Source organism: Ahaetulla prasina, chromosome 1 (genome assembly GCF_028640845.1).
Source record: "Ahaetulla prasina isolate Xishuangbanna chromosome 1, ASM2864084v1, whole genome shotgun sequence".
NCBI classification, from domain to species: Eukaryota; Metazoa; Chordata; class Lepidosauria; order Squamata; family Colubridae; genus Ahaetulla; species Ahaetulla prasina.
The window spans coordinates 79,982,409-80,118,335 of NC_080539.1; the positions used below are offsets into that span (position 1 = coordinate 79,982,409).

General features: G+C 39.0%; 2 protein-coding genes across 2 annotated transcripts; one reads left to right on the top strand and one right to left on the bottom strand.

The window, feature by feature from the left end:
* Positions 1–10,967: 10,967 nt before the first annotated feature.
* On the bottom strand, positions 10,968–82,614 carry WDR64 (WD repeat domain 64). The gene is made up of 26 exons (XM_058171226.1): positions 82,467–82,614; positions 78,621–78,751; positions 75,720–75,822; positions 67,982–68,085; positions 66,885–66,914; positions 65,714–65,824; positions 63,521–63,738; positions 60,493–60,627; positions 59,724–59,803; positions 54,291–54,430; positions 44,217–44,343; positions 41,457–41,605; positions 40,475–40,598; positions 39,963–40,135; positions 33,818–33,997; positions 33,412–33,539; positions 31,367–31,459; positions 28,597–28,687; positions 23,668–23,707; positions 22,754–22,890; positions 21,618–21,723; positions 20,290–20,351; positions 16,615–16,724; positions 15,651–15,839; positions 13,560–13,659; positions 10,968–12,523 (listed from the first exon to the last, which is right to left on the bottom strand). Exons 1-26 carry the CDS (start codon positions 82,612–82,614, stop codon positions 12,428–12,430), a joined length of 3,105 nt encoding a protein of 1,034 aa, XP_058027209.1. The 3' UTR covers positions 10,968–12,427.
* A 16,603-nt stretch (positions 82,615–99,217) lies between these two features.
* Positions 99,218–117,261, top strand: OPN3 (opsin 3). The gene is made up of 4 exons (XM_058165744.1): positions 99,218–99,599; positions 113,904–114,223; positions 115,495–115,746; positions 116,998–117,261. Exons 1-4 carry the CDS (start codon positions 99,218–99,220, stop codon positions 117,259–117,261), a joined length of 1,218 nt encoding a protein of 405 aa, XP_058021727.1.
* The last annotated feature ends 18,666 nt before the right edge of the window (positions 117,262–135,927 follow it).

Here is a 135,927-nt window from a genome sequence, read left to right on the forward strand (position 1 = left end):
TCCTCAGCCAGTTTGGCAGGCAGGGGATTCTGGGAGTTGAAGTCCACAAGTCTTAAAGTTGCCAAGGTTGGAGACCCCTGATTTAGCAAGTGGTGGAAAAGATGTCGTGGACCTATGGATGGCTATATAAACCTCACTGTTATTTTATCAGTACTGTCATTTTGTGAGCTTTCAGTCTTTAGTACCAGTATGCTACCTAGAGTCGGCTTTGATCGAGGCAGTACAATAGATGAATCTCATAAATAAGCACCCTTCTACCTATTAAATCTACAAACCTCTTGGCAAGTGCCAGGATTCAGAAAATCTGGGTGTCTAAATTGGTTAATTGGATAAAGCCCATTGACTCCTGATTGATTCCCAATAAATGCACAGATGTCATGCTGATGTAGTTGCAGCAACAACCCAATAATTCTTTAAAGGAGAGCCCAATAATACCTTTAATTCTGCCCATTCAATTTAGTTTTTTTTACCCCAGTCCTGAAATCCACATTTTTACTACCGGTTCTGTGGGCGTGGCTTGGTGGACATGGCAGTGGAAGGACACTGCAAAATTTCCATTCCCTTCCCAGTCCTGAGGGAAGGATATTGCAAAATCTCCATTCCCACCCCACTCTGGAGCCAGCCAGAGATGGTATTTGCCATCTGCTCAAAATTTCCACTACCGGTTCCCCAGAACCTGCAGGATTTCACCCCTGCTCTACCCCTTCTGTCTTCCTCAACCTTACCAACATTCTTATCCAGCAACGTGAAGCATATGCCAAAGAATGTGAATTTCTTTACACTGTTGCTTCAATGGAAGTCTTTACTTAGTCCAACTACTTGTAGTTTATGCTATTCTTTATAAGAATATCCAAATTCCTGTCATCTTTCTTTTAAACTTTCTCAGTGTTAATCTTTCTGCACATTTCCCATTATCTTTTATTGCATATGCATGTGGAATTCATGTAATTTTATGACTGGAATGAAGAGGTTTTAGATTAGCACTAACATGATTTCCAGGCCTAGGACTGTTTTTTTTTAAGGTTAAATTTGGGTTATATATGTGTACAACTTTAAGCATGAATTGCATGGATTTCCAAAAGGATTTTGTACCTAGAAAAACTGCAGGATGAAGAAATAAAAGAATTAGGGAGCAAGAGTGTAATACAAAAAAAGTTTTAAAGAATTTCTTAGGTTTGAAAAAAACCCCAAAATGAATAAAAAGTGATATCATGCTACTACTTATTCCTCATATGATAAAAATAAAGAGGGCTTTCCCCCTCTCATATAATGAGGATCATATAATGAAGCTGAATGATGTGTTATTCACACGAAAAAAATAGATAGTTGTAACTCAGATTCAATTAATGTCTTTCATTTAGTTATTAAGTTTAAATTCTGCCTTATAGTAGGGCAGTTACAAAAAAAAAATCTTTAAAAATGCTTTGCTGCCTTTCCACTTTCCCCCAAATTTAAGGTATGGCAACATAACAGTTACCATATTAATAAATCAAAAGGTTGATACGTTCTAGAGAGAACGCTTGCATGCATTTACTCTGAACCTAAGCATTTTTCTCTTTGCAAATGAGTCATACAGTCATTACGAAACTAATTTCCATCTTGCTCCGAAAATAATATTACACATTGTGCAGCCTGTTAATTTAAATTTACTGTCTACTCAGTAAGCTTTGCAGCTATGAATTAGGCATAAAGGTGGAACAATTTTTAAAGAGTTTAATGCTTTGTATAATATATTTTATTGAACAGACAGATCTGGTGAGGAATCTTTTTTCCCCCCTTATTATTTGCCTGTGAGCAATTTGTATGTTACTGTCATTTCTTGCAAAATGGTTTTTTTTTGGAAGTGCCAAGTAGCACACCCATCCTAGGGACAAAAATATATTCACAGTTATCTCTTCATTATCACTGAGATAAAAAGAGCAATGAGCCAAATAGCAATTGGAAAGTAGGCAAACATGTTAGTTCAAAGAAAGAAATAATAGTTTTAATATATTGCCTGCTGCTTCTGTGCTATTAGGAGCATCACTTACAAATTTTTAGTCAAATTGCTGCCTACAAAGTTAACACTCAAGGTTTTGCTGCAGTCAATGCCATTATGACCCTCTGAATTTTTGCAGCCTGGTTCTGGACACTGGATCCGTGATTCCATACTTGGATTAAAACAAAATGTGTTTTTGTTTTCAGGAAACTTGCAAATCTGTTTGTGAATCTCCTAAGAAGGTATCTGAAAACAGTTCTATCCCATGCAGCTGAACTGGGTTAATTGTTGTAGTCTAGTCTTTCACAAAATATTGCAATATTGCCAAATGTTTTAATATGATTCTTCCATACAGGCTTATCAGCTGATAATGATACAATCCACAAAGCCCATAAAACAATCTGAGACCATTCCTAAATGCAGGCAGTCTTCAACTTACAAACACAATTGGGCCCCAAATTTCTGTTGCTAAGAGCTTCTGTTGCTGAGACATTTGCTAAGTGAGTTTTGCACCGTTTTATGACCTTTCTTGCCACATTTGCTAAGTGAATAACTGCAATTGTTACATGGTTGTAAAGTGAATCTGGCTTCCCCATTGACTTTGATTCTCAGAAAGTCACAAAAGAGGATCACTTGATCTTAGACCCCAGGATAAATATAAGTCAGTTGCCAAGCATCTGAATTTTGATCATGTGACCATGGGGATGCTGAAATTGTCAAAAGTATGAAAAATGGTCATAAGTCATTTTTTTCTAGTGCTGTTGCAATTTTGAATGGTCACGAAGTGAACTGTTGTAAGTCGAAGACTACCTGTAATGCTGGTTCCTCAGAGCCAAAATTTAAAACATTCATTCCTACTGCTAATGGCCTTCAAACATAATCCATAGATATCCCATGAGAAAGACCATATGTATTTGTTGAGCATAAACAAATAAAAACAAACATGATTAATAAAAATACTGAAAATGGTGAAGTATCCTACATTCTTGCAAGCCATAATTATACTGATAAGAGTGGTTTAGATTTGGAACAGACGAAATTGCTCATATAAATGGGACCTTCAGGAAAAATTATGATTAATGTGTGCATTCCTTCATGTAGCACAATAGTATTGCATTGCTATCAAGAATAAAGCTCAGTAAAAAAAATTCAGTAATGCAGTAAAACTAACTTGCTCTCCTCTTTTTCATACCTTTGGAGCTTTTTTTCTCTTATCCGGCCTTTGCATGTGGGAAGCCAGTTGGGAAGACCCCCAAGAAAGTGCAATTGTCAACCCTGAAGCTGACCTGACCGAAGCCATTTTGAGGCTTCAGTGTTGCCACACTGAAGGGAAGGGATAGGGAGGGGGGGTGTATAGAGATAGTTGGAGTTTTGTATCCAAAACAAAATATTTTCTCCTGGGAACCAAGGACATTCCCACAGGTGGCTGGAGAGAGGAGGAATGAAGTTACCAGGCAACTGGACGGCACCTTGATTGGACCATGTGACTGATTGTTTGGGGAAGGGAAAATACTTTTACTTTTAATTTGGTGAAAACAGTGGGAACATTCAGAATCGGTTTTCATCAGCCTGTGCCAATATGATATAGCCAACAAAACTATTCTTAGAGGAATCTACCTGCCTCAGAATTCTATTTGCTATGGATGTATTACTTGGAATCCTGACAGCAACTGTCATAAATGTATGCCTGTTGCCAAGTACCCGGATTTTGATTACATCACCATGGGGATGTTGCAATGGGCATAAGTGCTAAAACCATCAGTCACTTTTCAGTGCCATTGTAACTTCAAACAGTCACTAAATGAATGGTTGTAAGCAGTGGTGAAATCTGAACCGATTTGCTACCAGTTTGCTGGCTGTGCATGCGCAGTGCACGCCAAATGCGCACTGTATGCGCAGTGCACGCCAAACACACACTGTGTGCATGCACAGTATGCACTAAAAGGAGGCTTGGGAAGTAGAATAGCAAGGGGGGGATCAGCTGTGCTGTGCGATTTAGCTTCGCTAGAAAGCAGGATTTCCTGCTTTCTAGCAAAGCTAAACCCCACAGCACAGCTGATCATCGGAAATATTGGTTCAAAGGAACCGGTAGGATTTTTTAACTACCAGTTCGACCGAACTGGTAGCTAACTACTGTTTGACCGAACCGATAGCTTTTTAAACTACTGGTTCGGTTGAACTAGCTACCAGTTCGCCTGAACCGGTAGCCTTTTTTTTTACTACTGGTTAACCAGAACCAGAATGAACTGGTAGCATTTCACCTCTGGTTCTAAGTCAAAGTCTACTTGTATTTGAAGGATCACCTCTCCCCGGTTACATACAGCACACTAGAATGGGAATGCAGGATATGTTACTGCTTCCATCTATTAAGGAAGTACAACTGATGGGACCCTTTGGAATATCACTCCTTTGGAAATAAGGTTGGCCTGCTCTTTACTACATGTGCAGAAGCTTCTGCGCATGCACAGAGCGTTTTTGATGACGGCAGGTAGGCAGTGCCTCCTGCTGCCACCACTACTGGTTTTCCCGAACCAGGGTGAACCGGGAGCAACCCACCACTGATCCATTCAATATTTTCCCGTTATACAAAAAATAGTCTTTTGCTGCAAAACACTATGGCTTAAATTGTATTTTTCCTGTGCTTAATAAAACAGCATTTATTACTTTTAAAGAGCTAGGAAGCAAATTTATTCTGATCTGTATTTTAAGCTACTATGCTCCCTTACTTTTCTGGAAGTCCTTGAAAAGATGGTTTTATCAGTTGGCCTAGAGATTCCAGGTTGATTCAAAGCCATGGCATCACTGCCATGGGCTGGGGGGAAGGTTCTGGAGTTTTTATAGTGTTGTCTTTTAATGTTGTACACCACCTGGAGTCATTGTGTGAGAGTTGGGTATCCATATAAATAATCTTAACAAATAAATAAATATTTATTTATTTTATTTATTTATTTGATTTTTATACCGCCCTTCTCCCGAAGGACTCAGGGCGGTGTACAGGCAAAAATAAAACAGATAATACAATGTACAGTTTAAAATGCAATTAAAAAACTTATTTTAAAATTGGCCTGAGAAATAAAAATATACAATAAACTAAAAACCCCATTTAAAATTAATTAATAAGAATTTAAAATTAATAAAATTCAATTTAAGCCAGCCCCGCGCGAATAAAAAGATGTGTCTTCAGTTCGCGACGGAATGTCCGAAGATCAGGTATTTTGCGTAAACCCGGGGGAAGTTCGTTCCAGAGTGTGGGAGCCCCCACAGAGAAGGACCTTCCCCTGGGGGCCGCCAGCCGACATTGCTTGGCGGACGGCACCCTGAGAAGTCCCTCTCTGTGAGAGCGTACGGGTCGGTGGGAGGCATGTGGTAACAGCAGGCGGTCCCGTAAGTAGAATCATTGACATAAGCTGGTGAATTTAAATGGGCAAAAATTTGTGTATACCTAGTTGCTTGATACAAGATTGAATTAACAGCACGTGTATATGTTTGGTTGTCGGTCTTTTTTTATTTTCACCTTTGTTCATTGCAACACTTCTTACTGTTTCACAATTTTCGGAGTTGTACTGGGAGCAATGGGGAGGAAGGAACGGACATGTCACTGATTTTTACACCTTTTCGAGAGTGTGATAAATGTGCTGTCTGTAAAAAAAAAAGCAATGTTTGTTTATATTAGATTGAATGCTCAGGGTAAACATACACTACTGTTCTCTTTGTATGAGTTATTAAATTTCAAGGTTAATGACAGCAAATGCAAACTTTTATTTAACTAGGAAATCTGTTTGTTAATCTAAATTGATATAAAGTAGTGCTGCCACTTCAGCTTCCCAAATATGTGTTGATCCCAGGAATAACAGAATAACAGACTTGGAAGGGACTTGGAGGTCTTCTAGTCCAACCCCCTGCTCAAGCTGGAAACCCTATGCTATTTCAGACAAATGGTTGTCCAATCTCTTCTTAAAAACCTCCAATGTTGGAGCACCCACAACTTCTGGAAGCAAATCGTTCCACTGACTAATTGTTCTAACTCAGGAAATTTCTCCTTAGTTCTAGGTTGCTTCTCCCCTTGATTAGTTTTCACCCATTGCTTCTTGTCCTGCCTTCGGGTGCTTTGGGGAATAGATTGACCCTGTCTTCTTTGTGACAGCACCTTAGGTATTGGAGCACTGCTATCATGTCACCCCTAGTCCTTTTCATTAAACTATTCTCCATCTGTCTAGTTTGATCCAATAAAAGATACTCAACATTGTTTAGAATTTGCTGAAAGCCTTCATTCCCAATAATTAATTTCCCTATTTATACCGTGTTTCCCCGAAAATAAGACCCTGTCTTATTTTTTTTTAACCCTGAAATAATCGCTTGGCCTTATTGCACTCAAAAGCCCAATTGAGCTTATTATCAGGGGATGTCTTATTTGGGGGGATACAGGGTAGTCTTCTTTGAATTTTTGAATTATTGGATACATCCATTTGAAAATGACATTCAGAATTTCAGTTTAAGAATGTCATAGTTTTTGTGTGTCATATCTAGACAGAAATGAATACAACTGAGTGCTAAAGGTCTGTGTATCTTTTCTCAACATCTTATATCAGTATAAGACCAACCTTTTTCATATTTTAACGGCCAACAGGCTAGAGCCATAATGACCAAGCCCCATTTTTGGAAACTGATTATTTAGTAAGATTAAAAATCACCGTATCATTTTTTTTTTGATGTCTAACCTGACCCCATGTTTGATGATAATGAAAAATCCTGAAAATGATAAGGGTGTCAACAGATTTGCACTTCTCCTATTTTCCATTGTAGGTCAGCTACTTGGACTACTAAAACTGCTTCTGAAGTTTAATTATGATAATCCATTTGCTTGCATTTATTTTGTCCCAGAATGAAAGGTTTTGGTATTGTGTGGATATATCCCATATAATGGATTTTTTTTCTTTATTGATTGCTATGAGGATGTATCATATTTCAAAGAAATATAACCTAAATTGAATGTTTGTTGTCTCCAACCAAAATCTGGCAATTAAAAAAAAACCTCCAATAGATTAAAAAACAAGAGAAAAATAATAGCCATCACATCTTCAAGCAGATTATCTACTTCCAGTAGACAAGATTATATTTTTAGGTTGGGTTGAACTGTAGAGTCCTTGGTGCTTTTTGAGCATAGTTGGGTAGCTCAGATTTATATACTTAACATGTATAGAAGAAGAAATAGTTAACTCACGGAAATTTGAATAACTCGACTTCTCTTGGCCATAGTGTCAAAGGAACTATCTTGATCAGCAGAAGCTATTTTCAGCTTTGGAGGTGTTACAACCTTTTTCAAGTAATTCAGAAAAATCAAGAATTATGTGAACATCTGCAATAATTTATGAAGGAACATGGACAAGGAAAAAGAATCTATTAACTGGTGTATTGAAATCATCTTTATAAGAGGCTTTTCAATGTTTACCACATTCACACTTACAACCATCAGTAGTGTACCTGTTTCAAATATAACTGGGAAAAGATTTATATTGGAATTAGCATCCAGGTTATCTTCAGAAAAGGTTCAAAGTGTTAGAATTTACATACAGTACACAATTAGCGTGTTGGTTTTTTTTACAAACCAAACATTCATATTATCAACCATCCTTATTCAGAGCAAACTGTTTATTTTGTCTTAAAAAATTTCCACACAGTTTTCTTTTTTGCTTTTTGAATGACTTGTTTGTCACATTTACATAGTTTTTAAAAAATCAGTTCTATATGGACCTCAACTCTCTCCCCCTCCCCTGCTCAAAACTATAAATTGCCCACATGTCTGTCATAAACATGGATCCTTTGGGGGGGAAAGCCTGGAGAATCTTTTGCAAACTCAAGACAGATGATGATATGCAACTTCTTAGAAACTTCAAATCTTAGATTGTACATTTGCCTATCATCCAGTAAAGTTTAATTTCCTGTATTCTTATGGATGTTCAAGATGCTACATATAAACAGTGCAGGGTTTTTTCTTTTTCCTTCCTTTTCTATAAAACCATCAATTATACTGTCATTAGTGGAAAGGATATACAATTGCTTATTCTATTTTGATGTGGTTTATTTACAGCATTTTTCAATTATCATATTTGTAACTTAATCCTGTGCTCTCTTTTTTTTCCAGGAGCAAATTTAATTCATGCTATTTGAAGTCACCCAACTCTGACTTGGTCTCATTCCTCCAAAGGTATCCTGATTAAGAACTACTCTGTATTTTGTCAGTGACTAACTACCAGGAGATTCTGGTGCTAGGGCTGTAGTCTAAACTGGGAAATCAGAAAACGACTAGGTCCATGAAACGTTCGTCCATGTGCTCCGCAGGAGTTTAGCTTGACTGCAAGCTTTTATGGCTTTCTGCTAGTGAAACTATGCTTTTATGGGGTTATATTGCACTGAGGATAGATATCTATCCAAGATTCATGCAGGAACACTTTTAGGCTGCAGAACTATATCCATTCCAATAGTGGGTTTCAAATCCCAAAGCCCCCGGTTCTCTATTGGTAGCATGCAGGTGCGCTCTCTCTCTTTGTGAATGTGCGGTGCTTCATGTGCAGAAGCTTCTGCGCATGCGCAGAGCATTTTTGATGACATCTGGGCAGGTAGGCAGTGCCTCCTGCCACCACCACTACTGGTTCGCCTGATCCATTCAATATTTTGCTGCAAAACACTATGGCTTAAATTGTATTTTTCCTGTGCTTAATAAAATAGCATTTATTACTTTTAAAGAGCTAGGAAACAATTTTATTCTGATCTGTATTTTAAGCTACTATGCTCCCTTAATTATTCATTTTCAACTATTAATCACACCAGAGCTTCACTACATATTGCTCTAATAACCTTTGATGCAGTTTGCAAAGCTCCTTTAAAAGGTGTCAACAAATTGTAATACACCTAAGCATCAGCATTTGTTAAAATGCATGATCAGATTTTACACTCTCTCTCAAATGATAATGATGCTCATAGTGGTAGTAATTAGTATTAAGGAATGTAAGTCAGGATGACTTCATGGGTACCTGTGGCAGACCAAAGACAGAAGACTATATGTGCTTTGCAGTCCAGCCTTCTCCATACATGCTTCACAATCGTGTAGCACAATTTGTGGGCCATAAACAACCTTTCTTAAAATCTTGAATATAGTTCCTAGACTCCTTGAATTTTGACAGCATGCAGAATACTGCATTGCCAACCTGAGATGGGCAGGACAAGGGTTAGAATGATAAACAAAATTTGAATCCAAAGCAGAACTGTAATTTGAGAAAATGTCTCAGACATGATTTTCCCTTGTCTTGGTTGTGGTTCTTTTTCTGATCCTCAAAGCTACTGTTGCAACCCATTACACTTATTTTCTATAACCGATTGCTTTTTCCCTGCAGCTATTGCCTGATCATTTTAAAAAATATAATCTTATTGTAAGTTTTAAAAACAGGAGTGAAAATTAATACATTAAAGTAAATGGCTTGGGACCTGGTACTTATGGGACCGCCTGCTGTTACCTCATGCCTCCCACCGTCCCGTACGCTCTCACAGAGAGGGACTTCTCAGGGTGCCGTCAGCCAAACAATGTCGGCTGGCGGCCCCCAAAGGAAGATCCTTCTCTGTGGGGGCTCCTACTCTTTGGAATGAACTTCCCCCTGGATTACGTCAAATATCTGACCTCCGGACCTTTTGCCGCGAATTGAAAACATATTTATTTATTCGCGCGGGGCTAGCTTAAACGTTTTTAAACTGTTTAGCTTTAAAATTTTAAATTCTATTTATATTTTAAATTGGGGTTTTTTATATTTTAATTATTTTAATTTTTTCGGCCAATTATGTAATAAGTGTCTTAATTTAGTTTTTTAATATTGTATATTGTGTATGTTTTTTAGCCTGGCTGTACACTGCCCTGAATCCTTCGGGAGAAGGGCGGTCTAGAAATTCAATTAATAATAATAATAATAATAATAATAATAATAATAATAATAATAATAATAATAATAATAATAATAATAATAAATAAGTTTAAAAATAACAAAGAAAAAAAATGAAGAGATAAAAGAGAAAGCTAAAGTGCAAAAAGAAAAAAAGCTAAAAGAAAAAAGTAAAGAAGATATAAAGTGGCTTCCAATTTTCTTTATAGCAGTCACAAGTAGAATTACAGATTTACCGCTTTCTCTAAAGTTATATTGTGACTTTCTTCTTTCTATAATTTTTTCTACCTAATCAGCAAAACCACAGATCATATGTTCTTTTTTTCTGTTTTACATAAAAAGTCCATAAGGGATTTTTCAGTCAACCAGAAGCATAGATATTATCTTTTCTTTAATTAAACAGGTCAAGTTGTCCAACTCTTGCCTCTTAGGACAAAATTAAGCTTATGCGGTGGCTTAGTGGGTAAGACTAAACTTGTTGGTCGAAAGGTCAGCAGTTCAGCAGTTCGAATCCCTAGTGCCGCGTAACGAGGTAAGCTCCCGTTACTTGTCCCAGCTTCTGCCAACCTAGCAGTTTGAAAGCATGTAAAAATGCAAGTGGAAAAATAGAGACCACCTTTGGTGGGAAGGTAACAGTGTTCCGTGCGCCTTTGGCATTGAGTCATGCCGGCCAGATGACTACGGAGATGTCTTCGGACAGCGCTGGCTCTTCGGCTTTGAAACGGAGATGAGCACCGCCCCCTAGAATAGGGAATGACTAGCACATATGTGTGAGGAGAACCTTTACATTTACCTTATTGATTTATTCAATGGGAAATGTATGATGGCCTAACTTGGGCTAAATGCTGGGGATTCATCCCAAGCCCTTGGGATAATTCACAGTTTGACTAGAGGCTAAAGAAGGGCTATTTTTTCTTACCCAGCACATAGTGGTTCTGATCAACATCAGTCCACTGTACACTGGCAATTGAGTAAAAATAAATGCAGAAGTTTGATTTAGTTCTACTTCCTAAACCAGAACAGATTTCTTTGCCTGTTAAACAAGAGGATGCTGTCTTCCTGCTGCTAGTGTACTCTTACAGACATTCTTCCTTCTTCAAGCAAATATTAGCCAACTATCCACTAAGAAAGCTGTGGGACTTTCCATCATTCACTGATTCTGTTTCCTGCAAAGGTAATCAGCTGTCGAACAGAATAGTAGATGAAGGTTTGAGTCAATTTTTAAATATATTTCAAGGTGGGAGGAGTTAGACTGGAAGGTTTCATGTTTGAAAGTTAAAACACCATTCCCCTGATCCAAATCCAGGCCAATGCAGCCCTGCATATAAAATATGTTGCTCTTCACTGTTCTATAAATTATTAATTCAAGCCAGTTACCCCCATTACTAATAACATGATTCTCTTTATGTGTTAAAATCCTATTTAACCAGTAGCTTAACCAAAGACCACAAAAAAGCATGACATAAGATTTCTTTCGTTAATAATTTGGAAATGGAAAATGGAAAACTGTAAAGTGTCTTAAGTTACCCAGAGATTTATCAGTTTCTTGATAATTTTGTACATAGAGGTGACTGAGGAGATTGGACTAATGATACTGTAGTTCCAGTGAGAAACAAGGAGGTATTTCACATATAATATTTCAGTAATTGCTGCATTTATCACATTTGATGTGAACAATACTGTAAGCATTTTTTTCCTGGAATGCTTCCATTTTCAGAATGGGATATAGTTAATGGTCTCCAACCTACTTCCATGTTCTACTCCCTGAAAATTTGTTCTGGAGTTCTATAATTTTGCAGGAGATAGGAGCAGAGAAAAAAAATTCTTTTCCAGAATTGCAAAAGAGCTATTCTGGACTCAAACCAATATCCATATTAAAGTTTTCAACTGGAAAGTTACTGACTTCCTCCCAAAAGTAAATATCATGGCTTTTCTTTTTTAAAAATTCACCTTCTTATCATAGGACAATCAAGTCTCCCGAAAAAGCGCTCCAAAAGGGAAGAAAGAACAGAAAGCAATAACATGACATGGCTTAAATTAAGATGTAAAATTGGTTTCGTTTCAAAGAAATCTGCCTTTCACATCATAGTATTTCACAAGTCTTCTCAGAATTCAGTGGAACTTCTGGTTATATATGTATATTCCACGGAGTGAAACTTACTTCTGAGAAAAGATATTCATGGTTATGCTATAAATTTAATTCAGATGAATTGGTAAAGACAATCATTATGGGAGTTACAGTATACAGTATAGATATTTATTGTCCATCCAAATATGCAATGTCTTATACAAAGTTAGATCTTATTAATGATGATCGGTGATTTGAATCTCACCTGATAAAACCTTTCATTCTATATTAGGAAGGACAAACATTAGGTCAACACTATTAATAGTTCAAGAAAATGTTACCAAGTACTTTACAAATACTTTATAAATAAATACTGGCAAATTCACAGGGAATAACTTTCATAATAGCTTAATTTTAATGTTCTTGTCTTTATGAAGCTTCCATTTAAGCAGTTTACTTTGAACTCACCCTATAGATTGGTATAGCTCCAAATACAATACCAGCTTCTTTGTTTCCAGATTTGAAACTTTCCAAAGGGGTTTTATTGACCTATAATATTAAAATAATATATTTTGAGTTCCAAAAATATTTGTCTCTCAGTTGTATTGTATTTAAGATATTAATTTTGTATTTCTAAAATCTGCCTTAAGTTGAACTCAGTTCCTGTTTCATTGAATTACAGTTTCTTTAGCGAAAATAATAGTGGCTGGATGTAGTTCTGACTTGTAGACTAGACTGGGAAGTAAAAGAATCTCCAGAAGATGGCAAGGTATATCATTTCTACTGTTACCAAAAAAACCCCAAAACCCTCTAGTGTCTATAAAGTCACCAAAAGCTGAGTTCAATTCAAAGAATTTCACAACAGCAATATTCTTCTTTGTTTCATTTTTTTTTTTGAATTTATATCCCGCCCTTCTCCGAAGACTCAGGGCGGCTTACACTGTGTTAAGCAATAGTCTTCATCCATTTGTATATTATGTACAAAGTCAACTTTTTATTGCCCCCAACAATCTGGGTCCTCATTTTACGTACCTTATAAAGGATGGAAGGCTGAGTCAACCTTGGGCCTGGTGGGACTTGAACTTGCAGTAATTGCAAGCAGCTGTGTTAATAACAGACAGATTTAGTCTGCTGAGCCACCAGAGGCCACCAGAGGCCCTGATTTGTTTGATTTGTTTATTTGAACAAATAAAATAACGTTAGTGCTACTTTCATTATACAATATAAAGCATACATTTTTCTTAAATAGTTCAGAACTATGAAGTTTATGCATTGCTTACTATAATTTGAGTCATAAAGTAGCAGAATGATAGTTCTCAAATTTCATATTACACAGTTTGGAAAAACCAAAAGCTTGTCTAGCCAAACCCAAATCTTTCTTATTGTCTTGCTTAGCATGATCCAAAATCCAATAAAATCCAATAACCATTCCAATAAGACACTGTTTCTTAATCTTAGCACCTTTAAGATGTGTGGACTTCAACTCCAAGAATTTCTCAGCCAGGAGTTGAGCTCTATACATCTGAAAACTGCTGAGATTGAGAAACACTGCAGTAAGGCAAAATAAAGTTTCAACAGTTAGCACCTTGGGAGAAGCCAGGGACTTGAAAAACTTAAAATCCAGTTCAACTTCATGTCGGCTAGGTTTTTTCAAGGTTAAAGATGATTTGGTCATAGTCTTCCATCTATTAAAAAGGTATAATTGAGATGCAATATGTTATTTGCAAAACAAAGGAAGCATTCCATTTCATAATTATGTCTGTGATGAATACCATTAATCTCAATTAATGGTCATCAGAAAATGGTTATCAGAAAATCAATGGTCATCAGAAAAACAAAATAGTGCTACTCTGCTAGTTTAATGCTGCAATTTGCTTAGGCATAAGCCCCATTGAAATACAATTATTGAAGAATAATATTCATTGAATACAGTGGCTATTTATTATGCTTATGTATCTGTGAGATTGCTTTAAATCAGAAATACACCCAGGCAAGACTCTGGCATTGAGTACATTTCTTTAAGAAATAATATTTATTGATTGATTGCCCACCTCCAGTGGACTCTAGGTGGCACACAAAACTATTAAAAAAATAGTTAAAACTATTAAATTGGACAGATAGACTAGTAGACTAAAATGATCTAATAAACAAAAAATAAAACAAAGCAGGGGCCTTACAGAAATCATGAAACACCAACCCAGGTTTGGTGGGTTGTGATCCAGGCCAGGTTTTCAAAGATTTCTGGAACCCCAGGAGAGAGGGTCTCTTCCTTATATGGGGGGTGTATGAGATACTGTTCCAGAGGGTGGGAGCAGCAACAGAAGGCATGTTTCCATGGTCCCACAAAGTGACAGTGTTTAATGGACCCGAAGCACAGTCGCTATTCTGGAATGTACTGGATGGGCAGAAACTATTGGAGATAATTTTATTAACAGGCAAACAGTACTTCATGAATGAATAGATTAGAATACAAAGAGACTGATGGAAGATAAATATTTTCAGCATTAGCTAATTGCTGCCAGACTGCAAATCCTGTTTGCTGCCCGACATAACAGTGAGAAAAAATGATGTTTCTCACTATGTGGCTCCTAACAATAAAACAGAAAAACCAAGCTAAAAAGGAGAGGCAATTAGTAATTATCACAGATGTAAGTAAAAGATTCAGTTAGTTGAGACAAAATAATTCCTGATTTATTGTAGAGGAATGGATCAACGATGAGGACATTTTTGGGAAAAATTAAGGATCCTATTAACAGCATTAATATAAAAGGACCATCAAAAATTTAATAGAAACTCAATTAGCTGACATTATGTGCCACTCCTTATACAAATATGATTGTGTGAAATACAGTACATCTGGTGCAGAATCTATATCCTATTAAATTTCTCCTGTTTATAATTTTCAGTTGGGTGAAATGGTACATCATAGGACGAAATTAAATCTAGCTCCTCTTACTCCTGTTGGATTCAAATTTTGCCTCTGTGCTGCTGTGGTTAGCATTGGTCACATGATTGTCATGGTCCAATGACAATGTGGAACTGAAACTGAAATTTCTTAATGGCAATAGACAGTGAGGGACAGGATGAGGGAGAAATTCAGATGTTTGCTGACAAGATAAGCTGTCTGGGGGTGGGGGTGGGGGAAACCAATGGTCAATTGGTGAGACTTCTTCCTTCCTAGAGGGAGATGGTTCTTGGGAATATACCAGAATGGAGAGCAGCATAGCAGTCTTCTTCGTGGTCTATGGTCCCTTGGTTTCCCTTTCTGCCACAAAGGGGCAAGTAATTCTGTGGGTCAGCCGAAGAAGAAGAGGAAGGTTCACTAGGGCTATGCTAAAGGTTAGAAGGTGGAGAGGGGAGGAAATGGTGCCAGCCTTATTATATGAGGAAAAGATGATTCAACAGGTCTATTTAATCATAATAGTAATGAGCCCATTACTTCTGATTTGAAAGTGTACAAAACAAATACTTTGAGCAAAGCAGATTTGTGTGCCTACTGTTCCTGTCCTATTGTTTCTTTTCGTTATATCCAATTAATATAGTTATTACATACTCATACTTATATATATATGCTTATATATTGTTATATATATTGTATAGTTATTACATGCTTATGCTTATATATACTGTGTGACAAAAATAAATAAATAAAAATAAAATAAAATAAAAACCTCACCTTTCCCTATCAAAAAACAGAGGGTATTCAAACTTCTGCTTTTTATCCATAAACTTGGATTCTTCTTTTATTGTGAATGGAATTTCATTTACATCACAGGGCAAAATTATATCGGAGGATTCAGTAATTTCAAATGCTCTGCGCTGTCCAAAATAGCCAAAGTAGACTCCACGAATTGAATGCCAAAGTCTATTAAAGAAATCCAACCAGGGAATATTTTAAAAATATTGTCAGTATAAAAAGAGATTGGTGGCAATGATATGGAGAGGCTTCAAATAATATTATGAAAAATACTAATCAAGTACAATCGGCATTATAATAATTTTTAATGGAGTACCTTTCAGGACAATACATTAGTAATTGACAATTCAGGTCAATATATGTAATTGCCAAGATGGCAACTGTAACGTTTCATCAGCTACCCTTTGGTAACAACTGGCTCACAGAAAAAGATTATGTAATATGTTTGCCTGGATCACCAACTCTAAGTAAGACCTGACCTAAACAGTTTCCCTTTGTCTTCTTTTTTTTAAAAAAATATATATTTTAGCCATCTTTCACTAGGGGGCATGTTTTTATGATGGTGGCCAACTTGCCATCAGGAGAGGCCAGCATGGCCAAATTCCCAGGATCCCAAGCCCTATTAATAGGATGCATGGTCAGCTCCAAAACTGATAGGCACTTAGTAAGCAACTATCTAGGCTGGTTAATACTGGGATTGAAAACCTCAGACAAAAAACACGTTCAAATCAGCGGCAATAGGGCCGTGCATAAGAGCACAAAAGTGCCTACCGTTCCTGTCCTATTGTTCTCTTCATTATATATTATATGCATACTTTTACTTATACTTTTACTTATATATACTTTTTCTCTCTCATGATGGGTTATTGTTTATGTTGATGATTGTATATACTGTTGTAACAAAATAAAAAAAAATAAAAAAAGCCAGCTAAATATAACTAACCTGACAGAACCATCCGTGGATGCAGTCACTACTAGGCATTTTTCATCATCACAAAACAGGCTGACTATTTTAGCAGAATGAGCCCGCCAACAGATTTGTTGCTTTACATGCTGCAAAAAAATGTAAGTTAGCATTAGCTGTCTTCGTATGTACAATTAAATCAGAATTCTTAACACTTGAACAAGGCAAGATTCAAGGTGGCCAGATTCAGACAGAGCTAAGTCTCTATAGATGATTCTCACATCATGCCAAGCCAAAAATGGACAAGATACATTATGTCTTAATTGTATATATGTGTGAGACAGTCTACAATGCCAGATAGTCTGGGGACTTTTGATGGGTAATTGGAAGTTACAATGTCTACACAGCTGAAGTTTAAAGAACAGGTTGGAAAAAAGGTATGAAGACTCAAATCCTGGGTTTTACATGAGAACTTCCTGGGTGACCTAAATCTACCTTCTATTAACTGGATAACAAATGCATGTACAACTGAACCAATCCATACTACACTACACAACGCTGTTACAAACCTAGGTCTTGACCAACTAGTAACTAGCAATACAAGACTCAACAATTGCCTTGACCTCATCTTCTACAACAACACTAACTCAATTTATGGACTACAAATAAAAGAACCCTTTTCCAACAGCAACCACTGCATGATAGACTTTTTTCTCAACATACGCCCTTACATAAATCGTCATATCAATAGTATTCCTAACTACAACTTCAAAAAAGCGAACTATGACCTTATAAACAATGACCTCTCATCTTTTGACTGGCAAAATCTGTTCTCAACCTTTATCACTGCTGAAGACCACTATAGAGTTTTCCTGCTTGAAGTCAATAGAGTCATTAAACTATATGTACCACAAACCACCACCAAGAAAAGGCAAATTACCCATATCAATAAAAAAGCTTCAATCAAAAAAACAAATCCCTCTGGAGAAGAAACAAAAAGGGCTATGTAGCAAATTTCAAAAATTGCTACAGAAATATATGCAACCAAATAAAAACTGAATGCACAAATTACCACACCAAGCAAGAAGAGGACCTTCTGTGCACAAATTCCAATCGTGCTTTTTATAATTTTGTGAACAATAAACTTAAAGACTCGAGATCCATCCCACCATTAAAAAATCTAACGGCAAAGAATGTAATAATGAAACAGTTAAAGCAAACCTCTTTAACAAATTTTTTGGCTCAGTCTTTGTTAACAGTAATGGCTCACACCCGACATTCCCCAATTGTACCAACAATGAGTACAACAATGAGTACTATGACCTAACACATATAGACTTCACAGAAGACAATGTTGAAAAAGCTCTTCACAAAAGGAAACCATCTCTATCTATTGGGCCTGATGGACTATGTGCATACTTCTTAAAAAAACTTTCCATTAATATAGCAGAACCCCTAAGCATAATCTTCGAAAAAGCTTTCACAACCAGTTCCCTTCCCAAATTTTGGTCACTAGCCACAGTCATCCCTATCTTCAAAAAAGGAGACCCCAGCCTAGTTGAAAATTACAGACCGATATCTCTATCCTGCGTCACCTGCAAAGTAATGGAATCTATCATCAACCAATCCATTACTCTCCACCTCGAAGCAAACAACCTACTCTCTAATAAAGAATTTGGTTTCAGAAAAAAATTATCATGTAACTTACAACTTCTTCACTGCAAAAACATATGGACTACAAATCTTGATCAAGGCAAATCAATAGATGCAATCTACATAGACTTCTGTAAAGCTTTTGACTCAGTAGCACACGATAAACTTCTCCTAAAAATAAAATCCTACATCATTTCAGAACCCCTCCACAATTGGATAACTGCTTTCCTGTCAAACAGAAAACAAGTGGTCAAAATTGGCAATGCTCTATCAAATCCTGTTCCTGTCAAGAGTGGCGTTCCCCAAGGCAGTGTTCTTGGACCAAAGCTCTTCATATTATACATTAATGATCTCTGTGACCATATCACAAGTAATTGTGTTCTCTTTGCTGATGATGTCAAACTATTTAACACCACCAACAATACAATTACTCTTCAAAAAGACCTTGACTTTGTATCCGAATGGTCTAAAACTTGGCAACTCCAAATCTCAACCAGCAAATGCTCAGTCTTACATATTGGAAAAAAGAACCCAAACACTAAGTACATGCTTGATGGACATTACCTTACAGATGACGCCACACCCTGTTAAAGACCTTGGAGTTTTCATATCAAATGATCTAAGTGCCAAAGCCCACTGCAACTACATAGCAAAGAAGGCTCTAAGAGTTGTAAACCTAATCTTGCGTAGCTTCTTTTCCAAAAACACTACACTACTAACCAGAGCATATAAAACATTTGCTAGACCAATTCTTGAATACAGCTCGCCTGTCTGGAACCCATACCACATTTCAGACATCAGTACAATTGAACGGGTCCAAAAATATTTTACAAGAAGAGTTCTCCACTCCTCTGAAAACAACAAAATACCTTATGCCACCGGACTTGAAATTTTGGGTTTAGAAAACTTAGAACTCCGCCGCCTCCGACAGGACCTGTGTTTAACTCATAGAATCACCTATTGCAATGTCTTTCCTGTTGAAGACTACTTCAGCTTCAATCGCAACAATACAAGAGCAAATAATAGATTTAAACTTAATGTAAACCGCTTCAATCTTGGTTGCAGAAAATATGACTTCTGTAACAGAGTTATTCATACTTGGAACACGCTATCTGACTCTGTGGTCTCTTCTCAAAATCCCAAAAGCTTTTACCAAAACTGTCTACCATTGACCTCACCCCATTCCTAAGAGGTCTGTAAGGGGCGTGCATAAGAGCACAAATGTGCCTACCTTTCCTGTCCTAGTATTCCCTTTCATTATATCTAATTAATATAGTTATTACATACTTATGCTCATATAGTTGTTACATGTCAATGCTTATATATACCGTTATGACAAAATAAATAAATAAAAATAAAAAATAAAATAAAACTTAAGTACATTCAAGTTGTTAATTTGATATGGAAACTGAACACTGAGATAACCATCGCTAAGCGATGCAGTCACATGACATCACAAGCTTTCCCAATTGCCATTGTTAAGCAAGGACTATCTGTTTGCATTTGCTTTTGTTAACCTTTGTTACTTTGTGCCTATTTCTTTCATTTATTAACATTTCTTTACATTTTATTTCTGCCTTCTTCTTAGCAGTCTTTTGAATTATTTGCAAATTTAATAAACATTCACCTCTTTATTTGTCATTAAAAATGTTGATATGTAAAAGCCTGTGATTGATATTGTGCCAATCACATAATTAATAGTTTCATACCAATATTTAACAGCATTATTTTTTAATAATTCTTAGATTATTAGTATACAAATCCAAATTAATAATCCTATTTTAATTTATAAATACCAGATTTTTAAACATTTTAGTAACTTCAAATGTGAATTTAGCAGCTTTGGGAAATAAAAATTCTGCATGTAAGCCATATTGAAAATAATTCTTATTCCCACAGATGTTTCTTGAATTATACAAATTATTAACTATTCTTGTTTCATTTACTTTCAGTGTTTAAATTAAATCTATATGTAACATACATAAGCAAAGAACATGGACTATGTGTGAATCCATGTAAATGAACTGGAGGATGGGAGACATTATTTTGCATTTTGCTTACCCTGCTTGTCTCTTTTTGATTTTCCAGGAATGAGCCAATATTCCATCGAATAACATTTCCCTCTGTAAGACAAATCATTGATTAAAAAATTAGAACTTTTCCATAATACAGAATTGATCAAGGGCTGTCCCTAAAATAATCTTGTAAATTAAGAAACAGTGGAATAGATATCAAGTGAACAATGATATTTTATGATTCAAACGGGGTCTCTTGATGGCTGTTTTGTTCTGAGTAAAAAAGACAGCTTAGTATAAATTATTTCTATGTCACAGAAACCCATTTTTCTAACTTAAAACAGTGTTTAAGGCTATAAACACATTTTCATTTTACCAAAATCTTATCTAGATTACTATGAAAAACAGATTCAACAACTACTGCCATCAACCTGGAATCTTGCTATTTATTATCTTACACAGTGTAATGCTGAATGTATAATCTTACATAGTCTTGACAGGCATGGCAATACATCTCATTTCCCCACTTTGTTTTGAGAAATTTGCTTATATCAGAAGTTCCTAGACTCCATATATCTGGATAAGTTGCTTTACTGAAGACAAGAAAGAAGTCATATAGATGCAGGAAGGTCTGCTTCAGTGGTGGGTTTCAATTTTTTTTACTACCAGTTCTGTGGGCGTGGTGTAGCTTGGTGGGTGTGGCAGGGGAAGGATACTGTAAAGTCTCCATTCCCTCCCCACTCCAGGGGAAGATAGCTGCAAAATCCCCATTTCCTCCTGATCATCTGGGACTCGGGAGGCAGAGAATAGATGGGGGCGGGGCCAGTCAGAGGTGGTATTTACCAGTTTTCTGAACTACTCAAAATTTCCGCTTCCGGTTCTCCAGAACTGGTCAGAAGCTGCTGAATACCACCTCTGGTCTGCTTCCTGCAGAGACCAGAAGTCTATTTCAGGGTTTAAATTCCAGGCCTTTCCCTTCTGTCTTTATGAATCAGATTGAAATTTGGTTCTTCTCTTCTCAGCCTTAAAACTGGGAGACAATGGCATGGTGTTTATACAAAGGTCTATTCTAGTCTGAGAGGGCCTGATTCTTGCCTCACCATCTTAATCTTTTGCATACAGTTTCTTGCAGTTAGGTATATTATATTTTTACACACATTATTTATTTATTTAGAAAGTCTATATACCTACTGTTTTAACAATTCAGGGTGGATTACAGACACATTTAGGAAAAAAAAAACTTCAATTGTATATTAAGATATAACTGATATATAGTAACATTCAAAAGCCTGGAAAAGTTATTTTATTTATTTAACAAATTTATAAAGCAACCCATCTATACTGTAGACAATCATACTGAGCAATAAAGCTTACCTTTATTAGCAGCAAAAAGCATTTTGGCAGCCCCATCAGCACAAAGTGCCGTCAAAGGAATTGGAGGATGCTTTGTGTAAGGCAAAATTTCTTTCAGTAGTTCTCCCTTTACAAACAGAAATACAATCACACTTTAACAAATCAGAATTTTCTGCAGTTAGGGGATTGCATGAGTCATACCCATTTTCCTACCTAACACAAAAGTATTTCGTTTTATCCATTAAATTGGCTTGCAGCAAAAGCTTATGCCTACTTCCTTCTAAGGAAATTATACTGTACTCAGTGTACTGCACTGGGTTCATGTATCACACTAAGCTAAAGCTTTTTAAAACAATTGTTCAAGCAGAAAGGCCTGATTTGCACATTAGACATAAACTACTATTCACAAACAAAAATTCTGGGTTCATACATGTCATGGCCAGCTCAGACTCTGGTGAGAATGCAGACAATGAGCACCCAATTCCTGTGTCGCTGTCAGATAACCAGGAGGCAGCTGCCATCAATCTCTGAAGATGAGGAATCTGAGTTGCTATTGGTACTTGCTCCCAGTGCAAGAGTTCACCATGCATATAGGACAGTAAAGGCACTTGGCAAGGACCCTCACAAGAAAAGACCCCTTTCAAGTAGCAACGCTGGGCTTGCTTCAATGAAAGAAGAGCAGCCAATTGAAGCCGCCTTATTGGCAACACCTGTCTAGTTAGCCAGACTTTATAAGCCTTGTCTCCTGACTTCACTTGACCACTCATAGGCCTTCTGTTTTGGATTTGGAATTCCCTTAAGGCAAGCTTGCTAGATATTTGAGGATTTGATTTCTCTAGTGTGTACATGGGTGTTTGCAGTGACATTTCTTTTGCTACATGTTCATTTGTTTCACAGACTTCTCCATTAATTTTGGAACACCTCTCTGTATTTGCAAATGTGTGGCCTGAGACAGGGCAATAATGCATCCCTTTAAGCTAAAGCCAAATGAACCACCAGTGGCAAAGAAAAAAGTGAATAATTTTACGTGTTTGAGGGACAATAGAAAAACAGGAAAACATGGAAGATGTAGAAACGTGTTTTGACTGGATGGAAATGTAACGGAAACTCTTCTTCACTACTTCACTACTTTAGTCCAGTTCCATAAAAGGACTTACTGTAATGCTCCATAGATAAATGAAGCCATCTTCATGTGCTGAGGCAAGTATGGGTATAGAATGATAACCATGTCTTTCAACTGCTAATAGATTGGATATTGCTCCTTTGCTTGTGGAAGAATCTGGAAGCTTTGTTTCTAAAGCAGAAGATAATTCATCAACCAAACAGTATTCATATTTTTCTTTCCTTGAACATAACTTTTTTCTCATGTTCTATCGTGAGATGTATTAGCATACTCTATTTCCACTATTCACTTAAATTTTATTGAAATAAAATCCATTAATAGTGTTATTATATAAATAATCAAGTCTCTATCAAGCCAAATTTAATCCTGTTGACTTCATGGAAAGACTTCAAACTTAATCCTGTTGACCCCATGAAGTCAACAACATGTTGGCAACAACATGAAAACAACATGTCATTGCTTTCTTTCCGGATATTTTTTCAACTTCTCAGTTTCCTAGGATTTCATAGTGATTTTCCATTTAATCAATTCCAACCCTGTGCAGCTTTTCAAGATCAAGGTTAAGATGTGTGTTATGAAATAAAGTCCTCAAATTTTTCCCTTTAGAATTCATGTCGACCTTGTGGAAATTATTCTTTTGTTTCCTGAAGGGGAAGAATGTGGAGGGTTTTTTTTTTTCTGAAACAGAACATGATTCAACAAACAATATTTATGCTTTTCTTTCTTTGAACGTAATTATTTGTCATGTCATATCATTAGATTTATCTATGCTCACCTTTCAAGCATTTCAGCGCTTCTGATACTGAAGTATTTATTGCAATTTTCCTTGCCTGTCATTGAAGTAATCTCAAATACACTAGCTGTTGCAGTTTTTTAAAAGAGGTTCTGAAACATACTCTCAAAATGCAGCTTATTGTCTAAAGGAACTAAAATTATTCTGATTCATACCTGAAAGAATTGTACCAGTAGAGTCTCTTATAACGCTATTCTGAAATCAAACAACAGAAATTTAGAAAGTAGGTTTTTTTCAGCCAAATTCAAACTTAAATTAATCCTGCTGATTACTTTCAGTAAAGAAAACACCATCTTTTTAAAAATGTTCTCATAATTAAATAAAACATGAATTTTTCACAATGTGTGCACAAGATGGGGTGAATGCTCTTCTAGCCTGCATTACAGGGCTTTGAGAATTTAAAATGGCCCAAATAATTACATCCCCAAATTCAAACAAAATCCAAAATCCCATGTGCTTACTAAAGTTCTCAATATGTAGCACAGCAGTCCAATGCTCCTTCTGCTGCTCATTTCTTTAAAGAATTATACCAACCAGTCATCTCATTTCACTTTTGGGAACAGTAGGTAATAATGCTACCAGCAGAGAAAATAATACAGATGTAGTGCTGAACTTTAGGCTAATACAAATTATTTTACCCTATTCTCTATCGAAATAAAATAAAAGCTTCACTTCCCTGCTTTCTTCTACATAATGGATGGGAAGGTTTGAATGAAGCTTGAACTCCTGTTTCCAGCAAATCTATTCCTGTACTTGGTTCTTGCTTGAAAAGTACAGGTCCTTAGGAAGTTTCAGCTTATATTCTATTTCTGCTGCTTCTAAGAATTATTCCAACCCTATATTTATTTTTATCTGCATGCTTCATCATGATAAATTGCATGTAAGTTTTTTTTTATTTGTTATTTGATTTTTCTAGAGCAACTTTATTTGGGGCTTGTCCAATTTTGTCTAACAGTTTACATTTTTAGTTTCCAAAATTTCATAAACAGTTATTCAGTTATGATGAAAAGGAAACTATGGCATATTAGAGATATCCTGATTTAGTTGAGGAATATTATTGCCATGAGAAAATTCTCCCTGAGCTTCAGTTCAGCGTTCAGCTTGCATGCAGTTGCTATTGCAGCTACCATTTTCAGATAATTTTAATTGTTTTTTAGAAACAAGAAAATATACGAAAGTGCAATAACAAATCTTTCATATTCTTTAATAATCTTTCATATTCACAGCAGGCTTGGTTAACATTATGAGCCATCAAGTTAGTATTGATTCTTAAATGACCACATACATTTGGTCTATCTATCTGTCCATAACCTATTTTTTAGGCCTTCCAACAATACATTTCCAATGATGTAAATAAGTCCATCCACCTTTTCTTCTTTTTCCTTCTACCTTTTCCAACATTAGAGTATACTACAGAGAACTTAGTTTTAGCATAATGTGTCTACAGTAGGACAATTTTAGCTTGATCATTTGTGACTTGAGTGAGAGTTTTAGATTGATTTATTCCATAATCCATTGTTTTCTTGGCTGTCTCTGAGTCTTTCCCAATACCAAAGATCAAATGCACTGATATTTTACCTACCCTACTTCTATCTAACTTTTGCTCCTATAGAGTCACAGAGAATACCATGGCTTGCACTATACTGATCTTTATCAGTACAGACACATCACTAGATTTCCAAGGCCTTCATGGCTGCTCTACCAAGTCCTAGAGTGTAACATTTCTAGACTGCTTGTTCCTTTACAATCATGGTTAATCGATAATTCCATTGTCAATTCTAAGGCTGGTTGTACCTGCTGTCATTAGCTACTCACAATCACTTTGAGCAGTGAGATGGGCAGTAAATATATTTTTTTTAATTTTTATTGGCCAAGTGTGATTGGACACACAAGGAATTTGTCTTGGTGCATATGCTCTCAGTGTACATAAAAGAAAAGATACCTTCATCAAGGTACAACATTTACAACACAAATGATGGTCATAGGGTACAATTTAACAATGATACAACACTTAATGATAAGCATAGGGTACAAATAAGCAATCAGGAACAATCAATATCAATATAAATCGTAAGGATTACCAGCAACAAAGTTACAGTCATACAGTCATAAGTGGAAAGAGATGGGTGATGGGAACGATGAGAAGATTAATAGTAGTGCAGATTTACTAAATAGTTTGACAATGTTGAGGGAATTATTAATAATAATAATTAATAATAATGATAACAATTAGTTTCGTCTCCTTTGTATTTAATTTTAATCACATTTTTTTCATGTATTCCTTGATTTATATTGCAGATTCTTTTCATTTTTAGCTTTCAGGTAGTGTCATCGACAGCTAGGCTATTGATATTTCTTCCTCCAGCTTTAAAACCATGCTCAGCTTTTTCCAATCCAGCTTCTTTTGATATATATTTATCATATAGGTTGAGTAAGTAAGGTGCGCTCTTTAGTTGCACTCTTTTGCCAACCTGAAGCCATGTTTTAACCAGACTGGCTCTCTGACCTGCATGTAAGCTTCTTATGAGAAAAATAAGCTGTTCTGCGATTCTCATTTTTTCTAATCATATTCTAGAACCTGACATGGTTGGTACATTTGAAGGCCTTTGTATAGTCAATGACGCATGTAGTCATTTATTTTTGGTATTTGACTTTCTCAGACATCCAGCATGGATCAGCAATAGCCCTTGTGCATCAGCAATAATTTATTACTTTATTAAGATCAGTCCAAACATCACAGACAAGTGTAGAAGATTTTTGGTAAGCTTTGAACCTTCATCATGATTAACAGCAAATGAAATAAAGATAAAAGAGCTGGCTCAATCTTAAAGCCATAAAAATCTATATTTAGTCACAGCCTGCCTGAGGACAGACTGCACTTTCCTTGTCCTCTGGCATACTTTTGCTTCTATTTTCAGCTAACAGTGACTTCTTGTTAAGTGGCAATCTCAGAATGGTGGTTTAAGGTGGCTGATAGTCTGCAGTTTTGCTGAAACTTTGAGACACAGGCAGATGTAACCTGAATCAGAAACCCTTCCTTCCTTCCTTCCTTCCTTCCTTCCTTCCTTCCTTCCTTCCTTCCTTCCTTCCTTCCTTCCTTCCTTCCTTCCTTCCTTCCTTCCTTCCTTCCTTCTATATTTATTTATTTCATATTTATTAAATTTATTTGCTGCCCATCTTGCTGTGGGGGGGCATTCTGGGGGGCTTACAGCAGTAGAATGTAAAATTATAAACAAATGTAAAAATAATAAGAATAGGAGCAATGAAACATTTTAAAAAATAATGAAAATACAGGTAGTCCTTGACTTACAACAGTTGACTTAGTAACCATTTAAAATTACAACAGCACTGAACAAAGTGACTTATCACCATTTTTCACACTTACAATCATTATAGCACCGTCACCGTTACGTGATTTACATTCGGATGCTTGACAACTGACTCACATTTATAAGTGTTGCAGTGGCCCAGGGTCATATGATTACCTTTTGCGACCTTCTGACAAACGAAGTCAATGGGGAAACCAGATTCACTCAGTAACCATATTACTAATATAAGAACTGTGGTGATTCACTTAAATGTGGCAAGAAAAGTCATAAAACGGGGCAAAACTCACTTATAAAATTTCTCACTTAGCAACGTAAATTTTGGGCACAATTGTAATAATAAATGGAGGAATATCTATACAACAATATGAATTAAAAGTTGGGTGGAAATGGAGTAGGAAGCCCAGGGAGGAAGGTGGGGGGGGTGTCTGCCATTAGTCTAATAGCCACCTCCATTTTGGTATTCCTCCATGGAGTCCCCAAGCCTGGTGCAAGTTTTCAGGCTTGTACAGAAAGAAACCATGCCTTGAAATTACACTGCTTCCCTAGACCATGGTTAAAATTAATCATCATTTGTGTGGATTTAGTCATTTATAGTAAATCACATATACTAAACCAGTGATGGATAACCTTTTCTGGACCGAATGCCCAAAGCGTGTGCATGTGCATGTGAATGTGTGTATGTGCGCCCAAACCCCGAAAATGCAATGTATGCACCCCCCTGTTGTATCTCGCCCGCTTTCACTGCAGCCGGGGCCTTCTTATCTGCTTCCGAATGCTGAGGAATGTCCTAGTATGCCTCCCGGCCCCAGCCCTGGCTCCATGCCCAGACAGGCTGAGGAGGAAGAAGTACCTCCAGCCCTCAGCTCTGGCTCCCTGCCCAGGCAAACGGAGCAACTAGACCCCTCCCCCTCTCCTACAACATGTGAGCCTGAGGAAGGTCAATTACCAACAGCTGCAGACTGGAGTGACCCTCGCTTCAGAAGAATTGATAGGTGGCGGCGACAGAAGGAAGGGAGGGGCAGGCCTGGATAAGTGCTGAGTCATGGAGCCACACCCCATGGCCTATATAAAGGATCTGCTTTCTGGCATTCTCTGAGTCAGGCAAAGTCTAACATATCTTGCTGAAGTCACTTTCTGGTCTCCTGCCTGCCTTGAGAACTTTGCTAGGACTTTGGCAGAGCTGCAGAGGCACGCCTGATTCGGATTTCCCTGACCCGGTCGTCAGCGGAGGAGTGGGACACGACACCCCCGCATCTGACCCCCGCATGCACGGGCACCTGCATATGCCCCCGCATGTGCCCCACCTCCCCGTGCATGTGTGGCAGAGACCTGAAAACCAGCTGGCCAGTGGGAGGCACGCATGCATGCATGGCGGAGCTGAACTGGGGTGACGGCTTGTGTGCCCACAGAGAGGGTGCTGCGTGCCACCTCTGGCACGCATGCCATAGGTTTGCCATCACGGTATTAAACTATGGATTGTTTTAACCATGATTTATGGAACAAACAAAGCCTACATCATATATAACTCTAAAGTATAATTTACAAACTGAATCGTGGCTCATGAAGGATACTAATTTATTATGATTTGGCTATTTTTTTATGCTATAAGAATGGCTTGCAATCACTTTTTGAATTCGTGACCATAGTTTTTACTTGTGGACCTGCTGTTTTAACAAATTTACACCCCTTCTTCCAAAAAAATAACAACTGCAACAATTATTTTTTTACCATTCTCCCTTCCAAAAAGGAACATACCAGCTTTAACACTGAAGCATTCTCTTCTGCTTCCTGTGTAGGAATATCTTCGCCCTGTGCTTCTGAGTAGGAGGAACATTCACTTGTTTGCCTGCATGAAAAATAAAATCCAGAAGGCTCAATGTCTGAAAATATTCTTGCTCCTGGGGAGGAAAGCTGTGGTAAATCTAGACAGCATACTAAAAAGCAGAGACATCCAACGAAAGTGAGTATAGTCAAGGCTATGGTTTTCCCAGTTGCAATGTATGGCTGTGAAAGTTAGACCATAATAAAGGTTGAGTGCCAAAGAATTGAGGCCTTTGAACGATGGTGCTGGAGAAGACTCTTGCGAGTCCCTTGGACTGCAAGGCCATCAAACCCATCAGTCCTAGAGGAGAGCAACCCTGACTGCTTTTTAAAAGATCAGATCCTGAAGATGAAACTCAAATACTTTGTCCACTTAATGAGAAAGAAAGATTCACAGGAGAAGAGCCTAACGCTGGGAATGATTGAGGGCAAAACAAGAATTGGATGGCAGAGAATGAGGTGGCTGGATGGAGTCACTGAAGTAGTCGGCATGAGCTTAAATGTCTCTGGGGGATGGTAGAGGACAGGAAGGCCTGGAGGAAAGTTGTCCATGGGGGCGCAATGGGTCGAACACGACTTCGCAACTAACAACAACAAAGCCTACTTTGGTTTGTTTGTTTGTTTTTTGCTTTCCCCCAAAAAACTTACCACAAAGGCTTGTTCTAAAGTCAGAATGATAGGTTTCTAAAAGTTTTTTTTAAAAAAAATAAGTATAAATAGCAAATATTTGGCGTGAAAGGAGAATTGAAGTCACTATTTTAATCATTCAGAATTTGAATAATACGAGTGACAGCTTCAGATGCATATATCTGGGCTGTAAATTAAAGAGCAAATTTGTTTGATGGTAGACAGAAAGGATGGAAAAAGTGAACAAATGCTGAGATTTGTGGTGCAAGTTCATGTCTGTCATAGGATGTACAGACTGGTTTTGTTCTTTAGCTAATAATTGATGAAGGAGTGTATATAAGAAATAAAATTGATTGTATATTGCGATTTACTGTATACTTAGAGAATGGTTCAATACTGAATGGGGAATAAGATAGAGATGTGTTGTTCCTTTCACTGTTTAAGAGATTTATGCATAACTGTATAAAGAATGCTTATTGCACTTTAGAACACCCATATGTTTTTATATACATGTGATACCATATTGTTTGCAATGAATGTTAGGCATATTATACGATACCAAAGAGATATACATCTGAAAATTAATGAATCAAAGACCAAGGTACTTTTGTTTGAGGGAGAAAATGGAATGAAGTACTTGCAAAGTATAAAGTTGAAAAATTGGAGTCAATAGATGAGTTTGTGAACTTAATAGTGTTTCCTAAAAATAGGAAAATGGATAAATTCTAAGACATGGGAATACTGGTAGAAAAGTAATAGGGAATATGTGTCTGTTTTTAACAAACCGGATGTTTTTAAAAAAGCAAAAATTGCTGTTTATAAGAATATACCTCTGCCCACTTTGTAACATGGAACGGAAAATTAGGTAAGTTAGAAGAAACAAAAGTTAAATTGAAATGCAGTCAAAGATATTTGGGTGATAAAATAAGAATGAATGGGTGCTGAATGAATCTGAATGGACCACAAGAATAAATGACAAGTATGTAAGAAGTTTGTTGGAGTGATTTGATCATGTAGAGAGAAGTAAGGAAAATTAAATTGAAAAACAAATCTAGAAAGGAAGAGTGAATGAGTTAACTGATCAAGAGGGAGACTGTGAAAGTTGTCTGGATAAAGTTCATAAGATCCTGAAAGAGAAAACCATGAGAGGACAATGTATGAATGGAAGTACGCACATGGTGGAACCAAGGATGATTTGCAAGGATAGAAAATATGGAGAAGTTCAGTGATTTGTATCCATGGAAACTAGTTTGGGCTAGGTTTTTTTAAACCTAATAATTTTAAATTTTCTGGTGTACTGTTTTTAGTCCTTTTTTTGCACTGAATTAACACTGTTAACATCAAGAAGAAATAGTATGAGCGGTCCAGTCATATGCATATAAGAACGGGTCTAGGACAGGGGTCTGCAAACTTGGCTCTTTTAACTCTGGGAGTTGAAGTCCACAAGTCTTAAAAGAGCCAAGTTTGCAGACCCCTGGTCTAGGACAACTCACCATGGCCAACTTGCCATTGGACAACTAAATATTGTATTAATCACTTCATTTACTTACTTTTATTATTGGTGACCATATTTTCATCAAAATTTTTGTAATTTGTATTTCCGGATTGACTTTCTTTCTTTTATTATTATTGGCCACAGTTCCACTGAAATTAATTTAACTTTTATATTTGTTGAATTGTCCTGTGGCAAGTTGTCCCGTGGCAAATTGCCCACGGCGAGTTGGCCATTGCAAGTTGTCCCATTCTGTGTAAGAACATGCAGAGTAACTGTTTCCCTTAGCAAGCAGTGGCCATTAATAGTGAAAATCTGAACTGATTGATGGGGATCAAATTTGGCTATCCAATATCATATTCTGCCTACTAATTCTTGTTACAAGAAGCAGTGCTCAAAAAACAAAGGAATGTAGAGATGTCTGCACTCTCTTAGGACTACAAAACAACTTCAGATAACTAGGAATTTAACAGAATCTGACGATTAAAATATAGTTTCCCCCCCTACTTTATTGAAAGGAAAAATAGTACAGCTTCTTAGCCCAGCTAACATAATGTATACATATTTCATAAAGAACTGACTTACCTCTCAGACATAATATCTCGATACAGGAATAATAATCCGTTGATTTTAAGTAATTCAGGTCTACCTGAGTGAATAGCGAGCTGAACTTTGAACCTGAAAATGAAGATACTTTGCCTGTATTTTTTTTTCACATTTATTAGATATATTGTTAAATAATATATCTTTCCTCCCTCAAAGTATGGCCAGAATAATTATACATTTTAAAGACTGTAAGTTGGTTTCATATTTTCAAATTCATGCAGTTACTGTTTCAAAATGATAGTGCAAATAATTGTCCCATCTCAAAAATTCATAGACTGCCATTGTAGAATTTCTCTAGAGTGAAAATCTCCAATTAAAACTAAGTGAATTAATGCTTTATGCTACTAAATCTCCAAATTTAGCATTTCAATAATACATAGACCTTCAGTGAACTCAATAAAATCTGCCTAAACTACAAATACCTGCTTCTGCAAAAATCTTGCTTGTGCTTGGAATAACTTTTTTATGCTGCTTAAAATCCCATAATTCTAAGAACGAGCTCTTCTGACTTAAAAACACCCACCCACCCACGCACTCAACTGTGTTTTGGGACTGGTTTTCAAAAGAAGACATTTGCTTTGGGGCCTATCAATTTATCTCACTTTCAAAGCTTTGCTTTCTTAGCCAGCGGATAAGAATTATTCATCCACTTTAGTAGGAGGGAAGAAGCAATCTTAATTAGCATTTCCAAGAGACTTTCAACATGAAGAAGATTAAAAGCAAAACTGGTGAAGAAATAAGGGCATGGTACTATCTGGGATCCATTCTTTGTGTAAATATTTGAAGCAGAGAAGAATGAAGCAGCAAAGAAATTATTTACAGGTACTGTAGTTCCAGGAGAAATGGTTGTGAAGTTCAGCTAAATAGGGTACAGAAAGCCAAAAGTTATTTTTTCTGCCTTTAGTGCAGAATTTTAAAATATGCTCAAGGGAACAATTCCACTGAAACTCTTGGAGATGGAAAGCACAGCTATTTCTTATACTGCAGCAAAACTAACTAACAGTCTGGATTTTTTTCACCCTTCTGAACAAGCCAGAACAGGATAATTGGCATAGTGGCTCTGCCCAAGTGAACTAAACCTGAATGGAGGCAAATACATTGCTGAAACGCACTGCCCTTTACTGAGCCAAAGTTCCCTCCTCTATGCACCTCACCCATTCAGTCCCATTTGTCTGTGACTCAGGTTATGTACAAGAGACAATAATTGAGATGTTCAATTCTGACAGTGCCTTTTTTACCACTCACATGGGGAGAGACAGCTGAAGAACATCTCCTTGCTCTAATCTTGAAGGACAGGTCATGTATGGTGAGGCTGTGTTGACACAAAATGGCTGATTATCTCAGGGAAATGACTCAGCCCTGGATACTTTCAGGGTTGCCTCAGTCAAAGAGGGAAAAGCCACCTTTGAAAGTCTCTTTGGGAAGCTATACCTTCCACACACACACACACACACACAGTGGCCCAATGAAGATCAGGAACAGCAACAGAGAGAGTTGGGAAAATTTTATCTTCTTTTTCTGCTTCTCCCACCCCATATGCTCATATGGGACTAGTATTAAAAGTACATTAATAAGTGAGAGGAAATTCCTAGATCAGTCCTCTTTTGTGGGATTAGTCTAGTTTGTTTCCAAACCAGAGGTAGAATGAAAAAAAACTATTTGTAAATCTTCTTCTCTTTTCAAAATATGGTTGATTTGGGAAAGAGAGGTTAACCCAAGTCAACCCTGGGCCATTTTGTCTAAGACCATTGATAAGTTTATGTTGACCAGATGATACCATAGCTTTATCCATGACTCAACTAAGCATATCATTATGAACAGGATTTTGGGGGGATTTACCAATAATCAATCAACAAGTTTGTCTCTGAGTTCCAGTAGCTTGTTCCTAGTTTAATATTTCTATTTCTCTTTTTCTCACATTGGGAACTGTTTTGAGACTGGACACTAAAACAGCATTTATCTTGGATGACTGGACATTAGCACTGCCTCTCCACATCCATTATATGATAAAGTGTTTTACTTACATGTGCCTGGCTGTGGCAGTTTCAAAATCCCACATGATGATAGAACCATTTGCACTTGCAGTAGCTAACAAACTGTAACCATCTACTTTTAACAAATCAAAGCACTTCACTTCAATCCTAGGAGGTAGCTGAAAAATACACAAAGCAAAGCATCTGATTGGGAAAGAATAGTTGACCAGAATAGATGGACAATCAAAGACAAACAACACAGAGAAAGGCAACCAAGAGCATCACAATTTCTTCCAATGATCTTTGTTGATATCCAGATGAACTTATAGAAAGCAAAAATTCATTTTTTGACTGTTTGTTTTTGCTGTGGACCTCAGACACAAATAACTTCCTTAGAATGATTTTCTCTTTCTTCATGTTTTCTAGAACATATTTAGAAATAACAATAGTTCCTCACCTCTACATTTGTGTTTGTGATATCTGTATCAAGCAGTAGTTGAACGTCTGGGAAAAACCCATTATTTTTTTTGACATTGGGAGACAGTTTTAGGGAGATGAGTGGATAGCCTTGTAAAGCAAATGACACAGCTTCAGGAAGTTCCCAAGTTATGGACATGTAAGCTTCACCTTGATTAGCCTAGTTGAACAAAGAATTGGAGATTAATTGACAATCAATCTGGCAAAATGTCTAGCTTTGTAAGTTACTTTGCATATTATATACATATTTATGTTAGAACATTTGCCCCAAGATAAGCAGTAAATGCTATGAACAGTTATAACAGGGGTGAAATCTATCAGGTTCTGACAGGTTCTGGTAGCAGAAATTTTGAGCAGTTTGGAGAACCGGTAACGGAAATTTTGAGTAGTTCAGAGAACCGGCAAATACCACCTCTGGCTGGCCCCAAAGTGGGGTGGGAATGGAGATTTTTTTTAAAATTTGCATTTATATCCCGCCCTTCTCCGAAGACTCAGGGCGGCTTACACTATGTTAGCAATAGTCTTCATTCTATTTGTATATTTATATACAAAGTCAACTTATTGCCCCCAACAATCTGGGTCCTCATTTTACCTACCTTATAAAGGATGGAAGGCTGAGTCAACCTTGGGCCTGGTGGGACTAGAACCTGCAGTAATTGCAGGCAGCTGCTGTTAATAACAGATTGTGTTAGCAGTCTGAGCCATAGAGGCCCAGAGGATTTTGCAATATCCTTCCCCTGGAGTGGGGTGGGAATGGAGATTTTGCAATATCCTTCCCCTGGAGTGGGGTGGGAATGGAGATTTTGCAATATCCTTCTCCTGCCATGCCACCAAACCATACCACGCCCACCAAGCCACACCCACAGAACTGGTAGTAAAATAATTTGGATTTCACCACTGAGTTATACTACTGGTTGACATTCACATCTGGACATTTCACATAGAGTTACCTTTGGGGAGATGGACTCACTTCAAAGTAATCATTTATGTAGAATACTTTGATAGTTTTAAAACTGAGATAGGTTTGAGGGCTGCACAACACATTACTATCATTAACAAAGTCTTTAAGTTTCTGATCAACACAAACAGTCATGATCAACCAACAATAAGTCAGAAACTGAACGCAGCATTGGTTAGAAATGTAAGGGGATTGCAATCCAAGAGGTAGTTCTGAGCTCCACAAGCTTTTGAGGCTTAATTAATTCAATCAACTCTAACATAATGTCTTCAGGATAAATGACTGAAGTAAACATCTGGTGAAAAACATGTTTCTAGAGTCTCTTCTAAAAAGCCTAAATTAGATGATTAAAAAGATAATTCCCAATAAAAATACCGGTCATAATATTTAGGGAACATTTTGCATTTTGTAATAGGCAGCCATATGAGGATTAAATACATTTAGCATGCCCTTATTAAATAAATGATTAGGGACTGAAAATAGTTGTGCATCTTCTTGATACATTATTTCAGAGGCCCCAACATGGTGTACATCTGCACTAAGAATATATAAGGTTTATCTTCTCCTGAGGTTTCAGTTGAGTTAAGACCTAATTGTTGTAATGTAAAAGAGAGCTGTCAGACCTGTCTCAGCTTCAGCCTCTAAGAAAGAATGATGCTTAATTCTATTTATTGAGAAAGGTATAGTTTCCTACAGGTCAGGTGAAATACAGGAGTAATGCAAAGCCAGAACTGAAATTCACATGCCCAAATCTTCAAGTCTAGAATAGAATAGAATAGAATAGAATAGAATAGAATAGAATAGAATAGAATAGAATAGAATTTTATTGGCCAAGTGTGATTGGACACACAAGGAATTTGTCTTGGTGCATATGCTCTCAGTGTACATAAAAGAAAAGATACGTTCATCAAGGTACAACATTTACAACACAATTGATGATCAATATATAGATATAAATCATAAGGATTGCCAGCAACAAGTTATAGTCATACAGTCATAAGTGGAAAGAGATTGGTGATGGGAACTATGAAGCGATTAATAGTAGTGCAGATTCAGTAAATAGTCTGACAGTGTTGAGGGAATTATTTGTTTAGCAGAGTGATGGCCTTCGGGAAAAAACTGTTCTTGTGTCTAGTTGTTCTGGTGTGCAGTGCTCTATAGCGTCGTTTTGAGGGTAGGAGTTGAAACAGTTTATGTCCAGGATGCGAGGGATCTGCAAATATTTTCACGGCCCTCTTCTTGATTCGTGCAGTATACAGGTCCTCAATGGAAGGCAGGTTGGTAGCAATTATTTTTTCTGCAGTTCTAATTATCCTCTGAAGTCTGTGTTTTTCTTGTTGGGTTGCAGAACCGAACCAGACAGTTATAGAGGTGCAAATGACAGACTCAATAATTCCTCTGTAGAATTGGAAACTTCCCTTCCCTTAGGTACCTCCACATGCTGAGGTCCCCAATGCCCAATCAAATTCAAAGAAGATATTTTCAGAAGGGTTGCTTCAAGTGTGGGTTGGTGTGCTGCTGTATTCTGTTCTCTGCCGTTTGACCTTGAAACCATGTTTCAGGGAGATATAGTGAACTTTTCGTTTTCCTGGAATCCTCCCCCCTCCCATCCAGTTCCCTAGAGTTCATGGTGGCCTGGCACTGAGCGATAGCAAAAGGCAATGGTGAAGTGGCAGCTGACAGAAGCTTAGATATATATATATATATATATATATATATATTTTAACCCAGGCCTTTTAGAGGGCATTTTAGAGGTTTTGTATTAGTATTTAATTACTTATTATCTTAGAATGTATTGTATATGATTATTTATAAGTTAATGAGGATGGTCAGCATATATATATATATATATATATATATATATATATATATATATATATATATATATATATATATATATATATATACACACATACATACATTTAAATAAGTACAGGAAGTCTTTGATTAACTGTGGTAATTGGGACCAGAAACATGTTGCTACATGGTGGAGTTGTAAAGTGCAATGTCATATGGTCGTGTTGATTTAGGATTGCATTTCTAGTTGTGGTTGCTAAACAAATCCCGCTTGGTCATTAAGCATGGCAACATGTGGCTGTCATTTACAACCTCTTGCTGGCTTCCCTATTGACTTTGCTTGTTGGAAGTCAACAGAGAAGGTCGCAAATGGTGATCATGAGATTGCAGGATGCTGCAATTTTCATAAGTGTCAGCAAGCTGCCAAATGCCTAAATCATGATCACATGACCATGAACCATAAGTCTCCTTGTTCAGTGTTACTGTAACTTCTTGTTCAGTGCTACTAGTCACTGAATGAATGGTCATTAATCAAGGACTATCTGTAAAAGAGATGAAAAAAGTCTTGATGGGATTAAGAGGATTAGAACCAGAAGTCATAAACAGGATATAATCAATAAAGATAAATAGAATAAATATGTAAACTACTTAGATTTGGGAAAATTTAATTATACTCTGATTGCTTGAAAGGGAACTTAATCTTTGATATATTAATGCTATAATTCTGCACAAATATATTTGGAATATCAGGATGTAAATACTTGAGAGGAAGTATTTCACAGTGCTGATTACTGAGCCCTACAAAGATTCTCTAACTTGGGACTTTCTTGTTATGTTGGGATTACAGCTAACATAATACCAAGCATGGTGGTAGGCAGGGGTGAAATCCTCCCGTTTGGACCGGATCGGGTGATCTGGTAGTGATGGGGGTGGGTAGTTTGGAGAACTGGTAGCAAAAATCCCTGCCCCCTCCACCCATACCCATCCAATCGCCCAGTCCCCACTTGCCTATTTGGCAGCTTGCTGCTTCTTTCGGGTTTGCTCACTTTTACTGCCTTGCTTCGGCTGCTGCGATCAATTGTATCAGCTAGCAACTCAATCTGCCTGCCTTGTCCCTTCAATTGGGTAAATAACTGGGGGGTGGGGCCTTTAAAAAAATAGTTAATTGGGTTTTTTTAAAGGAGTTTTATTCTTTTTTTAGACATAACAATTTAAAGTTAAGGAAGTTTTAAATTTAGCTGATTTTATCTAAAATATAAATAAAATAAAATAAAATAATAAAATAAAATATTTGTGCAGCTTTCTGAGATTTGGTGTGTTTCTGTAGTGTTTCACTCTAACTACACAAACACACAAAATCTCACAAAGCTATATGTGGCATTTTGTGTGTGTGTGTGTGAGAGAGTCAGTTGTGTTGTATTGTGTGTAAAGTGTGAAAGTTGGTTTTTGAGCTTTTTGTAGCTGTGTGAGGTTCCTGCTTGTTGCAGAGGCCATTTTGGGGTGAGGTGCAGCTGCTTTTACATTGGGTGGGAGTCAGTTGTGTTGTGTTGTGTTGTGTGTGTAACGTGTGAAAGTTGGTTTTTAGTACTTCTTATTGTTTTGTGTACTTGTTTATTATTTTTATTATTTATTGTTATTGGCCATGCCCACCCAGTCACCTGACCACCAAGCCACACCCACCAATTAAGCCATGCCCACAGAACCAGTAGGGAAAATTTTTAGATTTCACCCCTGGTGGTAGGGAGTTGACGTCCTAACAAATGTAGAAAGCTACAGTTTAGAGAGACTGAGTTCTTTGACTTTTGAAATTGAGAACAAAGTGAAGCAAATGAAATAGAAGATGTAACAATCAAAGCTCAAACCTGAACAATTTTGATCAACCCACTGTACTCCAGGACCAGGATCACATGCTTACTCTCACTGGCTTTCAGGTAGACCATCTGCATCAGCCAATGTTCATTGACTGTGATTTCCTTGCCTAAGGGCAAAATTTTAAGTATCTGCCCACTTCCAAAATCCCATAGTTTCACAGTCCCTAAATGTGTAATAAAACAGAAGGAATATTACTCTTTATAAAAATAACTAATAGCTGCGTGCTACTGACTAGAAAGTTTGCACTTACTTATATGAAATACATGTAGATCAATACTGATTGTGTGAAAAGTCTATTCTCCAATGCTTTACTAAGGGCTATTTGCCACTACTGTACATGGTGCACAGACAATGTTATAAGTCCAAAAGAATTCTCAATTGATCTTTGTTATGAAACTATGGAGCACAGAAAGCATGATTTATTGAACTAGCTTTATGGCTCCTTGAAAAATACAGCAAATTATCTTAAAAGGGTTGTTTTTGGGACTAATTATTTCATTACCATCACATGCTCCAGTAGCAAGATGAAATCCATTTTTATCAACTGCTGCACATGTCAGCTCAACCCCTGGCCCATGAGCATCTTCAATCTGGTATATTAGCTGTCCTGTTTCCAATTCCCAGACCTAAAATTAAAACAGATTATACGCAATCCAGCAGACTAACTACAAGGGATTCCAAAAATAACCCGGACAGGTATTCCTTTTTTAAAAAAAAAATATGTATGTACTAACTCTTAAAATAGAAGAATGAGAAGAACTGATTGAATTTGAGAAAGGAATACTGAAAATAAGTATTCCAATTTCTCCTTGGTTTAATAGAAAAATTCAGTAGTTCCTTTGGGCTTCCAGTTCAACTATTTTCCCAAAATGAAAGAAATGAAGTAACTTATTCATCCCGCCTCACCCATATCTGGGAAAGACAAGTTCCAAAATAGCTTTTAAAATTGCATGTAAGAGTGATAAGAATACCCTAGTTAATGTATTTGTCCAAATTGGGGGGGGGATTCTTTTGTTTTATAACCATAAGCAAAGGTGGTTTTCAGCAGGTTCTGACCAGTTCTGGAGAACCAGTAGTGGACATTTTGAATAGTTCGGAGAACCAGTAAATACCACCTCCGGCTGGCCCTTCCCCCATCTATTCTCTGCCTCCCCAGTCCCAGCTGATCGTGAGGAAATGGGATTTTGCAGTAACCTTCCCTTGGTGTGGGGAGAGAATGGAGATTTTACAGTATCCTTCCCCTGCCACGTCCACCAAGCCACACCCACCAATTAAGCCATGCCCACCCAGTCACCTGACCACCAAGCCACACCCACCAATTAAGCCATGCCCACAGAACCAGTAGAGAAAATTTTTAGATTTCACTCCTGGTGGTAGGGTGTTGACGTCCTAACAAATGTAGAAAGCTACAGTTTAGAGAGACTGAGTTCTTTGACTTTTGAAATTGAGAACAAAGTGAAGCAAATGAAATAGAAGATGTAACAATCAAGGCTCAAACCTGAACAATTTTGATCAACCCACTGTACTCCAGGACCAGGATCACATGCTTACTCTCACTGGCTTTCAGGTAGACCATCTGCATCAGCCAATGTTCATTGACTGTGATTTCCTTGCCTAAGGGCAAAATTTTAAGTATCTGCCCACTTCCAAAATCCCATAGTTTCACAGTCCCTAAATGTGTAATAAAACAGAAGGAATATTACTCTTCATAAAAATAACTAATAGCTGCGTGCTACTGACTAGAAAGTTTGCACTTACTTATATGAAATACATGTAGAACAATACTGATTGTGTGAAAAGTCTATTCTCCAATGCTTTACTAAGGGCTATTTGCCACTACTGTACATGGTGCACAGACAATGTTATAAGTCTAAAAGAATTCTCAATTGATCTTTGTTATGAAACTATGGAGCACAGAAAGCATGATTTATTGAACTAGCTTTATGGCTCCTTGAAAAATACAGCAAATTATCTTAAAAGGGTTGTTTTTGGGACTAATTATTTCATTACCATCACATGCTCCAGTAGCAAGATGAAATCCATTTTTATCAACTGCTGCACATGTCAGCTCAACCCCTGGCCCATGAGCATCTTCAATCTGGTATATTAGCTGTCCTGTTTCCAATTCCCAGACCTAAAATTAAAACAGATTATACGCAATCCAGCAGACTAACTACAAGGGATTCCAAAAATAACCCGGACAGGTATTCCTTTTTAAAAAAAATAATAATGTATGTACTAACTCTTAAAATAGAAGAATGAGAAGAACTGATTGAATTTGAGAAAGGAATACTGAAAATAAGTATTCCAATTTCTCCTTGGTTTAATAGAAAAATTCAGTAGTTCCTTTGGGCTTCCAGTTCAACTATTTTCCCAAAATGAAAGAAATGAAGTAACTTATTCATCCTGCCTCACCCATATCTGGGAAAGACAAGTTCCAAAATAGCTTTTAAAATTGCATGTGAGAGTGATAAGAATACCCTAGTTAATGTGTTTGTCTAAATTGGGGGGGGGGGATTCTTTTGTTTTATAACCATAAGCAAAGGTGGTTTTCAGCAGGTTCTGACCAGTTCTGGAGAACCAGTAGTGGACATTTTGAATAGTTCGGAGAACCAGTAAATACCACCTCCGGCTGGCCCTGCCCCCATCTATTCTCTGCCTCCCCAGTCCCAGCTGATCGTGAGGAAATGGGATTTTGCAGTAACCTTCCCTTGGTGTGGGGAGAGAATGGAGATTTTACAGTATCCTTCCCCTGCCACGTCTACCAAGCCACACCCAGGAAGCCACACCACACCACGCCCACCAAGCCACGCCCACAGAACCTGTAGTAAAAACATTTTGAATCCTACCACCCATCATTTATGTAGAATACTTTGATAGTTTTAAAACTGAGATGGGTATGAGAGCTGCATAACACATTGCTATCATCACCGGTAGTAAAAAAAATTGAATCCCATGACTTGACCGTAAGGCTCATAAGGCTTATACTCACCTTTACAATAGACTCAGAACAGATACTTAGAACTTGGTGAAAAGCTTTATTGTAAACCAGCACATTGATACTCCTTTCATGGGTCTGGGGGATTTGTTTAGTGTCTTGTATCATCCGAGTGAGAGGATAAATATCGATGACTGACGATCCTGGGTATTACAGAATTGCATGAAATCTAGAAAATACTTGTTTTCATTTCACGTTTTTGATGCCAGAATGACCTCAAGGAAGCACATTGCATATTCTTGCTACTGCATATAGCTTGAAGGTATTATATGTCTGATCAAATTAAATTATTACTAGGTTTTTTGTGCACTACAATATTGCATTTCCTCTTCCAAAAACTTATTTCATGCACACATTCAAAAACCAAAACCCTCAAAACTTATGCAAGAGAAAATTATATATGATTTTTCAAAATTCTAAATGTCTATAGCAAGGACAGGGAATATTTGACAGGCTGAAGGCCACACTTCTACTTCCTTTTTTCCTATTTTACAAATCACAATACAAACATCCTTAGTGCTAAAAAGGGACATGCAAACTGCAGGGAAAATATCTCATGTTCAGCTAATGCAATAGAATGTGAGAATGATACAGTGGTTGAATCCCAGTGGTTTTCTGAAAGGTCTCAGATCAGCAGGAAGGAAAATAGTGTACGAGAAATCTTTTTATGAGAACGAGATGGCATTGTCAGGTTTCACACCAGATTGGGCAATAAAATCTCTGCGGAGTTCAACCTAGCATGCAGATATTTCAGGATACAAAAAGTGGAAATTCTGTCTCTGCACGCAAGTTTAGGTATAGAAAATGCAATACAAACTATGCTGACTGTATTCATGAGTCATTGACCAAATATAGCTAAGCTGGTCATCCAGGAAATGATCTTTTCCTGTTGTGTGGACTGCCAGATAAAGAGAGAATGTAGGCTATACCAGTATCACATCTGCAAAGTAAAGGCAGAATGGTCTTCATTTTGCCTTGCTAGGGGGTCTGTGGCCAGATAGACTTCACTTGTGTTGGGGACAGCTGTGATGGCCCAAGTGCTCTGCCAACGGCTCTCTTAAGTTCAGTTTTCGCTGGCAGAGGGTTGCAGGAAAGCCTGACCTCCATTATCACTGGCAGAAGAATAGTCCTTCACTATTTCCAGGGCAGCCCTGCAGGTCAGATCCGGTCCGTGGGCCCTGAGTTTGACACTGGTCTACAGCATGTATACTTCAATGTTTTGGGGACAGACTAAATACCTCTAATGAATTCCCTGCTCTGCCATAGATGTATTAGAAATATAGCTGCACCTGAATCTGCAGCTATATTCCGTGGCATGAAAGCAACACCCTCGGTAATGTCACTTTCTTTTATTTGTTTTAAATATGTTTTATTCATCTTTAAAAATATATTTTTTGTCTTTCTACCCACTATAGGTATATGTATACATTCAATGTCCCTTTTACATGTCTTTTTCCAATGTCAAATTCTCACATGTTGCTTTCTTCATAACAAAGTCACCTAAGCTTCTATTAAATATGTTGATAACTCTTCAATGCTTCATGTCCAATAATACAATTGAAGCGTGATGACTCAAACTGCGCAAAAGCCCATCCTTATTTATACAATAGATTTCTAAAAAGTGTTATTTTAATACTTTCAAACAATTTCTCTGAACATTACACATGTATCCACTGTCTAAACAATTAACCGCATTGCAAGATCAGACAGACACAAATAATTGAATGAAATATAATGCCTTCAATGTTACAAGTTACCAACAAACCCAAGCACTGGGATTCTAAACTCTGCATCATTTATCATCTATTCTTTCACTTCAGTTAGCAGAGTCTTGCTGTAAGAACGGATTATTTTGCTACTGTTTATGAACTGGAAGCCTATGACCCAGAAATCAAATGTTAGTTCATAAAATATAATCACAAAGCTTCACATGGAGGAGGAGGAGGATTAGGAGGAAGAAAATGGCAGTTTTTTGAGATTCAGATGTTATTCACATGATTTCTTTCAACTGGGCCTGACTGTCAACTCAGAGCACTACATTGCAAATCTCAAAACTTTGAAACAATAATAAAAAGTTTGAAAATGCTGAAGGAAATTTTTGTTGCAACATGACAGCACCAGGCCGGGTACCTCACAAGCCACTCTCTCTGTTATACTATATTCACAATATAGTCCAAATTTGGCACCATAGGAATTCCACCTTTTTCCAAAATTGAAATAATGCATTTGTGGAGCCTCTGTTTGACTCAAGTGAAGAGGTGAAAAACAGTCAGGATCTCACTGAAGAAAAAGGTATACAGTTGTTTTTGATGGCTTTAAGAAACTTGTCCATTGTTGGAAGAATACTGTAGCAAATAAATGCAGGTAGCAAGAGAGTTCATTTCAAGGATTATTTTCCTATATCATAAAATATTTCTATTTAAAATAAAATTATGGAGGCATCACTTTTCATACATACGTTATCTTCTACAATTTTAGGCAAAATCCCCTGTTATGTGAATTCACGCAAATTAGTTTTTCTACCATTATTTCCTTGAACAATTGTTCATATGCCTGAAAACTCCTTTGAAGGGCTTAGAAATGTTTTGAAAAATATTTGGAGAAATTAAGTTCTCAAGACTGCAGAGCAGTCAGAAAAACTGAGCTTTAGGTTAAAATATTATCTTCCATTATCAGAAAGATATTGTTGGTTCTCATCTAGCATATAGGTATGTCTATTTATAATCAATAGCCACATATTTTTCTCATACCCACCTGCAATAAGTGTTCCATGGATATTATCAAATACCAAAGCAAAAATTTGTGACTCTCTGAGTATCCCTTGAGAGTCATGGAACACTTGCATCAATGAAAGCGTCTGGATATCCCACACCCTGAATATCTGAAGAAATGACAAGAAATATGATGTGCGGTAATTAAGTGCCACAAAAAAATGATCAAAATATGTTGTACTTCCTTGTACTTTCTTGTATAATGCCTCAATATACAATATATAAAACAAATTGAAAGATATGCATATTAGTGTTCTTCCTATTGTTTGCTTATCCCACCGTAGCATATTTATTATATGTATATTCTGCTATTCTGTTACACACATTAGAACATACCCTATTGCATTCTCACGATGCTGTGAAAATGACCAGCCCAAATTCAATTAATTTCATCACCAAACTAAAGAGCAAAACTAGATGTCCAGAATGTAAGCTGAACATTAACGATAGGTACATTGATTTCTTTTGTGTTAGAGAAGAATCCAAGCCCCTTACCATTGAGGCACTGCAGACAGAATAGCATCAGACACAACTTGACAAAACACATGGACCAGGATTTTTTTTCTACTGATCTGAGACTACAATAAAGATTGACTGACTGATCAGGATCACCATTCTCCACTTCTATGGAAGAGACCAGAGCAGGGGTGAAATGATACCGGTTCGGACTGGTTCTCCCAAACTGATAGTAAAAAAATGTTACTGGTTCAGGCAAACTGGTATTTCCAATTATCATCTGTGCCACGCGATTTATATTCACTAAAAAAAAAGAAATTGCTGTTTCTAGCGAATCTAAATAGCATGGCACATCTGTTCCCCCCCTCTCACTGTTCTTCTTAGAAAAGGCTTCTTAATCCTACTTTTTCAGCGCCATACTGTGGCGCCTGTGGTGCGCATGCGGGCAAAGCGCGTGTTTGGTGTGCACCGCGCATGTGTGCACAGAGCAAGCCGGTAGCAAAGTGAACTGGTAGCAGATTTCAGAGCATTTCACCCCTGGATTAGAGCTATCCTCATCAGGCATAAGGAGACAGCCATCTCAGGTGGTGGATCAGGAAGAGTAGAGAATGAAAATGTTGTGAGAAGCTAATTATTAACTAATTAACAAGGTCACTGAGAGGAATGGAAAAATCCTGCTTCCAACCATCATAAACTGAGTCCCTGGGAGAGATGAGGAATTCTGCTTAACATTTTTATTTTCCTATTGGCTAACAGCTATATGAACTCAATAACATTGAGAAGGGATATTCAGAAAAAGGTGAAAGCAACAAGTTTTACTTCCTCCTCCTTCTTCCTAGCAACCCAGGGCAGATTACTATTTTTGCACAACTAAAATTCAGATTGCTAGCAGAAAGGTGGTGATCCACATCCAGGTAGACAACATTACAATAAGACATACTTTCCAGTCTGAAAGTATCCAGCCTATATATAGCAAAAGAAAAAGTTCTCTTTTTTCCAGATGGGGCTGAGATTGTTAAAGCTTCCTACGGATATAAATAGTGCTTTTCTGATTTAATGGTACCTTGGGCTGAATAAAAACCATTGTTATTTCGCAACCTTTTTTATATACGTGAAAATGTAAATCAGAAAAAGACTACCTGGGTGAATCATATTGGTCCTTAAGAAAATGTATTCTTTTTATTCAGAAGCAATAACTGCCTTAGAAGTCTAATATCTTATTGTACTTGAATTTTGGCACAATTTGACAATAAGACAGTATAGCAGACAAAACAAAGTTCCATAATGTTGACTAATTGTGGTAAGAAGTTAAGTGTATCATTACTAAATTTACTAAATAGCCATACCTGGTCTTCAGTCTAGAAACCATGCTGATCACTGTATTCACAAGGTATAATTAACACTTCTCATAGGGCACTGTGTAAGCCAGTAGCAAATTAATAGATAATAGAAGACATAAATACATTCCTGTCCCCTGAACAACTGTGATTGTATTTTAATAGGACTGTAGTTCTTAAAATGTTTAATGATAAATACAGCTATGTTGTATTTATATCCTTGTGAAATGTCTGGCTTAAAAGCACTTTTATTTGAAAAGGCTGTCTGAAGATCATATACAATTTATTAAATTGCTAATGTTCTGGGGGCTGTTTGATAAAGAGTTAATCTGTTTAGATGCTGAGCTTATGCTGGGAGCCAGATGGCTACCTATTACTGGTGTAGCTTAGTATTAGCACATCTGCCACAACCTACCTCTTTATGGCACTTTTTTCCCAGATCCAGAAAGCAGAGTTGAGATAATGAAATTCATATCAGAATCTAATATGGGAAACATTTTGCATATTGTTGATTTTAAACTGGTCAGCTTCCGAATGCAATTCAAAGCCCTGATTGTCATCTTTAAAGCCCTACAAAGCTGTGAGGGAATTCTGAACATCAAACCATGTCTGAATAGGGTCAGCTCCTTCCAGGTCCTGTCCTTTCATGTCTGCCATCTGACAGGACCTTGGAAGGAGTTGACCACATTCTCGTTCCACAAAGATTCAGTTAATTATGTCCTCTTGGGCTTTAGGAAAGCCTTTGACCCACTTATTCCACCTGGCTTAGGAGGAGAGGATGCTGTAACTGACAGTGGGATTGCAAGAAGGCAGCCTAGAACCTTCTGGGATTGAACAGTTTATAAATTAGGAGAGGAATTATTTTCTGAACATCTCAATAACTTCTATCAATTAAGAAAAGAAAAAAGATGTCTGTTTTCTTACCAGTATATAGAAATATAATTTAACTTTATCTGATGGAATAAAACAATAGAAGATTTGGAAAGAACAACTTGAAGCTTGTTTTACAGTACACATGACTCAAAACTTTCTTTTATACATTACATTTTATATCCAGAATAAGAATTTCCTGTAATTTGGCATGAAATAGATTAAGCAGTTTAAATCAATTTAATCAATGTTAAATCAAAGTTAGTAAATTACTGCTTTTTAAATCACTTTTAGCTATATTTCTATAAATTGAAACAAAACAAAACAAGACTATAATATTCTTCTTTTTTCTAAATGAAAAGCTACCATTAAGACCTGAAAGCCTAGCATTCATTATCACCTGTAGAACACAAACACTATGTTTGTCAGGTCTAGATTAGCCTTCAATGAAATTCACTCTGAAGTATATTGTACATATGATTGTCAGGTCAAAATTTTGACTCAGTTCTTTTGAAATTAAGGAGAGGGAGCTTTGGGGCAGCATTTGGCACACTATTATAATAGCAGGAATAGCACCTAGCCAATCTTGGTTTATCTTGGAAAAGTTAAGCATAGGCTGACTTGGAGACTTTGTCTTTATTTTGTATTATTGAAACCCAGACCAATTCAGAAGGCCTTATTATTCCATAAAGTAGCATTTTGTTCTGCAGCATGCTACAGGAAATTTACATAGAAAAACATTCCACAAAGTCAATTTTTTCTACCTTCTACTTGGCTTTCTGTCTTCACTTTGGGATAAAGGTTGCCAGTGACTTTTTCAAATATGAACAATTTTTACCAAGGTTGCTGTGAGCACTGCTGGGAAATGCACATTGCCAGATGCTCAGTGCCAGGCTCTCTATGCATGACTGCATAAATTCAGATACAAGGATAGTTGAAGGTTCCAGTAGATTTGTATGGAACATCTGGAGACGACTATGATAAACTGCCCTTGGGAACTTCTGCAGTATTCACAGCAACAGAACTCACTCTTTTGGTTCTGGAAAAAAACCAGAATTTTCCCCGGAGCCCTACCAGAATCTGAAAAGAGAATCTACCATACATGCTAGGTGAGTGCATGGGATATAAGTCAAGGAAGAGCTTTTTATTTTTAAAAGGCACGCTCAAAGAAGTATGATAAAGTACATTAGTATATAGCTAAGTCATCATCATTTTTATGTGAGATTATAAACAATGAGAGAGCCAGTTTGGTGCAGTGGTTAAGGCACCAGGCTAGAAACCAGAAGACCAAGAGTTCTACTCCTGCCTTAGATACAAAGCCAGCTGAGTGATCTTGGGCCAGTCACTCCCTTTCAGCTCTACAAAGCAGGCAATGGTAAACCGCTTCTGAAAAAAAGCGGTCTTGCCAAGAAAACTGCAGGGACTTATCCAGGCAGTCTTTGAGAATTGGACATGACTGAACAGAAGAAAAGGTACTGTTTATTTCTGTCAAATTATCTGGATTTGTAGCTGAATCATTTTAAGTCTTTTGACATAGCAGTCCCTTTGCATACTAATTTAGACATAACTGCCAATGTCTATAAGATTCTTCTTAAGCAGCTCAGATATTCAAAACAAAGCATGAGATCTTGGCTCAGGGGAACTAGTGAGATGTGGGAAAAGAAAATCACATTATTATTTAAATCCTATAATTATATAGTTTTGCTAAGGGCAGAAAACCTTCATTATTCGCTCCAATAATTTCTGAGACCATTATACCAAATGTTCTCAATAAAATACAGTCCAAATTACCACTAAAGCAGGAAGAGGCAATGTAAGACCCTGCAGATGTAGCTTAATTACAACTCCAAGCGTCACTGACAATTGGTTATTCTGACTTGATGCTGGGAATTGCTGCCCAAAAATATGTAGAATCCCTGTGATAAAAATGAAGAGGTTGAAGCTAAACATACATAAATTGAGAACCATTGCCATCTTATAAGCTTGGATATGGAGTGTAAAACAAGTATTACAAGTATTACAAAAAGAACACTGAAATGAAAACAACTTAGGACAGCAATTATTTAATTAAAATAGAAATAGAATCTTTAACCTTATGCATATTTTAATCATAATTTTCATAGTTTGTACATTTGCTCAGCCTTGTAATCAAAGGTCTTTTTAGAGTTAAAAGTTCTTTAAACTATTCAGGACTTGCCAAATGCAAGGGGAATAAATAAATAAATGCAAGGACTCCTCATTTTAACCCTGAGCTACAAACATTCTCCTTTATTGGAGGAAGGATTATTAGGTTTGTTCACGATCTTGAGTCATTTCTAAAAATAATAAAGATGGGATAAAAAAATATAAAATCATGTTTCAGATCTCTTAGAAAACTTTGTTAAACATTTGGTGAATGATAAGAGGAATTGTTCTTAGATTTTCTTAGATAGGAGACATTTGCAACATCCTGTCAATAGTCAGCATCTTGTCCTGTCTTTTAGTTTAAAATTATGACCGAGAGAAATAAATGATGATGTAGAAACAAATGCATAATTATGTACTTCAATGAACGGGAAAGTGGAATTATACTGCATCTATTTCAGATCTGGAGCCTATAAAGAAAAATTAGTATTTTATAATTCATAGCATTAAGCATAGCATAGTGCCAATTGTGGTTCCATTCTTTGTTTGCCCTCATTCTGGATTAGTACCATCTGTTACCATCTTGCCATTCGGAGATGGAACCTCTATTTTGCCGATTCTTAGTCTCAGCTGCTACGCATTATACTTCTTGTGAACTCTTGCGCCTGCGAGGTGCCCCCGCCTCGCAGGAATGGCCCTCCTCACTACCGAGGGCCGGCCTCCATGACGGGTCTTGGGACCCACAGAGGTGGCATGCGAAAAAGAAGAGCTTGTGGGGTTTTTTAGAGAGGGAATTTTTAAGGGGTGGGAGGGTAAGGGCGGGTAATGGGGGTAACCCGTCGGGTAGGGGGCCAGTTCCTGCACATGCTCGCGGCGGTTTTTCTCTATCAGGTTCGGAGGTTATGGGGGAGGAGTGTGTTCCTATCTGTGAGGGTGGTTCTATCGACACGGTAAGTGGGAGAGGCAGGTATGGCGGAAGCGAGGAGTCATATCAAGTTCCGGGAGCGTGCTCGATGTCTGAAAGCGATCACGCTCCGACCCCTTGGACTTCTCCCGTTCCCCGGATGGTCAGGATCCTCAGAGCTTGGGCCTTCGGTTGATGTTGTGCAATGCTCGGTCCGTGGTGAACAAAGCCCCCCTTGTCTGTGATCTTATACAGGGGGGTTCCGCGGACCTTATGGGCATTACGGAGACCTGGTTGGGCACTGAAGGGGGCGTGCCCCTTGTTGAGATGTGCCCGCCGGGTTTCCGTGCATTCCATCAGCCGAGGGCCCAGGGTAGGGGTGGGGGGGTGGCGGTTGTGATTAGAGAGAGTCTAGAGCCGAGGGAGACCACTGTACCTCAGATTGCCGGGTGCGAATCCCTCTTTGTGAGATGGGGTCGTAGGTGTCAGATGGGTTTGCTGATCACGTACCTGGCTCCTTGCTGCGTGACAGCTGCCCTGCCCGAGCTCCTGGAGGTGCTGGCTGGGTGGTAGTTGAGACCCCCAGACTTTTAGTCATGGGGACTTTAACTTGCCATCTTCCGGCTCGCCATCGACGGCAGCTCGGGAGTTCACGGCTTCCATGACGGCCTTGGACCTGACCCAAGTAGTTGATGGCCCTACTCACATTGGGGGTGGCACTCTGGACCTGATTTTTCTCTCTGGTCAGTGGTTGAGAGATCTGGACTTAAAGGAAATAGTCACTGAACCTTTGTCATGGTCAGATCACTCTCTTCTTCGCCTGGACTTTCTGACCGCCATTCACCACCGCAGGGAGACGGAGCCGACACGTTGGTTCCGCCCCAGGCGCCTGATGGACCCGGATGGGTTCCGGACGGAGCTTGGGCCATTTCCTGAGGGTCTGGCTCACGGCTCGGCTGAGGAACTTGTTGCGGCCTGGGAACGGGCCGCGGCGGGGGCCTTAGACCGTGTCGTGCCTTTGCGGCCTCTGACCCGGCGCAGGTCCCAACCGGGCCCTTGGTTCTTCGAGGAGCTGAGGGGATGAAGCGCCGGAGAAGACGCCTAGAGAGTTCCTGGAGGTCTAGCCGTTCGGAAGCTGATCGGACACTAGTGAAGTCCTATACTAGGACTTACCTAGTGGCATTGAGGGAAGCGAGGCGTAGCTACGCCTCCTCCCTCATTGCATCGGCAGATAACCGCCCAGCCGCCCTGTTTCGGGTGACTCGCTCCCTCCTACACCAGGGGGAGCGGGATGACCCGTTGCAGGGACGTGCTGAGGAGTTTAACGGTTATCTATACGATAAAATCGTTCAGCTTCGGGATGGTCTGGACCAAGATTGCGGTGATGCGGGTGAGATGCTCGAGGGTGGTCTTGGCGATATTGTTTGGGATGAGTTTGACCCTGTGGCTCCCGAGGACATGGACAGGTTGTTGGGTAGGCTGAATGCCACCACGTGTTTACTGGACCCATGCCCCTCCTGGCTGGTGCTGGCCACTCAGGAGGTGACACGAGGCTGGCTCCAGGCGACACGACCGCTTCTTTGGTGGAGGGCGTCTTCCGGCCGCCTTGAAAGAGGCGTGGTGAGGCCCTCCTTAAGAAGCCTTCCTGGACCCAGCTGTTTTAGGTAATTATCGTCCGGTCTCCAACCCGCCGCGAAGGTTGTAGAGAGTATGGTGGCATATCAGTTTCCTTGCACCTGGATGAAACTGTCTATCTAGACCCGCTCCAGTCCGGTTTCCAGCCCGGTTACAGCACGGAGACGGCTTTGGTCGCGTTGGTGGATGATCTCTGGAGGGCCAGGGATAGGGGTTGTTCCTCTGCCCTGGTCCTATTAGACCTCTCAGCGGCTTTCGATACCATTGACCATGGTATCCTGCTGCGCCCGGTTGGAGGGATTGGGAGTGGAGGCACCGCTTATCGGTGGTTCTCCTCCTATCTCTCCGACCGGTCGCAGTCAGTGTTGACAGGGGCAGAGGTCGGCCCCAGGCGCCTGATGGACCCGGATGGGTTCCGGACGGAGCTTGGGCCATTTCCTGAGGGTCTGGCTCACGGCTCGGTTGAGGAACTTGTTGCGGCCTGGGAACGGGCCGCGGCGGGGGCCTTAGACCGGGTCCTGCCTTTGCGGCCTCTGACCCGGCGCAGCTCCCAACCGCCCTCTTGGTTCTCCGAGGAGCTGAGGGGCATGAAGCACCCGCGAAGACTCCTAGAGAGCTCCCGGACGTCTAGCCGTTCGAAGCTGATCGACACTAGTGAAGTCCTATACTAGGACTTACCTAGTGGCATTGAGGGAAGCGAGGCGAGCTACGCCTCCTCATTGCATCGGCAGATAACCGCCCAGCCGCCCTGTTTCGGGTGACTCGCTCCCTCCTACACCAGGGGGAGCGGGATGACCCGTTGCAGGGACGTGCTGAGGAGTTTAACGGTTATCTATACGATAAAATCGTTCAGCTTCGGGATGGTCTGGACCAAGATTGCGGTGATGCGGGTGAGATGCTCGAGGGTGGTCTTGGCGATATTGTTTGGGATGAGTTTGACCCTGTGGCTCCCGAGGACATGGACAGGTTGTTGGGTAGGCTGAATGCCACCACGTGTTTACTGGACCCATGCCCCTCCTGGCTGGTGCTGGCCACTCAGGAGGTGACACGAGGCTGGCTCCAGGCGATTACGACCGCTTCTTTGGTGGAGGGCGTCTTCCCGGCCGCCTTGAAAGAGGCAGTGGTGAGGCCCCTCCTTAAGAAGCCTTCCTGACCCGCTGTTTTAGATAATTATCGTCCGGTCTCCAACCTTCGCTTCGCGGCGAAGGTTGTAGAGAATATGGTGGCATATCAGTTTCCCTTGCACCTGGATGAAACTGTCTATCTAGACCCGTTCCAGTCCGGTTTCCAGCCCGGTTACAGCATGGAGATGGCTTTGGTCGCGTTGGTGGATGATCTCTGGAGGGCCAGGGATAGGGGTTGTTCCTCTGCCCTGGTCCTATTAGACCTCTCAGCGGCTTTCGATACCATCGACCATGGTATCCTGCTGCGCGGTTGGAGGGATTGGGAGTGGAGGCACCGCTTATCGGTGGTTCTCCTCCTATCTCTCCGACCGGTCGCAGTCAGTGTTGACAGGGGCAGAGGTCGGCCCGAGGCGCCTCACTTGTGGGTGCCGCAGGGGTCGATCCTCTCGCCTTCTGTTTAACATCTACATGAAGCCGCTGGGTGAGATCATCAGTGGTTTCGTGTGAAGTACCAGCTGTATGCGGATGACACCCAGCTGTACTTTTCACACCGGACCACCCCAACGGTTATCAAGTGCTGTCCCGGTGTCTGGAGGCCGTACGGGTCTGGATGGGGAGAAACAGGCTCAAGCTCAATCCCGCCAAGACAGAGTGGCTGTGGATGCCGGCATCCCGGTACAGTCAGCTAAATCCGCGGCTGACCATCGGTGGCGAGTCATTGGCCCCGATGGGGAGGGGCCGCAACTTAGGCGTCCTCCTGGATGAGCGGCTGTCCCTAGAAGATCATTTGACGGCCGTCTCCAGGAGAGCGTTCTACCAGGTTCGCCTGGTACGCCAGTTGCGCCCCTTTCTGGACCGGGATGCCCTATGCACGGTCACTCACGCACTCGTGACGTCTCGCCTGGATTACTGCAATGCTCTCTACATGGGGCTCCCCTTGAAGGGCATCCGGAGGCTGCAGTTAGTCCAGAATGCGGCTGCGCGGGTGATAGATGGAGCCCCTCGTGGCTCCCGCATAACACCCATCCTGCGCAGACTGCACTGGCTACCTGTGGCCTTCCGGGTGCGCTTCAAGGTTTTGGTGACCACCTTTAAAGCGCTCCATGGCATTGGGCCGGGTTATTTACGGGACCGCCTACTGCTACCGAATACCTCTCACCGACCCGTGCGCTCTCATAGAGAGGGTCTCCTCAGGGTGCCGTCAGCGAGGCAATGTCGTCTGGCGACGCCCAGGGGAAGGGCCTTCTCTGTGGGGGCTCCCACCCTCTGGAACGAACTACCCCCCGGACTTCGTCAGCTTCCGGACCTTCGGACCTTCCGCCGCGGGCTTAAAACATACTTATTTAATTGTGCAGGACTGAGCTAGATTTTAAATTTATGGGTTTTAATTGGGTTTTATTTTTATATTTTAATTAACGGGCTTTTAGAATAAGTTTTTTAATTGCTTTTATATTGTATTTATGTGTTTTTAAGTGCCTGTGAACCGCCCTGAGTCCTTCGGGAGATAGGGCGGTATATAAATATGATTAAATAAATAAATTAATTAATTAAAAAGATCACTTTTTGCTGAGCACATGGTTTTCACTAAGTCGAAGGTAATTCCATACCTTTGCAGTAGAAAGACTGATAATGTGTTGATCCTTTTCATTGGTGACAATCTCTGTGATACTAAATAAATGTCCCATCAATTTCCCCACTGGTTTGGTGTTGATATTTGGATGCCATAAGCGAAGAATTTTATCTTGTCCTGGAATTAAATAGATCATTGATTTTGTTATTTTATTTATAGAAAGCAGTATCTCCCAGATGTCCTCCAGATGTGGAAGGCTTCACTCCCAAATTCCCGGTCAACATGACTGAAGACCAATAAATCTCTACCATCTATGGTGGACGTGTCCAGTGGCAAAAAAACCCACGGGCAAATATTTAAAATGGCTAGAAAAAAATAACAGAACAACCAGTTGAAAGCAAACCGGAAACATTTTTATTAGGAATTTTTACAAGAACATATACCAAATAAATAAAATATTTGATTCTACATATTATAACGGCTGCACAAATAACTTATGCACAAAACTGGAAACAGGAAGAGATATCAACAGATGAAGAAGTAACAGGGAAAGTTTTAGAATCCAAATGGACAAGTTAACAAAAGAAATAAAAGAGAAAGAAGAGACAGATTATTATACAATCTGGAAGAAATGGTATGAATGGCTTGAGTCTACAAATAAAGGAGAAAAATAAAGGGGAGAAATTAGAAGGTACAGAATGTATTAGGAATGTATAATATGTAAATAATAAATATATAAGAAGCTAGAAAAGTAAAGCTATTAATATTAGATAATTTAATGTAAATAAAGAAAAGAGGATAAGAAAGAAAATAAAATAACAAATGTGATATGAGGGGAAAGGTATAAAACCGAGAGAAGACCACTAAGAAACGCTGTTTAGAAATAGGAAATATTTATATGTTATACGTTGTGTGTCTGTCAGATTGTGTAAAATAAAATAATAATAATAATAATAAAATAAATCTGAAAAGCATCAGACTAGATCACCCAGAAAGACCTACAAGTAGAACTAGACCAGCCAGGAAGAAAATACAATGTTTTAATAATTCATGACTAGTATATATATATATTGACTGTTTCATAAGACTAACCAAGCCAACAATGAAATGAATTCTTGTTTATTCTGTCTATATACTGTATTGAACCAATATGTAACTATTTTCAGATCTAATTAGAAAACTAGAAAAGGTTTGCTATGATCAGTTTGAGTTACCATCTATGTGTGATGTACAGTACACAACTGCCATAGCAGAGCATTCTAAAATAAGGACACTCTGGTGAGTTGTTTTACCCTATATACTTTACCAAAAATAAATTGTTTTCTCTTTCTGATCCTCAAATGTGAAATGTTGGGGGTGGGTTGGTTTTTGTTTTGCCTCTCAAACTCTAGAACAATATTTTTAATCTATTATAGTGGTTTGTAACCCATCATTCCAGGGTTCTTGTAATGTGGCTTGTTCAGCATTCTGTGAAAAAGCAAACTATGATTTAATAGCAATAGCACTTAGACTGCTTCATATTGCTTTACAGCCCTCTCTTAAGCGATTTACTTACCTAGGTCCTCATTTTACCAACCTCGAAAGGATGGAAGGCTGAACAAATATTGAGCCAGTGAGACGTGAACTGCTGAACTTCTGGCAGCTGGCAGTCAACTAGCCTACAGAACTGCATTCTAACTACTGCAACACCATTATTTTCTTATTATGTAATTTAAAGCCCATATTCCTATCCTATCTGGTTAAGGTGGCAAACAGCCAAAAATACAAATGATAAAAAACAAATTTAAAATAACAAAATTAAAAACAGAGGTAAAATTAAAATATCATTAAGATGAGTTCAATTAACATTTGAAATGTGCTAATTCCTGTCAGCAACCATAATCTTGCTGTCAGTCCACCAAACAATTTAATATATCTTAAAGGGGTTTTGGAGGTGAGTTTTTTTTTCATAGATGTTATTCTTTTCCTGAAAGAAGAGCAGGAAGCCTCATTTCTTATTCCACTCCAGACAATAAAAAGTTTCTGGACTGATTGGATCAGTCCTTCAATCCTTCAATCATATTCTTTGCCAATCCACACACAGTGGCACAGCAGCATAGCTGTGTTGGAGCTACAAATGGTAATATATCCAGCTCCCTAATAGCCCGGCCCCATTACACAGCAGAAAGTAGCCTAGGTAGGCAGATGGTACTACTGGTCTATTACTCTCCAATTTCAAATAGAAGCTTGATCATTGGGAGAATGGGATGCTCATCAGGTCTCCAGAAACCACCACAGTATTTCATAAGGTTCTATGTGTTACACAGTGTATTGATCAGGAAGTTTGCCATACCTGTACCTATTTCACTTGTTAGGACTGTGGTCCATTTAAGTTAGCAGCTTTGGCAGCAAGGCAGAAGTAGCCTTGTACTGCTTTAAAGGAACTTATTGTCCTATTGTTCATTATAGGTACAGGTTGAGTTGAATAGGAAGGAGGGAGAGTGGCTAACCAAGCACTTGAATTGTTTACTTGCATTTCAACAGGAAGATTGTATGAAATTCATTACTGAATTCCATTTTTTAAAAATAAATGGGATTCTCATCCCTCTCTAAAACTTAGGGGAGAAAGCATAAACATCTGGTGTGCATTACTATCTAGCCACTGATACCCTAAGATCCAAAACATATTAAACATGGCCCCAGTCACCAAATGGATGCCCATCTGATTCATACACTTAATGCATATGTTTAATGTTGTCTTCTTCCCTAATAGGATATCCATTGGCCATATTATCTCTGTATTATTTCTGGAGAGCATCTAGATTGGGGACATAGTTTTAGTATGGAAAAAAAATAAGAAGCAATTGCACAATCCCTTGCATTTTTCAAGGAGCAATGTGTGTCATAGAATTATCTCAGAGATATCAATGCTACTCTGAATGGGGGCTTGATGTGACACAGAAGACTACATAATAGCTTTGAAGGCAACCAAACTTCCTAAGTATTAATTGTATTAATTACTTTAAGAATTTGTTAACATGAATGAGAACAAATGCACTATTTGTCTATCCCTTGCCACTCCTCCTAATTTTTCTGGGCATGATGACTAGATTAGAAGACACTTCACGTTTTCAACTGGAAAAAACCCCATTAAGTTACAAAGACACTCATTTTTAGAAAGTTGTTTTCAAAAAAACTTGAATAGGACAACAATTTTTCAGAGCTGCAAAACTGCCACAGAATACATTTTTGAACAATTTATACTAAACATTCCACGAATTCTCAGTTGCTTTGTGCATCATATAGGGCTCTTATAGCTTTCCGAAACCAAAATTCATGCAAATTGTTTCATACTTTCTCATACATTTTCTATTGATCAACAAATGTCACATTTTCCTCACATCCATTCATTTCTCAGGGACTTATATCAGCGGTCCCCAATATTTTTGGCTTGACAGACCAGCAGGGGGAAGAGGGGATGGTTCCATGCCCATGGCAGGCACACATGCCCACTGTTGGTGGAAGTGGAGCTGTGTGAATGTGTGTGCTCACCTACCTCTTGCATGTCCCAGTTCCGAACAGGGCTTGGCCTAGTAGTGGGCTGCGGCCTAGAGGTTGTGGACCTGTGGTCTATATAACTCTAGCCCAGCCTAAAGTTGTAATTTATTTACAAATTCTACTCATTGTCATTCCTCACACCCTTACAGTCAAAATTCGGCCAAATGCATTCCTGGTACAGTTAAGAAATTACTCTGCCTCTAATCTTTGTATTCACTCTTGCTATCTTTCCCTTTATATAGGGAAAAAATAAAATTTTTCCAATCAAAAGGCACATATACATAGTCACCAATAACTAACAATAACAAACTACACCCAAATTTTAACATTTCTCCCCCATCTCTGCCTGTAGCCTGACCATTTTTCAACATTTTGACAGAATTAACTCTTTTTTCATTAGTTTTTTTTCCAGGTACTAACATTTACAGAATTTCTTTCAATTCTACTCTTTGAACTAGTACAATCATCCCCATAAAATTTTTAAAATATTTTTTCTGACACGCCTTTCCTCCAATTCCATTCCAATGATGGATATGGATGCTATGCTATCAATTGTCCTATGCAGAACTAATTTTGTAAATCTTTGAAGCTAGTTTTGCTTGTTTTAATATCTTACACAGACAGAGGCCAGGTTGGTGGAACAGAATTAATGATTTTAAGAAAAATACTAGTTATGTGCAAAGTGACTTGTTGCAAAGTAATAGCAATAGCACTTAGACTTATATAGTGCTGTACAGCCCTCTCTAAACAGTTACAGAGTCAGCATATTTTTCTCAACAATCTAGATCCTCATTTTACCGACCTTGGAAGGCTGAGTCAACCTTGAGCTGGAAGATATGAACTGTCAAGCTGCTGGCAGCTGGCAGTCAGTAGAAATAGGCTGCCGAACTATATTCTAACCACTGCGCCGCAACAGCGCAAAGAGGGAACATCTGCCTGTAGAATGGGGTGATATATCTGTAACAAATAGATATATATCCCTAAGGAATAGTGACTGTGTATTCTAAATGTGTCAGTTAACTATTAAGCTAATGGCTTAATTAAAACACAGAGACTTGGAGACTTTCTAAGGTAGAGCAATTGCTCACATTGAGCCACACTTGCCTCCTGGCTTTTTTCTTTTTCCCTTGCCCCAATAAATGCATTTATTCAATATTATACTTGATTGTAATCAAAAGACTAAGGGGCTAGCATACATTTATTCAGACCTACTAGGTCCCTTCCAACTCTGTTATTCTGTTAAAGACTGAGCTTAACTTAACTTAATTTAATTTAATTAATTTAATTAATCGTTTCATAGTTCCCATCACCAATCTCTTTCCACTTATGACTGTATGACTATAACTTGTTGCTGGCAATCCTTATGATTTATATTGATATATTATCATCAATTGTGTTGTAAATGTTGTACCTTGATGAACGTATCTTTTCTTTTATGTACACTGAGAGCATATGCACCAAGACAAATTCCTTGTGTGTCCAATCACACTTGGCCAATAAAATTCTATTCTATTCTATTCTATTCTAACCTTTCTTTCCTTCAGAGTTTCCTAAGAATGTCTCAAACCTCCTCCCCTCCCCAGGAGCCAAAGTGTTATTTACCCCACTGGACAAAACCTCAAGTTTGGTTACATCTGTTAAATGAAAAAAATGGTCCTAGTGTTCCTACCTAATACCTAGTTTGGTTCTGCATTACAGTCCTGGATTGATACTGCCCCAGATATCTTTGGAACTCCCACCTTGGTGATGTTCTGGAAAATTTTAAATCTTTAGCTCTTCTCCCAAGTCTTAGGACAGAGTGCTTTTGGAGCCCTGTACTGATTTTGATTCTCTTACAAATAGGAAGACTTACCTGTACTAAATGAATATTTTTCAGAAGCAAGAAGCATTCAAGATAATTACAAAGACTTTGAGATGAATGCAGTTTACTTACCTCCTGTAACAACGATATTGGCTTTTACACAATACGTGAAAGTATTAACACCCCTCGGTATCGAAAATTCCCTGACGGGTCTGTAATTGTAACAAGATATTTGATCATACAAACACCTGCATATCAGTGATTTTTCCCAAATCCATAGTTATATGATGGTAGTCCTGGGAAACTGATTTCAGAATTTAAGTCTATATAAAACTTTATGCTAGGACTCAAATTTCTATCAGAGACGCAACCAACAGCATCACTTGTATGATATTTCAAAAAAAAATAGAATAGAATAGAATTTTTTATTGGCCAAGTGTGATTGGACACACAAGGAATTTGTCTTGGTGCATATGCTCTCATGTACATAAAACAAAAGATACCTTCATCAAGGTACAACACTTACAACACTTAATGATAGGCATAGGGTACAAATTTAACACTTAATGATACAACATTTAATGATAGTCATAGGCCACAAATAAGCAATCAGGAAATAATCAATATCAGTATAAATCGTAAGGATACAAAAAGTCACTGAAGGTAACAGTTTTCAATATTACCAGAAACACAAGCAAAATTATAGTGAGCAGAAAGGAAGTAATCCATGGATGTTTGTATTTTTTAAATCAAATCAGAACCAATTGTAAACACTACTTGGTAAAATGATCAGTTTATATGAACAATCTCTTTGTTGGGTTTTGGATAACTAAAATTCATATTTTCAATAGTCTACTGTTTGTGTTGGGTGCCTTATAAAAACACGAACAAACAAACTTACAAATTGTCTTCAAGTCTTTTCAGGTCATCCAAAACCAACGAATGAATGCTATCCAATGAACAGGATCCAAAACAATTCAAAGCTTGAATGTATTTTACTTTTATAACCCAGTCATCATGCAGTTTACGTTTAATGCTAGAGGAGATAAAACGAAACATTAATTTAAAAGGCACATCTGGTTATATATATCTAAAAATAAGTTTAATGTTGCTGCACTGGTCCTCAAGGGGCTTAGTTTTAAGACTCAACCACCTTAGTAACCTTCCTCTGAACAAATTCCAATTTGTCACTGTGCTTTTTGAAATGTGATGTCCAAGACTGACACAATATTCCAAGTGTGGCTTGACCACGGCAGAGTAAAATGGAACATTTACTTTCTGGATCCAGTATTTGACTTGGACCTAGCATTTGCTTTTTTGCAACTACATTACACTGCTGTGATGGTCAACAAAGTCATCAAGACCTTTTTATATGTACTATGCCAAAAGTTATAATGTCTCTTCAACTTCTCTCATCCCAGTCATTGAAAAAAAAATTCAAAAATTCTCAATGAATTCTGAATTCATTTTTCCATCCACGCTAAAGTGGAGCCATTAACATTATTTGGGTCAGTCAACTGTGAATCTATTGCTGTGTGCACAAACAGAAAACGTAACTTTGGTAGTAGAGCTCAAGGGAAAAGATATATATTGATATCAGTATAGATATAGATATATTGCTCTGTCTTCTTTTCTTTTCTTGTTTCAGTTCAGATTAGTTTCAACCCAGGGGGAAAAGAGAACTTCTGGGAGCTTGTGTCTATAACAGGAAAGTAGGGAGGATTTATGTGTAAGTGTTGTAGGGGAAATGAATAAGAAAGCAATATGGGCAGCAAGAGAAGCAAAATTGTCTTCCTACCTGAAGAGGAACCAGCCAGGTACATTTGCTAAAAGTGAAAATGTCAACTCGCAAAGTATCCTCGGCCTGCTCTCGAGTTGCCATTAGGTCAGTGGGGATGGGAAACCAGTGAAACTGCACAGGAGCCAAAGACAGATGCACATTCCATGCTTATCTCTTGCAAGGCTGTATCCCAGGGTTACCTGCAGCAGCCAGAGGGAAGTGACCTCTACAACCCACGAAATTGCTCCGTTGGTGAATGTGATTGATGACACACCCTGGGGGGAGGGGGAAACAGGGTCATAATTGGAGCGTAAATTATGTAGAGCCAGAGCTGGCTTCACTTGGGAATGTGCCGACATGAAGCTCCTAGTAAATAACTGGATATCTTTTGAAGCTTGGTTCGAAACTCATGATTTAGTTAGGGCATCCCTTGGAACCCTAACAGGAAAGTAGGGAGGATTTATGTGTAATTGTTCTAGGGAAAATGAATAAGAAAGCAATATGGACAGCAAGAGAAGCAAAATTGTCTTCCTGCCTGAAGAGGACCCGGCCAGGTACATTTGCTAAAAGTGCAAATTTATTTCTTTTTTTGGAGGAGAAAGCAAAGGAATGCTCAGAGTAGAGAAGAAGCTGTTAGATAAGGCATCTGAAATTATCCAGAAGGGATAGAGAAGCGGGGGAAAAAACATTTAGCAAAGGTAGACACATAGAAGCCTCTGATCAAAACAGCAAGAGTATCAGGAGGTACAATGGAACTCAGAAACCGGTATAAGGTATTCCTCTAGAATACAATTAAGAGCCAACATGTTCCACTGAAGACTTTGTTGAGATCCAAGAATACCCTATCTAAGGCATTCTCTGGTTTATTAAGCTAGTAACTCTATATAAAAAAAAGACAATTAGTTTAGCATGATTGATTGGCAACAATCCTGTGCTGGCTTTTGTTAATTTTAGGAAATGCTCAAAAATATGCTACTTGATCATCTGTTTAGAAGACCTCACCCACTATAGAAATCAAGCAAACAGGTTGGTGTTTCCAGGTCCTCCTCATCCTCTCAAAATTCTTTCTCTCCTTTATTCATACCCAAACACAAGATTTCTATATTTCAGTTCCTAAATTTTTCCACATGTATATCTTTTTTTTCTTTACATGCAACAGCCCAACCTTTCTACTGGAACTGTTTCTTTTGAATGAACTTTTCTCCTTCTATAGTTATGAGGCAATTGTATCGTCTCAACAAATTTCAGTGAAGCCTATTATTCTTTTAAATTTTATCTGAGATGTTAGACAGTGGAAATGGTGATGCTATATAGCATCATTTTTCTTCTTTACTGGCCATTTTAAATTACATTTCTATTAAACGTGCTATGCCATATTTATAGATGTGTTCCCACAACTCACTGTAGGCAGTATTAGCTAAATATTCTTTATAGCATCTTCATGAATATGTTTTCTTGTTCCCCTCTTTTTACATGGAAAAAGTCCTGCAGTGTGTATTATTTAATCATTCTTCTAATAGTGCAGGATTTAAGCTATGGAATTTATTGCCACTAAAGTTGAGATTTCCTGTCAATTTAGGGAATTTAAATGCGAACTAAACAAATACTTGGGAAATAGGGCTATCATAACGGTTTATATTGCCTCAACGTCATAAAAGCAGCATCCTTAATTTCCAGTTGCTTGAGAGAAATAATAAAAAAGAGTCATGTCTATTTTCTGAACTTCTCAGATGTGCTGAACGTTTGGTCAGATCTAGAATGACTCTTATATTCTACATTTTATTTATTTCAGGGGGGGGGAAATCCTCATACCAATTACAAGAGTTGGAATACTTAGCTGTGATGGCTGAAGGTCATATACAATAATATTAAATTTAGGTTATGGAATTGAATCTTTACAAGAAAAAAATAAGAAAACTGAAAATCACAAGGAAGAAGAATAGAATACTTAGAAATAGTGATGCTGACTAATTGAAACCCTCACTATAAGCACATTAAAATTAAATATTTGAAGTAGAAAATTTATTCTGAAAATTCTAACTTAATAGTCTACGCAGTATGCATTAGGCTTTCAGAACCTCGTTTTAAAAATTATAATTTTTAAATGAGAAATTTCAAAAATAAGAATTTTCAGAGACAACGAACTCACCTTTTGAATTTCTTAGAATCTACTATCAACATGTGCAGCTTCTTTTTAGATTTAGTTTGTTTTAGACCAAAATCGTCACTGGTAAGTGTAAACAAAGTAACAAATCCACCATCATCCCCCAGCAAGATGTCATCCTTCACTAGAAGTTCTGATGGGTGAGGAATGGCAGAAACAGAGAGGAGACAATGTTCCATGGGTTTGATTATACAGCAGTTATCCTACAAAAACAAGCAATTGTTCATTATATGCTTTAGCATTTATCTTATTAGTTGACTGAAAACAGTAATTGGTTTCAGAACTTTGCTTAAAGACTTTAGAAGAAATTTCATACAATTCTCTTGACTCAGTTTAAATCCTTATAAACTCTTGACTCAGTTTTTATTAAACCCTTATTAAACTCTTGACTCAGTTTAAATCCTTACATTGTATTTACTCAAACACTAAGAACCCAAACACTAAGTACATGCTTGATGGACATTACCTTACAGATGATCCCCACCCTATTAAAGACCTTGGAGTTTTCATATCAAATGATCTAAGTGCCAAAGCCCACTGCAACTACATAGCAAAAAAGGCTCAAAGAGTTGTAAACCTAATCTTGCGTAGCTTCTTTTCCAAAAACACTACACTACTAACCAGAGCATATAAAACATTTGCTAGACCAATTCTAGAATACAGCTCGCCTGTCTGGAACTCTCACCACATTTCTGACATCAATACAGTTGAACATGTCCTATGTCATAGGTCGACAAGACCTATGTTTAACTCATAGAATCATCAACTGTAATGTCCTTCCTGTTAAAGACTACTTCAGCTTTAATTGCAATAAAACAAGAGCAACCAATAGATTTAAACTTAATGTTAACTGCTTTAATCTAGCTTGCAGAAAATATGACTTCTGTAACAGAATCATCAGTGCTTGGAACACTTTACCTGACTCTGTGGTCTCTTCCCATAATCCCAAAAGCTTTCACCAAAAACTTTCTACTATTGACCTCACCCCATTCCTAAGAGGACCATAAGGGGTGTGCATAAGAACACAAACGTGCCTACCGTTCCTGTCCTATTGTTTTTCTTTTTTCTTCTTATATATATATATGCTTATACCTCCTTATATTTCCTCATATATATGTTTATATACTATATAATCTTTTGTGTATATATTGTTGTGACAAATAAAATAAATAAAAAAATAAATACTTTGTTCCATTATGGTATCTTCATCCATGTTCATTATTTGTTTTGTGAACGGTGAACATTATATAATTCTCTAAAAGGAGTTCTTATAATTGAAAATACATCTTTGGGGAGAAAGAATGGTTAATATAGAATGATATAAATTTTAAAAATACACTTGGAATAAAGCTACACATATAACAGGAATATATGATGCTAAAAAAAAAATCCTGTCTGTAATAGCTGGACAATATTTTCTTCTGGCTTTTTCTGTATGGATTAAAAATTGAGGTTTTTTGTTTTTTTTAAAAAAAACACAGCTATTTGCTTTTTTATTCTATTATATTTTCATATAGAATATGAGGCCAATCCTAGTCTGAGCTGATAAAACAGAAGATGCAATAAATTCTTTAGGTCCAAAAGAATATTCTAGTGTTCAGTTCTAACTTTGTTCTGGCATGTTTAACACAAGTGCCATAAACAACAACAATTTAGAGCAGTAATAGTAAAATGCGTAATATGATCATATTACAACATTACTGAATCTATACAAAGGAGGTTTTAAAGGGTGGTGGATCATATCTTGGCTCAGAAGCTAAATAAAGTTAGACCTGATTGGTAAGAGTGAGAAGTAAAAAAAGAAATCCCCAGAAGAAAATGGAAAGTCACTGCTATATTGCTACCAAACAGTATTTAGAGTTTAGTTTGGCTTGAAGATAATATTATTCTTACACATAATGGGAAATGGGAAAAATCTCAACTGTGGGGACCGTTTTCAATGTCAACACTGTCCTATAATGCATTTTATAGTTTCCATCTTATATTGAATTTTTAAAGAAATTAATATATTCTGTGAATGTCAAAGGGTTACAATATCAATATCTATCAATATTTCTTTTTGAACTTGAAAGCTTACAGGTGCACCATACAAAGATACTTTTGAATGAATTTGCATTTGCATGTGTTGATTTATTAATGTCCTTATGTTTACTACATACACATCCCTAAGAGTCATACCAGGGCACTCCCTTGTGTTTTATAATCCCATATGATGATAGTTCTTTCTGTCACACCAACAGCACGCTTCAGCTGACCAAGGTAGTCACATCCAGTGATCCAGGAACTGTCCTGATGAAAAAGAAATATTGGGAAAATCAACCTCTCTGATTACTGAGCTTTCTGGGCAACAGCCTTAATTATAATTGGTGTTCAAAGAACTTTCAAATTTAATTCATATATAAGAAGAAAGAACTCGCTGCAGCAAATTGTCCCATTCCAATGTCAAGCAGACCTGGAAATGTGGTAAAATAAATAAATAATCCCCTATTGACTATTGTATATTATTTATAGAACCATTTAAAATGTTTATTTGGAAACTTCAATACGATAGGAATATGGTAACCAGGATATGAACCAAAGCTTTCTATTGTAGGAACATGTTATCCCATTTTGTTTTCAAACCCCATCTGAAGTCCTTATTTTGCTAACATTCTAAATCAGCTTCCATCAAGTTTTGTCCATACATCTCCAATGTTTTTAAAACAGTGAATACACTTTGCATCTTTAAAACTTGTTATGGGAACTCTCATAAAATGGCTGCCATGAAAAGTGTTACCCAAAATAGCCTTATACTCAATGGCAAACAAAGGACTTGTTGTACCCACCCAGTATGGTTTTCCTCAGTATACCTTAAGTTATTGTGCTTCAGACAAATACTTTGATTTGAGCATGCTTGCTCACCATATTTTTGAAAGTTAAAATAATGTAATAAAACAAGATCAATCTGGCAATCTGGTGGGCACCAATTAATGTATTGATAGAGTGCTCGCCCCCTTGAGAGTGAGGTTGGGATCAAGTCTTGTAATCCTTTGGGCATATTCTAAATTGGACAAGTTTGGGAGTGATATCAATTATCACAAATAGTCACAGATCAGAAAAATGAGACATTCAGGAACTTCTCTGAGTTTGATTTTTATGACTTCCATCATTTTTTCTGGAAGCTAACTGGATTTTAGAATGAATAATTTAAAGATATTATATGCCGTATCTTATATGAAAAGGACATAATTTGTCTGGAAATGTAAATTTATACAGGAAACTGAGAAATAAAGTATTACTACTCTCATACATTTTAATGAACTAAATGGCTTCATTAGCTGAATCAAATGTGAGAGAAATGCAAACTTACTGGGATGCTGGTGCTTGCTAGTATTCGCATCTGGAAAACCAAGAATAAGACACAGTCAGAAAAAAGTAGAAAGAAAATAATACCCGCTCAAGTAAAATATGGCAGAAATTCTCATTCATTTTCACAATTCACACATGAAGCAAAAATCCCTTTTTTTTTTCTGGCTTTGGGAGATGATTGGATTTACCTGTTTGGATTTGTTGACCATGATTCATATCACACATAGGGGAATCAGGCATTATGGTTTCTTTAGCTAACTCTGGTTACAACAAAATAATATGCAAAGGATTTTACTCGCTGATAATATGGCTAGAATGAAGGATTATAGGTCCTGTACCCTTCATGACTATGTTAGAAAGGGATTTTACTAATCTTCGATGCAAATGATGCTTCCAAAAATTTCTTCTTCTATATAAATATTGATGTGTAGAAATCTTGATTCCTTTGTATTTAATCAGCCTATTTTGCTGTAAGGATACATAAATTGCACAGTATTCACTTACTCATTTGTACATACTTAAAGTATAGAAGGCAAAGAGGTCATGAAACTATACCCAATACTAAAAAAATAAAAATAAATCAGACAATTGCTTATTCTCTGATGATATTATTAGAAAGGGGAAGAGGAAAAAGCAGATGAAACAGTGGAGAAGTGATTGACAAATCCTTAGTTTTTTTGTCTATCTACTGTTAATTAATATGTATTCAAATCAGGAGTGGGATCCTATCGGTTGATCAACCAGTTCGCTGAGCACACAGTTCAAATATAAGGACAATGCCTTTCACAATTCTTTAAGCATCTGTCCACATTAGACAGAATTTTAATTCTGGTGGGCCTCTGGTGACTCAGCAGACTAAGTCTGTCTGTTATTAACACAGCTGCTTGCAATTACTGCAGGTTCAAGTCCCACCAGGCCCAAGGTTGACTCAGCCTTCCATCCTTTATAAGGTAGGTAAAATGAGGACCCAGATTGTTGGGGGCAATAAAAGTTGACTTTGTATATAAGACACAGTGTAAGCCGCCCTGAGTCTTCGGAGAAGGGCGGGATATAAATTCAAATAAAAAAAAAATCGATAAAAAAAAATTTCAAAATCACCTGGCCAGAAAAAATAGACATCATTCCTTTCTGAGATGCTGTCAGCAAAAAATCAAGTTGAGATATCTTTACCATGCATCGTATTACATCACTTCTCTTGACTCCTACAAGAAAGATAAACAAAAGATAATTTAAACTAAGAATTACTCAATACATATGACGGCAGGGGGTTAATTAACTTGTTTATTAATTAATTATTTAGTTAACTGATCTAGGAACAATGACACATATTTTGATGACATTCAGGTAAAAATACTAAAATGTGACCAAAATGTTTTGAAAATCATGCTTGGGAATCCAAGTATTTATATTATATTGTACTAATGCAGTATATTGGTATCTAAGCATTTCAGTACATAGCAATAACACTTAGACTTATATACCACTTCACAGTGTTTTACAGCCCTCTCTAAGCAATTGACAGAGTCAGCATATTGCCCCCAATAATCTGGGTTCTCATTTTACCGACCTCAGAAGGATGGAAGGCTGAGTCAACTATGAGCCTGGTGAGATTTGAACTGCCAAATTGCAGTCAGCTGGCAGTCAGCAGAAGTAGCCTGCAGTACTGCATTCTAACCACTGCACCACTGCAGCTCTATAGGAAGGAAGGAAGGAAGGAAGGAAGGAAGGAAGGAAGGAAGGAAGGATGCACCTGTATGTGCCTCCTAGCTAATGGAATATAGTAAAAATATATTCCCTTAAAAAAAGCAATATCTAGAGAGGAGATCTTAACATGTATAGGATAATATCATCCTGCTTGAGATACAACTGAGTTTATTGCACATGTGCCATACTACCAAAAATGTTCCCAAAATTATCAATATTGCACCCCTTACTATCACCAGAGGATGTTGCACATCACCCAGACATGTTTACACGGTCAACCTAATCTATATTTTATATTATTAAAAAGCATGAGATTACAATGTTCACTACCTAAACCATGATGTCTGGCTGGGGGTCTATCAGGTGTTGACATGTTACATAGAAACTGCAACTTGGAATAGGAGAGGAATCAATTGTAAGAAGCATCAATAAAGTTGTAACTACTGTATGTGAGAAAGCATGAATTGGTGTCAAACACAGACTGTGAGCTAAAATGAACAGGCAAGCCACAGATCACCAGGTCCATGCCTCTGCCAAACCCCCTGAATAAAAGGTGCCCTGGGTGACACAGCCTGTCATCAACCTCCTTGCTGGCACCATCCAATGATTGCCATGGTCCTCGGCTTGCAGACTTGCCAGACACACTGTGCAGGTAAAAGAGGGGTAGAAAATGGCTTTTTTCAGAAAGAGTTTGCTGATCCCTAATTTATGCTGATGCAAATATGAATTAAGGGTTTTCTTTGATTGCATGGATCACAACAAACTGTGGCAAGTTCTTTAAGAGACGGAAGTACAGGAACACCTTACCTGTCTCCTAAGAAACCTATATGTGGGTCAAGAAACAATAATTGCTGGACATGGAACAACTGACTGGTTCAAAGTAGGCTGTATATTGTTCCCCTGTTTATTTAACCTACATGCGGAGTACAGGATGCAAAATGCTGGACTGGATGAATCAGAAGTTGGAATTAAGATTGACAAGAGAAATATCAACAACCTCAGATATCCAGACAATACAACTCTAATGGCAGAAAGTGAAGAGGAACTAAAGAGCCCCTTGATGAAGTTGAAAGAGGAGAGTGCAAAAATTGGCTTGAAACTTAACATTAAAAAAAAAAAAGTTCTTGGCATCTAGTCCCATCACTTCCTGGTAAATAGAAGGGGAAGAAATGAAAGCAGTGACAGATTTTATTTTCTTGGGATCCATGATAACTGCAGATGGCTATTGCAGCCATGAAATTAAAAGATGCTTGCTATTTGGGAGGAAAGCAATGGCAACAAAAATTGTTGACAAAGGTCCGTATAGTTGAAACAATGGTTCAACTATACGTTACATATGACTGCGAGAATTGGACCATAAGGAAGGCTGAGCGCCAAAGAACTGATATTTTCAAATATTAGTAGAAGACTCTTTAGAGCCCCTTGGACTGCAAGATCAAATCAATCAATCCTAAAGGAAATCAACCTGACTGTTCTTTGAAAAGACAAATACTGGAACTGGAACTCAACTACTTTGGCCACCTAATGAGAAGACAGGATTCACTGGAAAAGACCTTTATGCTGGGAAAGAGTGAAGACAAAAGAAGAACGGGGCAGCAGAGGATGAGATGTTCATCGACACAATGAACATGAATTTGGGGAAACTCTAGGAGACAATGGAGGATGGGGCCTGGCATGCTATGGTCCATGGGGTCACAAATAGTTAGATATGATTCAGCAACTGAACAACTACAACAACATAGAGAAAGTAGAAATTCATAGGATGATGATTGCTGCAAGAAATAGCATGAATGAATGTGATGTTGTTAGGTGACGTGAATGGATGGGAGTGGGTTGAAAAAGAGATTGAGCCATATGGGATACCAAGAATGAACAAGAACTGTGATTATTTAGTGGGTACCTTCTTAGAAAAATGTCTGTTAAGCATAAATCAGTTCACATGTATCTATGACAAAGGAAGGAATAAAAAAAACCATGATTGATTTGATGACAAAAGACTGAGAGAATTGAATATTCATTAGTTGTCCAGTTAATGAGAGGTAGATTTAGGTCACCCAGGAAGATGAGAGGATATGGGCAAGAGGTAGCCCATGTTAGCATTGAGGTTAGCATATTTGCATGGGTAATGTCATAGTCAGGGGCTCTGTAGCATAGTAAGAATCGACATTCTAAATGTGGGATGGCCCATTCCTAGTAATCTCAAGAGCAGATCTTTTATATATTGCCACGAAAGAATAGAAAGAAGTCGAAATACAAAAATTGCAGGAGGAGAAAGCACAAGACAATTTCTTACAAACTGAATGGTAACTTGATAATAGCATAAGAAATGGTAATGAGGAAGCCACTTGAAACAAGATAGCAAATATTACTTTACACAGTACCACAGTAGAGAAATTGTGTGTGGGAGTTACACTAACGAGAAGCATGAAAAAGGATGCTTGGTGGAATAATGAACAGAAAGAGGTTATGGAATGCATCAGAAAATGATTACTACAAAATACAACAAGAAAGAATATTGTACAGTGAGAATATTGGAAAAAAGATGCAAAGAATGTAGTTAAAGCAGCACGGAACAGTAAGGTTAGAAGAAGCAGAGAAGATGCAAAACACTTTTGATGAAAATAAACAATTATTATGGGCATGGATGAAAAAGACTCAGCAGAGGGTCTCCAGTGCCGTGAATGAATTAAAAAATAAAAATTATGAAATGACTTGGGATGAAATTAAGGTAACAGAATGTTGTAAGGAGTATTTTAGAGATCTGTGTGGGAATGACAAAATGTGTTTTTTTTGTAAACAAGTTTTATTAAAATTTTTCTTTCATTATATATATTTTATGAACGGAGTGTTAACCGGGTCACATCTTATACATTGCTTTTTCCATATTCATCCCTTTTATATAATTCTTTATCACAAATTCATCATTTTTCCCCATGTCTTATTATTTCATCTTTTTTTTTATTTTCCCCAGGTACATTTTCCATATTTCCAATTTTGGCCATAGTATTCTTTTTCCATATGTTTTTATCTTATCTTAATCTCTTCTTAATACATAATACATCAACAGTATCACTATTTCTATAATCTTATTTCTCCATTTGTTAAGTATATTTCTCAAAATTCCCCACTTTTTAACTATACACATGTCATCAAGTTCAATTCTTACATTAAAACCCTTTAACTTAATTAACTATTCACATTTTATCTTAATCTCTTCTTAATACATAATACATAAGCAATAGCACTATCTGCCCTTAATTCCTAATTTCTTACAATAACATCAATTACTTATCTTATTTCTTCATTTACAGCATATGTTTTTCAAAATCCCATTTCATATTTCATATTTCATCTGTTATTCTGTTTTACTATAAGCAATATACTGTACATCATCATATTCACTTCATACATTAAAACACTTAATTGACCACAGTTAATAATATTAATACAATTCCTTTAAATCTACTAATATATACCTTATTTCCCTTCCTCCTTTCCACTATTCTTCTCCTCTTTTACCATTTTCTTTTGATCTCTCCAAAATTCCACTTCTTAGTATTTCCCTCCTTTTATCCCATTCTTTTAACTTCTTTTTCTTTTTTATTTATTATATCTTTTCTCCTGAATCCTTTTTCTCACTTTTAAATATATTACTTGAGTAATTCTTCCCAAGTTTCCTAATCTCTTTTCACTATTTCCTTCTTTTCCCTTTGTTTGATTCTTTTTGGGAGAATATTCCCCCCATCCACTCTTTTTTTTTGCCACTGTTAATCCCAGTGAAATCATCTAACTACTTTTTGCTTTCAATTCCTTTTCTTTCAATATTATTTTCTTGCTCCTCATTTATACTCTTTTTCCTGCTCTGTATGTTCTAGTAAAATTTCTAATTTTATATTACCCTTTACTGATTCACACATATTTTAAACATCTCAATTAATCCTTCACACATCCAAGATTCCATATCAATTTAGAAAGTTGTTAAAATGTTTACTTTATATTTAATTAAAATTCTAAAGTCCACATAGTCTCTTTTTAATTCCAAATAATATCCAATTCAAATAATTATCCAGTCCACTCCAAATTAAAGTTTTGTTGTTTTCCACAATCATTGACAGTCAAAACCAAACAGTTCTGAGAAACAGATACTCCTTAAAAATTCTCACAGTTTCTGGATTAAATCAAGGTCACAGCTGTTCTTCTATCTTGTTGCAATACTCACTTTCTGCCATCAGATGTCTCTCTCAAATCAACAATATTCTCAGACCAACTAAATATCTAAGCTGTCAAAAATATTTTAAATCCACATAAAAAGTTTTTTTCCTCAGGTTTCTTTTTCTTTTATTATTTTTAGTTTCTCCAAATTGAATTTTAAATCCAATTATAAAATCTTCTTTCTTGGGCTTTAGTATTTTAATTTCCTATTTGTTCTTTTCTTTAAATGTCAAAACTGTCAAAAATATTTTAATCCACATGAAAAGTACTTTTCCTTGGGTTTTTTTTCTTTTATTATTTTTAATTTCTCCAAATCCAATTTTAAATCCAGTTGTAAAATTCTCTTTCTTGGGCTTTAGTATTTTAACCTCCTCTTTGTTCTTCTTCCCCCATTAACTTTCCGAAGTGCCAATTAGCCACTCATTTCCGCTCCAGGACACCTTTTAAAGTTGTTAAAAAAATTCTTTTTTACCTGTGAGTTGCCCAATCACTCACTCGGTACCAGCATGCCATTCAAACACCGCTCCTGCACAAAAAACTTACTCCAGTTGCCCCAGGTTCAGAGTGGTCATTTTTCAATGGCTGTCACCCCCACCACCGGTTCAAAGAGCAGCCTCTGACCTGCTTAACAAATAAGTCAGTCCCCAGCAGGAAAAAAACAAGATTGTATGATGTCCTCTTGGGTGGTGAAAGTATAAGGCATGTTTGTGGAGATATTATAAATGTTAGGAATGTGATAGTTATGTACATATATTATGTATTGTCCAGATACATACTATACATGCATGTATGTCGAAACCAGGGGTGAAATCTAAAAATTTTCCCTACCAGTTCTGTGGGCGTGGCTTAATTGGTGGGCATGGCTTGGTGGTCAGATGACTGAGTGGACATGGCCAATAACAATAAATAATAAGAATAATAAACAAAGTATAAAAAACAATAAGAGGTATCAAAAACCAACTTTCACACTTTACACGCACACAACACAACACAACACAACTGACTCACACACAATGTAAAAGCAGCTGCACTTCACACTTCACACAGCCACAAAAAGCTCAAAAACCAACTTTCACACTTTACACACACAACTCTCTCACTCTCTCTCTCACACACACACACTCACAAAATGCCATATACAGCTTTCTGAGATTTTGTGTGTTTGTGTAGTTAGAGTGAAACACTACAGAAACACACCAAATCTCAGAAAGCTGCACAAATATTTTATTTTATTATTTTATTTTATTTTATTGTGGACTTCAAATTCCAGAGTTCCTCAGCCAGCAAAGCAGGAAGTCAAAGCAAGCTTTTTTTTTTCTCTTCAGTAGCTGAAGAAAACATGCCTTGCCAGCCCGAAAGAGCAGTAATTATAAGTAAGTGAGGAGGGGGAATTGGCTGGGCTTGGGTGGGGGCTCTTGTAAGTGGGGGCTGTTAAAAAATGAGTTTAAGAGCCTGTGAGGATCAGGAAACTCCTCTGGATCGCCAGAGGAGGCTTTTAAAACCTCTGGTTTTTTTCTTTTTTCTTTTCCCCTTCAGCTGAAGAGGGGTTTTTTAAAAAAACTTTTAAAGTGTTCTGATGATCTCTGCTCAGCCCCGCGAACATCAGAGGGTTTTTTTTTTAACTTTTCAAGGCATGTTTCAGCTGAAGAAAAACTTTTAAAAGTAAAAAAAAAAACCTCTGCTGATGGTGCGGCTCAGCAGAGGCAGGGTGGGGGTGAGGCCAGGGATTTTTGCTACTGGTCCTCCGAACCAGCAGCTGCCATCGCTACCTAATCGGGGGAGCCGGTGCAAACCGGGAGCATTTCACCCCTGGTCGAAACATAACTGAAAGCGTATTAAATACTACACCGTTTATGTTACATTATATGAAGAACTGACTACCGTATATCTTATACCAGTGCATTACTTATGGGAAAACATTTCTTGGATTTTAGTTTTTATACGACTGCTAAATTACTAGTTTGGTTTAGTCTGTTTTCAACAAATATTTTTAAAGCAAGCAAATAAGCCTGATGTTTTGGATTCAAATTATCGTTTAATAACAATAAGAATATTGATTGGTTTCATCAATACTACTTTGTGGATATCAAAGAAGACTGGGTAGAGTTGCCCATACAATATTAGCAAAATTTAATTTGAGGTACTATTTGGTTTAAAAAAAACATCAAGGGTTCATATCAAAACGTATTTTAAGAAAACTCCAAAGCAGAGGTGAAATCTACTTACCTTCTTTACTGGTTCAGAAGTGTACATACCGGGCACATCACATTTACCTTCTGTGCATGCGCAAAACCTTATGTGCATGTGCAGAAGGTAAAAAACGCATTAGTTCCTGGTTAAAACCAGGAAGTAATGACACTTGGGCAGGTGGGCAGAGCTTTGCTTCGCCATCACTACCAGATCGCTGAACCAGCGGCCACAATTGCTACCGGATTGCGCGATCCAGTCCGAACCGGGAGCATTTCACCCCTGCTCCAAAGTTTACAATGGACCCCATTATTATATTTATATATATTTAACTAGATTAGATAAACATTTAGCAAATGCAGTTGCACAAGTTCTTAAGCTTGATTAGTGATCATTTTTTTAATTCAGTATTTTGTAACAACAGAGTTCATTTGCAAGTTTAAATATTTTGCAAGAGCCTAGTCTATTCAATATCCAAGTTAAACATATTGTATGAATATAGTCATCAGGTTTCAAGTATAGGAAACAAAATAAAACTGACATATATTCCACTCTGATTGGAAAAGTGCCAAATAAGACAGTGATGAGAAAATGTGATTAAAGAAAATATATATTACACAACATATAATAATGTGAAAAATATGTTTAATCAATGTAAATAAACCATGAATTTTGCTTATACTAATAAATGAGGCTGAACTTTTGTTTGGGGATGGAACATTGAAAACCAGACCTGCTTTTGCAATCCGTTGCTTTTTGGATACCAGGAAAACCATATTTTCTTCATCAAGCTGGGCAGCGAGAATATCACCTTCCACTATGTAGTATCCAAAGATCTAAATGAAACCCAAAAATGTATGATATGAAAATTTAAATAGTCACGAAAAAACAAATATTTGCATGTGGGTATTATAAGTTGTATGAGAAATGATTAGGGTACAAAGAAGCAATCAAATCTTATTAGGAAACAGTCAATATAAATCGTAAGGATATAAGCAACAAGGTTACAGTCATACAGTCATAAGTGGGAGAAGATGGCTGATAGGAACAATGAGAAGATTAATAGTAGTGCAGACTTAGTAAATAGTTTGACAGTGTTGAAGGAATTATTTGTTTAGCAGAGTGATGGCATTTGGGAAAAAACTGTTCTTATGTCTAGTTGTTCTGGTGTGCAGTGCTCTATAACATCATTTTGAGGGTAGAAGTTGAAACAGTTTATATCCAGGATGTGAGGGGTCTGTAACAGTGGTGGGTTTCAAAATTTTTACTACCGGTTGTGTGGGTGTGGCTTGGTGGGCGTGGCAGGGGAAAATATTGTAAAATCTCCATTCCCACCCCACTCCAGAGGAAGGATTTATTTATTTTATTTATTTATTTATTTGATTTGATTTTTATACCGCCCTTCTCCCGAAGGACTCAGGGCGGTGTACAGGCATAATAAAAAACCGACAATACAATATACAGATTTAAAATACGATTTAAAAAACTTATTTAAATTAGCCCAATGATTAGAAATTTACCATACTAAAACCCCGTTTAAAATTAATAAATTTAAGATTAAAATCCCGATTTAAGCCAGCCCCGCGCGGATAAAAAGGTGAGTCTTGAGTTCGCAACGAAATGTCCGAAGGTTAGGTATTTGGCGTAAATACTGCAAAATCCCCATTTCCTCCCAATCACTGGGACTTGGGAGGCAGAGAATTGATGGGGGTGGGGCCAGTCAGAATTTTTACTACCGGTTCTCCGAACTACTCAAAATTTCCACTACCGGTTCTCCAGAACTGGTCAGAACCTGCTGAAACCCATCTCTGGTCTGTAAATATTTTCACAAGTTAGTAACCCGGCTGTTAAGTAAATCTGGCTTCCCCATTGACTTTGCTTATCAAAAAGTTGCTAAAGGTTACATGACCTTGGGAGACAGCAACAGTCATAAGTTTGAACCAGTTGCCAAGCACCTGAATTTTGATCACATTTTCATCGGTTACAAATGTTTTAACTATGAAAATGGTCATAAGTCATAAGTCACTTTTTTCAATGCCGTTGTAACTTTGAATGGTCACTAAATGAACTGTTCTAAGTCAAGGGCTATCTGTACTATGTCTGGGATGAAATTTCTTTCATAAATGTTAGGTCTTATTTTAAATTATGCTGAACTCCATGACTGTGAGTGCTGGGATTGTCATTTTTTTTCATGTGTATTTATTGTAGCACATATTTTTGTATAAAATTCATTTCAGATTTATTTTGAGAAAAAATACTTGATCAAAGGCTACATCCATTTTATTTATTTATTAAAACCAAAAGTTAAAAATGAATAGCCTCACCAGCGCAAATATTTTCAGCTGATGTTTCAATAGCAGTTACTTCAACCACCCTGCAAGAAATGACCTAAATTGTACTGTTAGCAAAACTGTAAGTGCTTCGATGCTATCAGCTCAAATCACTGCCTGCTCTACCATATCATAGTCCACTCATCAGACAGTTGAAGGCATAAGACCTTCTCAAAAGATGCCAGTGTAGCCAAAAATAATAATTCTGTGGAACAAGCTTTATCAATGAATCAAGATTTGATTGGGATCAACATCTGCAGGTTTGATAAACCTGTAACTGTAACACTATTAGTTGGGTACCACAGATGTGGGCCTACGAAACATAATCCATAAGAAAACTTTACTAGCAGAAGATTCTTACAGTACTGTATAAATATTGCTGATCTATGAATTCACTGAATAAGATGCAGTGTGTATCCTGCTGAAGCAATGTAGTTGGGCTTATTCTGACATCACTACATTATTTAGATGACTTCAGCATTGTAGGATAGCATAGGAAGTGGCCTGAGTCTCTGTGTTTTGCTGCTGAAATAAAAAGAAAATAAGGAAAAGGGAAAATAAACAGGATCAGTTCCAGCTGAGTTGATTTAAGAATCTTTAAAGTAAAACTCCCTTGATAATTGATTTCAGATGTTTTGCTTGTTTCCCTGGCAGAAGCTGACTAGAACAATTTGGAGTTCATTTCCATGCAATGATCAAAGGAATGAGTATCTCTTTGCTGAAGATGTACATTAAATTTGCAAAAGGCATCATTTTACACCTTGGGAGCAGTGAATTTTAACTATAGGGTAGTCTAGATGGACAGACCATCAAACTATACCATTGAGGATTACGTTTTTTTAAAAATATGAAACAGCCTAAAAATTGTTCCACATTTACTGTTAAATGAAGCAAGTCTAAATCCTTCAGATTTCGAAGTCTGAAACAGGACAGTCTTGGTGTGAAAAGCTGTCTTGCATTTGAAACAGGATGTTTCCAATTTGAGAGCCTGAATTCAAAACTTTTACATATCACTAATCAAAACATTTAGAATAAATATTTCCTGTTTCTTTTACTAGGGCAGACTCCTCCAGTTCGAATTTCTCTTCCTTCCTTTTCCTCTCACTTAGAAAAGGCTTTCCATGCCATTGTAGGTTTATCCTTCACCTTCTCCTTTATTACAGTGAAACTTCTAACTTTTACTAAGCCACTCATGCTTCTCTCTACCTTGTTCCTGTTCTTTCTGGCTTTCCATATTTTTGCTGATCGGTCAGGTATGATAGTGATTGTCAGAAAAAGTTGATTTATCAAAAGAAAACTCTTACCTCACACCATTCTGTCCGCCCATCTGGGTTGTTGCTAATCTTCCTATAGAAAGTTTTAATATCTTGAGCTTTCACATCTGGACCAAAAAGGCTCTTTACTGCATCAAAGAATTTGTCATAATCCATTTCTTCTGCAATGGAAACAAAATAATGTACTTGCAGAATATAACCAAAAAGGCTCATTTTTTGTAATTTCTTTTCCATTATTTTCCATTATAATCACCATTATTTTGTGTAGAAATCCACTATTAATATTTTTTCATTTTAACCCCAAAATCTTATCAACATATGCTGCTATTAAAAATCTTGAAAATTCTGAAAATTTACCTGAAAAAGGTAAGAAACCTTTGGCTTTGGAGCATATAATAAAAAAATTGCTAGTCTCTTTAAGAAGTGTTTAGAACCCCCATATATCTCACACAAAAAGAGGGAAATTATAAAAATTCCATTTAACACTGCTGAAAGGTTTTTGTTGTCACCACCAATGAATTTGCTATGCTTTAAGATCAGCATTAAACCTCAGGTAATTCTGTAGCAATCCATCCTGATGAAATTTCCTATTCCAAAGGATTTATGACCCTCTGCTCAATTCTCTTATTTTATAAGGGTTTGCATACATATCCATGTCAAGTGCTATACTATACAGTACTTTATTAGTCATACCACTGTCCTGGGATGAACAAACTACCACTCAAAACCTATGGGACACACTAAAAGCATACGCGAGGGGTATATCGATTGCATACACAGCCCGAAGAAATAAGATTAAAAAGAAGCAATATACAGACCTACAGGAAAAAACTCAGAGAATTAGAACTTAAACTACAAGATCAACCCTTAAATCAGGAAATTAAAGAACAGAAAGAAATTATCAAACACAAATTAAATCTAATTACACAGGAAGAAGTGGCGCAAAAGATTAGAGCAGTCAGACAAAACTATTTCGAAAATGCCAACAAACTGGGTAGATGGCTTGCTCACAAATTAAAAAAAGAAAAGGAAAAGAAATTAATACAAAATTTAAAAGATGAAGAAGGGACAGTACACTTTCAGAAAGACAAAATAAAAACCATAGTGACAAACTTTCAAGCTCTTTATAGACAAGAAAACATAGATGAAAATGAAGTTAAGAGATACCTAAGAGAGAGGAGTCACCCAACTATACCAGATTTAACTAAAGAAATATTAAATGGGAAAATAACGACAGCTGAGCTGAAAAGTGCAATACAAAAACAAAAAAATAATAAAACTCTAGGCCCAGACGGAATTCCGGACCAATTTTATAGGGAATTTCAAGAATTATTAGATACGTTATTATTACAAACATATAATGAAGTATTAGAGAATGCAAAAGACACCAAAATCCTGGACGGAAACTCTAATAACACTTTTTCCCAAAAGTAATACCGAAAAACAGAAGATTCAGAACTATAGGCCGATCTCGCTGTTAAATGCTGATTACAAGATATTTATGGCCATAATAGCAGAGAGGATTAAAGGTATATTAAACAAAATTATTAAATCAGACCAAAATGGTTTTTTGCCCAATAGATATATCAAAAATAATATGAGAACTATCATAAATGTACTTGAATACTATGAAGCCTACCCTGGTAAGCAAGTAGCTCTGGTATTCTTAGATGCACAGAAAGTCTTTGACAACCTGAACTGGGACTTTATGATTAATCAATTAATAGAAATGTATTGGGGAAAAACCTTCATAGAAATGATTAGAAATGATATTCCACCCAAAGAGCAAAAATAATTATAAATGGTGAATATACAGAAAGCTTTAATATAGAAAAAGGAGTACGACAGGGATGCCCTCTGTCCTCCTTATTATTCATCCTATCCATAGAAATATTAATGTCACAAATTAGAGAAAACTCAGAAATTAAAGGATTAAAAATTAAATCACAGGAATACAAAGTCCAAGCCTTTGCCAATGATCTGGTATTCATTATCGAGGAGCCCCTAGAATCTGGACAATTATTATTTGAAGATATAAATCAATTTGGCAAAGTGGCAGGGCTCAAAATAAACAAGGATAAAACTAAAATGTTGACCAAAAACTTAACAAATAAACAAATTGAGAAATTAGAGGAGAAAGTGGGGATTTCGAGAGTGAAAAAAATTAAATATTTAGGAATACAGATATTGACAAAATGCACTACAATAAAAAAAGATAATTATGACACACTGCTACAAAAAATTCAAAAGGATTTAGAAATTTGGTCTAAATTACAAATATCGATGATTGGTAGAATCTCAACAATTAAAATGAACATACTACCCAGATTGTTTTACCTGTTTCAAACTATACCAATTAAACTAGAGAAAAATTTCTTCGAACAATTAAATAAAATCACATCAAAATTCATTTTGTCGGGGAAGAAACTCCGTATAAAACTCAAAATATTGCAAGATAGCAGAAGTAGAGGCGGCTTTAGTCTCTTTACTACCAGGCCGCAACGCTAACATGGCTTAAAGAATGGATTCAACTACAAAATAAACGAGTATTAAGGATAGAAGGCCATGATCTCCAGATTGGTTGGCACAGTTTTCTCTGGGATGGGAAGAATAACTACCACACATATTCTCAAAGACACCTATTAAGAAATGCCCTTTTACAAGTTTGGGAGAAAATTAAGAAAGACCATTATACAAAAGTCCCAGTTTGCTTATCAACCATGGAAACAATATTACACCCAAATACCATGGATTTAAGCAAAATGATAAGATATGCAGAGCTACTCAATGAAAAAGGGGAATTAAAATCAATTGAAGATTTGAAACAACAAGGATTAAACATGGAATGGTGGTCATATCTACAAATAAAAACCAGATTTAAGAAAGATCAGGAGCAATATGGTATACATAGAGAACAATCGGATATAGATAAAATTCCATTAGGATCGGAGAAAAAAATGATCACCAAAATTTACGATTTCCTCTTAAAATACAAAATGGAAGATGAAACAGTAAAAGAAACGATCATCTGTTGGGCAAAAAACTTTGGGCATAATATAGAATTAGAAAAATGGGACAGATTGTGGGATAGAAATTATAAATTAACAATGGCAGTAGCCTATAAAGAAAATCTGTATAAAATGTTCCATAGATGGCATCTGGCACTAGTGAGATTGGCCAAAATGTTCCCAAATTTACCACCAAATTGTTGGAGATGTGGGTATAAGATATATGTGGTGGATGTGCCCCAAGATAAAAAATTTTTAGCAAAAAATTAAAAATTGGCTAGAGGGAATCACCCAACTAAAAATGGAATTTAAACCGGAATTTTATCTATTGGGAATAATTAGTTCAAAAATACTTAATACTTCATATATTAATGGCAGCAAGGATTGCTGTAGTATATGTATGGAAACAAAATAATGTTCTAGGAGAGGAAATAATAATCCGAAAAATTTTACAGTGTGCAGAAATGGACAATGACTTTAGAAATTAAGGAAAGGGAAGAGTCGGAACATTACAAAGTGTGAAATAAATTATACGATTGGTTGGAAAAAAGAAATCAAAATTAGAAATTGGATTGTTAACCTAAGTTAAAATTAGGAAATGTAAATTATTGGATTGGTAAATAGAAACCAATGTAAATATAAATATGTAGAGGATTGAGTAAAAAAGAACAGAGAATATATACCAATATGACAAGCTGTAAAATATGTAACACTATTTTTGTTATGTGTTTTTAATGTGTTTTTGGGTTTTTTTGTTGTGTTTTTTTCTTTGTTTTGTTTTTAAGGGTGAAAAGCTTAATAAATTTTTTTTTAAAAAAAGTAGATACATATATTAGAGAACAGTATATCAAATGAAGTATTTCCTTACCAGAATCCTTTACACGCAGACCTAATCTTTCCTCCCTTTTCCAAGCCACTGTTTTGTCAACCAGTTGCTGAAACCGTTCCAAGGATCTTTTAAAGAAGACTCCATCTGATAGGTCAGTTAGATCTTCATGAATCTTTCTTCTGGACATCACAGTTACTGAGATAGACAAAATGCAGAGAAGTTCTTTTGCCAATCAGATTTTTTTCTTCTGTTTTTATTCCTAATAATAACATTTGTGGAAATGCCCTCTATAGATCTTAAGTATTGCTTTGGTGACTGGAAAAATGATAAGTGCAGTAGCTGTTGGGTCAATGTGCCATCAAATACCTGATGTCACAACTCCTCCTTCAGTTTCATTGGTCTATTGGCCAACCTAGATCACAAACCAAACTGGCTAGCTGATGCCCATAAGGGAGTTTACCTTCAGGGCAAAGATGAGTCATAGTAAATTCAAAAGGCAAATTGGCAATTTAAGGGAAAATATCGTGTAAAAATGTATTTATTTTTATTTCAGCAATTGCAAAAGGATAAAATCCTTGTTTGTAATGCAGTTGTAGACAATTTGCTAAAATGCAAGGAAAATAAAGAAGGCCAAGGTACTGCAGATTGAATTAAATCATTTACTATAGTACGATGTTTCCCAGTGGCTTCACTTCAGATATCTTGCAATAATAGCTCTCCATCAGAATAGCCTTTGGCTGTGCTGGTTGGCAATACTGGGAATTGCAAATTCCTCAGCTCAAGGAAAGATAATATAATGCTGCAGAGGTAGAAATAAAAGGAAGTGTCTTTTTTTCATAGCTTTCCTCAAACTAATATCACCAACCAGCATGACCAATAGCCAGGGAAATTGAGAAAACAGGGTTGAGAAAATAATGGTTTAATTAACCACTGTTATGTTTTGCTAACAAACATAATGTAGCTGACTTTAGTTTGACTTAGTATGTTACCCAAACATAGGCATTGTGGTTTGCATGTCAGAGTTTAGGCAGTTGGTGAACTCAACCACAGTTTTCTGAATAATCCACAAATTATAAACAAAACTATTGCACAAGCAACATATGGACTAAGTTTTCTGTGTTCACCAACCATGGTTACCCCATAGTTCCTCTATAAGCATCCAAGAGTCAGTTGATGGTCAACCACTGTGCTCAGTCAAATCTTATCATAAATATTTTTCCTCTAAACCTAAGCAAGTAAATAATGATTTGCTGGAAAGATTTAGAGGAGAGCAGTCATGCATTTAACTCCAGTTTCAATGATGGGAGATTAGATTTGGTGAGTACTGTTAAGTACATGCTGGTTGTATTGTAGAAACTAATGGTAAACCACGACCTATCTTCTAATAATAATAATTTCTATCTTCAAAGGAAATCTTACAAAGTGATAAGAACCCATTGAATGAAATGCTTGAGGTTCAAACTTTCTTCTCCGGAAGTCCACAAGACCTACAAGCCATGTTCACACCTCTTGTCTTATACAACTGCTTTGAAGTTGTGGTCTCATCTTCATCTTCCATGGAGCAACTCACCTAGTTTTCTTCCCTGAATCCTGGTCTTTACAAAAAGTCAGAGCTCTCACGACTTGCAGTGTCATTCTTACAATTAAAAGGGGGAAAAATGAAATAATTTTGATAAAGCATATAGGTCAGTGGTGTCAAACTCAATTTCATTGAGGGCCACATCAGGGTTGTGTTTGACCTTAGGGTAGGGGGAGCGTGACCAGCTCGATGTCACTCATGTCGGGGGTACCTGTGGTGGCCTGAACACTCTGCCAGAGCTCAGGAGGGCCACCTGTGGCTCTCGCAAGCTCCATTTTCAGCTGCCATGGCTTCCTGCAACCCTCTGCCAGCAGAAATGGAGCTCCATTTTTGGCTGCAACTGCCTCCTGCAACCCTCTGCCAGCTCCATTTTTGCTGCAGAGGCACAGTGGGCTGGTCATTTGCTGTTTCCATATCTAAGCACCCTGCTGGCTGGATCTGGCCCCCGGGCCTTGAGTTTGATATCCCTAATATATTTATTTATTTATATTTATTTATCGTATTTTTATACCGCCCTATCTCCCTAGGGACTCAGGGCGGTTCACAGCCAAATAAAAAATATACATATAAATACAAAATAAAACATCAGTTAAAAAACTTATTAGAAATGGCCGAATAATTAAAAATAACAATATACATAATAAAACCCATTTAAAACCAATTTAAATTTTAAAATCTAATCCAGTCCTGCGCAGATAAATAAATGTGTTTTAAGCTCGCGGCGGAAGGTTCGGAGGTCAGGAAGCTGACGAAGTCCTGGGGGAAGTTCGTTCCAGAGGGTGGAAGCCCCCACAGAGAAGGCCCTTCCCCTGGGCGTCGCCAGCCGGCACTGCCTAGCTGATAGCACCCTGAGGAGTCCCTCTCTGTGAGAGCGCACGGGTCGGTGAGAGGTATTCGGTAGCAGCAGGCGGTCCCGTAAATAACCCGGTCCTATGCCATGGAGCGCTTTGAAGATAGTTACCAAAACCTTGAAGCGCACCTGGAAAGCCACAGGTAGCCAGTGCAGTCTGCGCAGGAGGGGTGTCACATGGGAGCCACGAGGGGCTCCCTCTATCACCCGCGCAGCCGCATTCTGAACTGACTGGAGCCTCCGGGTGCTCCTCAAGGGGAGCCCCATGTAGAGAGCATTGCAGTAGTCCAGACGGGACGTCACGAGAGCGTGAGTGACCGTGCATAGGGCATCCCGGTCTAGAAAGGGGCGCAACTGGCGAACCAGGCGAACCTGGTAAAAAGCTCTCCTGGAGACGGCCGTCAAATGGTCTTCAAAAGACAGCCGTTCATCCAGGAGGACGCCCAAGTTGCGCACCCTCTCCATCGGGGCCAATGACTCGCCCCCAACAGTCAGCCGCGGTCGCAGCTGACTGTACCGGGATGCCGGCATCCACAGCCACTCTGTCTTGGAGGGATTGAGCTTGAGCCTGTTTCTCCCCATCCAGACCCGTACGGCTTCCAGACACCGGGACAGCACTTCGATAGCTTCGTTGGGGTGGCCCGGTGTGGAAAAGTACAGCTGAGTATCATCAGTGTACAGCTGGTACCTCACACCGAAGCCACTGATGATCTCACCCAGCGGCTTCATATAGATGTTGAACAGGAGGGGCGAGAGAATCGACCCCTGAGGCACCCCACAAGTGAGGCGCCTCGGGGCCGACCTCTGCCCTCCTGTCAACACCGTCGGCGACCGATCGGAGAGATAGGAGGAGAACCACCAATAAACGGTGCCTCCCATCCCCAATCCCTCCAACCGGTGCAGCAAGATACCATGGTTGATGGTATCGAAAGCCGCTGAGAGGTCTAATAGGACCAAGGCAGAGGAACAACCCCTATCCCTGGCCCTCCAGAGATCATCAACCAACACGACCAAAGTCATCTCAGTGCTGTATCCTGACCGGAAGCCGGACTGGAATGGGTCCAGATAGACAGTTTCATCCAGGTGCCGGGGAAATTGACATGCCACCACACTCTCTACAACCTTCGCCACGAAGCGAAGGTTGGAGACCGGACGATAATTACCTAAGACAGCTGGGTCCAGGGAAGGCTTCTTGAGGAGGGGCCTCACCACCGCCTCTTTCAAGGCGGCCGGAAAGACCCCCTCCAACAAAGAAGCATTTGTAAGCCCCTGGAGCCAGCCTCGTGTCACCTCCTGAGTGGCCAGTACCAACCAGGAGGGGCACGGGTCCAGTAAACACGTGGTGGCGTTCAACCTACCCAGCAACCTGTCCATGTCCTCGGGAGCCACAGGGTCAAACTCATCCCAAACATGTCATGTCATGTCAGATGACTGTATTAATTAGTGGTTTCAGACCTACTTGTCACCTTTGAAAGAATAATTGCAATTATACTAAATGATTATGCAATGGCATTGGACAAATGACACAGATTATGTATCATCATGATACAGTCAGTGTACACATCATTTTCCCTTCCCTCTATCCCCGTCAGGTACCCATGTATTAGGGTCACCAGATTGGTTGCTCTATAATATTTATTCATAAATTTTACTGCTGCTCATTTAAACATGGGAAATGTATGTTGGCATTTGTATGTATGTGCATTTCAACTAGTTTCAGAGTCTTTCACATATGTACTATGCTCAGCCTTCCATTCTTACAAGATTGGTAAAATGAGGACCAAGATTATTGGGGGCAATAGAGTGACTCTGTAAACCGCTTACAGAGAGCTGTAAAGCACTGTGAAGTGGTATACAAGTTTAAGTGCTATTGCTATTGCTATTGATTTAGCTGATGGGACTATACTTTTAATGCTAGCCGAATGATTTATACTAAAAGCTGTGTAAAAGGATTTCCTGATTTGTAATATGACAGTCCAAATATTAAGTGGAGTTCTATTGTTGACATTTCACATGCCATAATGATACCTCTTCAGTATAAAAATGTACCCAATTGGGGGGAAAATACTGTTATCTCTTTCTCCGAACTAATAAGTAGTTTCCATGATGGTTATTAAGTTGAGAGAAATATAGCACAAAAACAAATATGTCTTCCAGAGCTTTGTAACTACAAATTCAGAATAATTAGAGATAGGGATGAAAATCCATCATCCAAGAAGTTCATTCAATCCTCAGTCTAATTTCAAAAGTGCTCTGCAAGCAAACAGTTCAAAATTCTGGCACAAATATTTATTTTATTTATTTATTTATTTTATTTATTTGATTTTTATGCCGCCCTTCTCCCGAAGGACTCAGGGCGGTGTACAGGCAAGATAAAACCAACAATACAAATATACAGGTTAAAATACCATTTAAAAAACTTATTTAAAATTAGCCTGAAATTAAAATTACCGTAAACTAAAAACCCCGTTTAAAAATTAATAAAATTTCACATTAAAAATCCAATTTAAATAGACTCCCTTCTTCAGAGTGCTCAATAGAGAGAAAGAATAGAATAGTCTTCAAGTCTATTCAAAATGCTTTGATTTCTTTCCTTCTTGTATCCAAGGGAACAATGAGGTTTTGAGTTTGAATTCTCCCCAATAATAACATCCAACCTGCAGGCAGGATCTAACTCATGGACCACTGCTACAGCCATTTATCTACAAGAGGGCTTCAATGAAATCAGTGGGCTTTAATTCTATTGAAAATTTGTGGCACTTATGATGCATATACTTATAGTGTCCCAACTTTAGCCAAGAATAAATGTGTGAGACCATTTACAAAAAAACAAAACACTACCAACATGGTCTGAAGGGTGAATATTTTGTTCATCATGATGTACGTTTTGGAATGTGGGTAGCACTCTTATCTCGGATGGCAAATCTCTGTTAAGCAGTGTTCCCAGCATATACAAGGATACAGGATGAAACAAAGTATAACCTGAAACATTTGTTGCTTTTACCTTTCTTGCATACACGCATATTTGCCTGAAAGCCAATGATTTAATAACTAACCAATTATTGTGCCTTGGAAATTCATTAGCCAGTAATGAAATAACACATATGTTAGCTGAGCTATGAAAAGCTATATAAACTTTGTGTAATGTTCAACAAAGATTGGATTATTCTGCTGATTCTGGTTGCTGCTGATTCTGGAAAAAGTCTGATTCATCATCATCAACCCTTGGATCGTTTCAACATTGGTTTATGTGACAGTGTTGTGACCAATGCCCAAGTAGTAATTACTAAACACAATTCAGTCCTCAACAAACTTATTTTATTAAAACAGCTGATAATTAATTCATTCTCAGCTTCGTCCAAAACATAATTCTTAATAACCAGTTCGTTGACCTTATCACCAACCTTTGATGTCTTTGGCAACCTGCCAAAAGGCTTTTCTTGGCAAAACCCCCACAAAGTTCAAGAGACTCTGACAAAAAGCATGGAAATCAACGTTGCTTTCCTACAAAGAACCCAACGGCTTGTTGCTGCTCTTTTAAGCCCTATGGGAGTGGACAATCATCTTCTGGCCTTACTCCTGAGTTGTTCTTTTTTCTTCAACTGCTCTTGCCTTCTGGCAGCTCTTCGCATGCGTGCACTAGGAACAGGCTCCTCCTGTTCCTCTGCCTCTCTGCTGTCTGCCTCTGGAGGCTCTGGAGTCCATGCATTGCTCCCAGATGGCCCTGGCCCTATCTCTACCTTTCATGCAGAGCCCTTGTCCAGGCCTTCCCCTGACTCCAGGACTGGCCCATTGTCCTCCCCAGCCTCTTCACCATCCAACTCCGCTGCCAGGTCCTCAGGCTGCTGGCGGACCACAACAGGCAGATAGTGAAGTACAATGCAGCCTTTAGAAAGGGCTAATGTCAAGTAAAATGCAGTTAAAACAGTGGTTTGTTTTCTAAATCATCCATCTGTCCTGTAAGAAACCAATTAATCTAAATTCTGTTTTAAGAATGTTTCAGCCACTGAACAATTGTAAAGCACGGAATATTTTACAAAGCACAGATACTAACAAGTGTTTCAAGAGTATGTTTTTTGTGTGTCAAATATCTTGCGCTGTGTTTTTCTTACTGTTTATTTTGTGGAGCTCCATGTCACAGAAGTTCTGAATATCATCTTTGAAGCCCTGATGGTCAGGGCTTCAAAGATGACATTCAGAACTTCTGTGACATGGAGCTCCAAAAATAAAAATAACTATAAATTAATCCTGATTCCTGCTGTGAGAACAGGCAGAAAAGCACACGCACTGCAGCTTTCACGGAAATGGATTCTTTAAACCCAAATCCAATGTTCGTTTTCTTGGAAATGTGTCATTTAGCAAAAATTGAAACTAGGTAATTATATCTGTATTTATTAAGGATTTATTTTTTTAAAAAAGATAAAAATAAATAAGGAAAAATATAGAAGTAGAAAAAAAAGATAAAAGAAAAAAGTTGAAAACAATGAAGGAAAAATCTTTAATGAAGGAACTTCTGGTTTTGTTTACAGCAGTTATAGAATAGAATATATTTTTTTATTGGCCAAGTGTGATTAGATACACAAGGAATTTATCTTGGTGTATACACTCTCTGTACATAAAAGAAAAGATATGTTCATCAAAAATCATAAGGTATAACACTTAATGATAGTCATAGGGTACAAATAAACAACCAGGAAACAATATCAGTATAAATTGTAAGGAAACAAGCAACAAAATTAAAGTCATACAGTCATAAGTGGAAGGAAATGGATGATGGGAATGATAAGAAGATTAATAGTAGTGCAGATTTAGTAAATAGTTTGAAAGTGTTGAGGGAATTATTTGTTTAGCAGAGTGATGGCGTTCGGGAAGAAACTGTTCTTGTGTCTAGTTGTTCTGGTGTGCAGTGCTCTATACCATCGTTTTGAGGGTAGGAGGTGAAACGATTTATGTCCAGGATGTGAGAAGTCTAAATATTTTCACAGCCCTCTTTTTGACTTGTGCAGTATACAGTTCCTCAATGGAAGGCAGGTTGGTAGCAATTGTTTTTTCTGCAGTTCTAATTATCCTCTGAAGTCTGTATCTGTCTTGCTGGGTTACGGAACCAAACCAAACAGTTATAAAGGTACAGATGACAGACTCAATAATTCTTCTATAGAACTGGATCAGCAGCTCCTTGGGCAGTTTGAGCTTTCTAAGTTGGCGCAGAAAGAACATTCTTCGTTGGGCTTTTTTGATGACATTTTTGATGTTAGCTGTCCATTTTAGATCTTGTGATATGGTAGAACCTAGAAATTTGAAGGTCTTTACTCTTGATACTGTGTTGTCTAGTATTGTAAGAGGTGGAAGTATGAAAGGGTTTCTCCTAAAGTCCACCACCATTTCTATGGTTTTGAGTGTATTCAGTTCCAGATTGTTCGAGTTGCACCACGAGGCCAGTTGTTCAACTCCCGTCTGTATATGGATTCTACTTCTATAGAAGTAGAAAAAAAATATTTTAAAAAAGTTGAAAACAACGAAGGAAAAACCCTTAATGAAGGAACTTCTGGTCTTGTTTATAGCAATTATAAACATACAATACTATTTCCCCACTTTCAAAATTACATCTTTATCCATTTTCAGCAAAAAAAGTCCAAAAGTTTCTAGACTTTTGTAACTATAATCTAAATATTAGCTTCGGTACTATACCTATGTGTAGCGTGATGGCAATTTTTAAAAAGGGAACAAAGTTCTGTTCCAAAACAGTATTAAGAGTATATGGGTAGAAAACATTTGTTTAGATCAGGCGTGCCTGACCCAAGGCCCACAGGCAGCCCTCAACAGACAGTAATGCGGCCCATAAAATAATAAATAGATAAATAATAAAGTTGTGATTTATATACATTAATTATTTTATGTATTTTATATATGGCCCAAGGTAATTTTTCTCATTCATATCACCCAGGCAAGCCAGACATTTGGACAACCATACCTTAAAAGTTATAACTAATTATGTGCATCCAGTCATTGCTGACTCTTAGAGACCAGTTAGATCTATAATAATCTGTCCCTAACTTGGTCTTTCAGCTCTTCCTAAACCAGTGATGGTGTACCTATGGCACGCCTGCTGGAAGTGGCATGCAAAGCCATCTCTCTGGGTAAGCCAGCCGTCACCCATTGCTCTTCCAGGCTAGCTGGTCTTTGCGTATGGGGGAGTGCCGGAAACTGTAAAACGAGGTAGCCGGCACACATGTGCATGCTGGAAACCAGAAGCTCAGCTTCCCTGCGTATGCGCATGCGTGCCGGGGAGCTGCTCTTCTTGTTTCCAGGGCTCCCACGCATGTGTGCCAGGGAGCTGCTCTCCCCCATGCGCATGTTCCCATTTCGGCACTCGGTGCTGAAAAGGTTTGCTAACACTGTCCTAAACCGTACTCATTGTTTCTGTAACTGAGTCTATCCACTTTGCTGCCGGTTGACTTCTTTTTCTCTTTCCTTACACATTTCCCAGCATTAGAGCCTTCTTCCGAGAGCTAGAACTTTTTTTTTTTATTTGCATTTATATCCCGCCTTTCTCCGAAGACTCAGGGCGGCTTACACTATGTTAGCAATAGTCTTCATCCTATTCATCCTCAGTAAGCTCAAACTGCCCAAGGAGCTGCTGATCCAATTCTACAGAGGAATTATTGAGTCTGTCATTTGCACCTCTATAACTGTCTGGTTCGGTTCTGCAACCCAACAAGAAAAACACAGACTTCAGAGGATAATTAGAACTGCAGAAAAAATAATTGCTACCAACCTGCCTTCCATTGAGGACCTGTATACTGCACGAATCAAGAAGAGGGCCGTGAAAATATTTGCAGATCCCTCGCATCCTGGACATAAACTGTTTCAACTCCTACCCTCAAAACGACGCTATAGAGCACTGCAAACTAGAACAACTAGACACAAGAACAGTTTTTTCCCGAAGACCATCACTCTGCTAAACAAATAATTCCCTCAACACTGTCAGACTATTTACTGAATCTGCACTACTATTAATCGTTTCATAGTTCCCATCGCCAATCTCTTTCCACTTATGACTGTATGACTATAACTTGTTGCTGGCAATCCTTATGATTTATATTGATATATTGATCATCAATTGTGTTGTAAATGTTGTACCTTGATGAACGTATCTTTTCTTTTATGTACACTGAGAGCATATGCACCAAGACAAATTCCTTGTGTGTCCAATCACACTTGACCAATAAAAAAATTCTATTCTATTCTATTTGTATATTTATATACAAAGTCAACTTATTGCCCCCAACTATCTGGGTCCTCATTTTACCTACCTTATAAAGGGTGGAAGGCTGAGTCAACCTTGGGCCTGGTGGGACTAGAACTTGCAGTAATTGCAAGCAGCTGTGTTAATAACAGACTGTCTTACCAGTCTGAGCCACAGAGGCCCCCTGTGCTTTGCATAATGTGTCCAAAATAGGATGTTACAGCTATTAGTAACACATACAGCTTAGTAACACAGTTACAGGGAAATCCAAAAGAGATTATTTACTTTTTGATAAGGTCCATTTTCAAAGATGCCTGAATAAACAGAACAGTCCCTAGGCAAGAGGAAAAAGTTACCTTATGAATAGTTAATTGTTAAGGAACAGAAAACAAAAGTAGGAATAAATGAAAGTGTTACTGCAATGATGAGATCTCCCCCAAGGAACTCTATTGAGATTGGCGTTTTTTCATTTTTAATGGGCATTGAATTGGGACAATGTATATATATTTTTTAAAAACTGCATTAAAAATCTGACTGAGTGTAAAAATTTAATTTAGCCCAAATGTCTATGAGTGACCCCAAAATTAATCTTGATGCTTTTGTTGAATAATTTGTATCTGCTATATTCTCCTCCGCCCCTTCTAAAACCAGGAAACATATTCCATGCTGAGAATCATCTGGAAAGAGACAAAAATATTGCTATTGTGCTAATATTGGTTGGCGGCCCCCAGGGGAAGGGCCTTCTCTGTTGGAGCTCCTAGCTTTGGAATGAACTTCCCCCTGGCTTACGTCAAGTGCCTGATCTTCGGACTTTTCGCCGTGAGCTGAAAACACACCTATTTATTCAAGCGGGACTGGCTTAGAAGTTTTATTAATTTTAATTGGGGTTATTTAGATTTTAGTATTTTAAAGGGTTTTAAATTTTAATATGTTTTAAATTTTGGCCAATTTTATAATAAGTTTTTTAATTGTTTATTTTAATTGTATTTTGTTACTGTTTTTATTTTGGCTGTACACCGCCCTGAGTCCTTCGGGAGAAGGACGGTATAAAAATCTAATAAAATAAATAAATAAATAAATAAATATATTTATGCAGATATGGCTCTTTTTCTTTGGGCTCAGAACAGAGGTGGGTTTCAGCAGGTTCTGACCAGTTCTGGAGAACCGGTAGTGGAAATTTTGAGTTGTTCGGAGAACCAGTAGTAAAAATTCTGACTGGCCCCGCCCCCATCTATTCTCTGCCTCCCAAGTCCCATCTGATTGGGAGGGAATGGAGATTTTACAGTGTCCTTCCCCTGCCACGCCCACCAAGCCATGCCCATCAGCCATGCCATGCCATGCCCACCAAGCCACACCCACAGAACCAGTAGTAAAAAAAATTTGAAACCCACCACTGACTCAGAAGCTAAACACAGGGAATATCTATGGTGGTGCAGTGGTTAGAATGCAGTAATGCAGGCTACTTCTGCTGATTGCCAGCAGTTCAATTCTCACTGGCTCAAGATTTACTCAGCCTTCCATCCTTCTGAAGTCGGTAAAATGAGGACCCAGATAGTTGGGGGCAAAATGCTGACTCTGTAAACTGCTTAGAGAGCGCTATAAAGCACTGTGAAGTGGTATATACGTCTAAGTGCTATTGCTATTGCATCAGGGCTATAGGAGTGAGAAATCAAAAACACCCCAATAGACAATGGCAAACCTCTTACATACTGTTGTCAAGAAAATGGCATAGATGTGTTCATATACTCTCTGGTAGAAAAGTTTGATTTGAAAACTTCAATACAGTACAACTATTCTGGAAGCATCGTTCTCCTAATTCTAATTCCAGACCCACCAAAATGTACACAGAAACACTGACAGAGAACTAGTGCAAAATGATGGTTTTACTTTGGCTCTTACAGTAAACTAGAGGATGTTCTAATTCTGGAGTTTGGGAAATGCTTCACTGGATTCTTTTGCCTCAGTTCACTCAGCTGGAGACTTATGGCTTTGCCTCTACTCTCTATGGTTCTTTGCTATGGCAAGGGGACAAAAGTCAAATCTCATCTAGATGTACAACAGTAACTGAAAAACACTGGGCTATGTAAATATTTTAGTATGACTATAAGTTGCATTTTGGAATGTTAAAATGAAGGAGTAATCTGTAGTTCAATACAAAATTACTGTATATACTCGAGTATAAGCCGACCCGAATATAAGCCGAGGCACCTAATTTTACCACAAAAAACTGGGAAAAACTATTGACTCGAGTATAAGCCGAGGGTGGGAAATGAGGCAGCTACTGGTCAATGTAAAAAATAAAGATAGAGCCAAGTAAAATAACATGAATATTTATTTGAACGAAAAACAATAAAAGTGCAAAAGGGGGAAGGAGGATTCCCAGCTCTAAACAAAGGGAAATCCCGGAATGCCAGCGCCGAAGGCGGTGCTCGTTCCTCCTCCCGTGCTCAAAAGCCCCAACATGATATTGGAATTGGATGCCATTATATACCTGCTGAGGGGATAATTTGAATAACTTGAAAGATATAAAAGCTCTAAACATATTTGTTTAAAAATCTAAAATCTATACTTAAAATAAATGAATATAAAGTAATAAAGTTCTTTAAAGTTGTAATTCACTTTGCTGCTGAAAAAGAAAGGAAGCTTAACACCTTAAATGGTATTTATTAACTGAAATATCATCAAATCAAATATATAATGAGGTATATTATAATGACCTTTGTTTTCAGAAAGAAGCATGATGGAAGTTTTTCAATAAAGGGGGAAATATAGAAAAACTTAGTGTCATGCTCATATATCATCTTTACAGATGTTGTTAACACTATACTATGGCAGCATATGATGGTACAATGTTTCAATCAATTTCAGGATGAAAAACTCATCAATGAGGAGGAGGAGTATAATTTATTAACCTTGTATGATATCAGTTTCTCAAGGACTCTAGAAGGACCCGAGGAAGAAATCTCTGCCCCTCCCACTTTCCTTTCCAACCCAGCCTTCCAAGGGGACCCGAGAGGAAGAAATCTCTGCCCCTCCCACTTTCCCTTTCCAACCCAGCCTTCCAAGGGGACCTTGAGGAGAAATCTCTGCCCCTCCCACTTTCCCTTTCCAAGGCAGCCTTCCAAGAGGACCTCTCGAAAAGAGCGAAAGCTTTCTCCTGGTCGCTTTACCACCACCATACCCTCCACGCCGCCATCCTAGGCTGGGTTAGAAACAAGGAGGGGAAGTTCAAGGACCACATCGATGGCACGAGCTCAGATTGCCGGCTGGGGATGATGGGCGCTGCAGTGCGATCTCGGGAGAGACTAGGGGAAGAAAGAATGACTGTTTCCCACACCCTAGGATTGGGGAAAACATTGACCCCCTTAGTTGCGGGAGAAGGGTTGCGCTCAAAGCGGTCGCCTCCATCCATCAATCCATCCTTCCTTCCTTCCATCCATCCTTTTTTTTCCCAGCGAGCGGTGCGTGTGTGTGACATGCAAGCAAGACGCCTCACGGGCATGTGAACTGGGTATGTCTAGTTTAGGGGTGACATGATAGGAACATTCCAATATCTCAGGGCTGCCACAAAGAAGGGGGAATCAAACTACTCTCCAAAGCACCTGAGGCGAGGACAAGAAGCATGGGTGGAAACTAATCAAGGAGAGAAGCAACCTAGAACTAAGGAGAAATTTCCTGACAGTTAGAACAATTAACCAGTGGAACAACTTGCCTCCAGAAGTTGTGAATGCTCTAACACTGGAAGTTTTAAGAAGATATTGGATAAGCATTTGAAGTGGTATAAGGTTTCATGTAAGCAGGGTTAGACTAGAAGACCTCCAAGGTCCCTTCCAACTCTATTATTCTGTTTTTTTGTTCTGTTTTCTTTCTAATCTATCTATCTATCTATCTATCTATCTATCTATCTATCTATCTATCTATCTATCTATCTATCTTTCTATCTATCTAATTAGCTAGCTAGCTAGCTATCATTATCTCGCTCAAAAGACAAAACCTAAACACGAAGTTGTAGCTGAATAGCCCTACATAATTTAGCTTTTTCCAAGCTGGTGATTTCCAAAGGCTTTGAAATGCGACTTTCCTCATCCTCTGCCAGGATAAGCTGATGTGCTCAGAAGGCTGGGAATGGTGGCATTTCCTACATTTCTTGTGGGCAGAAGGTGGACCCCTATGTTTCCTTGAAAACACCTCCCAATATTTATTAGAGTGACTTCTCTCCCCAGAAGAAAGGTGCGAGCGCTGTTTAACAATCCCGTCAGCTAAATCCTATCGAGTCAAAGGGGCCAGTCAATGGGGCTAGGATGAATTCTGGGTCACCAGGGACCCTTTTTTTGTGCCCGCTCTCAACCAGGGCGGGCCAAGCAGCCGCTCTTTAGCGGCTCTGGAATGGATGTTGAGGTAACCCAAGAGGCAGCCTCTTTTCAACTCCCCGCCTTTTTAAACGCCCTGCCGGGCGGCGACAGGGACGCGGACACCAAAAGCGGCGCCTGCTCTTCTCCGCTTTTATTTTATTTTAGTATTCAATCGGCAGCAGAGGCTCGAGCCTTCTGGGCGCCGGAAAAGGAGCCGAGGAGCTGCAGCAACGTTGCAAGAGAGCCGAAAAGAGGGGTGGGGGAGAGAAGCAAAAGAAGAAGAAGCAGCAAGCTTTCCAGCCGACTTCGTGTGGCGCGAGAATCCGATCCACCGCCTCCTTCCCCGGCCGACAGGGCTGAACTGCCGCTGCACCACCACTTCCCAAAACAGATTTCCAGACTTGGAAGCAGCCCGCCACGAAAGGAGGAGGAGGAGGAGGAGGAGGAGGAAGCGGCGGCGCCGGCTGCTCCTGCTGCTGTTTCGCGCCTCCGCCCCTTCCAGCGCCTTGACGCAGAGCGAGAGAGCAGAGAAAGGAACCGCGCCGTCCGACCGGCTGTGTGTGTGTTTGTGGTGGGGTCTCGTCCCAGCCACCCACCCACTCGCTCCCTTTCCTCTTCGGAGCGTGGGCTGATCTTAAGCCGCGCTTGCCCGCGGGGCCGCCTCCTCCTCTTCCTCCACGCCGCCTCCTCTTGCACGCCTCAACCCCCATCCCCACCCTCTCCGCGTGAAGGTCACCTCCTCCTCTTCCAGGCGGCGGCGGCGGCGGCTCCGAGCGGAGCGCCACAGCCGGCAGCTCCGCTTCCTCCCACCTTCCTCCTTGCTAAAGGGCCAAAGTCGGCTCCCGCCCGCCCGCGGGACCCGAGCCAAGCCGGTCCCAGTCCAGCCGAACGGTGAAAGCGGAGCGCGCCGCATGTCGCTTTCACCGCTCGCTGACTGGGACCGCTTGGCTCAGGTCCGCGCGAACTGCTCAGCCTTGGGCAAATCCGCGGACGATCTCGCCGCCTCTTTGGCGTCTCCTGTGCGGGGTTCGAAGTACATCAGATGAGACTCGAGTATAAGCCGAGGGGGCGCTTTTCAGCACAAAAAACGTGCTGAAAAACTCGGCTTATACTCGAGTATATACGGTACTCAATTTCCGTACAGATTTAAGAATGCAATTCCATAAAATGTCTGCATGTTTCTTTATTTGTTGATGCAGTTTGCAATGTTAGCATGGTACTAGGAAAAAAGGTTCCCCTAGAAGGGATTTTGTTAATGAAAATGGCTCACAAAAACGCAGCCAATGTTTTGATTTTTTTAAATAAAAAATACACAATGATACCAAAACAGAATGGAACTAATTTAGCATTAGGAAAGTGAGAAACCTGGATCAGATCACTTAATGGATTCACTCATTTTTAGGATTTTTAGCTTATACCAAACACCTACTTTTTCTATATATTGTGTTCTAAATACTTACATGGTAAATTTTCCTTTTTTCCTATCTCAATAGTAGAATCCAGAGCCAATAAAATAAAAAAATTGATAGGAAAAATGTAGCAATTCATAAACTATGGATGTTATTACTACAAAAGGTAGTATTAAAGGGGAGTTATTTTAATAGTTGGGCACTCCTTGCTGACCTTGTTTGGAATCAAATCTAACCTGGATCAGGTAAGCCAATTTGATGATTACTTAGACAAGAGAGTATCAAAGGTACCAACATTTTGGACTTTCCTGAGAAATCAAAAACATTCTAGGAAGGCAATACCTTTATTTTTATTTATTTATTTTGTCAATCATATGTAAGATAACAGGTAAAAGTATAAACATAATTTGGATACATGAAAAGAGTAAGTAAAAAAGAATATTAGGACAGGGACGGTAGGCACGCAGGTGCACTTATGCACGCCCCTTACAGACCTCTTAGGAATGGGGTGAGGTCAACAGTAGACAATTTAAGCTTAAAGTTTCGGGGGTTTGGGGAAGAAACTACAATCAGGTAGTGCATTATATACCAAACCACTTTCACACAGTTGCCAAGATTACACCGTGAAATGGTCAAGCTAAAGCTTTTCTTTTCCATTCAAGGGGGATCATATCGTTCTAATGGACTTTTTTTTCTTTGTTGTCTGTGTATAGAGTGACAGACAGGTGTTACAATTCCCTTTGCCTCACTGCTGACCATCAGGGAAGCCGTCGTCCCTAAAGTTGCAAAACTACTACCGTAGATTGGGAAGCTCCAATCATCATTACGCACGAACCTCAGACGCCCGAAATATTAGCAATTCAAAAGAACCTCACGGCCCGGGGTGGAGTGGACGTGCAACCGTCAACACCAAGTCACACGTTTCGCACTGTTAGCGCAAGCGCCGGCCTTTCCCCCTTCCTCTCGTTTCGGCTATCGCGCCGGCTTGCACAAAGGTGTTGCGTTACTACGGCGTCTTCCTTGCAGCCTTATTAGAAGATCCTCCCTTTCCATTCTCGAGTTGTTGTCACCCTCTTGGTCCACGCACGGTTGATCGCTCAGAGGCGGACCGCGCCAAGGGGGAAAGAAAAAAAAAGAAAAAAACGCGTTCGGATTTCTACGCTCCCTCCAAGAGTTCGCTTCTCCTTCGTGCAGCCTTTGGCGCCAAGAGGTGCTCCGGGGAGCGGACGGCCGCAGTGCGAGCAGCCGCGGGAGCTCGCTTTTGCAATAGATTCAGGCGGGTTGCAAATCTTGCGCGCGATTCTCTGGAGCCGGCAGCATGTGAAGGGAGTTTCCCGGCCATCCACTTCGAGCTATGTTCTCCGGGAACAGCAGCCGCGGCAGCAGCCTGGAGCCCACGCTGGGGGAACAGGATTTGGAGCGGCGGCGGCAGCAGCAGCAGCAGGCGGCGGGGGACTCGGGGACGCCGTTCAGCGCCAGCACCTACCATCTGCTAGCCCTGCTTATCGCCGCTATCGGCATCCTGGGCTTTTGCAACAACTTGCTGGTCCTGGTGCTTTACACCAAGTTCAAGCGGCTCCGCACGCCCACCAACCTCTTCCTGGTGAACATCAGCATCAGCGACCTGCTGGTGTCCTTTTTCGGCTACAGCTTCACTTTCCTCTCCTGCCTCAGGAATCGTTGGGCCTGGGACGAGGCCGGCTGCATGTGGGACGGCTTCAGCAACAGCCTCTTCGGTAAGGTAACAGGTAACAGTAAAAGAGTTGGAAGGGACCTTGGAGGTAATCCAGTCCAACCCCCTGCTCAGGCAGAAGACCTATACTGTTGCAGGAAATGACAGGACACAGACCAGAACTCAGAATCAAAAGAAATTGTACTATTTGCGCAAAGAATAGGTCCAGACTAATATAGCCAAAAAGCAAAATCTGAACTCCTTCCTTATGAACAAACAAGCATTCTTATACTTAGAAAAACACGGAAACATACATCATAACAGCAGTATTCTCTTATTGGCTTATATGTTTTAAAAAAAAGCAGTTTAACATCTTGCTCCCCTCCTTCTGACAGGAAGGGGCTGGAGCAGGCCTCTTGCTAACATTTTTTTCACCTTTTAGGATAACTCGTGTGGTTAGACATAATGTGTGAAATTGTGGCTTGCCCTTTAACATTGTTCTTCACCTCTTTCTGTTATTTAAGAAACAATCTGTTTTTGACCTATTTTTTGCGTTCTGCCTCAATACTAGGGATTCGAACCGCCCAACTGCCAACCTTTCTGATCGATAAGCGGGACCGATTCACAAGCCCTGAGCTTCAGCCTGCTCTGGTGTCGCCCCACGTCCCTCTGAAGTCGTGCAGAGGGACTGGGGCAAGATTTGGAAGGATGATAATAATAATAATAATAACAACAACAACAACAACCTAGGCAAGCACTTAAAAACGATTGATGCTGACAAGATCACCATTGGTCAGCTGCAGAAGGCCACCTTACTGGGATCTGCTCGCATAATTCACCAATACATCAGGCAGTCCTAAACGCTTGGGAAGTGTTCGACTAGTGATCTGTGATACGAAATCCAGTATAGATATCTCATTTGCTGTGTATACTGTCATTTTGTGTAAATAATAATAATGTGAATCTCTGCACTGGAGCAGAATTCTCTTATTTCACTGCCAAAATGGATTCTGATGAGTGCTGGTGCTAATGTTGACGTTTCCAATCAGCTTTCCTATTAAGCTGAATAGGGGTTAACAATAAAAGGGGGGATGCTATGGAGCAAAGATATAAAACACAGAACAGTATGAGAGTCAGCAGAGTCAGAACTGAAACTCCTAGCTTAATCAATAGGTTCCCTTCTTCAAGCAGTTTTCCAAAAATGCACACCGGCTATTTACAATCCTCGCCAATGGACAGAGAATAAATCATGATGATCCTGTTAGTACCGTCTCCTCTATGGCTTTTTCCTATAATGGCCAGAGTTTGTAGTCATTCTGCCAGGCTCTAATTTCACATATACTTTGCATCATTTTTTCAACTTCCTGTTGTGTTAGTCTTCATTATCTTTGGTAATTGTGTATGATAGAGGTTATAGTCCAATCTGTCTACAATCTCCTAGACTTGGAAGGTTGCCTAACACCATATGCACTAGCTGCTGCTTCTAAGTTCACCACCAAGCTGTTCTAAAATCTTTTCTGCAGGGCTTTTGTGTTAACTTCTGAATTGTTCTTCCCAGCTATAATTAATTCTTCAATACTGTAGTATTGAAATTATTGTGGATGTCTTGAACAAACAATTCCTCCTGTTTCAAACATTTAGACTGCCGTTACCAAATCTTATCAGCTACATTCAACTACTGGAATTACTTGACCCAAATAAATCTTTAATGTGGGTGTGGAAAACAGTTCAGAAAATCAGCTGGACTTTCTGATGAATGCTGAATTGAAATACTGAACAGGCACATTCCATCCTCATTGTTGCATCTCTTTTGTAATGTGTGATATTTATCTGAAAGAAAGATATCTCTAAAATAAGAAACAGTACAGCCGTGTTGCCAAAAGAGATCATAATAAAAAAACTTGTCTGTCTTCAGTATCCTAGTCTTACCTGATACAATCTAAGACTTTTAGCCAATTTTAAATATTGAACTGGGAAAAACCTCCAATCTTATTTTCTTTTTTGGTAACTACAGTCTGTGGCATTGACAGCTTTTTAATATTCCTCCTTCCCAAGTTTTCTACATTTTTCTCACATCTTTTGGAAAAAGTTTGTATCTCCTACTAGGTAAATCTTTTTTTGTTTGCAACTTGTTGAGTAAGCAACATGTGGCCTTCCAGATATTAAAATGCAAATTCCAGCATCATGTATTATCAACAATGTTAGCTGGGGCTAATGGGGATTAAATTGCCTTGTTTAACACTCATGCATTTATATTTTGATATCACCAGGTATCAATTCCCAGGTTTAATACAAGTCACTAAGAGGAGAAATCCTTATCTCAGATTCAATAAATAAATTACATATTGTGGTTACTGAGATCTGGATTTGATATGGAGTGGATAGTTAGAATGAAATCTCCCAGGACAGTTGTTGGGGTAGAGAGACTAACGGTGGTTGCGGTAATAGAATTAAGGAAGGGATTTCAGATTGTAATGGGCAGAGGGAAAAATTATGGGAGACGTGGGGTAGGCTACACTTCTGACTTGCCAGCTGGAATATAAGAGTCATGATGGCAATTGAGCTGTCTCTCTTAGACCAGTTTTAAAGAAGTTCATTTATTTGAGGAAATATGAAATACCTAGAATGTTGCTAGTATAAAGCAAAGACGGATGTATCAGATGTTTTAGCTTTACAGCTTTGCAATCAGAGCAGCAAAAAGGCAATATATCCCGACTGCTATTACATCTTCAAATTGTCGTCCAGCAACATTATAAACATTCATGGATCCTATTAGGGAATTAAAGAGATCTTAAGGGGCTTCACCAAGCAAATCAATAAAAAAAATCCTCAGATCTGCTTGGCATTGGGCACTAGGTCTAGTTCTGTTGATAATAGGTTAGTGCTGTTAAGGGCCCTGATGCTACATCTTGCATTGTTATCTCAGAAAGTTTGAGACTATTGGTCCTGAAAAAGCAGACAAGGTTCTTTCTGATTTATTTATTTACTTTATGTAGCTGCTCATCTCATCTTTCTGATGCTAGATGGCTTACAATAAAGCAAATAATGGCCTGAACATAAAAACACATAGCAGCAAACATCTCAAAATGGACCTCAACAAAGCCATAGGCTTTATCACACACCATTGTCACCAAGTCCAGGCATTAAAATCAAGTTTTTAGAACATTATGAAAAGCCAGATAAAAAGAGGCTGGGAATGGGGATTGGTTAATACTTCCTTGAAAGAAAGTAGGTTGCCAGCAGCCCTGAAGGAAGTTCCCTTAATCTGGCAATGTTACTTAACTATAACTTGATCTCCAAACTTTCCTTTTTAGGTAAGGCTGCTGAAAAGTTGATGGATTTGTACTGACAAGAGCACTTTAGGAAATGAATTATGAATAGTACTGCAACTACATTGATTGCTCTTGTGGATGACCTGCAGTAAGACCAGAACACTACTAACATAACTTGTCTTGCTAGGCGTCTCATCCACTTTTGACACTATTGATTATGAATCTCTTCTAAGCCTAAATTTGATTTGCAGTGGCTCTCTTTCCCAAAGGAGAAGTTTGATGCAGTGGTAGTGGTAGGGGAGGGCTAGTAGAGCATTAAATTGTGGGTCCTGCAGGTCAACATTTCTGCTCTTCTTTTTTAACAACCAAATGAAGCTATTGTTGGAGATTATCTGTTCTGCAAAGGGCCGGAGATCGATATGCTGCTGCTGATACTTGTACATTTTGATTTCTAACCAAAACACTGAAGTTTTGTATCAGTGCCTGAGGGATGTTAGGATCTAGATGGGGAACAGCAGCCTTGGACTAAACTCAGCAAGCCAGAGTGGCTGTGACTATAGAAACCTTCTGATACCAGAATTATTCCATCGTTGGCTATGGATGAGCTTCCAATATCCTGGGTAGAAGTAATTCATCATCTCTGAGGTCCTTTTGGATCCTTAGCTGTTGGTCAAAGAGCAGGTGGCAGATGTGGCTGGAAAGGATGTAACTTCATACAGTTACATCTTACATGCCAGTTACAACCTTCTCTAGATCAAGAGACCATGTCCATAGTCTCCTGGTCTATGAGTTCCTTAATGAGTTCCTATATGAAAAATAACAATGTGCTATAGGTAATCTTGCCTTGAAGACTACTGTACTGAGAAACTTCAATGAGTCCAAAATATAGCATTTTCTTGGTATAATTTCTCTGCTTTGGATCTGCAATGGTTACCAGTTATAGTTCTGAGGCAATTTAAGGTGCTACTTCTCACTTGCATAGATGCAATAGTCTGCTCTGATAAATTTAAGTCAACAGCTGAAGGCCTGATCCAAGAAGTTGTTGTCAGCAGGCCATCAATCAATTTTTAGGATTTTAATGTCCACTGGAAACAATTCTTCAATATTGGAACTACATTTCTTGCTCTGCTCTTGGATTCTATGCTTTATAGCTAGAACCCTCTAGTGTTTGAATCTTAGACTGACACAGTCCTCACAGTCCTTAAACACTGTCTTCATTCCTTTTCTTTTCTTTAATGGCAGTGATTTTGGACTGATCTCTTTGGGCCCTTGACTCTGGATCTCTGGACAATCTGGGTTTCTGGTGTCCTGTCCAGGACTACTCTGGACAAGTAGTTCTGCACCTGAACTACTAAGCAAGATCTTATTTTCCCTGTATTTCTTCTGCTCAGTTCTTTGAATTGCAATCCCATTCGTAAACCAGTTACAATTTGCAACTGTATGTTTCCTGCATCTAGAACAGGACAGTGGCTTGGAATGCGGTTTTCTTTGGGATCAGCTTTTCTAGCGGTTTCTGCCCATTCAGTAAAATCTGGAACAATGGGCTTTCATTACGATGCTTCCTTAAGACAGTGTTATCTGGAAGGATAACTCACCCATAGCCAACTAACTTCCTCCCTATTCACATTCCAGGAAGCCATTAATATATGGCCATTGCAAAGAGTTTTGGTGGAATTGGTTTTGTATGTGTTTAATGTTTCATTATTGCTTTGGCACAAAGTTTACAGATAGCCCCAGACTTACAACCGTTTGTTAAATAACCATTTAAAGTTACAACAGTACTGAAAACAGTGATTTATGATGTGTTCTCACACTTATCACCATTGAAGCATCCCCCCAGTAACATGATCAAACTTTGGGTGCTTGGCAACTGGCATGTATTTACAATGGTTGCAGCATCCCAAGGTCTTGGGAGTGTCATTTGCAACTTTCCAAGGGAACTGTTTACAAGCAAAAATCAATGGGGGATGTCAGATTCACTTAATGACCACACAATTCACTTAATGACCATGGTGAATAAAGTCATAAATTAGGGCATGATTCATTTAACAACTGGCTTGTTTAGAAACAAAATATTAGAGCTCAATTGTCGTTAAGTCGAGATCTACCTATATTATAATTGTGGTTTTTTTGTTTTGCTTTAGTAAACCCTTTGTTATTTTGCTGTATTGTTTTTAATTCACTTACTGGCGATGATTTTATGAGCCAGATTACAGTGGCATTGAAACCGTAGTAAGTAAGTAAATAAATAAATAAATACAAAGAAGAGGGAGTCAAACTATTCTCCAAAGCACCTGAGGGTAGAACAAGAAGCAATGGTGGAAACTAATCAAGGAGAGATGCAACTTAGAACTAAGGAGAAATTTCCTGACAGTTAGAACAATTAATCAGTGGAACAACTTGCCTGCAGAAGTTGTAAATGCTCCAACACTGGAAGTTTTTAAGAAAATGTTGGATAACCATTTGTCTGAAATGGTGTAGGGTTTCCTGCCTGGGCAGGGGGTTGGACTAGAAGACCTCCAAGGTCCCTTCCAACTCTGTTATTATTATTATAAATAAATCTTGTCTAAAAAATTGTTGCTACTTCTCTATGGTGCTTGAATTTATAGAGCAGTTAACTTACAAGTTGGATCTTTCAATAACTGTCTTGATAGATTAGATTATCAAGGAGAGCTGATGAAAATTTGATTTTTTTAGTATCTCTTACCAGAGATAGAAAAATATTAAGGGAATGAATGCAAGCAATATAATTAGAAAGATAAATCATCAGGCAATATAATTAGAGAGATAAATCAACAAGCAATATCATTATAGAGGTATATTGTCTATGATTACATGTTACATGAACTGTGCTAAGACTGCAAATTAATTAAACAATACAAAAATCAAAGAGTGAATTCCAATAGTACAGTTTCTGAATAGAGGAAACTTTCCAGAGAACCAGAAGGAACATTTCTGCCACTCTTCTATAACCCTCCATGTTCTCAGGATCTACATTAGAAGTACTTTAAGTTGCTGGCAAAAACTTATAAGGAAGTCACATAGGTTGAGCAAAAGTTCATAGTGAATTCCCCATAGTGTCTTTTATACAAATTATTTTGGACAGTTGAATTCTCCAGTGAAATTCAGCTTTGCAGAAATCCTTTGCATGCACTCAACCTTTAATGAGGAACACAAGTGACTTCTTGTAAATGTCCATGCATTTATTTATTTATATGAACTATTTTCGAGAAAGATGTGTAATAGAATTATGTAACTTAAAGCACCAAGAGACAGTCATGATATAAAGCAATAATATTTTTATAATAAATCCCATTGATACAATCAGTCCGTGGTAGTGATCCAAGTTTATTTCTGTTTTTTGCATGTCTCTACACACTAAAAAGGTATTCAGTTTAAATAAAATTGCTCTTGGTGTCAATTTATTATTTGTATGTAATCAGCTGCCATATGATCAGATTGATACATCAGGTATCCTTGAATCAGCTTGACTATGATACTGAAATGAAATATTTTCATTTCTTTTAAACAGACTTGCATGGATAGCACAAATGTTGCAACAGTGACGTTTGTTGTTAAATATTGCATTAAGCTGGCTTTTGAGAGCCACTAAATTTTTAAACATAAGCTAGTATATTGCACAAATGTAGCCATGGAGAAGTGCATTTGATAGGAAGAGATTGGATAGATCATATCCACCACCTCACACCTTCTTTTGCCCTGCAATAATATCTGCTATTCATTCCAGATCATTTTTTCTAGACATTTTCCTGTTTATTTGTTTAGGTGCGCATAAATTGATTTCATTTATCTATAATAATGCCAGAAACAATCATGGAAAAGTAGAATGCAAGGATTGGGAGTCATCTTAAAGAGCATCATCTCTTGTCCACTTCACGAATCTACAACTGTTGATTCCATCAAGCCTCTGTATAAATATGTCCCACTGCTTTTTAGAATAGAATAGAATAGACTTTTATTGGCCAAGTGTGATTGGACACACAAGGAATTTGTCTATACTCTCAGTGTACATAAAAGAAAAGATACGTTCATCAAGGTACAACATTTACAACACAATTGATGGTCAATATATCAATATAAATCATAAGGATTGCCAGCAACAAGTTATAGTCATACAGTCATAAGTGGAAAGAGATTGGTGATGGGAACTATGAAACGATTAATAGTAGTGCAGATTCAGTAATTATCCTCTGAAGTCTGTGTTTTTCTTGTTGGGTTGCAAAACCGAACCAGACAGTTATAGAGGTGCAAATGACAGACTCATTAATTCCTCTGTAGAACTGAATCAGCAGCTCCTTGGGCAGTTTGAGCTTACTGAGTTGGTGCAGAAAGAACATTCTTTGTTGTCCTTTTTTAATGATGTTTTTGATGTTGGCTGTCCATTTGAGATCTTGCGATATGATAGAACCTAGAAACTTGAAGGTTTCTACCGCTGATACTGTGTTGTCAAGTATTGTGAGAGGTGGAAGTATGGAAGGGTTTCTCCTAAAGTCTACCACCATTTCTACGGTTTTGAGTGTGTTCAGTTCCAGATTGTTTTGGTTGCACCACAAGGCTAGTCGTTCAACCTCTCGTCTATATGCGGATTCGTCATTATCTCGAATGAGACCATTCACTGTTGTGTCATCTGCGAACTTCAGTAGCTTAACAGATGGATCATTGGAGATGCAGTCATATCATTTTTGATGCTGTCCAACCAAATCTCATTCCTTGCAATGTATGTTCACTGATTCTTATTCTATTTTCTGAAACAACATTAAACAACATATAAACAGAGGCATAGAGTCAAGATCATGTGAAGTATTAGTACCGCTTTATAAAACCCTAGTAAGACCACACCTGGAATACTGCAAACAATTTTGGTCACCATACTACAAAAAAAGAAATTGAGACCTTAGAAAAAGTTCAGAGAAGAACAACTAAGATGATCAAAGGCCTGGAGACTAAAACATATGAAGAATGGCTGCAGGATTTGGGTTTGGCTAGTCTAAAGAAAAGAAGAATTAGGGGCAACATGATAGCAATATTCCAGTATTTGAGGGGCTGCCACAGAGAAGTGGGGGTCAAATTATTCTACAGAGAACCAGAGGGCAGGACAAGAAACAATGGTTGGAAACTAATCAAAGAGAGAAGCAAACCTGGAATTAAGGAGAAACATCCTAATAGTGAGAACAATTAACCAGTGCCTTCAGAAATCATGGGCGCTCCATCACTGGAGGTTTTTAAGAAGAGCTAGACAGCCACTTATCTGAAATAGTACAGGTTCTCCTGCTTGAGCAGGGGTCTGCATAGAAAATCTCCAAGGTCCCTTCCAGCTCTATTTAAATGTACCCATCTTTCATCTAGAACTGAACACACTCAAAACCGTAGAAATGGTGGTAGACTTTAGGAGAAACCCTTCCATACTTTCACCTCTCACAATACTAGACAACACAGTATCAACAGTAGAAACCTTTAAATTTCTAGGTTCTATCATATCGTAAGATCTAAAATGGACAGCCAACATCAAAAACATCATTAAAAAAGGACAACAAAGAATGTTCTTTCTGCACCAACTCAGTAAGCTCAAACTGCCCAAGGAGCTGCTGATTCAGTTCTACAGAGGAATTATTGAGTCTGTCATTTGCACCTCCATAACTGTCTGGTTCGGTTCTGCAACCCAACAAGAAAAACACAGACTTCAGAGGATAATTAGAACTGCAGAAAAAATAATTGCTACCAACCTGCCTTCCATTGAGGACCTGTATATTGCACGAATCAAGAAGAGGGCCATGAAAATATTTACAGACCCCTCGCATCCTGGATATAAACTGTTCCAACTCCTACCCTCAAAACGACGCTATAGAGCACTGCAAACTAGAACAACTAGACACAAGAACGGTTTTTCCCCGAAGGCCATCACTCTGCTAAACAAATAATTCCATCAACACTGTCAAACTATTTACTGAATCTGCACTACTATTAATCTTCTCATAGTTCCCATCACCAATCTCTTTCCACTAAATTCCTTGTGTGTCCAATCACACTTGGCCAATAAAAATTCTATTCTGTTCTATTATTCTATTCATATACTTGAAAACTGCTATCTTAAAGACTTCTCTAAGATAGGCATAGGCTGTAAGCTGACATGCAGTTATCAGTTACCCTACTCCAGATGTGTGCCCTGGTTCAGGGACCCCATTAGGAATTAATCCAGATAAGTATTCCTAAGGAAACCAAATGTGCACATTTCACTTAAGTAAAAAACAAGCCAGTCTTTATATGGAATCATTGATGTATAAACTTGTTTTTGGACTTAATTTTTGTATTTTATTTGCAAGTTGAATCCTATAGCTGAAACATCCTAGTGGAAAGTTACCTGGTTGTTCCAGAATACAGAATATGCAGATGAATCCAGTGCCCCTGGCTGTGTTCACGCCTGCTGCTTTGCAATTACAAGTGGAACATAAGGGCTCATTCGTGACAAAAATTAGCGGTGTTAGTTTTTTCACATAGCCCTGTTGTCGCAAAGCCACTTTGCATTCTTTGTGTCCTGTAGTTGAAGAGAGTAACCTTATTGAGACTCTCTTCTGCATTCAAAAACTTATCTGACTGGAGAACATTATTTTAACCCAAAAGAACTGTGGGGCTGTTCTAAATAAAAAGCCAACTTTTTTTCCCCAAGTCTGATTATATTTTTACATGCCATGCCATTTTTACATGCAAACAGTTATAAACAACATAAAGAAAGTTTAATGGATATACATGAAGGCCAAGGCAAGGAGAAAAGGTAAGTATTGATGCAGGTTCAGCTTAAGGAAAAGCTTTGATTTTCCAAGCAAAATGGGGAAAGATTGTTGGCTTGCTTGATATTGAAGAAATAGAAAATTCCAGGGCTGGGCTTCAAAAATGTTAGCAAGGGGTTCTTTGCCCGGTTGCTGGGGGTGTGTGGCCATGGTGGACGTGGCCTAGTCGGCCTCCTGCACCACAATGAGGGGTGCTTTTTTGCCCTCCCCGGGCTCCAGAGGCTTTCCCCGAGCCTTCAGGAGCGCAAAAACAGCCTCCCCAGGCTCCGGGGGCCCTCTGGAGGCCGGAAACAGGCCCGTTTCTGGTCTTCTCAAACTTCCAGTAGGCCTGTTTTTCGCCCTCCCTGAGCCTCTGCATGCGCCCTGCACTCACCTTTATCCAAAATGGGTTCTGTGGGGACTCCTGGGAGGGGCGGAGTGGGCAGAGCCAGCCAGGAGTGGGATTTGGAGGTTTTCCAGACGGCACAGAATCTTAGCTAGAGGTTCTCCCGAACCCCTGCAAACCCCCAGCAGCCCACCTCTGGAAAATTCACATAAAAGGGAAACAGACCTAACTTATGAAAATCACTGGTACTTCAGGTACTTCAAAGTACTTAACTGATTCAAACTTCTTCCTTAACTATGGTTGGCTTAACCATATTAGTTGAATAAATGACTGCTGGTATCTTATTCATGCTACGCTATCACGTTGTTTGAATTTTGGCTAAGTTTATAATAATAATAATAATAATAATAATAATAATAATAATAATAATAATAATAATAATAATAATAATAATAATAATAATACAACAACAGAGTTGGAAGGGACCTTGGAGGTCTTCTAGTCCAACCCCCTGCCCAGGCAGGAAACCCTACACCATTTCAGACAAATGGCTATCCAATATTTTCTTAAAAATTTCCAATGTTGGAACATTTACAACTTCTGCAGGCAAGTTGTTCCACTGATTAATTGTTCTGTCAGGAAATTTCTCCTTAGTTCTAAGTTGCATCTCTCCTTGATTAGTTTCCACCCATTGCTTCTTGTTCTACCCTCAGGTGCTTTGGAGAATAGTTTGACTCCCTCTTCTTTGTGGCAACCCCTGAGATATTGGAACACTGCTATCATGTCTCCCCTAGTCCTTCTTTTCATTAAACTAGGCATACCCAGTTCCTGCAACTGTTCTTCATATGTTTTAGCCTCCAGTCCCCTAATCATCTTCGTTGCTCTTCTCTGCACTCTTTCTAGAGTCTCAACATCCTTTTTACATCGTGGCGACCAAAACTGAATGCAATATTCCAAGTGTGGCCTTACCAAGGCATTATAAAGTGGTATTAACACTTCACGTGATCTTGATTCTATCCCTCTGTTTATGCAGCCCAGAACTGTGTTGGCTTTTTTGGCAGCTGCTACACACTACTGGCTCATATCTAAATGGTTGTCCACTAGGACTCCAGGATCCCTCTCACAGTTACTACTATTGAGCAAGGTACCACATATCTGGTACCTGTGCATTTTGTTTTTTTGGCCTAAATGTAGAACCTTACTTTTTTCACTGTTGAATTTCATTTTGTTAGATAGCGCCCAATGTTCTAGTCTGTCAAGATCTTTCTGTATATAGACCCAGTACTACCTAGTTAGCTTAAAATAATCTGATACCCATAAGCAAGAGCTTTTAAATAATTTCAGGGACTAAATCTCTGGAAATGATTTCTACCACGACTGCATTGAGCAGGATGAATAGTTAGGCTGAATCCTCTGGAAGCAAAGATTCATTCCAGTTAAAAAAAATACAGTGTAAAAATTCTTTATTTGCAGGAAGAAAGTTACAAGATAGCCATCTGACTGAGATGGTGTAGGGTTTCCTGCCTGGGCAGGGGGTTGGACTAGAAGGCCTCCAAGGTCCCTTCCAACTCTGTTGTTATATTATATTATATTATAAGATTCTACATGCTAGTTATCCATTGCAAGCAAAGTTTAATTAGAACAAGGAGAAAAGTGTATAGGAGAGGCAGTTAAAATAATAGAACACAAAGTTTAAAAGTTGCTGATGGAAAGATCTTTTAAAGGTTGGGTAAGTTCAGAAGCCCAAAACAGAAGCTCTGCTGATTTCGATGTACAAAAGTTAATAGGGCATAGCCTGCACTGGAATTTTTAGAACATCGTGCTTGCTTAAAAATAGGCTATTTTTATCTCCTGCATTCCTAAATCTTGGAAAGCTTTGGGGTATTAATGGTATGTACTTAAAGAAAATCTTGTGAAAATTGAACAAAATGTGTATTTTCTCACTAAGTATAAGCTGTCTTTATTATTAATATTTTTTAACAACGTAAACCAGGGGTCTGCAATCTCTGGGTCATGGCCCACTACTGAGCCACGGCCTTTTCGTAATTGGGCTGCGTGAGTGGCTGGCCAGAGTGAGCACACATGTCCGTGCACACAGCTCAACTTGCGTGAGTGGCGGGCCAACGGGCAATAGCATGCCATCCTGCTACTTGTGCAAGTCAAGCTGCGTACATGCACACTAGCCCACCAGCCCGCCACTTGTGCAAGAGCTGCATGCGCATATGCATTGGACTGCCACTTGCACAGTCCAGTTCTCCCCTCCTTCCCCAGCCACAAAGGTTGGGGACTGTTGGTGTAAGCTACCTAAAGTCACTATGTGTGAGTTGGAAAGCCATATAAATGTGTTTAATAAATAAATAAAGATCTATTGACTTTTTGTTGATATATTTATATCGATCATTCAAACCTTATTGTAGAACGTCTCCCTTCCCAACTTGTCTACTGTTAGATGGCATTGGAGGAAGTATTGGTAATGGAATATCAGCAGGCAAGAGGATGTTAGATTACTTATTTTTTCTCTGATTTCTCTCTATTCCAATTAATACCTATCATACAGTAATGGTAAAATTGGCATTTATTTGTGCCCCATGAACTCTTCATTCTGTTTATTTCAGATAGTTGAGTGGATGCAACAGATGTCATCTGAGTTGCCCGCTCTAAGTTTTCTTTGTACTGATTTATTCACAAGTCTTAAGTAAGCCCATGTTGACAAACTCAAAAAAGATTAGTAGTTTCTAACATGTAATGGGATTTGTTTCATTGTGCCTTGGCTGAAGCGTACTTAACTGAAATGTGCTCTTTCATTTAGAATTTGTATATAGAACCGCCCTGCACATCGAAGGGAAAAGGACCATGTTAATAAATTAAATATCCTCATAAGCCTCAAAGTATTACAAAGAATGCCAACAAATTGTTTTATAGTTAGCACAGTGGTGAAAATGTTGGAGCTCGCAGTTGTGACCAGGCTTGGAGGTGCTCGATATGTCTTTTGGGGTGGCAGGAGTGGCAGCTGTGCATGTACGTCTTTAAAAAAATGTGACAGGCTGCATGTATATAATGTTGCTCTTCCCCCGCCCCCAAATGTTACATGCAGCCACCTACCACCCCAAATTCCACATTCATTATGTCCAGTAATGAACCAGCCTCAATTTTTCTAATTGGTATTTGCAAAATGGAACCCTGTCCTAGCTGTTAGACTACAATTCACATTATTCTTCATGATCCCCACTACTGGTTAGTTGTGGTCCAGTAAATCAGGTGTTGTTCAGTCACTAAATTGTGTCCAACTCTTCACAACCCCATGGACTGTAGCACGCCAAGGCCCCCTGTCCTCCACTGTTTCCCAGAGTTTGCCCAAATTCACATTCACATAGATCCGTTGAGGCTGCTATAAATGGTATCAGTTGTATTGGTAAGCCGCAATATTTCACAGACATACCTTCTGAAATACATGTATTTTAATTGCATTCTAAATGATTTTGCTGTAGTCTAGGCTTAACTGAGTTGGTAAGAAATTACTTCTGACTAGGGAATCTTGGGAGTTGCATTCCCAACATTTTGGGAGGTCATCGAATGAGAGAAGGGCAATCTGATGTTTCAATATTTGATTTCAAGAATTAACACTGTGATGGTGTTTAGCGAAAGATGTTCTTGGCTCTCCTAATGATGGAAAAACATATATTTTCTTTTTTCTGTCTATATTTCATTGGGCATATAGAGCAGGAGTATCAAACTCATGGATCACGTTGGCGTCACATGATGTATTGTGACTTTTTTCCCCCTTCTCTAAACCGGAGGTGGATGTGGCCAGCACGTGATGCATCTGGCCCGCGGGCTGCGAGTTTGACACTGATATAGAGCTATAAGTATAGAACAATAAAACAAGACTAGAAATCACATGTCTGTATGCAGGACAGATTTAAAAATTATTGTATAATGCTTGCTTTTTTTATATCTCCTTGCAGGAATTGTTTCGCTTATGACTCTCACTGTCTTGGCCTATGAGCGGTACATTAGAGTAGTGCATGCAAGAGTGATTGATTTCTCGTGGTCTTGGAGGGCAATCACATATATCTGGCTTTATTCCTTAGCCTGGACAGGAGCACCTCTTCTTGGCTGGAACCACTACACACTAGAACTTCATGGATTAGGTTGTTCAGTGGACTGGAGTTCAAGAGAACCCAGTGATACTTCCTTTGTCCTCTTTTTCTTTTTTGGTTGTCTAGTCGTACCACTTGGAATCGTGGTCTACTGTTATGGGCATATTCTTCACGCAGTACGAATGGTGAGTTGGTTCAACTAATAGCTTGCCCCTAGACCTTTTCAGTAAGCAAATACAATGTTCATGGCTAAACAGTGATTAAAACATGAAAAACTGCTTCTTATTGAGCCTGTTATTATTATATACATGTTTTCATAATTTGCCTTAGTTTTTCTGACAATGTGCAACCTCACATATTTTGCCTGATATTAAAAGTGATAGCTGAATTTGATCTGTATATATATATTATTATATTTTGGGGGAGGTGGCATGGGGGTTCTATTAAGTTACTGTCTTAAAAAGAAATGGAACAAATAATTGAGAAAATACTAATACTTTATTAATCTTGTGTGCTTCTGGCTCTCAATCTCTCTGAGAATCAAGGACTAGAGTAGTGATCCTAAGATGGTCTTCCCTAAAATATTGCTGAGCCGTGGTGGTACAGTGGTTAGAATGCAGTTTTGCAGAATAACTCTGTTCACTGCCAGGAGTTCAATCCTGACCCACTCAAGGGTGACTCAGCTTTCCATCTTTCCAATGTCAGTAAAATGAGGGGCAGATTATTGAGGACAATATGCTGAATTGTAAACCGATCAGAGAGTGCTGTAAAGTATTATGGAGCAGTATATAAGTCTTAAGTGCTATTGCTATAATTACCAGCAAGGTGGCCAAAGACCATGTTGGCTGGAAAATTTTAGTATAGTTTTTGGAAGATGCCAGATGGGGAAAGCTTGGCTAAAAAGTAATTCCAGCATGTTTCCTATAGCTGAATTCTGTTTTGTTCAGTGAGAAATGAGTAATAACGCTCCCAAGAAACACATAAAGATCAAAGCATATAATTCAGTAGAAATGCAATACTAAATTCAGTATATGTAATACTAAATATATTTAGAAACAATTCAGTCCTCCTGATACAAATGAAATGTGTTTAAGAGTGTCTTATTTAATAGTGCAATGTTATTTGTGTTTAGCCTGATAAATCCAGTCACTGAAGTCCACTGCTGTCTTATTAAGAGAAAAAGAATTTTGAGTGATTTTTGTCCTCCTCCATTCCAGCATCCAATCCAATGTTTTCTTCTAATAAATTCCTGACTGGAGAAAAATTGGCTGATTGGAAAACAACATAGATCTGTTCTAACATTCTAAGTGATGGTTATCACACCGTGGTAGCCTGTCACAAGAAAAGATCCATTTATACATTGTGGCAGAAAGACAAGATCTCAATTATTTCAAGAGAGAGAGAGATGATTAGAATTCTAAATGAAACATTTTAATCTTTTTGTTTTCATTTCCAGTTTCATTGTGTGGAAGACTTGCAAACTGTCCATGTGATCAAAATCTTAAGATATGAGAAGAAAGTGGCTAAAATGTGTTTTTTAATGATAACTACGTTTCTTATTTGCTGGATGCCATATGCTGTGGTTTCACTTTTAATAGCCTATGGTTATAGTAACCTTATAACTCCAACAGTGGCTATTATCCCGTCTTTCTTTGCCAAATCAAACACTGCCTACAACCCAGTTATCTTTATTTTCATGAATAGAAAGGTAAGTCACTTAAAGAAACCTAATAATGGTAAATCACATTCAGTTTACTTTTCTCAACTTCTCAAACGTTAGAAGAAACTAATACTTCATTTTCACAAATGCTTGTTCTGCTCTGGTAATTGAAGTACATAAACAACAGGATTAGTTTTTCTTCTGATACAAAACCAACAGATTCTTTATGGAAAGGAGGAAGGAACAAGGCAAAATTCCTAATAAGCAATTTCCCCCAGTCCCAAATTGGTATTGGTGGTTTGACTCTTACTTGCTTAACCTTCTCCCTAAATTGCTATCCTACTACAACTTCCAAGCCATAAGTCAATAGACATATTTGTGGAAATGAGCCAGGGGTAAAACCAGCAGGTTCGGACAGGTTCTGGAGAACCGGTAGCAGAAATTTTGAGTAATTCGGAGAACCAGCAAATACCATCTCTGGCTGGCCCTAGAGTGGGATGGGAATGGGGATTTTGCAGTATCCTTCCCCTGGAGTGGAGTGGGAATGGAGATTTTGCAGTATCCTTCCCCTGCCACGCCCACCAAGCTATACCACGCCCACCAAGCCACGCCCACAGAACCGGTAGTAAAAAAGAATGAATTTCACCACTGGGATGATCCAAATTGTAGTCCATCATATCTTAAGTAGAACCTGGGCTAGTGAAAGCTCCAAGTTGCTGTTCTTCAATCCAGGCCATTGATCTCTAAAAATGAGAAAGAAATGTCAAGATATTCCTGGAATTCAGAATGACTCCACAGCTATCAGGATTACTTTGGATTCTGCTGCCAGACATATATTTTTGTCATAGTTCATTTCCAAAGGTTTGTAACTCCCTGTCAGTTATTCCAAAGGGAAAATCTGAGCTAATTCATTTTGGCTGATGAGTTCACGATAGATTCCAGGAAGGAAACAGCTAGAGTGGTTGATTATGGAAGCAATGGATCGTTCCAGTTTGTGGTTTAAGCAGTAGGACATAGGCTATTTTAAACAATGCTGTGCTGGTCTATTTATTTATAGAGAGAGACAAATAAAGTTTGTTATACATAGAGCTGCCTGGTTTTTTTAATTGCCAGTAGTCAAACAATGCTAATAGAAATCTGGCTGATCAGCCTTCATCTGATTGTATATCAAGCATGTTTTTGTATTTACCAAAACTCATGGCTGATTTTATGTCATCCTCATGTCATCCTGTTTCTGAAATATATTACATTCATACCACCTGAATATTAAATTTTCAGTGCAATTTTCTTTCCTTGCAGTTTCGACAGTGCCTTATGCAGCTTCTCTGTGTTCACCTCTTGAGATTTCAGAGGGTTTTGAAAGAAAAGCCGGCAATCAGGAATGAAAAGCCAGTAAGACCCATTGTTGTGTCACAGAAGGCGAGGGACAGGCCCAAGAAGAAAGTGACATTCAGCTCTTCCTCAGTCATTTTCATTATCACCAATGATGAAACCCAACAGATAGATGACAGTTCCAAAGACACAGGCACAAAAGCAAACATGATCCAAGTGAAGCCTTTATAGCAGATTGCCCAGAAATTGTTCTAAGTTGGCATCTGCTAACAAAACTTTGAGTGGCACAATTTGTAAGACAGTAGTATCTTATATGAAATACTTTTTTCTGTGTGCATTCCTATAATAATTTGCCAAGGAGGGGAGCCCTACAAACCTTAATGCAGTATTCTTCAGCATAATTGTAATGAATTGTACTATCGGTGACTCAAAGCTCTGTTGTAACCGCCTGAGATTGTGACATACGCCTGAAAGATGGATTTTTAAACCTATTTTTGCCTTTATTGTCTCTCAATTACCCTGCACCTCCCTGTAAGAAATACACCATTGTGACTTTGGTAGGCTGGCTTATGACTCATGTAGATGCAGGAACATGCACAAAGTAGAGGAAACTGATTTCCATAGAAAATTGCCTCATGGTAAGCATGCTTTCCACTGTTAAAAACTCCTCCATCAACATGAGGTAAGAATTGTGAAGCACTTAAGGAGCACTATTTTCTTAATTACAATTGTACTTGATGGTGATGATGAATGTTTTTGCACTGTATTCTTAAATGTCCACAGCCGCTTGTTATAAAAATAGATGGTGCTGTAGATGGATCAACCTTCTCCAGCTTGGTATCTTCCAGACATGTCAGATTATAATTTTCAGTAATCCTGACTAGAAAAATGATATTCTTGCTGTGGTTGTTAGGCAGCCATGTAATTCAATAAATCATTTTGTGATTGAAACATGTTTTAACTAAACTTTGGGAGGCCTAGTAGATCCAGGGAATCAGTAATTTTGTGAGGTTAAGAGCCAAATGATACTCAATGCCCTTACTTTATTGTTCCTAATCAGAAGAATAAGGAAAGGGTGTCCATTGGTGGTAGAAACCATCATTCTGAATATCCAGAACCATAGTAATAAAGGGATGTGTTTTTCTGAGAATCTATAGAAAGTTAATTCTCCAATCCAGTACAAGTAATCCTCACAGAGCGACCATTTGGTTACTATCTGTTTGAAAATTTGATAGTGCTTTAAAAAATAGACTTGCCACTGATTTATGAAATTACAATTGCTGGAAGGCCTCTGGAATCATGTAACCAACTTTCATCTAATTTGGAAGCAGCAGCTATTTTCAACCATCACAAGGCCTCTGTGGTCACATGAGCAACATCTGGTACCCCATAAGCAACAACCTTTGCTTTCCCGCAGTCACATGAGCAAGCAACATCTGGGGACTATGCAGTCAGTGTTGTCTTGTATCATGTATGCAAGTGACTGCAGAGTCCTCTGCTGTCACTTGCATACATGACTTGCGTACATTCCTGTCCATACTTTTGCTTGGACCAGCAAAGTGAAGTAGCTTGTGAGCATAATGCTGTACTATATTATCTTTTATACTTCTAAATACTGTGCAAAGGTAAGCATTCTATTGTGTTTTTATTTTAACTTTTTGGGACTTTTTAGATTTTGATTACTAAAACAAGCATGCATTTGGTTGAGTGCCCTTATATCGGGGTGAAATCCAGCAGATTCTGGAGAACCTGTAGCTGAAATTTTGAGTAGTTCAGAGAACTGGCAAATACACCTCTGGCTGGTCCCAGAGTGGGTAGGAATGGAGATTTTGCAATGTCCTTCCCCCAGGAGTGGGGAGGGAATGCAGCTGCGCGGGTGATAGAGGGACCCCCTTGTGGCTCCCATGTTACACCAATCCTGCGCAGACTTCACTGGCTACCTGTGGCCTTTTGGGTGCGCTTCAAGGTTTTGGTTACTATCTTTAAAGCGCTCCATGGCATAGGGCCGGGTTACTTATGGGACCGCCTACAGCCACCGATTGCCTCCCACCGACCCGTACGCTCCCACAGAGAGGGACTCCTTAGGGTGCCGTCCGCCAGGCAGTGCCGACTGGCGACACCCAGAGGAAGGGCTTTCTCTGTGGGGGCTTCCACCCTCTGGAACGAGCTTCCCCCAGGGCTGCGCCAACTTCACGACCTCCGAACCTTCCGCCGCGAGCTTAAGACACATCTATTTATTTGCGCAGGGCTAGCCTAGGGTTTTTAGTTTTAAATTTAGTTTTAATGGGGTTTTATACTATTTTAGTGATATTTTAATTTCGGCCTAATTAATAAGTTTTTTAATTGTTGTTTTTATTTGTATTATTCTTATGTTTTTATTTGGCTGTACACCGCCCTGAGTCCTTCGGGAGATAGGGCAGTATAAAGATTTGAATAAATAATAAATAAATAAATAAATAAATTTTTGCAGTATCCTTCCCCTGCCATGTCCATCAAGCCACACTTACCAAGCCACACCAAGCCCACCAAGCCATGCCTATAGAACCGCTAGTAAAAAAAATTGAATTTCACCACTGCCTTATATGCAATAATCATGTATTCAGAAATATTTGCCTTGCACATGTTCAGGAAGTTTTTATAATTAAGTTGCAGGTGAATTATTCTCTATAATACATTACTATATGAAGACAGGATATGTTAGAATAATAAAGTATTTCAAGTTTGATTCCTGTCAGTATTGTACAGCACTGTCAGCTGTTTTCTTCACACAGCTGAATCCAGAAAAAAATAATCTGCTTCCTAACCCTTGAGTAATTTCTTCCTTCCTCCCTCCCTCTCTCCCTCTTCCTTCCCCCTCTCCCTTCCTTCCTCCTTCCTTCCTTCCTTCCTTCCTTCCTTCCTTCCTTCCTTCCTTCCTTCCTTCCTTCCTTCCTTCCTTCCTTCCTTCCTTCCTTCCTTCCTTCCTTCCTTCCTTCCTTCCTTCCCCTTGCCTCATCTCAATGTATCAACCTTTGAGGCTGTGTTTTCTCCTGAGTGTGAATCCTTTTGTTTGCATGTGTATCAATGGTGTCTGTGTGTGAGAGCAAATGATTTGGTCATGCAGATCACACAGACCCAACTTGAAGATAAAATGAAGATGGAAATACCTCCAGATCCAAGCTGAAACAATTTCTGATCCACAAAGCAGAATAGACACATTCATTCAAAAACATAAGGAAGCATACTCATCTATTCGTTACTGATCCATTCAGAAGCCGTGAGGATTTAAGTCCTCGTCAATGATTAGTTTATGAGTTGTTTTATATTCTTAATAAAGGAATATGTTTGGGAAAAAAGAATTCCTTTTAAAATTGTCCTCCTCTTGGCAATCTCCACCAAATGTAAAGGCAGTTTATCCACTTCCGAACATCACAAGCCTTTTATTACCAGGGCTTGCAGATCCTTTGCATTTTGGGGTATCAAAATAGTGTCATCAACATAGCACTTGATGTTTCTTCTTCAAAGTCTTCCAGGTTAGTGGGATAACCTTAATAGGAATGGAATATTTGGTGTTTACTTACAAATTTGTCAGCATACTGTACCTTCAGCCTTCTCCAGCCAATTGCTTTTGAGATATTGTTCCGTTTTCCTGTTTCTTCTGACGTGAGATTATGAGTAGCATTTTTTTGGCCAGAATTGAACTACAGTTCTCACCATCTGAGCCAACCTAGTATAGAGGACACCAGTTTGTAAAAAGCTTATTACATTTATTTTATTTATTTATTTATTTATTTGATTTTTATACCGCCCTTCTCCCGAAGGACTCAGGGCGGTGTACAGGCAACAATAAAATACAGAACACCACAATATACCATTTAAAATACGAATTAAAAAACTTATTATAATTAGCCTAAAACCTTAAAATTTATAAAACCAAACCCCATTTAAAATTAATAGAGAATTTAAAATCGATAAAATTTATGTAATTTAAAATTTAAAATTTAAAATATAAAATTTAAAATTTAGGCCAGCCCCGCGCGAATGAAAAGATATGTCTTCAGTTCGCGGCGGAAAGTCCGAAGGTCAGGTATTTGACGTAAGCTTGGGGGAAGCTCGTTCCAAAGTGTGGGAGCCCCCACAGAGAAGGCCCTTCCTCTGGGGGCCGCCAGCCGACATTGCTTGGCGGACGGCACCCTGAGAAGTCCCTCTCTGTGAGAGCGTACGGGTCGGTGGGAGGCATGTGGTAACAGCAGGCGGTCCCGTAAGTACCCAGGCCCTAAGCCATGGAGCGCTTTAAAGGTCGGAACCAGCACCTTAAAGTGCACTCGAAGGCCACAGGTAGCCAGTGCAGTCTGCGCAGGAGCGGTGTTACGTGGGAGCTACGCGGCTCCCTCTATCACCAGCAGCTGCATTCTGACTAACTGAAGCCTCCGAGTGCACTTCAAGGGGAGCCCCATGTAGAGAGCATTACAATAATCCAAGCGAGAGGTAACGAGCGCGTGAGTGACTGTGCACAAGGCATCCCGATCAAGGAAGGGGCGCAACTGCCGAACCAGGCGAACCTGGTGGAAGGCCCTCCTGGAGACGGCCGTCAAATGATCTTCAAACGACAGCCGGTCATCCAGGAGGACACCTAAATTGCGCACCCTATCCTTTGGGGCCAATAACTCGCCTCCAACAGTCAACCGCGGTTGCAGTTGACTGAATCGGGATGCCGGCATCCACAGCCACTCCGTCTTGGAGGGATTGAGCTTGAGCCTGTTTCTCCCCATCCAGACCCGTACGGCTTCCAAACACCGGGACAGCACTTCAACAACTTCATTGGGGTGGCCCGGGGCGGAAAAGTACAGCTGGGTGTCATCAGCGTACTGTTGGTATCTCACCCCGAAGCCACTGATGATCTCACCCAGCGGCTTCATATAGATGTTGAACAGCAGGGGCGAGAGAATCGACCCCTGCGGGACCCCACAAGTGAGGCACCTCGCGCCCGACCTCTGCCCCCCTGTCAACACCGTCTGCGACCGGTCGGAGAGATAGGAGGAGAACCACCGATACACGGTGCCTCCCACTCCCAATCCCCCCAACCGGCGCAGCAGGATACCATGGTCGATGGTATCAAAAGCCGCTGAGAGATCTAATAGGACCAGGGCAGAGGAGTACCCCCTGTCCCTGGCCCGCCAGAGATCATCTACCAATGCGACCAAAGCTGTTTCCGTGCTGTATCCGGGCCGAAACCCGGACGGGAACGGGTCTAGATAGACAGTTCCATCCAGGTATTGGGGTAGCTGCCGCGCCACAGCACCCTCTACAACCTCCGCAACAAAGCGAAGGTTGGAGACTGGACGATAGTTACCCAAAATAGCTGGGTCCAGGGAGGGCTTCTTGAGGAGGGGTCTCACCACCGCCTCTTTCAAGGCGGCAGGGAAAACCCCTTCCAACAAAGAAGCGTTGATAATCCTCTGAGCCAGCCTCGTGTCACCTCCTGAGTGGCCAGTACCAGCCAGGAAGGACACGGTCCAGTAAACATGTCGTGGCGTGAAGCCTCCCCAACAACCTGTCCACGCCTCGGAGCCACAGGGTCAAACTCATCCCAAACCGGTTCAACAAGACGTGTCTCCTCTCTCTCGCTTGGATCATCCCAATTTCGGTCCAGACCGTCCCGGAGCTGAGCGATTTTATCGTATAGATAACCACTAAACTCCTCGGCACGGCCCTGCAAGGGTCATCCCGCACCTCCTGATGAAGGAGGGAGCGGTCACCAAACAGGGCGGCCGGGCGGTTATCTGCCGACGCAATGAGGGTGGAGGCGAGGAACGCCGCCTCCCTCATTGCCACCAGATAGGTCCTAGAATAGGACCTAACTAGTGTCTGATCAGCTTCGGAACGACTGGACCTCCAAGTGCTCTCTAGGCGTCTTCTCCCGCGTTTCATCTCCCTCCGCCCCCCGGGAAAACCAAGGGCCGGGCGAGAGCTGCGCCGGGTCAGAGGTCGCAGGCGCGACACGGCCCAGGCCGCCAGCCGCGCCCTGTTCCCAGGCCGCGACTAGTTCCTCGGTCGTGCCGCGGGCCAGATCCTCAGGGAATGGCCCAAGCTCCATCAGGAACCTCTCAGGGTCCATCAGGCGCCTGGGACGGAACCAACATATAGGCTCCGTCTCCCTGCGGTGGTGAGTAGCGGTCCGGAAGTCTAGGCGAAGGAGAAAAGACCATGACATAGGTTCTGTCACTAAATCACCTAACTCCAGATCATTTAGCCACTGTCCAGAGATATAAATCAGATCCAGCGTGCCTCCCCCCATGTGTGTAGGGCCATCATTTACTCGAATCAGGTCCAAGGCCGTCATGGAAGCCTGGAACTCCCGAGCTGCAGTCGATAACAAGCCGGCTGATGGTAGGTTGAAATCCCCCATGACTATAAGTCTGGGGGTCTCAACCGCCACTGCGGCAAGTACCTCCAACAGCTCAGGCAGGGCTGTGGTCACGCAGCAAGGAGCCAGGTACGCGATCAACAAGCCCAACTGATTCCTATGGCCCCACCTCACATAGAGGGATTCACAGCCGGCAATCTGAGGAACAGTGACCTCCCTCGGCTCTAGATCTTCCTTAATGACAACCGCCACCCCCCCACCCCTACCTTGGACCCTCGGCTGATGAAATGCTCGGAAACCTGGAGGGCAAAGCTCAACAAGGGGAACCCCCCCCTCTGAGCCCAACCAGGTCTCCGTAATGCCCATAAGGTCCGCGGACTCCCCCTGAATAAGATCGCAGATCAGGGGAGCTTTGTTAGCCACGGACCGGGCATTACATAGCATCAACCGAAGATCCAGGCTCTGAGGATCATGGCCTCCTGAGGAACGGGTAGGAACTGAGGGGCCGGAGCACGTGATCGCCTTCAGACATCGAACACGTGCTCCCAACTCTCGATACGGCCCCCCCCCTCCGCCATATCTGCCTCTCCCACTAACCACACAGATGGGACCACACTTATCGTCAGGAACTTCACCCTCCCCCAAAACCTTCGGACCTAAAACCCCGCCGCAAACACGCGCAGTGACTGGCCCCTCCCTCGGTGGGCTACCCCCAGCACCCGCCCTTACCCTCCCCCCCTTTAAAAATTCCCTATCTAAAAATCCCCACAAGTTCTTTCTACGCGCATGCCACCTCTGTGGATCCCAAGACCCGTCATTGAGGCCGGCCCTTGGTAACATAGAGGGCCATTCCTGCGAGGCGGGGGCACCTCGCAGGCGCAAGAGTTCAATTGAGGAATATCGCATAATAAAATCGGCGAAAAAACTAGCTCCATCTCGGAATTGGCTAAGATGGTGATATAAAATAGTCCTCAGTTAAGGACGGACGTATAATAGTCCGGTCAATGGACAGTCATGATGAACCTCCTGGTCTGTATCCAGGACCCAGATCTTAGTTTGGTCCAATAAATATAAGTTCTTAAATCCAGGATAGGTAGTCCAAAGCCAAAGTCCTAAACCTGAGAAAACAGGGTGGGGTTGGTGTTTCGCGTCCACTCGATGAAATTTGCTGATCCTGGACAAGTCTCCTCTCAGTTCAGTTCCTGATAACCCATGAAAACATGGTATATGGCCATAAGGATCGCAAAAAGGCCAGGGAACTGTCAATGATATCCCAGTATCAGGGAGAAGAACAAGCCAGGAAACAGGCCATGATACCTCCATTGTCTCACTCTCTGCCGGCCTCAGGCAATCCTCCAATAACCGGCTCCAGACCCATCCAGTCCAGGCCCACCAGGGGTTACTCCATCTCCACCACCAACACCCCTGGGAAGTCCAGGTCCGGATCGCTCCAGAAGCCAGGTCTCTCCCGGTCTCTCCAAGATCCCTCCAAGAGGCCTCACAAAAAAGCAAGGCCTCCCCCGAGGGGCCGAAGGACGAGGAGGAAACAAGGACGCCCAGATGAAAATAGCGGCCGCAACAGGCCATAGCAGGCCGCAAAAGGCCCCCAGGATGAAGAAAGGCCGCAGAGAAATGAGTCAACGAAGCCTTCATGGCCGAAGCCTTCATGGCCAAAGCCACATAGGGAAGCGACAGCAGCGAAGATGGAAAAAAAGAGGCAGAAGCTGTCCAAACGCCAAATAAAACCGCTGCTGTTCCAATTCGCCACTTCCCCTCCGCTGCAGTTCGCATTCACAGCCGAGGGAAAGGGCCCAACGTCCCGACCAAGGTAGAAACAGGCCGGCTCACCACCCTCCCGGCGCCACAAACATGGCCGCCGCCATCCGCCGCTCACCTTCCCGGGTCCGTTCCTGGCAGCCGTGGGGCTTAAGAGGCCCGAAAACCTCTCTCATGGCTGCCTGAAACTCCAGATCTTCACATCGGGGGATGAGCGGTTAAGCAGGCGGCCAGGAGCGCTGCCATCCTGTCGGAGATAAGAAAACCGCCGACGCCGATCCTCAGGGCGTCGCCATCTTGCGCATGCGCAGAACTTCAAACTTATGTTGTGGTGATTACTACAAAAGTGTTGATAAATTTGAATACTTAAGCTCTTATGGTATACTCTCAGTATGTACTGAAGTGCAGGGCCTCCCTCTAGTGGTACTGTAAAAGGTTCTTACAGAAAACAATATGCATTAAGGATAATATTGAAGAAGGAAGCAACTTAACTTAGGGGTTCATTTCCGACAAAAACAATATGAATAGGGACATGTGGAAAACTACTACTATACCACCATTCCTACCTAAGGGAATTTAGCCTTGCCAGTTCATTGCTGCTCAGTTCTGAATTTCTGGGTTCTATCATATCGCAAGATCTCAAATGGACAGCTAACATCAAAAACATCATTAAAAAAGGACAACAAAGAATGTTCTTTCTGCGCCAACTCAGTAAGCTCAAACTGCCCAAGGAGCTGCTGATCCAATTCTACAGAGGAATTATTGAGTCTGTCATTTGCACCTCTATAACTGTCTGGTTTGGTTCTGCAACCCAACAAGAAAAACACAGACTTCAGAGGATAATTAGAACTGCAGAAAAAATAATTGCTTCCAACCTGCACGAATCAAGAAGAGGACCGTGAAAATATTTGCAGATCCCTCACATCCTGGACATAAACTGTTTCAACTCCTACCCTCAAAACGACGCTATAGAGCACTGCACACCAGAACAACTAGACACAAGAACAGTTTTTTCCCGAAGGCCATCACTCTGCTAAACAAATAATTCCCTCAACACTGTCAGACTATTTACTGAATCTGCACTACTATTAATCGTTTCATAGTTCCCACCACCAATCTCTTTCCACTTATGACTGTATGACTATAACTTGTTGCTGGCAATCCTTATGATTTATATTGATTGATATTGATATATTGATCATCAATTGTAAATGTTGTACCTTGATGAACGTATCTTTTCTTTTATGTACACTGAGAGCATATGCACCAAGACAAATTCCTTGTATGTCCAATCACACTTGGCCAATAAAATTCTATTCTATTCTATTCTATTCTATTCTATTCTATAAAACCATGTTAGATGTTTGCAGAGAAATATGTAGTTTCTATTTCAGGTTTTCCTGGAGAAGTCTGATAGTGGAGTATTTACATGGTCAAAATGGGAAGTGCCATAGCTACATTCTGGACTAGGTGTGGCTTCCTTGTAGTCTTCAAGGGTAACTCTGAATAGACCACATTGCAATAGTCTGAACAGGAAGTGGCTGAGGCATGAGAAACAGAAAAGCACCCAGATTCAGGGAGAGATGCAATTGGTGTAGAAGGTGGATTGTGCAAAGGCCCTCCTGACTACAGTTGCCACCTGTTCATTGACAACTGCTAGGTGTCCAGAAGGACACCCTTCCCCAAATTGCATACAAATTCTTTGGACGGTGCTATTACATTAGGAATTAATGTTTCTTAACTAATGTGATTGTGACGGCAAGTCCTTGAAGCCTAAGCCACTTTCTAGAGTTGGATCTTAGCCTCTTCCTCCCTATCCAGTCATTTAGAACCTTCAGGCACCAGGACAGGATTTCCACAGCTTTGCTTCAGCTACAGATTGAAATGTAGAGCTGGGGACCACTAGTATATTGATGGCATCTGACACCATGCAGACAACATAACATCTCCTGGGGCTGTAGATGTTGAATTAGCGTTAGCAGGGTTTCAAATATTGTGAGACTTAGCAAAGCAAGGGCCTTAGGCTGGATCGCTCTTCCTCTGCCAGCACCAACTGGAACCACCCTGTAGGAAGGAAACAAACCTCCTCCCCTTGCTCCAAACTGTGGAGAAAAATACCATAACTGATGGTATCAAATACCACTGAGAGATCAAACAGGATTAGAAGAGTCCTATCACACCTATTTCAGTCCCATCAGAGATCTTCGCAGAATAGAATAGAATAGAATAGAATAGAATTTTTTATTGGCCAAGTGTGATTGGACACACAAGGAATTTGTCTTGGTGCATATGCTCTCAGTGTACATAAAAGTAAAGATACCTTCATCGAGTCAATACCATCAGTCAATACCATCATATACCATCATCAATACCATCGAGTCAATACCATCAGTCAATACCATCCCTGTGCTGTACCCAGATTTAAAGCCCAACAGAAAGGGGTCTACATAATCTACAGTCTAAATAGCACTGGTTAATGGATTAAACGAACCCAGATTAAATGTTACATATATGGTGCAGATTTTTTTGGTTCTAACAAATGGATTATAGGAGCCTGATTTACTGCATTGAAGGAAGAAAATCTACAACACAAAACCTCATCAAACTTCAATGTTCCTACTTTGACAACAGAAAAAGCCTTCGTTGACCCTCAGTGCTTTTTATAATGTTTAAACTTTCAATAAACTGTTCGTGGGTTGGGGTAGGGCAGGGGTCTGCAAACTTGGCTCTTTTAAGACTTGTGGACTTCAACTCCCAGAGTTCCTGAGGAACTGGCTGAGGAACTCTGGGAGTTGAAGTCCACAAGTCTTAAAAGCCAAGTTAGAACTGTAGGGCTTTTAAACATGGTGAGTTTTAAAAAAAAGATTTAAGATTTCTTGTTCTGTATGCAGTAGCTCTAATCTGAATCAGAGATTAATACACTTCCTATAAACTAAAAGAGAAAAGAGGGTCAAGCAGATACTATGCCTCATTTATTTTTCTCATAAAACAATAATCTGTTACCCAGGGCTATGCTGGTAATGGATTATGGCCATTAAATTCCAACACATTCTGGAGGACATCAGATTGCAAAAACTCTAAGCTTTTCATGATAGATATGGTTGCCAATGAACCAAGACAAATTCCTTGTGTGTCCAATCACACTTGGCCAATAAAATTCTATTCTATTCTATTCTATAAAACCATGTTAGATGTTTGCAGAGAAATATGTAGTTTCTATTTCAGGTTTTCCTGGAGAAGTCTGATAGTGGAGTATTTACATGGTCAAAATGGGAAGTGCCATAGCTACATTTTGGACTAGGTGTGGCTTCCTTGTAGTCTTCAAGGGTAACTCTGAATAGACCACATTGCAATAGTCTGAACAGGAAATGGCTGAGGCATGAGAAACAGAAAAGCACCCAGATTCAGGGAGAGATGCAATTGGTGTAGAAGGTGGATTGTGCAAAGGCCCTCCTGACTACAGTTGCCACCTGTTCATTGACAACTGCTAGGTGTCCAGAAGGACACCCTTCCCCAAATTGCATACAAATTCTTTGGACGGTGCTATTACATTAGGAATTAATGTTTCTTAACTAATGTGATTGTGACGGCAAGTCCTTGAAGCCTAAGCCACTTTCTAGAGTTGGATCTTAGCCTCTTCCTCCCTATCCAGTCATTTAGAACCTTCAGGTACCAGGACAGGATTTCCACAGCTTTGCTTCAGCTACAGATTGAAATGTAGAGCTGGGGACCACTAGTATATTGATGGCATCTGACACCATGCAGACAACATAACATCTCCTGGGGCTGTAGATGTTGAATTAGCGTTAGCAGGGTTTCAAATATTGTGAGACTTAGCAAAGCAAGGGCCTTAGGCTGGATCGCTCTTCCCTCTGCCAGCACCAACTGGAACCACCCTGTAGGAAGGAAACAAACCTCCTCCCCTTGCTCCAAACTGTGGAGAAAAATACCATAACTGATGGTATCAAATACCACTGAGAGATCAAACAGGATTAGAAGAGTCCTATCACACCTATTTCAGTCCCATCAGAGATCTTCGCAGAATAGAATAGAATAGAATAGAATAGAATTTTTTATTGGCCAAGTGTGATTGGACACACAAGGAATTTGTCTTGGTGCATATGCTCTCAGTGTACATAAAAGTAAAGATACCTTCATCGAGTCAATACCATCAGTCAATACCATCATATACCATCATCAATACCATCGAGTCAATACCATCAGTCAATACCATCCTTGTGCTGTACCCAGATTTAAAGCCCAACAGAAAGGGGTCTACATAATCTACAGTCTAAATAGCACTGGTTAATGGATTAAACGAACCCAGATTAAATGTTACATATATGGTGCAGATTTTTTTGGTTCTAACAAATGGATTATAGGAGCCTGATTTACTGCATTGAAGGAAAAAAATCTACAACACAAAACCTCATCAAACTTCAATGTTCCTACTTTGACAACAGAAAAAGCCTTTGTTGACCCACAGTGCTTTTTATAATGTTTAAACTTTCAATAAACTGTTTGTGGGTTGGGGTAGGGCAGGGGTCTGCAAACTTGGCTCTTTTAAGACTTGTGGACTTCAACTCCCAGAGTTCCTGAGGAACTGGCTGAGGAACTCTGGGAGTTGAAGTCCACAAGTCTTAAAAGAGCCAAGTTTGCAGACCCCTGGGGTAGGGCTTTTAAACATGGTGAGTTTTTAAAAAAAGATTTAAGATTTCTTGTTCTGTATGCAGTAGCTCTAATCTGAATCAGAGATTAATACACTTCCTATAAACTAAAAGAGAAAAGAGGGTCAAGCAGATACTATGCCTCATTTATTTTTCTCATAAAACAATAATCTGTTACCCAGGGCTATGCTGGTAATGGATTATGGCCATTAAATTCCAACACATTCTGGAGGACATCAGATTGCAAAAACTGCTCTAAGCTTTTCATGATAGATATGGTTGCCAATGAACCAAAAATTAGAACCTTGTAAAGTTCCCTAGTAAATAAGGATAGTGAGCATATGAACATCTATAACATACTTTGGAAATACATTATTCTTTTACTCCCAATGAAAATGAAATAAATTGTCCAGATGCCTTCTAGACAATATAACATGGTAACCCAATTTCCCTTTTCCCTTTTGGGTATCTGAAAAAGAGCAGTTGTAGGATTAAAAAAGGGCTAAGGGCTTTTTCCAAAGAACAGTTATATATTGAAAACCTAACAGGAGTTATAGGAGGAAACTGTTCTATGAAGCATCCGAATTATCCATCACTCTTTGGATACTGTCTAGCTTGCCATAGGAACAGACTGACTTAAAAAAATGGAACGTTGGCTCTATGAACTTTGACTGAGAAGCTTCATTACCAGTAATTACCTGGCTGTTTTTCGTGGCACACTAATGGTTTCCCTTTTTCTTTTATAGGGGAAGGAATGCACTTTATGAATTGCTTAAAAAGTAGACAGTTTTTCTGCCTGAACATTCTTAAAGAAGAGGAACAATACAAGATATTATTTACATAACATGCCTAACCAAATTCAGGTTTACCACCAAGCATCCACTAAGTGAAGATTGGAGTAATTGATTATGGAATCTTCTTACAAATGAACTTGCCTTTTGAGTTAGCATTTGTCACATGCAAATGCTAAGAAATAATTGTAACTTAAGCGTAGACTTACGGGGGAAAAGAACCAAGTCTCCACTTAAAACTCCCCTCAGTAAAGTGCAGTATCAGGGGTTTTTAATTCAAATTGAAATGTGAAGAATGTAGAATGTGAAGGATGTTGTGTTTTGTTTTAATTTTTTATAGTTTCCTTATGTATGATATACATTGAAGATGGCATTTAATGACAATAAAGTAAACTTAAACTTTTCTTATTCAAGTCCCAGGCAGTCATATGCACTTCCTTCTTTTCAGGTTTCCAGATGTTGGATGCTATATAGGGACAACAAAGTTGGGTGATACTTTCCTCAGTATCTACAACTTGAAAAAAAGATAGCTATACTTCCAGTGAACCTGGATTACCAACACGATTGTGCCTGTAGACACTTCTTTGGTTCCTGCCAGGCTCCCTACTTTTTTTTAAAAGGAAGCTAGCATCCTGCAAAACAAAATATCAATTGCTACCACATCATCTTTATTTGTCAGAATGGATCTTGGTCCTAGGTGGACCCAATAAGCTCTCTTAGGGGAAATAAACATGATGGTTGCAACCACTGGTTGTAACCAGTGGCTGCAACCATTATGGCAGGACAAGAAACAATGGATGGAAGCTAACCAAGGAGAGAAGCAACCTAGAAATAAGGAGAAAATTCCTAACAGAACAATGAACCAGTGGAACAAATTGACTCTGGAAATTGTGGGTGCCCCAACACTGGAGGCTTTTAAGAAGAGACTGAACAGCCAGAAATAGCATAGGTCTCCGGCAAGAGCAGAGAGTTGAAATATATCATCTCCAAGGTTGCTTCCAACTCTATTCTTGTTACACTGGTTTGTTCGGAAGTATGCCTGCCAGGCCAGATAAAAGACATATAAGCAGGGGCGATAGGGAGCATTTTAAGTGGACAATGTCGAACAGGGTGCAGGAACTGTTCTACTCAACTGATAGATTATAGCTGTTTCAGTAAATAGGAAAAGCTGCCCAGCCTTGGCAGGCAGGTTTCAAGAGTACCAGCATGTTCTCAAAAGATGAAGGCTATGGCTGTTTGTAAGAAATTCAAGTGTACATTTGCTGCACTCTAGTTTCTTTTTATGGCTTTGGAATAGAAGACAGCACACAAAAGAACAAAAACCATCCAGGCCATCCTTCTGTCCTAGCATAAGAACTCTTAGAGGCCAGGATGATTCTTGTGATGGGAGATACACATTTGTACTTGAATATTGTAATTTTTGCAAGAAATGCATCAGATGATATCTCATAGAAAATTACTCCTATCAAAGCCAAAGAAAAACCTAACTAGCAACTTATAAATTAATTCATGCTACGTAATTCTGTGCATGTTTATTTAAAAGAATGAAACTTTCTGAATACCGAGGACTTATTCTCAAGAAAGAATGCCTAGGAACACTGTCTCTGGATTTTATTTTATATTGTCAGTGCTAGCGAAAACCTTGGTGCAAACATTCTCCGACATTTCCATCTTCAGACTAGCTAAAGGTAGTATTTTGGACTTTATTAAAGTTCCCTGATTCTGTTTACAATCTAGACAGGGCCCTGGTGGCACAGTGGTTAAAATGCAGTATTGCAGGCAAACTCTGCCCACAGCCTAGAGTTCAATCCTGATTGGCTCAAGGTTGGGTCAGCCTTCCTTCCGTCCGAGGTTGGTAAAATGAGGATCTGGATTGTTGGGGGCAATATGCAAAACATTGTAAATTACCCAGAGAGCGATGTTAAAGCACTATGGGGTGCTATAAAAACCTAAATGCTATTACTATTGCTAATGTTATCTAGCTTGATGTTCTAGAGACATTTGCAAAGGCTGTTTTATTACATCTAGGTCCTGTCAAAACATAATCAATATAGCAATAAGCTAATAAGCTCATGACACCCCTCTCCTTATTTTAGTTGTATCTTGTTTCAGTACTTTCTAAAGTTACTTTATTCTTGTGTTACCCACCCACCCCAAGCAGAACTTTTAGAATAAGTCAGTTGGGAAAAGTTGGTCAGTCTATCACTGGGAAATTGTTGTCATGCCTTGTTACATATCTTCAGTAAGCTTTTATTAAAAACAGTCCATTTGACACTCAGTATGCTGGAATTAGAGCATCACTTGTGGTACATAAACATGTTTACAAACATTACAAATGCAAAGTTTTGGAATAATACTGCTGAATAACAATCCATGTTTCTTGGGACCCAATTGGTCTTCCTAATAAATCAAGGGAGACTAACTCAGGGGATAAAAAGGAAACAAAGCAAAGCCTTTTTTTAACAGCTGTGCTTTGATTATGAAAGGTTGCTAAATCCTGCTGGAATTAAACATTTAAAAATTAAAACTTGTCTCAGTAATGAAAAGCAACACCCACTCAAACAAACAGGAAATGTGTTGATAAATCTGTCCAATATAATTGAGCCCTAGGGAAATCAATGTCAGTATATGATTCTTTCCTTGGGGACTAAAACCCAATTCCTTTAGAAGACACTTCACATTTCTTGACATTATTTAAAGATTTCTGTGCATACATTCCTTTCTTATTTCTTTTGTTGTTGTTGTTTTCCATTTTCACTCCAGACAATCAGGCACCAGGAGATTAAAAAATATTTTTGTAAATACTAATTTACACACACCAAAAAACCACAAGACAAAATATGTAAATCTGGATGCAACAAGGACACGGTTGTAAACACACACAGAAAACATCTAAATCCTTTAAAACCCCTGTATATTTTGAAAACATCTTTATCTTCTTCAGTTTTAAAGTCGGTTTAAAATCACTTATTTTATATTGTGAATCATGACTGGGGCAAAGCTTTGCTATTTTTTTTACATGATTACAAATCATGCCAAAAATATTCAATTTGTTCCCCAATCACTTATCTGGCACGAAGTACGGTGTGCTTTATTCTGCTTCAGCTAGATCCTATTTTAGGAAAGATTCAGAGAACGGGGAAGACTGAGAACTAGCAAGGATGAGTAAGTTCTAATAAAAGAGATAGGAACAACTGGGAATGTTTACCTTTGGGAAGGCTGAGTGGCCATATGATAGCACTCTAACACCTGAAGGAATAAATGTCTATGGAGATTCTCAGTCATACAGGTTATGGTTGTCCCAAATGAGCTTTCTTCAGAAAGTCCAGACAGGTTCCAGAAAGTCCAGTTGCCTCTTGAAAAAACCACCTTTGAGGCAACCTGAAGGGATAGTATATAGCAGGTCAAGACCTTTTCTCTATCATTCCAAGGTGCAGAACATAGTATAATAGATTTATGGCACAGAAAGATAAATTTCAATAGAATGGCAAGAAAAAATATCCTAATGGTAAGAGCAGATCAACTGTGGTATCAATGTGCAGCATTCGGTATGTGCTATCCAAAAATGATTCAGAACATGCAAAGATGCAAATATGTCAAGATGTCGTGTCCCACTAGAGCAGGCATGTCAAATTGGCGGCCCATGGGCCGGATGCATCACACGCAGGCCAAGCCCATCTCGGCTCCGCAAAGGCAAAAAACACTGCTATATGTCACGGTACGTCACATGATGCGATCGAGTTTGACACCCGTGCTCTGGAGCATCTGTTTCCACTAAAATCCAAAACAGTGCACAATCCTAGAGCCAATATCCCAGAAAAATGGTGGATTAGACAGATGGAACAGCAGATTACGTTCAGTGGCCTATATGGCCCTTTACAACTATAGGATTTTAGGACAACAGTTGAAAATGGCATATATGATAACTTCCCACATCTTTCCTGCTAATAAGAATTGCAGAACTTCCCTTATGATCAATCACAACCCACAGTGTATATGTTCTTGGTTTCTTCCATAGATTTAGACATCACAGCGTAAGAAGTGAAAGAAAGAAACCAAACCCAGAAATAAGCTTATGGCGTCTTTCATCAACTTCAAATCTAATACCTATCTTAGATAAATAATATACAGTAAATGGCACTGCTTTCATGGATATGTGCATGCAGCTCTAGCAAAGGTTATATTTTTACCTACATAGTTACAGAAGAGTCCATAGCTGCACACTGTTCTCAAGCTATCTATCAATCAATTCTTCTATTGTTATTTATTTATTTATTTCAGTTCCTATGGCCACCTACTCATACATGATACTTACCACTTACTCATACATACTTGCAAGGCATCTTGCAAGGATTAAAAACAATACAGTGATTGTCCTTTAGCTAGAGAGATGTAGTAACATAGTTTTGACACAAAAAAAGAGCCCAACTTTACTTTTTTAAAAAAATGACATACAATATAGTTAAATTCAAATGGATATTCTTCTACATCATTTCTTTTACTTTGAACTGCAGCCTTCTGCCTATATGGAACTATAAGGACACAATACTCTTTTTTATTAGCAATGGGAGGAAAATACGTTTTGAACTTTCAAAGCTTCAGTTCTCTTCGGATCATGAGTTGCTACAAATTTAAGCAGGACTGACCTAGGTCATATCCGTAAGTTGTCTGTAATTATATCAAATTATACTTACTATTATTTAAATATTTTCCCTCACCTCTCAGGTCATTCTAATTACCACTTTTGTAAGGATGAATATAGTTGAAAATGTGGCTTCTGTTTAAAAATTGAATCCTATATAGACAGCACTACTTCAGTTTCTATTTGAAATTATCTGCAGAAGTCTCTAAATATAATGGCACTTTTAGGCTCTGATGATTTATTTTATTTATTTATTTATTTTGTCACACAGTATATATAAGCATAAGTATGAAATAACTATACAATATATAAGCATATATATGAGTATGAGTATGTAATAACTATATTAATTGGATATAACAAAAGGAAACAATAGGACAGGAACGGAAGGCACGTCTGTGCTCTTATGCACACCCCTTACAGACCTCTTAGGAATGGGGTGAGGTCAATAGTAGACAGTTTTTGGTTGAAGCTTTGGGGATTTTGGGAAGAGACCACAGAGTCTGATGATGATGATGATGATGATGATGATGATGATGTACTTTGTTTGGTTTTATCCCTCAGACTGGAGCAATTCATTTTGAAAACAATTATCCATTCTTTTTCTTGTTTACTGCCATTGGTTGTTTTTTTTTACTGATGCATGTTTTCATTTTCCATATTAAATCTTTAAGT

Excerpts from the sequence above, each read along its gene's own strand:
- OPN3 (XM_058165744.1), top strand. The coding sequence starts at position 99,218 with ATGTTCTCCGGGAACAGCAGCCGCGGCAGCAGCCTGGAGCCCACGCTG. Across the intron at positions 99,600-113,903 it reads CTTCAGCAACAGCCTCTTCG|GAATTGTTTCGCTTATGACT; the intron begins GTAAGGTAACAG and ends ATCTCCTTGCAG. Across the intron at positions 115,747-116,997 it reads TTATTTTCATGAATAGAAAG|TTTCGACAGTGCCTTATGCA; the intron begins GTAAGTCACTTA and ends CTTTCCTTGCAG.
- WDR64 (XM_058171226.1), bottom strand. The coding sequence starts at position 82,614 with ATGTCCAGAAGAAAGATTCATGAAGATCTAACTGACCTATCAGATGGA. Across the intron at positions 60,628-63,520 it reads GATTCTAAGAAATTCAAAAG|CATTAAACGTAAACTGCATG; the intron begins GTGAGTTCGTTG and ends TATCTCCTCTAG. Across the intron at positions 20,352-21,617 it reads GCTTTTTGCTGCTAATAAAG|AGGGAAATGTTATTCGATGG; the intron begins GTAAGCTTTATT and ends TTTGTCTTACAG.